Consider the following 112,691-nt stretch of genomic DNA (forward strand, 5'->3'; position numbering starts at 1 on the left):
AATTTGCATAGAAAATGGCCACATGCGATTGGCTGAAAGTGATGAATAAACAAATTAGCTAGATCTGAGGTTTAAGGGTTGGACCTTTGCAAAATCAGTCTCTTTGGACAATAGCTAGTTAATACAAGCTGTCAGAACACTCCTGTGTTACTTTGTGAATTTTTCCATTTTTTAAATTTGTGCAGTGGTGTGTAATAGTTTCCTTCAGCTAATCTTTTAACCATCCTAAATATGGCTAATATATCCTTGTCCATATTTAATCAATTCATGGACTGGTCAGAAATTTGCCTTATATCAGAGTTTATAGTAAAATCTGTCAGTCACCTGGCTGTGCTCATTCTGTGGCGGTTCAGCTATAAATGCCAGGATTTTTTCAGATAATGAAATGATCATTTACACTGTCAAACAAGCTGGGCAGACTGTTACTGATTTATCATATAAACAACATCCCCATTGTAAAACTTCATACTACAAAACCCCAACCTGTGAAGTGCTCATGACAGGTGGGAAACATTTATGCTACACAACTGGCATCTATGGGGTATTTCTTCAGTTTTCTCCGGGTACTCTCACTTCCTCCCGCAGTCCAATGAATGCATGGGATTAGGTTGGCTGTGGGCGTGAAGGTGAGCATAGACGGTCATGTTATGTCTGTCTGTGTTAGACCTACAAAAGATTGTTAACCTGGCCAGGGTGTACCCTGCCTCTCACCCTATGACTGGATGGTGTATTCATACTATGCACTTAAATTATGTATAACCTGACTGGACTGATACTTGAGCCATAAGTCTATTCTTAGGCACTCATAGTTTCAATTCAGTTCAGTTCAGTTGTATTCATATATAATAATAATATTATATATTTATCACAACAACAGTCATCTCAAGGTGCTTTATATTGCAAGGTAAGGATGCTACAATGATACAGAGAAAACCTTAACAATCAATTGACCCCCTCTGAGCAACCACTTGGTAACAGTGGGAAGGAAAAACCTCCTTTGAACAGGAAGAAACTTCCTGCAGAACCAGACTAAACAAAAACTGTTTAGTTGAGCTAGTTTTCAAAGTAGTCTCCTCATACATCTTCCAAAGCAGCTTCTACTTTTTACCCAGTGGAAGGTGTGAAACTGGAAGTTGTTGACATGATTATTTATTTTGGAGGAAGAGAAGACGCAGAGGACCAAAGCATGCTTTCTGGTTGGGTGGTAAACTGTTTATGTTTGATAGGTCAAAGTAATGTAAGAGGGTACACACGATGCTCTCCACAATGCGGGCCATATGTGAACTGTTTTGCTCCAGGTAGAAAATAGGTAGCCTGATTTCTGGGGACAAATTTACTGTGCAAAATCAATGTTCATGTCAAAAAAAACAACTAGCTCATGCTGCTCTTATCACATGACTGCTGACTCTTTCATTTACTGTGCAACTGCTGTTTGATTAGGACCATTGCAAAGTTGCAGGTGAACTCATACAAGTGATTAGACTTCCAGGGAGCACTTCAAATATAACAGAAGCACTGGAAGTCGTCCATATGTGTGCAAAGAAATGAAAAACTGATTTTTAAATTTAAATCAGGTATGGGTTTTGATTTTTTTAAGAAACTTTTGATCAGACCTTGTATTGCTCCACAGAAAATTAACTCTTATAGGAGCACGCAGCATTACCCCGCTGTACTCAAATCTTTGCTTTTCAGCTTTGCAAACAGTTTAAGATCTTCTGAGAGCACAACAACAATGCTGTTGTTAAATTGAGAACTATAGCCTTTTAATCCCTTTACACTTGTGAATTTTTAATGTGAAAGTAGCAGAAGATCCAATTTGCACTTGAACAACAATTAGGAAAAAGAGAGCTGAACAAATGTACATTTATTGAGGTCAGCTTGGTTTTTATTTTACTCTAGAGAAATTTAGAGACGATTTCTGTGGGGCTTGGGGCAGAGGGGATCCGCCTTCGTTTTAAAAGTGAAAACATTAGATAACCCTGGAGATCAGGGAGCCTGTTCCATCTGGTTAACGCTGCAGCTCAGAAGCTTTAGAGTTTGTTTTGTGTCAGCAAGGTTGAAAGAGCAGCTCAGCGGGAGAGAAAGACAGAGGCCAAGAGGGAGAAAGTAGAAAGAGGTGGGAGAAGGGGAGGCCTGGGTCAAGTCCTCAAAGCGCCGGACTGTTCTACTTAAAAATCTTTAAATAGGGTGATTCACTAGAATGCTTTGCTCTCATCTGTCTCTGCTCTTGTTGCAGCATCCTGGGATAAACCGGAGGCTGAGCATCAAGAGGAAAGTGGGTTGGGGGATGAACAGCAGGGCAGGTCATGTCATCACTAAAGGAGCAAATCAGATGTACCCAAACAGCCCGCGGGGATCAATAAAGGTTCTTCATTAGAGGATCACCGTCCTGAAAAAAGGACACAAATCCTGATAAACAACCGCCATACATAAAACATAAGCAAAGTCAAAGCAATAAGATAATGGATGCTGGGGAGACAGAATCGCTTTGGCAGCCAAACTCCATTTGTGTGTTCAGCAAGCTCGTTTACCTTCCTTCTGAATTCTTCCTGATTTCCCACTGTAGCTGATTGCCTCTAATTTCAGCCAAGCATCTGGGGAAGTGGATTCATCGGGGAACAAAGAAAGGAGACGACTGGTCTTTGGATAGGGGAATGCCAGCTAAATGATCTCCAGTGGACGTAGGCTTAAATGGAGGCTAAATGGCGACGCAGAACGCTCCTCTAGCTGAAGCTCATTACCCGCCTCTCAATCCCCCAAAGACCTGGCTCAGCTTCACACTGAGCACTTTCCTGCCAGGAGGAGGGTGATTACAACATTTTGCTCGACAAAGAGCTCCCTTCCCCCTCACTTTTCTCATCGTTTCCTGTCTTCTTCCTCTCCCTCCCTTTTTCTCAGTGGTCACCCCCTTTACTGCCTTGTTTCTTTCAGGCTCCCTTTCTCCTGCACCTCACAGGCACCCCAGGCGATTCATACTGACTGATTAGTCTTTTTATCTTGCCTATGATTACAACACTTAGAGACAGGAGCCTGTGAATGGTACAGGAGAATGTTTATTTGCTGGCAGACAATAGTGAATAAGCAGAATTATGAATCACACGTCGTCATGTAATCTAGACAACAACAATATTGGCAACAACAACAACACAAAAGTGTATGGAAATCAAAAGCAGTTTGAAAGTGAATCACAGGAGAGCCACATAATGGCAAGCAGATGGGATAAACACTGATGTATGCACAGGGTATCATCCAGCCAAGGAGGAGCGGAGGCCTACGCATTTCTCTGCCAAGGCTCGATGTACTCGAGACCCAGATGGGCAAAGATGTCCTTTTCAGTTGTAGCTGCCAGGAACTCTTTCTAGAGAGAGGACACACAAACACAAAGTCAGTGACTTGTGCAGGAATTTGTCTCTAAGTCACCAGTGCAGATCCGTGGATTCTCAACTTGAAGTTTCGCCATTCCACAAAATGTTCGTGCCTTGCGCTCACAGCCTCAACTGTGCTTGTATTTCAACTCATATCTCCACCACAAGCTGTCTTTCGATTTAAGATTTTATTCGCCTAGTGTGTGCCAAAGCTCAGACATGCTGTGATTCTGCAGATTTACATTTGAGCATCCACCTCCCTTCTAAACCCATAACACTTAGACCCCCGGAGAGCAGTCATTTTGGTTTTCTACCTTAGACCCCTGCGGAGTCATCATTTTGCGTTTCTACCTTTAAAAGCCGGAGAGCAGTCAGTCAAATGCTGGAGTCGTTCATATGTATATTAGGTCGTTACCTAGGAATTCTGGAGGGAGGGGAGTGGGGGTGAGTGATTGAGGGGGTTTGGGAGTGGAGTGTTTCAGTTTGCCATCTTAGGGAGAAATCAACACATGTCCTTTGTATGTCCTTTGTTGCTGACATTTATTGATGAAAACAGTACAAAAAACCAACCATTTGTACACATATTTACAAATAATGATAAAAAGTGAGTGAGTACATTTCAACATTTTCAGCAATCACTCACAATCCTGGCACTGCCACGGTATCTGTCGTCTGCATTTACCACATGTGTACCTGTAGCAGTGAACACATCGCACAGTGGCCTGATTTTTTTTGCATCTGTGTACTTGGATTTTAGGTCGCAAGCCACCCAAAACTTGCTCCATGCACCACTCAGCAGGCCATTTGTAAATATGTGTACAAATGGTTGGTTTTTTGTACTGTTTTTATCAATAAATGTCAGCAACAAAGGACATACACCCATGTGTGTTGATTTCTCCCTAAGATGGCAAACTGAAACACTCCAAGTTGGTGACTTTTGGAGATTTGTTTCCCTGGATGATTGAGAATGCATCAAGATGAAACACAAAAGGAAGCTCACCGCTTTTAGCAGCTCCCCCACCCCCTCAATCACTCAGTGAGTGATTGAGGGGGTGGGGGAGTGGAGTGTTTCAGTGTTTCAGTTTGCCATCTTAGGGAGAAATCAACACATGTCCTTTGTATGTCCTTTGTTGCTGACATTTATTGATAAAAACAGTACAAAAAACCAACCATTTGTACACATATTTACAAATGGCCTGCTGAGTGGTGCATGGAGCATGTTCATTGGTTCATGGACCTCCCTGAACTAATGGCATTTACTGAAAATGTTGAAATGTACTCACTCACTTTTTATCATTATTTGTAAATATGTGTACAAATGGTTGGTTTTTTGTACTGTTTTCATCAATAAATGTCAGCAACAAAGGACATACACCCATGTGTGTTGATTTCTCCCTAAGATGGCAAACTGAAACACTCCAAGTTGGTGACTTTTGGAGATTTGTTTCCCTGGATGATTGAGAATGCATCAAGATGAAACACAAAAGGAAGCTCACCGCTTTTGTTGCTGCCATAAATGCCATTAGTTCAGGGAGGTCCATGAACCAATGAACATGCTCCATGCACCACTCAGCAGGCCATTTGTAAATATGTGTACAAATGGTTGGTTTTTTGTACTGTTTTTATCAATAAATGTCAGCAACAAAGGACATACAAAGGACATGTGTTGATTTCTCCCTAAGATGGCAAACTGAAACACTCCACTCCCCCACCCCCTCAATCACTCACCCCCACTCCCCTCCCTCCAGAATTCCTAGGTAACGACCTAATATACATATGAACGACTCCAGCATTTGACTGACTGCTCTCCGGCTTTTAAAGGTAGAAACGCAAAATGATGACTCCGCGGTCAATTTAGCCAATTTAGCTTCCACTTCCACCATTTGACTGCTCTCGGGTTTTATAGGTAGAAAGGTAGAAGCCTGGGGATGCTAGTGATAAAACCCCAACCTTGCTCTAAGTGATTGCTCTCTTCAGCAGATGAGTATTTTCCCTGGCGAATCACAACAGGGCTATTAACTACTGGCCATCTACCAGCGCCATGTGATGGGTTATGTCTTTATAGGAGTGGTGACAAGGCCTGACTCACCTTGGGTTCGAGACAGCCTGGAGAGAGAGGGGGCTGTGATTCTGACACGTTCTGCCCTCAAGTGCTAAACTGGACCTGACACGTTGCTGAGAGATGGTGGAAAAATCAAGAGCAAGTCAGCTCCCACAGCCAGCCAAAGGCAGAGATAACTGAGAGCAGCAAGTAGGAAGTGAAGAGAAGGGAAAACACTATAAGGCACAGCTCCCTTTATAATGGCTCGTTATTTATAATGCAAATGACACGTTTAGTTTAAAATGAAAACAAGCAGTTTAAATAGATCACCTTAGCCACTCTATTTGGAAGTTAAAGTGTCAGTGTGCACATTGGAAAACTGTGATTACCCAACTGTCAAATAATGCACTAAAAAAAGTATACCAATGTTTTTGCCTTTCACTGATCTACAGTATAAATTTTCAGTAGTGGTTTGCAGTCTATGATCCTCAGCTAACCATAGACTGCAAGTAAGATATGTGGAGTCGCTTCAATTTTATTTATTTAGCACCAAATCACAACAACAGTCACCTTAAGAAAAAGACCGTACAATAATACAGAAAAAACCCCAAGAATCAGACGACTCCCTATGAGCAAGCACTTGGCAACAGTGTGAAAAAAAACTTATTTTCAAGAGGAAGAAACTTCCAGCAAAACCATACTCAACATCTATCTGCTGCCAACCTCCAGTTAAAGGGGAAATATGCAGATTCCCCAACCATATGACATTGCTGGAGGTTAGTGGCAGTTGCCAGGTGAAATTAGAGGCAAAGAGCATGCTACATCAAAAACTTTGTGCACCATGGCAAATACGTTCCCTTTGACTCTCTGAGCTGTAGTGAAACTACAGGGTGAAAATCAGAAATTAAAAGTGGAAGCTGTGCCCTTCTGCTGAAAAGATGTGTGTGCTGTATGCAAACTACAGGTGGCCAAAGTGATTGCAGAGGTTGTTGATGCTGTACCTTTATTGTAACCAGTTTTACGCCAGTGACTGCCAGCAATCTCCAGCAACCACTCTCCAACTGGCTGCAGATTTAATTTCCTATCAACCAGTGGTTACCGGGGGTCACTGACAAGTCTAGGCCTGCATAAATGGGACATTAGCAATTGATTTCACAGTGACTACCAGCAACCATTTGTATCCAGTTTGGGAAGTTTTTTCCGTCATGACCTGTAGTTTCAGATGGTGCTAAGCCTGTGCAACTAAAACCTAAGACACCACAGCACCAACTTTACATTCACAGACTGGAGGCTTGTCATGTTGAGCCATACTCTGAATTATCCATCTTTTTGGCTCTAACTTCAGATGAATGTCTGAGACTATGAACTCATCAGCAGTGACTGAGCCTGACGGTAAAATAAAATAATGTAGCTGTTTCTGTGATGGATGAAGTTTGCATCACCTGTCTTTTCGTGCATTCAACAAAATAAAAGTAATGTCCATTCCCCGAAAGTTATAGACCCCTCAATCGCCGTCCTCCTCCCTTCACACAGACCAAAATCAGCAGATTTTACTGCAAGCGCACAAGAAAAAAGACACATTTTCTCTTTTTAGTCATTTTTTTAGTCATTTGTCATTTTTTAGTCAGGTTGGAGCATCTATTATCCTCTGACATCTTTAGTTCCTTGTGTTGTTGGTCTTGATGTTGCAGTACCTTGGGGATGATTGAAAAAAAATGGGCAAAACAAGTCCAGATTCAATAATCATGTTTCCTAAAATTAGATTAATATCTGTGGCTAGTCTCTTCAGTAGCACTCATTTTTTCTCTTGCACAACACATTTAATCAGCACTGTCCAAAGAAATATTATCTCTCTTTCCCAAATAAAAGTGTGCTGTTGGTGAAACTGTATTACATTTCAGTAAAGCCATCCTGAGGCCCATTAACCAGTCCACCATTGCCTGTATTTTTCACTGTTCTCATAACCCTGAGCCCATTTATTGCTCTAACCACTCAAAACACATGAAATGCAGACGCACATCGCTGCAGTTTATGATGTGGCAAGCTATAGTGTATTAAACATACAGCTGATAAAAACTTAGAGGCAGGAGAAGAAAAGAGAGAACAAAGGAGAGTGTCACGGTCCGCTGTGACAGACCGTGTGGAGAGTGCGTGGAGGACTCAGGTGCGGACACGAGTGACACGGGAGTAAACTTTAAACAAAAGCGAGCCTTTTATTGTGGCTGGTAACGCAAGAGAAACAAACAAGAATAAGGGCAGCTCAAAAGCAATAACTAAACAGAAACCTAAACTGGGAATGAACTAAGGTAAGGCTATGAATACAACAGACCGGGCATGGAAACATGGAGGGTGGGAACACAGACGACGCGACACAGACTGTATGAAACACAGAGACTAAATACACATGAGGGATGATCAGGGGAAGTGGATGCACACGGGGAACACAGGTGACACTGATAATCATAACAAGACACGGCAGGAGTGAACGTAACACTGATGGGAGATGGGCAAAGTAAAACAGGAAGTACACAGAGGTTCAAACAGGAGGAGAGAGAGCACGGGGAGAACGCAGACATAACGGGCTGGGGAAAACATAGAATAAAACACAAAGAGAGACGAGGGCTCATAAATACACAGAGGGGCACACAGGGGGTAAGAGTCACGAAGGGAAAACACATAAGGAACAACGTAACAGATCAACCCAGGAAGCATGGCCTAAATAAAGAACAAAATACAAAAATACATGAAAACTAAGAATACTGGGCCCACATGGCCCAGGACCATGACAGGAGAGTGCTGAACAAAGCCAATGTGATTTGAAGTAAATACATATTTCTAACAACACATGGCAGGATTTATTGTCGAGAGGAAACAGAGGACAACTCGAAAGATCCGACTAAAGGAGAAAACACAAGACACAGATGAGATTCTCAACATTATCATTTTAGCCACTGTGCTGGATCAGGGCTAAAGCTGCACTGTCCACTTTTCTCAGTTCCTACAATCCTTACACGCCCTCAGGGAGACGTTGCTTTATTTACTTACCACAACACAGTGTGGTTCTCAGAGAGAAATCCACAAGCCTCGTGCACCTCTGGGTTCTTCCATTTGAGCAAGAAAAAGGAAATAATACTTGAAATGGCAAGCTTTATTCCAGAGCTGCTTGATGGACAAAAAAGGAACTTGGAGTTGAAGAACAGAGAAGCAGTTAATTAGAAAGAGAGGTTATCTGTCTGAGGCACTCATGTTGTCAGTGACTGGCAAGCCATCAGCACCACAAGCCAAAATGGCACCGGTGTATGTTACTGCGAGCCAGTGTCCTTGACTTAATAAGGCGCTAATCAGCTACATGTTTCTCTGTCGGCCGCGTAATGACATCCCTCATGGATGTGAGAGCATATCAGTTCCTGCAAAACATCTGCCCCTTCTCTGCTGCCCGTCATCCTCTCTCTGCCACCCGTCCCACTGCTTGATGGATGGAGCTGATGGATATGGCTGCCTGCCCTACTCCGGCCTTACTCAACTGACACATCAAAGAGAGAAAGGGAGACCGAGAGACACTGAGACAAAGAGACGAGGGAAAACTTGGATAGCTGTTCACACCTACCCAGCCAGCAAGCATCCAAAGGACAGAATCATGAAGGAAGCTCAATATCACTCCGAACTGGAACAATAGTCTCACCACTGAAAAATCAAAAACCTCCACAGCTACAACATACCAGCAGTAAAATATTCAAAGTTAGGGACATCCAATAACTTTACCTCATCAAGTGAACTCATTTGCATATGCTCTAAAATGTGTACTTCATCTTGTTTGCTTAAAACCAGATGTGGTGAGTAATAAAGTACAAATATTAGGTTAGAATCTCCAGGTATCTGAACTTTACTTGAATATTTATATTAACTTTTCAGTTTTACTTCCTATATTTTCAGACAAATATCTGTACTTTCTACTCTTTACATTTTTACAACAAGCTTGTTATTTTACATTCAACACATCTGATGGAAGTCATTTTTCCGGACTATTGTGCACTTTAAAAACATCAAATCGATTGAACCTAAATGGAGGGAACAATAATATATAAAAGACAATCCTATTGGTGTATCCATTATCAGGGCTTATTACGCATGACTGACATAAAAGACACAGAGATGAAAGAGACACAGAATACCTAATTTATACATTATTTATTGCACTATGGAGCTGATGGAGTTGAAATGGGCCGGAATGATCCGGAATAAACGAAGCTTTTTCAAACGGCTCAACAAATATCAGCAAACAAACAAACGGGTTATGTGCAGTTTGTGTATGCTAGCTAAAGCCATAGCTGTTGTATTTCACAGGGAGAGAAGAAAATGAGACATAAATTCATTCAGCGATGGAGAAAGAGGAAAATCGTTTGTTTTTAAAGGTGAAGACTGCTCAGTCACATTTTATAGACTGGAAGTTTAAAGCATGCATAAAATTTCTGATTTCATTTTAGAGTTTACTTTTTATCATATACAGTAATGGATCAGTACGTGATGTGTTGTAGACGGTTTTTTCATATTGTGAAACATCCTGAAAAACAAATTGAAGTCTGAAAAGTTTTGAAAAGTGAATATTTTACTGCTGGATGAAAATACAACACAGGCTACACTGGTCACCTTTCAGTACTGTGCTGAAGTTTAGAGACTATTTTAGACTGGTGTAGAGAAGCTGTGGTGTGATCATGATCAGTGTTTGGTTTCAATGGTTACGGACACCAATTTGAATTTAAGATGATAATTAGATAAACTCAATGAATTCCACCTTTATACTAGCTTCATATTGTCTAGCAGTGATTAATTAGCCACAATAGCTCGTGTAGCATCTGCCTATATCTTGCTGAATTTCTTTACACAAAGTGCAGGAGTACAGCTCACCTATCACAGCCTGTACACACACAAAAAAAATCTATTAAAGCACACAATAGAAATTATTGTGGCCCATTTCTAAGTGATTTCTTTCCCCACACAACACTAGTACTATACAACCATTCTTACGGATCCCACACCTGCCAAATCTCACTTTAACCTTTGACTATTCTTATTTTCCTGTTTGGTGTGAAGCCAAAGTCATCCAGTATAAAGTATCTACATTACAGGCAACAGTAAATGGAGCTTTCTTTTGTATTTCCCTTTTAGTTTTTCTTAGCTTGTATTCTCCCCATTAGAATTATATTAAGAGCTTAAATAAGATCGTATTCTTTTATTATTATTTATTATATTAATTTAACTTGAGGGCCAGTTAGCTTTGCAGAAAGATAGATGGTAGAAATATTATCCGAAGCACCATCTGTAAAACAGGCTCCGTCATCATTTGTGGCTCCATTTCAGCCAGTAGTGTTGGGGATCTTGTCAAACTTGATCGAATTTTGAATGTGAAAAAGTACAATCAGGTTTGATTCATCATGTAACACCATATGGAAAGTTTCTGACTGGCAACGGCTTCGTTTTTCAGCATCACAATGATCCCAAACACAGCATCAGTGGAGTAAACGCAAACCTAGATAGAAAACACACAGTCACTGTCAGCCATGGATTGGCCTCCCTTGACGAGGACGTCAAGACTAACAATGTGGTATCATGTTGACAGATAACACAACAAAAGGCAGCCAACAATCAGAGAAGAGCTTTGAATGTCCTTGAAGAAGCCTGGAGAACTATTATTAAAGACTACTTAAAGAAATGACGAGAAAGCTGCCAGAGCGAGCTCAGTCTGTTTTGAAGAATAAAGCTAATTGGAATTGTGTAAGCTCTGCGTTTGCCTGATATAGTGTGTTTTCATGTATGTTTATGCATATTTCAATAAATCACTTGTTTCCCATTTTTCTAGTAAAAGAAATGAAAGGTGGCCTAAGACATTTGCACAGTGCTCTACATCAAACCCTTTATGAATGAAGCCCCTGCTGCTCATCTTTCCTAACGCTTTTTGATTAACACAAGAATCAAGAGTTAGTGAAGTGGAACTACATGAGTTCAGTCTCATACGGAGCGACTGTATGTCAAAGCAGTCCAGCTGCCAGACCATAATGAGTTTGAATGGAATTTAAAATAATACATGTTGGAGTTCAACGTAGATCCTGCAAGAGCTGGACCTGCTTATAGAAATAAAGCTTTTACTACTTAACTACCAGTTCCTTTCAGCTTCAGCCTATTTGAGCTCACTGAAAATTTACTACCACGTTTTAGTTTCTGTGCTTATTTGAGTGAGGCAGCAAGTTGGTTCTTTAAAAAAAGAAAAGTGCGGTTTGCTTCACCAAAAAATACAAAACCAGGTCCCAAAAAAGCTGATGTTGGATAACCATAAGGCCAGAAAGTTGCATCTAGAGGAGTTATAGTTGAATGTGTAAACAGTGTGTAAACAAGCCACAGCTTTTAAACCAAACCCTTTACAGGCATTATCATGTCAGTGTTTCACAGCTTGTTGAGCCACTTGACAAAAAATATTTGATGCAGACATAAAATGTTTCATAGTGCAGGTGTTGATTGTTGCACCCAGTGCTTGATCAGCCACTGATGGCTGTTCAGCTAGCAATGTCAGCTATTAGGACATGCAATTAAGAACTTAAATCATAAATAACAATTTAATATGTGGGAAATTGTCTTACCTAACTCTACTCTATTAGACGGAAAAATAGCTTTAAAAAAACAGAAGAGAACTGAGCTAAAGGTCATGCAGACAAGTATGCAAACACGACCTGAAATCTATGCAAATTCACCCACGTTGTATAAGCCCTTTAGTAGGGGAAATGTATCTGAACAAAACTTGACAGTGCTGTCATCTCACTTTCAGTACTGACTGTCTGCTCAGCCGCAGGAGCAATGACCATGTATCAAGAACACGAGTGTGGAGGTCAGACTGAATGGCAGACACAGACAAAGCTTTCAAAAGCATCCGTTTCACCATGTTGTATTTTCACGGCTCTAATGGTACAATGAGCACATTCAGAGTAAAGAATTTAATGTGTGAGTCCATCAACCTTTGAATAAAGAGTACAAGGATTCCATCACAGAAAGCACACTCAAAGGGCAGAAAGGAAGAGGACGGCTTCCCCCCCCCGCATAAATTTAAGATTATGAAATCAACTAATGTTCTCAGTCTGCTTTTTTTTTTTTTTATTTGCACTTTCGTCTTTTCTCTGACAGTTAGAAATAGTTAGAAATAGATCACTGTATTGCCAAGAGATCAAGAAAAAAAAACTATGATTGCCTCTAAGTTAATTTGTCTTTATTGCAGCACAAGGGAAAGGGCTGACAGGGGCAGAAAAAGTGGGAAGTCGATTACGCTCCTGTGTCTGCCTCCCCCAACGATCCGCACACCCACACTTCCCCTGTGCTCCGGTCTGCAAGAGCTCAGTGCACAGGACAGCCTGAGCAACCAAAGAGGGCACAGACACCTCACTAATCACACCAGCAATTAGTGCAAGCATCATAAAGCACCGCTGCCTATAAAACAGCTATTGAGTTTAGTGTTATCGTCATTACCCATCCTTCCCCGGCTTGCTAATCAGCTCGTGCACTGGGCAGAGAGGCAGACGGGTAGAAAATAATAAATTCCTAATCAGAAACAATGGGACTCTCACTCGACGTCCCTGGTGTTATGGCTCTCTGCTCCCGTGGAGGAGTAAACATTTGCAAATCAAAGTTATTTAGTTGATTAGGCTGCCCAAAGGCAATGAAAAGACACATCAAAGAGTCTGAGAGAAGTGTTGGATAAGATTTTTTTTTTTCTGTGCACTGACAATGTTGCAAAGCAGCAGCAGTTTGACACTTTAAAAATTATATTTCCATTTGCCTATTTTGCCACTGATTATAGGAAGTAGCAATGACAGTTTCTAACAAATGTTTGCACAATGCTACACTTGAGCACTATTGTGTCTTGCTCAGCATGAATGCAAGATAAATCATTAGTCAGCGCATTTAACGTCTGCCCAATTTTATGGATAGCGTAACCCATTTAAAACAAGCTTCAAACATTCTCAAGTGCCTGTATGCAGAAAAATCCACATGAACAGTGCCGACATACTATATGCATGAAAGTGATATAATGTTAAGACCCCGTTTTAAGATGACTGAAAGCTTTTCTACTCTTTTTTTTTTTTTTGCTTTAACATGTCATTATAAAGTAAATGTTGTTTGCATTGCTATGAAATAATAACACCATCGGCCTCTAGACAGGGTCTCTGTGAGCCTTGCTTTCATTACACAATTCTGTCTGCCACCAGAAACAAAATCCATCCTTCCATTTTCTTCTGCTTATCCAATTCACATTTGCGGGAGGGCTGGAGCCTATTCCAGCTGGAAAAATCAATAGCGCAGCCAAACTAGGAAGAGGGAGATGTTTTTTGATTTTCTTGGTAGTTATGCACAGGTAGCTGAAATGGAGACTGGGTGACGAACTGAAGGAATTGCTAAAAAAAACCCAAAATATCCCTGCTGTTGGACGAGGCAAAGAAGGCTAAAAGGGAGACTCACAATAACCTAAAGCAAAAACAAGCATGACGATTTTATAGTATAAGTTGTACAGATAGTATTCACACCCAGAATTCAGCTGGCACATAGCACAAGCGAGTTATAAAACCTGTCTATTTATCCTCCTACTTACAAGCAGGCATTTTAATATGCTGCAGATACTTCAGTGGGCATGATTTCCTTCAGCAAATGTCATAGCAGTATTCCAAATATTTGCCTTTAACATTACGGAAGATGACTGAATACTTATGTACAGTAATGTGCTCTCAGATGTACTGGCAAAAGGCAACGAATGAGAAAAAAAGCCAAAAATATGCAAAAGTTATGAATGCAGTACAAACAAAAGCCTGACTAGGAACACAAGTAAATGTGAGAATGTTCAAAGACAATCTGGTAATGTAAATTATTTTCTTAGCCGCAGAGGCAACATGCTTAGTCATAGAAAATCCTTTGTTTTTCTATGCTACAGTTAGCATATTAAATCTAAATTTAAAAATACTTCACCTCTAATTAAAGTCACACTAAGCTCATGAGTACAATTCAGTGATTTGCAATATTTTTTTAAAAATAAACAGCAGCTTTTCTTGCACTTCTCGAGCCACAATGAGGCGTACCAGGAAACCAGTTTGTCAGTTTTGAATTTGCTTAGCATAGAGACTGCATAGAAACTAGTGATCACTACGGAAAGACGCACCTGACCAATTGGCAAGTGGTTGCTGGAGATTGCTGGTAGTTGCTAGCTAAATGTGGTCGTAAAAACTTTTATGGAGCTGCACTGATAAAAGAAGATTCCCACGTTCACTCGTAGTCTCTATGCAAGATGCTGACTTCTCTATGATTACTCACCACCACTGAGCGGTATTGAAATAAATAAAATATTGAAATAAATAAAAGTAAATAAAATAAAATAAAAAAAGTAAATCTAACGCAAACTGGAAACAGTATCCTTCACCTTCAAACTAAAAGTCGCATCTTTTGAAGGATTTTGTGGTGATGGTAAGCTAAAACCTTTATTTTGAAGGTAAATATTCTGCAAGCGACCATAACAATCACAAAGACATTTTTGTTACACTAACCTATTTTTGACTATCTGCAAACCTTCAGCAACCACTCTCCAACCAGTCAGGGAATACACATTTTTTCCTGGTGACTGCAGATTGGCAAAGGGTGTCTGACTAGTCTGTGCTACTGAGGTCTTAGTTATTGACAACCAAACTGTTTAGATAGGTTAGAGAAAAAATTATGTTTATATGAGATCAGAGAAGTGACACTATAGTGTGATGCCAAGGGGATCTTGCTCAAGGGTCCTAGGAAGGGAGATTGAGCTCATGCAACTGCCTGAGTGATAGGTTTGACTCCTATGTCTGACATATGTTGGGCCTTAATTTTCTTTCTTTGCTCTTTTCTTCTGTCCAGTATCTACTGTCAGTTTGCCCCTCGACATTTGTTAGGCACTGAAAATATCATGCACAGCTAAACCCAACAAAGCCAAGCCACATGTGAATCACATTTAAAATATTATTTTTCTTTTACACACAAATAATAATAACACTGCTGGCCATCTAATAGTATTTTAAAACAACCTTTGCACTCCTTGATGTTTATTTGCTGCCAGGCATGTCATTTCCATTTGCTCCATAACCACTGACACGAAGTTCATCACTTGGCAGGTGTCTTGTGAATTGTAGGAGATTTCTCCCACAACTGTACAAATTTGCAGCTCCTGTAATTGTAGCTTGACTCATCCTCATGTGGACCCAAACAGAAACCTCTTCTAATGATAACAATAAATTAAGTTTTTCTGCTCCACTGAAGCCCATAAATAATTAATTGGTTTGTTGACGAGGGGATGGTTTAGCATGACCAATTTGCTTCCTGCTACAGACAGTGTGATCAGATGCTGCTGACTCAGCAATCCGCTCATTCTGGTCAATTAGAAACAGCACATTAGCAAAATATGAGCTTTGTTTAGAATGTTTTTATGACACATTTTCTCATTGATAGGAGCCGAGAGCTCAGGAATCATTTCATTGGGCACTACACTGAAAAAATGGAATGTTATATAAGCAGAGAACATCTGAAGGTTAGACATGCTTTTTATTTGTTTTTGTTTCTAATGTCTCTGTAAAGCACTTTGAATCACCTTGTTGTTGAATTGTGCTATACAAATAAATTTGCCTTGCCTTGCCTTGCCTTGCCTTGCCTTGCCTTGCCTTGCCTTGCCTTGCCTTGCCATGTAAGCATCTCTATACCTAATCACAGTTTTGGACATGCATCCAAGCCATCTTTGCTTATATTATGCACTGCCAATATTACACTTTATTGGGTCCATTTTTGTCTTCAGAGTTGCTTTAATTCTTCGTGGAAGAGATTTAGTGAGGTGATAAAGGGTTGGTGCTAATCTCCTGTTCCATTACATCCCAAAGGTGTTCTGCTGAGTTGAGATCTGATGGCGGTGGAGGCCATTTAATTACAGGGAACTCATTGTCATGTTCAAGAGGGTTTGAGATAATTTACAATTTGTGACATGGTGCATTATCCTGCTGGTAGCAAACATCAGAAGTTGGAAACCCTGTGGTCATAAGGGGGTGGACACGGTCAACAACAATACTCAGGTAGGTTGTGGTGTTTAACAGATGTTCCAAAAAATATGCCGTATGCCATTACACCACCAGAAGCCTATAAGCCATTGACTCAAGGCAGTGTGGATCAGCATGTCTCATGCTATCTATTCTCAATTCTAACCCCACCATCTGAATTTCACAGTGGACTCATCAGACCAACAAATATTTCTTTTTCTAATCTTCTGTTGTCCAAATTTAGTGCTGACAAAAATGCCGATCATGTTGTTGTCTTCTGCTGCTATAACCCATCAGCTACTCATTGGATATTTTTTGGACTGTTCTCTTTAGATTCTAGAGATGGTTGTGCAGGAGAATCCAAGTTGATCAGGGATGTCTGAATTAACCAGACCAGCCAGTCTGGCACCAGCTGCAAAGAAAATCACTTGAATCCTATTCTGATGCTCATTTTAAACTTCACTGTGTTGTCTTGACCATGTCTACATGCCTAAATGCATTTAGTTGCTCCCATGTGACTGGTTCTTTAGACATTTAGGTTAACATAACAACAGTACCTAATGATGTGGGCAGTGAGTGTAGAGTACAATGCAAGTATTGAGCTATTTGTCCTCTCTTTATTTTTCAGTTCAAAGGCAGCGGCAGACCTTTCTAAAAGTGGTCTTGTAGTTCTCCATGCTTTCTGAAGATCCTTCAAAGTTCATCTTTGGAAGCTACTTAAAGATATTACAAGAAAAGCTCGCCTAAGAGACTTCAAGCTGTGTTGAAGAATATGGTCATATCCAATATTTACTCTGAAGCTCATTAGAACTGTACAAATGTCATACTGGTTTTCCATTTATTTTTGTGGGTTTCAATAAATCACTGCAGCTATTTCCCTTTTTCCTAAAAAGGAAAAGAGGGGCATCTCAAGACTTGTGCACAGTACTCTATATATTACTAATATCATACTATTATTACTGCACACTCACCCCCTTTATACTGAAAGAAAACCTGAAATAAAATTGAGTTCTTTCTATAAAATCAAGGACATCATCAGAAAGGCTTAATAAAAACCCTTTTTACATCTAGGTTCTGCTGATTAGACAATAATGTAAATGTTTTACCATTCTTAATGCGACTTTTGAGACTTTAAAATGAAAAATTTGGACTGTTGAGTGTTGGGTAATTATTCACTGTGATTAACCCCAGTGCCTGATTCTGGATGCGGTGAGAACCAAATAAATCAGGCATGAGGGCACACGGGGTTCTGTTTTTATAACAGCGCACTGCCGTGTGCATTTTTCCCAGATGCCCATTGCTGTATTTTGTTAATAGAACTCATTTTTTTATTTTGGGAAATCATTGTGGTGGTAAATGTAGCACTGGAGAGTCAAAGGTGTGCAATATTGTGTGTCAGTCATAATCATGCAGTGCAGGGTAATTTGGATGTCAGAGCCTTGAATCGTGCGCTTACGGAGAATCAGAGTTTCATGAAAGTGAAGGCAGCCATTTTCTATTATTTTCATGGCTTTAGTCTGCATATCAATTGATTCTAACAAACAACATGTTTAATTCTACAGCACTTCATCATCCAATGCAGAGCTATGCATCATGACGCCCAGAGTTAACAGGCTGTCGAGCCATCCTTCGTCTTGCAGCTCATGTACAGTTTCCTACTCTTCTCTTGGGATCTGAGAACATGTAGCCAAATATGTTATCTCCTCTAAAAGTGGTTTGATTTAAAGTACCATATATGTACCTCAGAGTCCCATTGGGAGAATCATTTATGGCAGTGAGTCTTTTGTGCTAGAGTTTTACTCCATTACAAAACTGCCTCAGTGCGATTGATCAAAGCAGACTCCTTTTAAAAGCAATGAAAGCGTTCTTATTTGACATGTTGAATTCAATGCACGGCCGGATTAATGGATTCCTCCTCATCACACCCTGGTTCTAATACAGTGTCATTGTTCCCAAAAGGTGACAAAAAAAAATCAGTCACCACATCCTGTTTCCTACATCATTACACATGTGGAGCTCTGGAGGAACTGTAGCTTGTCATCTTTGCTTTGCCCCCCCATATTTTGTCCAAGTGTTGGTTCTGCACACAGAAAATGCATCACCTCTGAGCAGGAGGACTCTGATCAACAAACAGTGCTCAGAATAGCTCCTTAATAACCCTTCATGAACTTGGTACAGGCTGAATCATCACATTACATCTACTGACAACAGAGTTGCTTAACACTTTTTACATAAATTTCTAAGCCTTGTTTTTCAAACCCTTGCACTTATATCACCATTCAGTGCACTTTACAATGTACACTGGCACCTAAACACATCGCAGCCTATAATACCAGAACATTTATGTCTTTCAATTCAGTCAGTAGATTTTTTTTTTTTACCTGTTACGTTTGTTCTTTACAAACCAGCTCCATCTGGAGCAAACATCTGAAAGTAAGTGACACTTTCTCTCAAGCAGGCAGCAATGCACAGCTTTATCAGACATGGAAAGTTAACCAGATGTGCGAAACCATTCAGTCCATCTGCACCCTTGAAACTTTTTTCTTTTCTTGTGGCATTTTGTTTGAAAAAATGTATATTGTACAAAGCGTAAATAGAATCTTTGCACGGTTCATTCTAGTTCGTTCACAAGTCATAAATGGGCTAATTGCTGCCTCAATGGGAAAATAATGAACACTACAACTGAAATCAAACAGGATAAGTTAACCTCAACTCTTTTCTAATGACTTGTAGTCATTAGCAATAGCAGACAATCTGTAGCGCGGTGGGGCATTTGTGGAAGCAACCTTACTGACGACAAACAGTTTGCAGTAACAGCAAAAGGTGTTTTTAACCTGTCCTGTTATAATTTCAATAACAACAGTAGCCTTCACTTAATGACTGTGCTCTCAAAAGTCAGCACAGCTTGGGTCAAAGTTCAGCTAATTTGAATAGATGGCTTCGCTGCTCGCACGTAGACTTGACCCTGGCACAACCACAACAGATAATATACGCAATTAGCTAACTACCTCATATAAACACCAAAAAATGCTATTGCACCACATGCTACTCTGTGTATGATGGTCTGCTGAAAGTAAAGCCTGGACTACATAACACTGCCGTCTACATCAGTCTTTTAAAGTGACAGCATGCTGTGATTCAGTTATTCAGATATAGATCACTTGTATATTAACATTCCCAATTTAGATATACCCACGGCACTGACATAACAAGACAGAGTGCATGAGTAATATTGTAGTACGTTGTGCAATTTTTGACAGTAAATCAAAGCAAGATTAAAGTTGGGATTTCTTTTGGGTTTTTTTTTACCACGGTAAGTTTATTTTGATCATTCACAAAGTCATCCTACATGTAAATTTAGGGTAAGCAAATTTTTACTTTCATCATTCTGTCACATTGCCGCTATTATAGCACAGCGAATGCACTTAACTCTTGTTTGAAAACACTTGCATGTGATGCTGCAGGTATGTGATAAACTACAAGCGGGACCATGAGAGGGAGACTGGCATCAGGTGTCTCATGTTCTTGCCGTAAAGAGCGTTCTCTTGAAGAACGGTGTATTTTAGCGAGCTGAACAATTCCAGATGCTGGAGAGACACATGCACAGTCTGAGAGAGTCTATTAATGTGAGGCACGCGTCGGGACTTAATGCTCCGTTGGATGTGATGCAAAAATGGTACAAGGTTACGAAAAGTAACCGCGGTGCACATTCAGACTGCAACTGACATGATTACATGCTATCGGAGTGCATGTCTAGAAGGGGTTGGAGCTGACAGTAACTCAGCCACTAGTGTGGAGCTCCACTGCAGATTCATTTAGTGATAATTGAGATTCAGCAAAGCCACTTTACTGTGAAAAATATGTTTATACATATCATATATGACGCTGTTGTGCAGTGAATCCTCCCACACTTTTTACCACAAGACAAGGCTAGAGCATCCCAGTGACTTTTTACTCAAGTGTCCGTGTAAATAAATCATCGGGTAAACTGAAACGAGAGCCTGGATGGAAGGGTGCCTGCACCACCGCAAGGGCTGTGTCAATTAATGTTAGATGACAAGCAGACAAGGTCCAACACCAGGCCTTCCTGAAACCTACTGCCATTCACTTTCATCAATAATGGACGAGGATCTGTCTCTTGAGTGAGCCAGCACATCCTGGATCAGCTCTCTCATTATTTTCTCTTTTTTTGTCCCCTTGTTCCATCTTCCAAGTTTACAGAGCAACTCATTTCTTCTCTTTGTGTAATTCCAGGAAAATAGTTTGCAGGTTGCAGGATTCAGGGATAATAGCCTTCTATTGAATTTTTTTTTCCTTTTTTTTTTTTTTAGTAATGCAAAACACAGCCTCAATAGAATCTATAAATACTTCCCATCCTTTTTTCCACCAATTAAGCGCTGGTAACAGGCACTGTGTGGGTGGATGGGAGGCTGGAGAAGTGGAGGCAGATGTACACTGGTGTGGTGGTGATGTTGAAAAGGGTGTCAGGGGGAGAGAGGTAAGAGAATTAAAATGCAGTAAGTGAACAGATAATATTCATGCAATTATCCTGGATGTACTTTTCTTCTTTTAGAAATGCTCCTTCCTCTAAACATGTCCATCACTCGTTTCACCCCTAATTCCCCTTAATTTCAGTCTATTTTTCAACAGTTCCACATTCCCTCCTCTATCATTACCCCCTTCTGTCAAGCAGTAGCTGTCAATATGATTTATCAGTGATGCTAACTGATGTAGTTGTCCTACTGTGAAGGCTGATTAGATGACCATCCTGCTGCTACAGCCTTGTCAGGGACTACAGTCTTCAGGAACGGTAACAGCATTGCCCTGTCTCTGCCCTTCTCTTCATGTGTCACTCTTGCTTTTTTTTCCTCCCTTGTTTCATTGTCATTGCTGTTTGCCTTCCCTTTAGCGAATTTCCATATTGAGTGTTAACAGCAAACATCAGCCTCTGAAAACTGTCCGCATAAATTGAAAATTACAGCTGATTTTTTTGAAGCACGTTCCCATTCTTTACAGTGCTGTAGATTTGCCCTATATGCCCCAGAAAAACTGCAGGTGTTAGACATAAACAAATTCTACTCCATCTACAGAAAATGATAAATTGGAACACAAGACCAAAGCACAAACTGTTTGTCAAGAAGCACTTAGAAGCACTCCATCACCGGAAAGTAGGATTCAGCATTGTGTTGCCCTTTATAGCAAGCATTGCATGGCTATTTATTTATGGCTATTTTATTTATTTATATCAAAACAACAGTCTCATCATGGTGCTTAATATTGTAAGGTAAAGACCCTACAATAAGACTGAGAAACAGCAACAATCAGATGCAAGTATTTGAGACAGTGGGAAGGGAAATTAAAGAAGCCTCTATTAGAACCAGGCTCAGAGAGGGGCAGCCATCTGCTGTGATTGGTTGGGGGTGAGGGGCAAAAGAGACACTTTTGAAGTTAGCCAGAGACTGATAATAACTATCTATCCATTCTCTTCTGCTTATCCTTATGGGGGGTCTGAAGCCGATCTGAGCTACCATAGGGCGAGAGGCGGCGTACACCCTGGAGAGGTCGCCAGTCTGTCGGAGGGCTAACGTAGAGGAGCAGACAACCATTTGCACTCACATTCACATGGGCAACTGAGAATCAACAATTAACCTAACCCCACTAACTGCATGTGTTTGGACTGGAGTTAATAATGACTAATGATTCAATAATATGAAACTCATAGCGGCTCGCATCAAATTGTGATTTTCTTATGTCTCAACTTTTGGGCCTCATTCACTAATATTTGCGTAGCAACATTCCTACACTAGGCAAAAAATGAATTTGCACACGCGACTGGATTCACGCCATGTGTGCGCTGGCCGTTTTTTCTTCAGTGTCGCCATCACTAAACTTCTGTGTTCAGTGCGATGATGTTGAATATTCTTCTCATTTAATCAAACACCTTCTCAGTGACACTAAGAGCAATATATATTGTTTAACAAAATGTGAAAATATCTTTATCTTTGGTTAACCAAAGACCATCTTCCTGATTTGGAAACAGGCTCGATTTTTCATCAAGTGTCAACTTGGAGTTGACAGTTATTTAGTAGAACCGTTTTGGACGAAAACTAATGACATTTACTTCAGCTTCAGCTATTTTTTTGTATCTTATACTTGTTACATATTGTTATATTGCTAACTTAAGCTGGAGAACTGTAGCGATTTTTCCTGTTCTAAAATATTGTCAGCCTGTTAGGATTTAGCTTAGAGCTTTGCAGTGTCCTGAGCTCCACTTCAAAGGATCACAAGTCTTTATTCTTTTCTCAAACGCTTTACCAAAATTCTGAATTTAAATATAAAAATAAATTTTAAAAATACATACAAAAAAAGCAAAAATATCTAATACAGTACTTCCATGTGAGTAAAAACAGATAAAATCATAAACTGGTTGACTACTTTTTAACTGGCTCTGCACCACTAATCTTCATCAGCTTGGACCATTATTATGCCAGCCATCCCACTCCACACTCCCCAGTTCATCCCATTAAAGTCCCTTAATTGTTTCCCTGACCTCTGTGTGGAATGACCCAATCAAATAGCCAATGTATCCTGAAATGAATGTCCATATTTGCATTGTTCACTTTTCATTAGGGTGTCATTAATTTAGTGGCTGGAGAAAGCAGGGATCTTATTCAAGGGGAAGGAGGTCAAAAGAAGACCTTTCACAATGAGAAGGTGGCCAACTCATTTTATTCCACAGCTCTTCAAGAAATATTAGTTACAATTGATTAAGAAATCAAAACTCAGTATTTATACTCTCTATATATACACAAACCACATGTGCTTCAAATATAACAAACCAACACAGAATAAACTTGCTTCCAGTTTTGTATTACAGTTTCTCAGAAATCCTCAAATGTCTATGGACTGGTCAGAAAATATCTGGAATGAAATCAGACATAAATGTAACACCTTCACATTACACTAACTGAATGCTGCCACTGTATAATTCATGGTGAATTCACCCCGATTTAACTGTCTGCATTCCACCACAGTCAAAACCTTTCACGACCGACTCAGGGACTTGCCAGAGAAAACATCCAAACTGATCAAAGTAAATCCTTAAAATGAAAAATTCTTTGAACCCTTTTTGACTGTCAGAGAAAAAAATTGGAAATATGTGCTGGGCTTTTATGGCAAACATGCAAACCCCAGTCTTTGTAATGCTGAGTGGCAGCTCCCTTAAAGGAGAGCAGGGTTTTTAATCAGAATAAATGCAAGAAGACACTGAGACTTGTTGTGTGAGGCATTAACATGGTCAGAGGATCGGCAGGGAAATTTGAAGCTCTTAGTGGAAATCCTAATTACAATGCCTGGACACAGACTGGAAGCAAATGAATATCAACCAAAGATAAGAAGCCAGGCAAAGTGCAGCAATACATGGTCAAACCAAAAGCTTTTGTCTGAATTGTCTTTTAGCAACTACTAAGCATTAAAGGCAATCCCAGAAATATGCTGTTTACTGCTGGAAATACCATATGGATCCGGATTTAGTAAAACATGAACAATCTGATGGTATTTGCTGTTATCTTTATTCCATCTCCATTGTTTGACTTGTATTCCGTCTACAGTGCAAGGCAGGTGAAAAGGTTAGATGGTGAGGAAGAAAGTGGCATTTCAAAATTAAAGGCCGTGCAGAAAGGAGCGATTTGTTTAACAGTGAAATTTACCCTTGGTGATTTTTAATTTTCGTTTTTAGGCAGAAACAAATGATAGATGTAATTACGAAGTGTCGTGGTACCATAGAAGTGAACATATAAGGACGTCTTACCATTCTGACACGTATGAAACATAAGTAAGTACTCGGGGACCAACAAAGTAAAAAATCTGCTCCATACTTAAATATCCCACCACCTGATATGGTAGTATCTCAGAAAAGGGCCTGGAGTACCCTGTTTTTAAAAACGATGATGACAATATCAGATTTGATGGGCATATGCTACTTTCCACTTGCTTCATTCAATTTCATCCTCAGTTGTGTGCTAGCACTGACATCAGAGGAGTGTGGTGGCCAGGTCAAACTGGCTATTATATCCCACAACTGCACTGTGATGTTATCTTACTTCTTATGACCTGAGCCACTGGATCCATCTCTCACATCCATCTTCCAAGGGCAGCCAGCCACAGAAGCAGTATTTTGCAAATGCCACCACAAGGTTCCCAAGCAACTCGTTTGCATTGTGACACTCAGACCTCTCTGGGACACACAATCCAGCAGCAGAGTCATCCTTTCTTTAGTATTAGATAGAATCTGTGAATGCTGACGCTTGCACATGCATCTGGGACTGGTGGACTTCCTTCCTTTTTGTTACCTAGTATTTAAATCTAAAACAAGACAAAGCAAAGATACCAAAACATGATAACATCCAAGTGGTCCTTAGATTGATAATTAGAAATGTTTAATGCTAAATTCTGCACCGTTCAAACAGCCTCATAGCTGAACAACTATGAACTGATCTTCTTGAAAGGTGTTATATAATTAAAAATTTACTCACCTACAGTGCCTCTATGTGCCACATGTGAATATTCTACCATATGCACATTAGCACTATATTTAAAGCAGCTGATAGGAATGTGAGTGCTGTATGTATTTGTTTATAAATCACACTAAATAAAAATAAATACCTAAAGATGGAACTTTATGAAAAATTGTATCAAAGTTAACAACATTAATAAAGAGGTGGACATAAATGAACGCTATGGTCACGCTAGTGGGAAAGTTCGGGTATCATCTGCATACATGGAAATGTATCCAGTGAAACCTGCTTCCCACATTTTAGATTTAGGTTAGAGCTTACTGGTCATGCAATTAGCTTGGCAAGCAAGGCTAGCTGTTGCAGGCAGGAGGAAGGACCCAAATGCAGGACTCGGTACACACGGGATGAGCTCAAAAAGGCAGCTTTATTTTGCTGTAAAACACTAAAATACTACCAAACAAAACCCAACTCGGAAAACTTGAGACTACAGTGGGGCAAAAAAGTATTTAGTCAGCCACCGATTGTGCAAGTTCCCCCACTTAAATGATGACAGAGGTCAGTAATTTGCACCAGAGGTACACTTCAACTGTGAGAGACAGAATGTGAAAAAAAAAATCCATGAATTCACATGGTAGGATTTGTAAAGAATTTATTCGTAAATTAGGGTGGAAAATAAGTATTTGGTCACCTCAAACAAGGAAAATCTCTGGCTCTCACAGACCTGTAACGTCTTCTGTAAGAAGCTTTTCTGTCCCCCACTCGTTACCTGTATGAATGGCACCTGTTTGAACTCATCATCTGTATAAAAGACACCTGTCCACAGCCTCAAACAGTCAGACTCCAAACTCCGCCATGGCCAAGACCAAAGAGCTTTCGAAGGACACCAGGAAAAGTATTGTAGACCTGCACCAGACTGGGAAGAGTGAATCTACAATAGGCAAGCAGCTTGGTGTGAAAAAATCAACTGTGGGAGCAATCATCAGAAAATGGAAGACATACAAGACCACTGATAATCTCCCACTATCTGGGGCTCCACGCAAGATCTCATCCCGTGGGGTCAAAATGATCATGAGAACGGTGAGCAAAGATCCCAGAACCACACGGGGGGACCTGGTGAATGACCTGCAGAGAGCTGGGACCAAAGTAACAAAGGTCACCATCAGTAACACACTACAACGGCAGGGAATCAAATCCCGCAGTGCCAGACGTGTTCCGCTGCTGAAGCCAGTGCATGTCCAGGCCCGTCTGAAGTTTGCCAGAGAGCACATGGATGATACAGCAGAGGATTGGGAGAATGTCATGTGGTCAGATGAAACCAAAGTAGAACTTTTTGGTATAAACTCAACTCGTCGTGTTTGGAGGAAGAAGAATACTGAGTTGCATCCCAAGAACACCATACCTACTGTGAAGCATGGGGGTGGAAACATCATGCTATGGGGCTGTTTTTCTGCCAAGGGGACAGGACGACTGATCCGTGTTAAGGACAGAATGAATGGGGCCATGTATCGTGAGATTTTGAGCCAAAACCTCCTTCCATCAGTGAGAACTTTGAAGATGAAACGAGGCTGGGTCTTCCAACATGACAATGATCCAAAACACACCGCCCGGGCAACAAAGGAGTGGCTCCATAAGAAGCATTTGAAAGTCCTGGAGTGGCCTAGCCAGTCTCCAGACCTCAACCCCATAGAAAATCTGTGGCGGGAGTTGAAAGTCCGTGTTGCTCGGCGACAGCCACAAAACATCACTGCTCTCGAGAAGATCTGCATGGAGGAATGGGCCAAAATACCAGCTACTGTGTGTGCAAACCTGGTAAAGACCTATAGTAAACGTTTGACCTCTGTTATTGCCCACAAAGGTTATGTTACAAAGTATTGAGTTGTATTTTTGTTATTGACCAAATACTTATTTTCCACCCTGATTTACGAATAAATTCTTTACAAATCCTACCATGTGGATTCATGGATTTTTTTTTCACATTCTGTCTCTCACAGTTAAAGTGTACCTCTGGTGCAAATTACTGACCTCTGTCATCATTTTAGGTGGGGGAACTTGCACAATCGGTGGCTGACTAAATACTATTTTGCCCCACTGTAAGACAAGGGAACAGGAAACTAGGAGTTACAAGGCAACATGGAGTATGGAAAAACCGCACAGCAAGACACTGAACAGAGGGAACACTGAGTACAGGGACAGGAGCGCCAGGAGACACGACTGACTGGGAACAAGACAAACACGAGGACAGAACGAACCCACACCAAACATGGAGGCACCAGAACAAAACAGAGCAAAGAAGGACTAGAGTTATAAAACAGAAACCAAAAAACTAGTAATCATAAACCATGAAGTCACAGATTAATAATAACAAAACAAATCCAAAACACTGGGTCACTGACCCAGGACCATGAAATAGCTGATATTGTTCTATATTATATGTTAATATAATATATTTTTTCTTATTGTTTAACAGAATATATTGAAACAAAATGATGAGCGCACTATTTAAAAATTCTGTGATAACATAGTCTGTACAGCAGAGCAACTATTCAAAATTTACAAGACTCTCGGCACCATCTGCAGTACATGCAGCACAGTATGCATCACAGCTGGCAGAGGTCAGCAAATGTCTTAATGGTAGGTGCTAGCTTGTTTGTGAAATTCACTGCAGCAACTAATTAGTTAAATGTCCATGCAGCGGTCTCTTTTAAGAGTGCACAGTTTGAGCCATTTTTACATTTCATAGAATCTGATCAGTAACTACAGGCATTCTGTGGCCATTAGGAATAGTTAATTTTTTGTGCCTTTTGAGCCTTAAGATTGATTAATATCAAATATAACAAATGCATCATAAAGTACAATAGCTACTTCAGGAAGAGTAAATAGTAAGAGTGAAAAGAAAAGACAGCTATGGAAAGAAAAGCTAAATAAGAATATAAGTTTCTCTATTCGCTTCTTTTAAGAACACTTATGAAAAAGTATTCCCACAGTAGCTCCATGCTTGTCTTGAGTTTGTCACAACACACTGCAAAAATGCACATGTGTGCAATATTTGGGACGGTCCAATTTTCTAAATCCTATTTTCAAATCCGAATGCATCTTGTAATCTGTCATTTCCTGTCCTTATCTCCCCAGTATAGGTGGGAGCTTCTCTTGGAGCGCAAGACGAGGTTTTATGAGAGAAATCTGCAGCAGACGGCCTGTAAATACAAGATATGTTGAGACTTTTTAAATCCTGAAGTCTGATCCCTTCTTAAGAAGCCATTCCTCATCCAGCTCTCCTCTGCTGCAAGATGTCTTCATGCTGTATGTCAGTCTTTTTTATAACTGCCTGATTTTTTGCGGGCAGTGCTGCCACATCAAAGAGCGTTTTTTGTTGCTCCATAGATGATAATCACCCATTTACAATAAATGACTTGGTACTTTATTGCCAAACATGACGTTTCCACGTGCAGTGATGACATTTATGTCTGCATAGATGGTGTTTCCACCTACAGTGATACCTATTTCCCCCATGATGAGGACGCTTCTGGTCATTTGACATTTCTGCATTGTGTTCAAGTGACAAAGATTTTTATTGACACGTTTTAAATCAGGGTTGGTATAAAACTAATAGTTGAGTCAGATCATGATGTGTAACTGGATTGCCAGTGTTCTGCCTCCAGCACACTTTACCCAGACATAACCCTTTGCCAAAACTGAATGGGAGTTTTTCCAGAAGAATGTCTCTGAAATATCTTTTATTTCTGCTGCGTGTACATCTGGTCCTGATACTTCTTTCATTACTCTTATTCCAAGTGTGAAAAGCTTTACTGTAAAGCGTCTAGATATTTCAGAATGCACATTCCTTTTTTCATTTTTAATTAAAAAAAAGAATGCATGTCGCTTCAGAAAGCCACTTCACACTTTATTCAATTTAACAAAATTTACTGTGTTGCAGAATAGTTATAAATGAGACTGATTCAGACTGATGAAAAGGTGAAAAAAGTCAAATGTCTTATATAAAAATGGATTCAGAGCCTCACTGGTTTATAAAGGCTGTTTTTAGAAGAGGCAGTTTTTTGTTCTTGGGTAAAGCTTAATTTTTACTTCTGCAATAAATCTATGCAGAACCTACAACAGCACCTAAGCAAGTGGCTGATGATTTTGCTAGGTGTGCATGCATTGGTCTGCAGTTTTAATGCCAAAACACTGGTTGGGTTTTGGTCGCACTCTTTGAGGTGATTCATTCTCTACCAGCTGATTTGAAAAATAGTAGCAGAAGAGCAACTAGCTTGAAATGTGTAGGAGGAAACAACAGCACCAAACCGTTCAGTCAAAAGCTTTGCAGGCTGTGTTGAGGTAATGTGTAGTAACACTTCTAAAGAGCTGTATTTCAGACAGTTTACAGCATAGGCTTTTAGAAGGGTTTGTGGTTACAACATATCTGCAGAACAACTTTAATACAGAAATATAAAATCCTATTTAAGTATACAAGCTTTGCACATGTGGATTTGGGCAATATATCCAATTCTTCCAGGCATGTTCTCACCAGCTCTTTACATTAGTAATACTTAAGAGTTCAATTTCTGTCTCATTCAAGGTTTCATTCAAGACTTTGGAGGCTCTGTTACAGTGATTGTTGGCTTCTTTTTCACCTCCTTTATTAAATCTTTAGATAGTTTTTCAGCTTCTTCCTGATCAATGTACATAAATACTGATAATTCTAGTACCTACGGGTACTTCATCTATTGTTTTATCCAGACTGATTCACATGTCTAGGAGGAGTTAGTGCAATTTAATCATTACAGTAAGAAATAATGAACTTAAATATAAAAGGTTTTACCTGTCAGTCCTAATCACCACTAAACGTGCTGTTCTTGCATCAAGTCAAACACAGTTCTTGGATGAATAAGGGTTAAAAGTAAATGAAAGCAAAATCCAATAGTGGTTGCAAAATAAACAACTAGCAACCCGCTCACAGCTTATAACAAAACAGACCATCCCCAAACTAGAAGTTAAATAAAAGAAAGAAGAAAAAAATGAAATTAATTTCTGTATCTGAAAATAGAACACCAAGTGTAGCAATTACCGGAATAATGTTCCTGGGATGCTCTGTTTCCACAGCAGTAATAACAAGTGACTATAAGGCAGCCTGTAATCCTCTTAGTGTGTATAAACATATTGTTTATACCTGCGTGAGATGAGGAATAAATAAACTTTTCCTCTTAGTTGCTTACCTACACTCATCCTCCTCAGCTTTTTCTTGTTCAATAAATGCTACTATTGCTACTGGTTTTTGTTTTTTTTTAACAAATATGGACAATAAACAGGAATAGTTTAAGATATTTTTAATTGTAAAAAACTGAATTCGATTGTAATCTAAAGGTTTAATGAAAACACCAGTGAGATGAGTGTGAATGGTGCCACATTCTCAACATTATAGGTTGAGAAGGAGGACTTTATGTGTGCAAATTAGAAATTGGTTCAGAACCACATTCACCTCAGGTTTACTGTCTTTTCCTAAAGCTCTTCTTTTTATTATCACTTGTCTGCATCACCAGTAAGAAGTTTCTGTTTTACATCAACCAAGGGTTCAAGCTAATAGCTGAACACCAGGTACTGAACTGAATTGGAACATCTGACCTTGGGAGAAAAAAAACATCTTGATGTGTTCTTTCAACAGAAGCTATCAGGTCTATTCATCTACCTCTGTTAATTAAAATTCATAAAAACAGACGTGCCACCAAGGTCGACAAGAAACATTTGCAAATGTGAATAGTAAGAGAACAGCTCACCACCATCCCTGCCACTCACTCCACAAATGCTTCCCTTTAGAAACGGAAAGTTTCCCAACTCTGTTCACCTGCCAGCGGGATGTTTAGAGGACAAAGACCTTCCCGCTCCTCGGCTCAATTGTCTGTCACAAAGCACGTTCGAGCATGTGTGCGTATTACACCGCGGGCCGCCCTGAGGGTCCACCATCGCTAAATTAAACCTCTACTCCCCCTCTCTCTGCTCATGAAAAGGGGCCTCCTTCCAGGCAGCTGCCTGTTCTCACTGCAAACACTGCCTGTGAGCGTCAGCCATCCGGCCAGGGGAGCTTTCAAAACCACGGCTCCCCAAAGCCCAGTGCAATTGCCCTGTTATTGTCCACTCATCCACTGCTCACAGGGTGGAGGAGGTTGGGAGGGGCGGTCAAAAGAGCTGTGAGCACTCTACATCCAAGATATTGTAATTTGACGGCGAGCTTTGTATTAAATTCTGCTCTCACCCCAGTGGTGAAGGAAAGCATGTGTCAGATAACACAACCATCATGAATTTATCATCGCATTTAAACATTTTACGTTTGTCAAAAAGAGTTAGGAGAGCCACCTGCCGAAATATTTTCATTTATGTATATAAACCACTTTAAAAAGGACTCTCCTGTGGACCTTTATACTACTGTTTGTGCTGCAATGCATGTGCAACCCCCTTCCTTTTTTTACACATAAAAATCTATCCTTGAGGAATCCAATAATGGTACAACCAAAAAAGAAATCCATTTGAATTTTTTATGTTTCCTTCAGGTCTTTTGAAGAATGAAGGCCCTCCTGGAGGTCAAAGTTAATGCTATATTTGCAATTACATTACAGCTGCAAAGAAGTTCTTCGTGGACCCTCTTTGGAGTCAGAGCATGTGCAATATTTTTCTAATTAAGGCATTTCCTTCATTTTTCTAAGAGAATGAATTTTGACCTCAGAAATTGCCGGTGAAAATTAATATTGTATGTATGTATCCTCACAGCTCTCATCACAGAAAAAGAAATCATTTAAATTTTTGTATTTTGTACCTTCTGAGGTTGATAGATGAAAGATAAATACACCCTGAAAAGGAAACGAGTGTAGGTGTAAGCCTTTCTTAAATGTTTAACACTGTTATTTCAGTAAAATGATCCCACTGGAGCAGAGATGTACAATATCTACTAGGCGCCGTCTTCTCGTTTTGCTTAACACTGGGTTGGTGGAGGCCTACTGTCCGCTGGAGTGTGGTGTAGAGCTGCTGGGTGTCAGGTAGAAAGAGAATATGAATGGCCCTCTCATATCAGTATCTGTGCTTCAGGACCAAAGCCAGGACATCTATGCTCCCAGCCTTTTGACCAGAACCTCATTAATCACACTCCACACATGACATAGAGTAATTACCCTCTGAGAAAGACACATTCAGACACACACACACGCTCACGCTCGCAGTATATAGCACGCTATGAGAGCACACGCCAAAGTATGCACAAAAAGGCAGAACAAACGACAGTGAGTTTGATGTACATGAACACATTTTTAACAGGTGTACTGTGGTTTGGAGACTGCAAACACACCGCACATTCACAACACACACTCGGTAATTTCAAGGGTAGATACTGCTACACATAGAGGGGCGAGGGTTTTTTTGGAGGTGTTGGGCTGGGTCATAGATCCCTCCTGCCCAGGGAGGGAGTCAGTCTGTCTAGGCATGATGAAATCCTCCACCTGTCCTCATTCATCAAACCCACTACACATATTAATTATCACAAACCTTCAGACTTACAGCAGAGGACACACACACGCACGCAGACAAACACACACACACACACATTTCCCTCCCCAAACCGCTCCCTCCGACTTGCACCTCAGTTAAAATTCAACTGTGGTGGCGAGGAACTGATGCTGGGTGTAAGTGCCTGTGGCTGTACAAGTCAGCAGAGTATTTTCAGAGGACGACTAGATGTCAGTTATTGCTAGCAGGGTGTCGCAACCCAAACTTGACAGTGGAGGTGCAGTCATATCGATCACACCGGGGTGCCAAAGATTTCCTGTGTTTTGTCCATTTCCCTTCACGCTGACCAATTACTAGAAAACCCAACTGACTTGGCAGCTTCTTTATTAGAAAAATAGGCCTTTTCCACAGTGGGGACATTTCTAAGAAAACCAGACAGCCAAGGATCTGAGACAACTTTTGACATTTTGCAGTAGGAAAACCAAAGATGTGGCACTGATCATTTCACAGTGGATTCACACCAGGAGCAACATCAATGACTTCTCATGAAAGAATAACGCCTAAAACATTACGTGTGTAGAGAAAAGACACCTCATATGGTAAATCAGTAGGTTAATTACAAATTACAAGCACCAGTTACTCATTACTCCTTTATCTAGCTACTTCATTATTCAGAATTCATTTAGGTTTTAGTGAGTTTAACTACACATCTTAAAAAATATCATCACTGTATCTTGTCTTGTTGCAACACTGTTGCATCAGCAAAACTTGTCCCCTGACAGACAGGCACATAAAGACCTGTAACCACAACTGCTTTTTTTTGGACAGTAGGTGTACAATAGCCATAACGATACACACCCACTGCACTGTTGTAGTGATAGCTGAATTACATTTAGGAGTTTCAGTTTGCTACTCCTGGAATTGCTCATCCAAGTTCACTGACACACCAACAAAAAAAAGACCTTCTGGTCTATAGTCGTACAGCATTCGTTAACACAATAAGCAAGTGTTAGCACCCAGTTTGATTTAGGGATTGAAACAGGGCTGCAACAACCACATACAGGTCTCATTTAATGCTACCAAGCTTTACAATGATTCATTAATCTGTAGGACACGCCCATATTTTTTTCAAATCTATTTTCAGAACAAACATTACAAACAAACCAAAGAAGCAAATTGGTACCAGAAGTATTAACAAGCATTAAAAAGCAACCCATTTCCACCAGGAAAAAGCAAAGCTAAGTAAGGGTAAATACAGGACACACACACACACACACACACACACAACTTTAAATCAATGATACTGTTGCTCACTGGATAAGGAGATAAGAAGCTGTTTGCTAACACGCAGGTTCACCATATCTGCTGAAAAGGCTGTATTATGTCAGTGCATGGTGAAATATTACCAGCACTTCTTCAGAAAGCTCATGAAGGCATCTTTAATTAAAGTGCTTGCTTTCTCTGCCTTGGAAAACAAATCTCTCAAGCTGGATCCAAGAAATGTTTGTCATATGTTGACTGACACAAAAAAACAAAAATAAATAAATAAATTTGGTCTTTGTTATTTACTTTTCTTGCACAATAAAAGCAGGAATAACAATGATAAACTGATCACAACACACATGCCTTGTTATTTAGGAGACCGGCATGTTTAGAAGCTCTCTCCACTGCTCTACTGCTTATGTCACAACGAGTTACAGAAAACCACTAAAAAAAACCCAACATGACAACTCTGTCACTGTGTGTGAAAATGGCATCTCCCCCTCTAAAGCTGCATAATCTCGACAGTTCTTCAGATGTTGTGTGATGGAAACACTGATTAGTTCTGTCTTAGGGCTCTTTATTTCCTTGGACTGTCTGGGAACGAAGAGGGGCAAATGTTTGGAAACCTGTCAAGCTGCCAGTTCACAGGATTAAAAATAAGGGAAAATGTAGCTTAACATCTCAATAGAGCGATGTTTCTTTTAAGAAGCAGTGAAAGTTGCTACTCAGCCCTTCTTTCCAGTGTAGTTTGGCCCGCTGTGTTATGTAAGGCCTTTTTTTTAACCATGAGGAGCTCCAGCTAACAACACCTATCACCTTACATCAATAAAGCAGATAAAGAATGTGTTGTTCCGTTATGTCTAATAAAATAAAATAAAAATTCTGTCTAATAAAACTTTGTTATGGCAAATGTTTGAACCTGGAAACATCTGTCGTGTACATGAACCCTGAATGACTGAGAAAGTTGTGAAGACCTCTCCCACAGTGACTCATGGATTCCCCCTGAGCTTAGTCTTAATTGGGAAGAGATCATTAGCTTGAGCTTCACCCTCTAATCTTTTTTTAAGCATTTCATAATAAGACAGAGACCAGCTTGTGTCCACTGAGAGCCACTCTGAAGCTCGCAAGATTAAAGTCCTCTAAATGACCGCCTTTAGTCCTAAGCACGGATGTCTACCCTTTTAATCAGACATCAGTCCTCATCGCTCCCCTGTTTCCTTGACACCAGTCACACTGGCAGTGCAGAACCTCTCCAAATCTGCTGGCCAATTACAAGGGACAGGAAAAAGATGAAAGCCCTATTACCGCCCTATCCTCAGCCATACGTCGGACCAATTAACAACGTGAGTGTGGACAAAATAACACAAGGGGGAGGATGCTCTTCCTCTCCTGGTCAAGTCGAAGGCGTGAACACAGGGAACAGTCAGCGTTGTGTGAAGGCAGCAACAAGACACGGGACAGTTAATTGATCTTCATTACGTTAATTATGGTGGAAAAGTGGAGCGTGGAATGAAAAACGGGTCACACTGCTGTACAGTTCTGCCCGGACGTTCCCCTGTTAAGCTTTGTGACGACCTTGAAACTACAGTCCTGGCAAGTGGTGACACGGCTTCAGTGACAGAGTGTGTGTTTGGCCTGTTTTTACCACACTTTGAAATCCTCAGCAGGCTGATGAGTTCCCTTGTGGTTGCATTTTGTCACCTTTCTCACATACTAGAATCTGAGCCTCTGTTTTGTGTTTAACGTACCATCTTAGCGAATCAAACTCCAAAAAGAAAAACCAGCATGCAAGGTTTTTCCAAGAATTACTGTGCGTGCGTGAGTGTGTGTGTGTGTGATTTCCCCCCGTCCACACCAGTGCATGGATGGCTGCACTGTCAGCAAGCCTGGTTCTGCCCTTGCATTTAAATAAACACCATCTGAGTTGGCTGGATGCGTATATTAACTGTCAGGAAGCTGCCACCCAGTGATCTCGGGGACTTTGACCTCTTTCCCCAGGGAGCAGCTGACGGGACGTTGCGGTGACAGGGTGCTGTCAGCTTCCCTGTCGATCTGCCCGCTGATACGCCTTACACCCTTGTCCCGCTTGACTCGCGACTCAAACGGCTTGCCTGTCTCCCCCATGCATTGGAAATGAGCCGCGGGTGCCTTACAGGATGCAATGAATAGTAGCGAGGATAGGATAAACACGAGCTTCGAAGACGTCTGTCATGAAGATTGATGGTTCCCTGGAATTTTTGTTGTCGTCTTGTCAGTACTATAAACTTTTCCCTGCTGAATAATTGAGTCCTTCAGCTGAAGAGTCGTGTCAATCTCTTTTTTTAGGATTATGCTGAGGCACTTGTACTTTTTTAGGAGCGTAACTCAGTCTGAGCTGTGGCTGTAAATCCGAGGTTTGCGTGAATAAATAAAGCCGCGATAGCGCATTTCCTGCTGGTAATACAACGTGCATGTGATTAGGGTTCACAGGGTTCACAGGGTTAAAGGCACAAAGTCATTTTAGGGTTGGTTTTCACTTATGTATGTATTCAAACACCCTCACTTGTTGCTGCTGGCCTGGAAAATGTAAATATAACCCAGCTGTCTGTCACCACTGCCTACCTGCGATCTCATCAAACGTTGTCACAGCCAATTTTCACATGTGGAAAATGACTTCTCTGCGTGCGTGAAACAAACCCTATAATATATCTCACATGCCATGATGGAAGTGGATTCTGTCACAGGTTACTAATTATGACAGCCCATCTTATCATCTCGCTTTTACCACCACCACATGAGACATTCAGCTTACAAGATGAAGCACACCTACTGTCCTCTTCTGTTCTTCCTAAAAGCCAATTAGGTACAAAGTTACAACAAAGAAAAGTTGTTCCTAAGCAAATTTTAATTAGATCTACCACTGTAGGCAAGAAAAGAGTTAATTGGTTGTTAAATTGCATAGGTTATGCTGTGAATAAGCTTTCCCTCTGCACCGTGCACCTACATACGACTGTGCCAAACATAATGCTGTTTATTTAATTTGGAAATGTGTAAATGAACCCTGAGCTCCCAAATGCAATTACCTTTACTTTAACAAGGTTTTTGCTTTTGTATACTGAAACATTAAGATATATTTTTGCTCACTCAACTTGCTCTGATGAACTCGAATATGCAGCGCGTTAATTTGTTTATGCGTGTGTGATGGAGATGGAGCGCGGCGCTGCATCGAGCCTGCCAAACTCTGCCCACCTCCCACGAAGCGCAGTGCTATAATTAAAAATTGTTGTTCTCGCTCTTGTTCTAACTTTCTTCTTGCTCAGAGAAGAAAACTCGTGTTACAGTAAATAACTTTGAGCTTTCTTCGCTATAGCTGTTCAACACAACAGCTATCATCCACACTGATCACCATCCAAATAAAAATCGTTGACCAGTGAAGTGAGCAACAGTGTAACATCGTCTCATTACAATACAGCGTTCTGCTCCGTAAGCTTGGGTGTTGCTGTTTGTGTAGATGATACTTTTGATCACTTTGACTTTTTTATTTTAAAGTGCTTCCAAATGGAAGTTTAGATTAAACCATGGTTGTGTGCACAAATTGCACAAATTGCATTACATGTATTTCCACCCAAGCACATCAAGTCTTCAGACAAAGCACATCTTTGTTGGTGTTAGCAAACAGGATCAAGAAGTACTCATTACACCAGCACAGCAGCAGACCGTTGAAATAAAAAAGCGGGCACAACACAGCAAAGACCCATTACAGGCAAATAAATCAAATTCGGCTTATGGTAAAATAATGTTGAAGCTATGGCGTACTGATGAGGTAATTTCCCTTTTCTTCAATTTTATGTGTCGACAATTACAGTTAATATGATAGCCAATATATAAACGACTTCCAAAGCAGCTTGACTGATGTGCACAATATAAAAATGTAAGAAAAAAAGCAGAATGAAATGATTTGTGAATTTCATAGAGCCATATTTTGTTCACAATAGAACACGGAAAACAACTGAGAAAATGTAGCAGCAACATCTCCTGGAATCTGGGACAACAAAAGGCTGAAACGTAAGTGGTGCTAAAAACAACAGCAAGAGGAATGTTTTGTAACGAGTTAGGCTAACTGCCAACAGGTGAGTAACATGATTGGGGGTATAAAGAGCATCTTGGAGAGGCAGAGAAGTTCACCAAGTTCACCAAAAAAATAGGTGTCATCGAAAGATTCAAACATTGGGAAGAAATCTTTGTGTGCAAGGGACAAGGTTAAATATCAATATCGAATGCCCACAGTTCTTAAAACATTAATACAATATTAATAAAACATTCCTGGATAATTGAGAATGCATCAAGACGAACACAAAAGGAAGTTCACAGCTTTTAGCAGCTCCCCCCCACCAGACAAACAAAGAGGCAGTTGGCAGTTAGAAATCAGCAATCCTTCACACACCCCCACTCCCCTCCAGAATTCTCAGGTAACAACCTAATTTACATATGAATGACTAGCCAATTTAGCTTCCACTTGGCTGAAGCTAAAGCCTAGCTAAAAGCCTACCAGCCATTTGGCTGGAAGGCGGGTTTTAAAGGTAGAAAGTTAGAAGCCTGGGACTTCCAGTAGCTTAAAAAACAGGCAAGATTTTAATGTCATCGAAGTTCTGTTGTTGCAATCACTGCACAGGCTCAGCAAAACTTACAGAACACAGTTTGCTTTGCTATCCACACATAGAGATGCAGAAGAAGAAGCCATATATGAACAAACTTCTTGGTGCTGCATTAGTTCCTATGGAAGCTTGTAAATCTGAAAAGGCGCAACAGCATGGCTCTGTTGTAGAAGAGTCCAAGTGCCGAACATTCTGCCTGCAATCCAGACCTTTCACCAACTCAAAACATTTGGTACACCATAAAACATGGTAGCAACTCAGTACACTTAGACATAGTCCAAACCACCTGTTGAAGTTCAAACCGAGCACTGAAGTAGATGTGCTTCAAACAAGTGCCACTCCTGTCAGCTAACAGGAAACTGAGGCTGCTGTTCAAGTGAGCTCACCAAAATTGGACAATAGAAGACTGGGAAAATATTGCCTGGTGAGTCACAATTTCTGCTGTGATGTTCAGATGGTATGCTTAGAATCTGGCATAAACAACATGAAAGAATGGATCCATGTTGCCATGTATGAACCACTCAGGTGGGTGGTGCAATGATGGCACATTTTATTCCCTTCAGTACCAGCTGAGTGTCATTTAAATGAAACAGCCTGTCTGTTGCTGGCCAGGCTCATCCCTTTATGACCAACGTCCACCAATTTTCTGATGTCACAAAGCTCAAATCATGTTAAAGCTACAATTCTGCCTGGTCAGAGTTCAATTCATCTAAAACTGGTTTCTTGAACATAAAGCTAGTATTCAAATGGCCACCACAGCAACTAGTTACATCAACTTGCTGAATCTATGCCACAAAGAACTGAGGCAGCTCTTAAGGCAAAAGAGGGTCCAGTCCAGTACTAGCAAGACGTACGTAATGAATTTTCCTGTGAGCATATGCGTTTGCATATATAAATGAATCATGCAAACTGATTTTCTAAGTAGATAATTGATACCAAAAAAGCTTATCTCACTTTGTGTAATGATATGGCTGTGATGGTTATTGCTAGAACTGTTAACTTAGCTGGAATGCTAAGGGGAGACGTTAGCAGAACAAGGCATAACTATTGCAGGTAGTCGACCAGCATTTTGAGTTTCTTATGTTTTGGTTTATTTTTCCATTATGGATTAGCTCTTATTCTCTGGTGATACGGTTTTGATTATAATTATATTCTGTTTCTTTAGCTATCTGATGATGATGATGATGATGATGATGATGATGATGATGATGATGATGATGATTATTATTATTATTATTATTATTATTATTATTATTTCTGGTTTAGGTTTTGTTATCTTGCCCTCATGTTTAGTTTAGGTTGCCTGTGCTCCCACTTCTCTGTGTTCCCTCCGTCTGTCTATGGTGTCACACTGTCTGCTTGTGAATCTGTCTGTTTAGTTCAGTGTCTTGCCTGGTTCTGTGTCTGAGTTTCCTGTTTTATTCTGAAGGTCTTTGTCTCATGTGAGTGTGTTCCGTTTACGTTTCCCCTGTTCCGTCAGCTTTGATTTCCCCCAGGTGTGTTCCCCTCCTGTTGCTCATCCCTTGATTGCTGCTATGTGTATTTAGTGTCTGTGTCTTCCCCTACTCGGCGGTGTCGCGTCGTTAACGTCTGTTCATCCTCTTACCCTCAACTAGCTGTGTGTTCTGCTTCCATGTTTCTAGTGTTTAGTCTCCTGCTCCAGTTTAGTATTTCTTTTCCAGTGTTTCAGTCCTTGGTTCCTCTGTTCAGACTTTTGTTTGTCTTTTGGTGAGTTTAGTTAGTATGAGTTTTTTCCCAGCAACAAAGCTGCACTTTAAGTTTCACTTCCGTGTCTGAGTTCTGCATTTTGGGTCCACCACTCCTGCTTGCCTGCCTGCCACACAGCAATTCATGACTAATAGTCGCGCAACACATGATATGTACAAGGCACGCACACAAGCAAAGTTAATTTTTTCAGCAGAGTTTCCAGTGTTTTGAGTTTGTTTCACTAAGGCATCTATTACATACATAAATACTTACATAAATATTTTTTTTATAAATACACTAGTTTGTATGTGCACATGACACACTTATAGCAACTTAATTATCATGTTGTTTACTCAAGTCTTAAAGGAAATAATGTTTTACTTTTGTCTTTACACAGATTTCAAGTTTAGACAGCAAATTTGTTTTTAATCAGGCAGCCCTTCTCTGAATGAGTTTTTATCAGAGAATGCCTGCCCCAGCCTCCACAGTCTCCATCATTTCACCCTGATGAAAACACAATTTTCCTTCTTTAGTTCTTTGGTCCTTCTTTAGTTTGGCCTATATTTATATATTAGTGCATTGTTAGAAGATCAACCAACCTTGTTTTGTGTGGGTTTTTTTATTTGTTTCAATTGAATCATGCAAATTTGAGACTGATTCCTTTGCTTCTTCAAAGACAATACTTAATGTCAGTTCATAAAACCTGTGCACAGTGCTTTGTGAGACAAAAAAGACAGAAAAAAAAACTTCCTTTTAACAGAGAGAAACCTCAGAGGGAACCTGGCTCAGGGAGGATAGCCATCTGTGTCAAACTGCTGCAGTGAGAGAAAAGCAAGGAAAAGAAAAGAATAAGATACAATTTAACAATGGCTTCGTGGTTAGTAATTAAGTCTACTCACTGCAGTATTAATTTGGTTGAGACATCTCTTTGCAAACAACTTACAGACAAGCTGTTTGTGGTTGTCTTCTAATTAAATTTGCAATTCATCATGGATATTGTGGGCAATGTCAAAAACACCCAGAGATTTTTTGTATGCAGAATATTAGGACATAATTATTATTTTTAAAAAGACATTTAAACTGAGATGAGTTAAAACAAAGAATAGAAACACTGCACGTGAATTTGTTTCATCTTCAACACTGGTTACGCTAATTAAGCAGCTATGATACAACTAATGCTAAGAGATAGTAACCGGTAGATTGAATAGTGCACTTTAGGGTGTCCAGTACATTGCATAGTAACATGCTGTGCGTCTTAGGTTAGAGACGTTTGACTGAACTCATTTGTTTGACAGTGTTATATTTAAATAGCTGTCTGTTTTAGAAAACCTTGTATGCACAATTAAAACTATCGTATTTCAAGTGTGGTCTGCATGACTTTAACTTTTATCTGTGATCAGACCTAACACCTCTTTATGGGCTGTCTTGATTATAAGAAATAATTCAATTGAAATTTTAATTTCTGTGCCGATGTCCTCCATGGTGACCATTCTTTACAAAGATTTTGAAATGCAAGGGAATGACACACAAATCTCTTGACCTTTGATGTCTGAGTTTAAGACTTGGTAGTTATTTTCCAGGACAGTTAAATGTTAATTTTTCACAGAAATGAATTTAAGACTTTTGAAATTTGCAAGAGACAATATCCAGGACTAAAAATACCTAACTTACTTTCTGCTGTTTTCTAATTATATGACTTGTAGCTTACACAGGATGGGTTTCAGTCATGTCTACATCACATACTGTCACAAATACTGACACTGCTCTTTGTTTATCCTTTAGATAAATGATTTACAGACCCTGCCTTATGGTAAAATGCCACTTACCTGCAGGTGACAGAAAAAAGAGGCATGCATTATATCACATTCAAAACGGTCGGTGCAAAAAGTTGAAAAGACCTGCAAAACGCAAATCAGTGCATTTCCCCCTCATTTCAGAAATGTTCTGTGAAAACTCAACATCTGTAGTATTGCAAGTAAAAGATGAGTTGCTGAAGAAGTGGACGCCTTCTTACAGGGGATCAACAGCAAAATAAGCTGACTGTCAATGCGTCATAAAGCTAAATATTGTGCATGTGTGAATTAACTACTCCAATCCATTATTGACATTAAAAGTAAAGTGCAGTTAGAATTTCTTATTTTTACAGTTATTTACCAAATATTTTTTTAAATGAATGAATAAATATAAATCACTGATAGAATGAATATAAATGCAAAGCACTTCATGGAAATGTACTAGGTTTACGTTGATCATGCAGTTGAATCATATGTTTATCATAAAAATGCCCAAATTTAAAATTATCAGCTAAAAATGAAATGTTTTAATTTAAATGTACCTTAGTTTTGTCATACAAAGCGTGATTGTCCAACAGCATTCGCCGCTCCATTCGAGCAAACCTCCTCAGGTCTCTCTCAAACTGCTGTGAAAGGAAGAATTGATAGTCTGAAATTAAATACCTATTTTCCTTGTCAGCCATATGACTTTAAAAGGAAACAGCGATGTCTAAATGCATTTTGTATTCCTGGAGGACTTCTATGTCTTTTCATTATTGTTATTAGCAAGATGGTTATAGGATATGAGACTTTGCTGATATGAAATCATATTTTCATCATGTACACTTGGCCTTAGATACCAAATTGTGGTTTCAAATTGTGGTTCAAGCACCTCTAAGATGTACTGAATAACTACTAGTACATTTCTTTCTACTCACACCTTCTTCCTGCAGCTACCTAACTTTCATTCATTCTCTATAATCCTTCTTACCCTGGAGCCGCTCCAGCCAAGAAGAGTAAAGGCGTAGCGATCCACAGGTGGAGACACCAAGTCCACGCGTACAGCCCTCCAGCCTCTCCTGTCTTCCTCAGCAGTTTGGAGACCTCCCTCTACTTGGCTGTCCTCCAGACGCAGGATCAGGAAACACTTTGCAAAGTGGTCCATGGCCTCAAACCTGTGGCAGGGAAGCTTCGACTCATCAAAAGTAGAGGCCTGGTATTCACAGTAGAGAAGAATGCCCTGTAGAAAATAAAATAAGGATGTGTTCACCGGTCTTTTCCATCTGCTTCTCAAAGATACAAAACAGTTTATAAAATGTCATCTGTAATATCTTAATATGTTGACCCGGGCTTCAGAGCAACCAATACGTGCAGGCGATGTCTAAGATGCATCGCTTGCACATGTTGCAGGCTCACTGAAATAAAATAATAAAGTATTATTCTAAATAATCTGATGATTAGATGTGCAGGATAATTCTGGTTTATTTCATACAGAAATCTTAATCTAGAAATATTTTGCATAAAATAATATTAGCATGACCTATAGAACCACAATGGCCACATTAAAGGAACATTCACTGAAGTGAAAGAAACCGAACTATTAAAAACTCTAAGACTGACATAATAATGTAACATTTGTAGTATTTTGTCCCCTTAGTCCTAATACAAAGCCACATTCTTGTCAGAATAATAATAATAAGAATAATGTCTTGTCAGCGTTCCAGTAATTAAGACGCACGGACATAAAAGCCTCCATTATTATGTGTTCCGCTGACTGGCACGAGCTATCGAATTTTGTAATTTGTATTTTAAAAAGACTCAATTACTAGAATCCTGTTCAGTGTTTAAACCTGGATCAAAAAGCACAATTAGAGTGAAATGCTTCAGTTCACGGTGAAATGTTTTTTTCTTAATAACCAACAGATTTTTTTTCCCCGTGCAAACTTCTCTGTTAATGTAGATAAGCTGGAGAGTTTTCTAATATCTTTGCCAAAAAACAGTTCAATTTGTGTTGATATAATTTGGTAAAATATTTAATTGGAAGATTTTGCTGGTGTATCATTGACAGCAGTAATCGCATCCCTGTCTTACCAAGAATTGAGTCTTTAAGCATACTGAAGCTATGAAGAGAGCCAGGTTTCATTCCCAACTCTTCAAATAAAGATATCAGATCGGGAATTTGATGTGACATTTTCCTCATTCGGTATTATTTAGCTTAAAGAGTTCCATATTGTGCATTGACCAAACTCTTTTATTTTTTCAATGCTTTACCGCCACCATATTTCTGATATTATCAAAATGGTTCAGCACAGGGTGAGTGAAGTAGTTCTCTCTGAAATCTGAATGAAATTCTAACAAAAAGTATTGCTTTACATGAACAACTTGCTTCAGAACCTGATTCTTCATAAAAGGCTGCTTAGACACAGGCCTGAGGGTATTGAAAAGACTGAGTCATGGTAATGTCTCTTTAAGCAGTGTTGGATTTTTGCTCTTCTTAAAATAGTGAGCTGAGGAATGAGTATATTTTTCTTGACATGACAAATTGCTGCATGCTCACACTTGATGTAAATTTCACACACAAGTGTTGAAAAATATAGATGATAGCCATGTGAAACTGATGGCCAGAGAATAAGAGTTAATATTCAAAATGACTGAAGGGTCATTCACAAGAATTATTAGTAGTGAAACTTGCACACAATGATCACCTAATGGGTCTTCACCTAAACTGTGATCAATGTCAGGGTCGCATTTGTCATTTTAAGGGAAGTAACCTATGAACTCCTGATTTGTTAAGTGTCTGTTGGACAGGCTAAACATTTCTGTGCAGACCGGATTATTAAAAATTGTTTGGCCCATAAATTTAGCAAAAATATATATGGTCCCCATAGAAGGAAGGCAAGGCAAGGCAAGGCAAGTTTATTTGTATAGCACAATTCAACAACAAGGTGATTCAAAGTGCTTTACAGAGACATTAGAAACAAGAACAAATAAAAAGCATGATTTAAAATTGATTAAAACAAGCAAATAAACTAACTAACTAATTAACAAACAAACAAACAAACAACAGTATATAAAATCAAAACAGATAAAATCAGAACAGTAGATAAAATCAGTAGTTAAATGTAAGTTTTGAAATTTAAGCTTAAAGTGTGGATTTGGTGCTTTATTCAAATGCAGCTGAGAACAGGGGAGTCTTCAACCTGGATTTAAATAAACTGAGTGTTTCAGCTGATCTGAGGCTTTCTGGGAGTTTGTTCCAGATATAAGGAGCATAAAAGTTGAATGCAGCTTCTCCGTGTCTGGTTCTGACTCTGGGAACTGATAAAAGACCGGATCCAGATGACCTGAGGGATCTGGATGGTTCATACTGGGTCAGGAGGTCATTGATGTATTTTGGTCCTAAACCATTCAGAGCTTTATAGGCCAGCATCAGAACTTTAAAGTCTATCCTCTGACGGACAGGCAGCCAGTGTAAAGACCTCAGAGCTGGACTGATGTGGTCCACTTTTTTGGTCTTAGTGAGGACTCGAGCAGCAGAGTTCTGAATGAGCTGTAGTTGTCTGACTGATTTTTTAGGTAGACCTGTAAAGATGCTGTTACAGTAATCAAGCCTACTAAAGATGAATGCATGGACTAGTTTTTCCAGGTCCTGTTGAGACATCAGATCTTTTATCCTTGATATATTCTTGAGGTGATAGTAAGCTGACTTTGTTATTGTCTTAATGTGTTTTTCTAAGTTTAGGGCTGCATCCATCACTACACCCAAATTTCTCGCCTGGTTTGTGGTTTTTAGATGTATAGATTGAAGTTCTCTGGTGACCTGTAATCGTTTTTCTTTGGCGCCAAAGACTATTACCTCAGTTTTGTTTTTGTTTAGCTGGAGAAAATTGTGGCACAACCAGTCATTGATTTCCTCAATGCATTTACCAAGAGCCTGTACAGGGCCTCGGTCTCCTGGTGACATTGTGATATATATTTGTGTGTCATCTGCATAGCTGTGATAGTTTATTTTGTTGTTGTTTATAATCTGTGCCAGTGGGAGCATGTAGATGTTAAACAGAAGGGGTCCCAAGATGGAACCTTGGGGAACTCCACATGTGATACTTGTCTGCTCAGATGTGAAGTTACCTATTGATACAAAGTATTTCCTGTTTTCTAAGTATGTTTTGAACCAGTTTAGTACAGTTCCTGAAAGACCTGTCCAGTTCTCCAGTCGTTTGAGTAATATGTTGTGGTCAACTGTATCAAATGCTGCACTGAGATCCAGTAAAACTAGGACTGACATTTTTCCACTGTCTGTATTCAGACATATGTCATTAAACACTTTGGTCAGAGCGGTTTCAGTGCTGTGGTTCTGTCTAAAACCTGACTGGAAGGCATCGTAGCAATTATTCTGTTTTAAGAAGTAACTGAGCTGTTGAGAAACTGCTTTTTCAATGATCTTACTTAAAGGAGGACGAATCGTAATGACTTTGGTGAGCTCTCCTGTACCATCACATCCATTAATACAATTTTCTTCCTCAAGCCAAGATGGGGAAACAAAAAATACATAAGAAGCAAGAATCATCCCACTGACCTTTACAGAACCACATGAAAAGACATGCAAAACACTTGAAATTTCCTGACATGACACATTATGTTCTTAAAGTGGTACACCTTTGTGTTTCATGTTTCACAGTTTATTGCCAGCAATGTAAAGATTTAAAATTGCCCCATCAGATTAGCTTACGTTCACATCAAGACAGCAGTGATTGAAAGAAAATAATTCTTACCTGGAACTTAAATCAGAGGTAATAATTGAATGTTAAGCATTAACCCACATAGCAAAATTGGTATGGCCCAGATCTGGCCCACACAATGTGCTTACACATGGCCCACATACCGCAAAGAGTGACGGCCCTTTGGTGGCCCAGATCTGGTTTGCCAGAGGTGGCCCACACATGGGCCAGCAAAAGGCCAGTTGCAAACACACTGCTGGTTCTGTGCTGGCCCATGTGTAACCTCTGGCAAACCAGATCTGCGCCACCAAAGGACCGTCATTCTTTGTGGGATGTGGGCCATGTGTAAGTTGTGTGCAGCCACGGGCCAGTTGCAGACACACTGCTGGCCCAGAACAGTTTCAGCTCTGGCCCCAGATGTCAGCCTAATGTGTACCTTAATCAAGCCATGTAATAACAACATGTGCCAGAACATAATAGTGCAAAAGTAACATGAGGAAACTCTGTTCAGACAGTGAATGGACTGATTCCTATATAGCGCTTTTCTACTCTCATGGATTATTCATCATTATTAAGTGCTCTACACAACATGCCACAGTCACCCAATCACACACTTTCTCTAACTTGAGTGCTTCCTAACTACATTCATACACATTCACATTCTTGAGATGTAGACGGGAGGAGCCAGTGATTGAACCACTCATAAGCTACAGCCACCCAGTGCTAAACATGAGTAAACCCTCACTAGGTTTTGGATAAAGTGTATACTCACAAACCTGTCAAACCTGCATTTGAAAGTTGGCTACCATAGCAGTATAGTATTGCAACATGGCATTTGGGTCTTCTAACTAAAATAAAATTAGGAACATAAATAGTGCCATCATTGCCAGACCTGACCCACATTTGGTTGACATACACCCTGCCATGACACCAGTCAGTCAGAAGTGCCAGCTTGATCTGGGCCAGACCTGTTTTCTATGAGCCTGGGCCACATAAAACAAACCACAGTCGGGCCAGATGTGGCATGCCATCACATAAACAGCGCCATCTGTGCCAGGCCTGGCCCATATCTGGATGACATACCACTTACATTGCCAGGAGTCAGTCAGCAGGACCGGTTTGACACCAGATCAAATAATCTAATAGACCAGACTGAAATGACAATTTAAAACCAATTTGGTAAAGGGTGTGAAGTACAGTGATTCTATGGTTTTGAGCAAACTAATTTAAGGTTTTAATGGACAGAATGCCATGAACATTGGTATAGTCATTCACAATTTCCTTAAATTAAATGTAAATGCCTCTGAGATTTTCTGACTTCTGATGCCAGCGTGATGAGTTAGAAGTTACGTGTAATTTCCGTTCAGAAACTGTAAAAGGATTCACATCAGTGCGATCTTTACACCCACTAAAGATCGCCATTTATTGTGATGGTGTCAGCAACATTATCATGTAGTGTCAAATGTTGTGCTGAGGCATAGTCTCACAGGGCTTAGACCAAGTCAAATAGCAGTCAAAGGACACATTTGGCCCCAAAAACAGAATTCAGTGGTTACAATTTCATGGATTACCCTTTTCATACATCTTCTGTGGATTTAAAATATACTCATAATACTGGAACATTTAAAAATGAATAACTAATTTCCATTACAAACATTACATTAAGTAGTGGCAGTTTAGCACAAATAAATGGCATAACTGGGAAAACCTCACAAATCCTAAAAACCTGAGGTGCCCATCTACACTAGTTCTTGTCCGTCAGTTCTCCAAGTACCTTCTAAGTGTCCTACTTAGGGAAAAGTTCATTCAAGGCACATTCTTGATGCATTGGGATGCTAGCATCACATGTTGATTGTCTGTTTTTGTTGTTGATCTGAATAGTTACATATCAAATGTACTCTTTGTACACATATGACTGTGTGGCCACTACCAGCTCCACCACCATCATCAAGTTTGCTGACGACACCGTCGTGGTGGGCCTGATCTCTGATGACAACGAGACGGCCTACCTGAAGGAGATTAGGAATCTGGAGAACTGGTGCCAGAGGAACAACCTCCTTCTAAACGTCAGTAAGACAAAGGAGCTGATAGTGGACTTCAGCACTAAGCAGGAGAGGAACTACCAGACCCCTGTCATCAACGAGTGCCCAGTGGAGAGAGTGGACAGCTTCAAATACCTCGGAGTTCACATCACGCAGGACCTGTCATGGTCCTGTCACATCAACACCGTGGTGAAAAAGGCCCGACAGCGTCTCTACCACCTCAGACGCTTGAGAGACTTCCAACTGCCCTCCAAGGTGCTCAGGAACTTTTACTCCTGCACCATAGAGAGCATCCTGACGGGAAACATCTTAACCTGGTTCGGGAACAGCACCATGCAGGACAGACAAGCTCTACAGAGGGTTGTGCGGTCAGCTGAGCGCACCATCCGCTCCGAGCTCCCTGACCTGCACTCAATCTACAGCAGGCGGTGCTGGACCAAGGCCAGGAAGATCACACCACCACACAGTACTGACCCACACATACAGTTCTTACACACACTGGACATTCTGGACATTATTTTCACTTCATTACTTAAATCACGCTGCTGTTGTTGTGTATATGCTGCTGTTATTGTGTATATATTTATTTATATTTCTTCATACATTCTTATATAGTTCTATATTGTGTATTGTGTATTTTGTTGTACAGTTATTTTATTTTCAACTTTAATTTATATATTTTATCTTATTCTCCCAGTTAAATTTACCCTTCATTCTAATTTGTGTTGTACAGTTATTTCATTTTTAACCTTAATTTATATTTTATTCCTTCCTAGTTAAATTTACCCTTTTTAATTTTTCATATTTATTTCCTATCTTATTCATAGCCTTTTCCTTTTTTGTTTTCTTTAGGTCACGAGCAGTTGTCCAAGCATTTCACTACATATCGTACTGTGTATGACTGTGTACGTGACAAATAAAATTTGAATTTGAATTTGAATTTGAAATGTTTAAAAATCTCAAAAGGAAAAGAAACAGAACTCTAAATCTGTATAATCTGACGTTAGACGAAATCCTGAGAAATTGGTTGTCATTGTTAAAAGAAATAAAACACTGCATCATCACCAAGCCTGTAAAGCTTCTTCTTTCAGTCTTTTGTTCCTGCTTTTAAATATTTACATTGATTTATTGAAATTTATACTGTACGATCAAAAAAAAGCACTGACTTTGAGTTGTGGTAATCCATCAGGTTAAAACTCATAAAATAATTAGAGAATGAAATATGTCTACTGGTTAAACTGAGAGTCTTAGTGTGAAAGTCTCAACTGTTTCAATAAAGCTCTAAAAAGTAGCTCTAGAAGGTAACAGTGGTCGTGAATGTGCACACAGGCTTTCATCAGTAAAGCTATGAATACCAGGGAAAGAACTCGGGCCAGTGTGTGAGCATGTTTTCAGACTTGTCATGGGCCTAGAGAGTGCTAAAAAAGGGGGGATGGATGAGTGTAAGACCCAATAGAGAAACAAGCTTTCAGTCAGCAATAGTAGATGGCTGGAGCCCATTCTCTGGTAAATGGCTCCACTCCTTAGATAATGAAAATCTCTGCCAAGTAAGATGTCAGTGCGTTGAAGAGAGAGGATCACTGATGAGAAACAAAGCCATAAGAGTAGAGGAGAGTGAAATGGAGTGAGTGCAAGAGGGTTGGAGAAAAACGAGTAGATAGGGGAAAGAAAGAGAGGTAAAAGACAGATAGTCCATGAATTGATTTCCCGGGACCTCGCCCTGGCCGAATTCGCTTCTCCCTGGGTGTAGCAGTGTTAAGGCGATTAAGATTACAAATTGTCAATTTAATTCCAGCACCCAGAGTAATTGTTGGGATACTACTCTCCTCTCACTGGCCATAAATTTGCTTCACTCTCCTTAAAGAGCAATAATTGGGGAATAGAGTGCAGTGAGCAGCTACTCTGCCTGTCCAACTGATGACTGAGGTTAATCACGAAACATTAAACACCTTGTCAGCATAGCCCAGATAGCCATTACTAAACAATCCTGCCTGACCGCCGAACGGCACGAGTTATCAGACGAGGACAGCTCTCCCCACGGGGGCCACCGAGATGGAGGGCGCTGAGGTACCTTAGGTGGTGACACACCAGGGAGCAGATCTCAAAGAAATCACCCTTTTCCTCTAATTATCTTTAGGAGTGAGCTCATGTGTTGTGCAACTGCAGGCAAAAGAAATCTACGATGTCACCCGCTGCTGCACCCCTGGACCGCTCTCCCTGTGCAATTACAGATAACCGCTCGCCTTCTAATAAAAGGCACGGACAGGAAAGTTCCCTTTCCATTTAGTAATAGCTTAGCTACAGGCAGTGACAGTTCTCACTTGGATAATGAGGGCAGAATGACAGCATAAAAGCACTTAAATACTGACTAATCTGAAATTAAAATCCCCCTGAGCCACACTTGAGACGAGCTGTGGGAGAACGTCTGCAGCGCATCTGATTCAGGAGGCCGCAAATGTAGGTCACTGATTCCGACCCCTCCTGAAAAAAGAAATTTTTTTCTCCAGCTTTGAATCACGCTGATGCCTTCAGAGAAAGCATTAATGAGCTATGGTGACAGTTGCACAGACCATTAAGTACCTGAATGCGGATGCCCTTCGCCGGATGAGGTTTGCGGCCCTGCTGCCTACACACATGCAGTACAGTACAGCGGCACTGATTTCTCTCACTCTCTCCCTTTTCAGCCTGACACGCAGACACACACAAATCCAACATAAAAACAGGATGTCATGAAGTTCCCCGTCTCAGCATCGCCGGGGGCTGTTTAGCCCAATAGCGCTCTGTAATCATCTCCTACACAGCAGGTACTGTCAGCGAGCATCTGAGAGTAAGCTTATTCCACCAGAACTGTTTACAGAGGGAATTACAGAGGAGGACAGCAGGGAGATAATCTTTCCCCTGAAAGCTTTTGCCTATGAGCACTGGGTGGAGGGGGGTTCAAGTGAACATGACTTTTGAAATTGTGATCAGAAGGTTGAGTGTTTTTCTTATTTGATGATTTACACCAGGTATTTTCTTGAGAGTGTGATGAGTGGACGCAGAAGCCACCTGCATCCAGAAGACAGCAGCATCCTTATCGGGCACACTCTGATCTCATCTTGCATTCTTTCTGACTCGCAAAAAAGAGACATCAAACCCTGCCTTCAAGTTGCAGATTAGCGTGTTAGCCAGGACCATCTGAAATGCACTTTGACTTTGATACAGGGCCTCACCAGAATGAAAGAAACTGATTTGTGAAATGAAAGCAAAGCGGTTTGTTCATCTGTCCGCATGTGCGTCCTCTCAGTGTCAGTCGGAGGAGCCATTACTGATCCAATTTTATTTAGATCTCAAAGTGACTAAGCCTCCGTGACTGCCGAATAACCTCGGCCGTATGGGCAGCTCTGTCTGAATCACTGATTTAGCCACAGGGAAAACTCTCCAATTACCAAGCATGCTGACCAAACACAGAACAATAAAGCCTTAGTTGAATGGCATCATAATGACTGCAATGCATGCAGACCTCAGCCTTTGCAAAGCAGTGCTTAAACAGTATTTAGAGACAGAAATGATAGATGGACGAAGGATGAGGCATGGCCCTCTCCGTCTCTTCGTCGCTATAGCCGGGGCCAAGCTGAATCTCATCTGTCTGCCACAGAAGCTGGTGGCTGACCTTGCTTCTGCCCCCAAGTTATGCTTTCAGAATTTCAGCAGTAGAAGGGGGTGGGCAATGAGGGGGGGGAGGGAAAAAATGATGAACCCCTTTTTACAAGGACGTTTGGAGATGGATGTATTTTTAACTCCCTTCAGGCTGTGGAGGGGTGCTGGATGAAGGGGGGATGGGTTGGGTTCCAGGGGCTGCCTATGATATTAGGCCTGAGTGAAGACATGTCTGCCCCCAGGGGCTCGATTGCAGATGACAAGGTTACACGACTTAGAGTCAACCTCTGCTACCTCCACTTAATCACTGTCTCTTGTGTCCTCGTCCCTCCAGACGGTCCCCTCTCCATCCCCATTCTGCCCACCCTGCTGAGAAGAAAGCTTCCGGTCTTATCACGCCGTCCCTTCTTGGCTTTCTAAAGCCTTTTCTAACACCTGCCCTTACCTGCCTAATTCACTGTCTCACATCCATTCTGCCTCCTATCCCCGTACATTCGCACATCCTTTCACACCTTCACCTCGCTGCCTCTGCCTATAGTGGATTTAAGTGGCTGCAAGTGGTGAGAGCTCCGCGCGATAACATGCAATAAGTAGGAGGTAATTATCGTCAGGATGGACCTCTGAAGGAGTGCAGAGATGCGGAGGTGGGGATGGAGGAGGGTTGGGGGGTTTGGAAGGGTTTATTTTTAAACCCCAGCTATGTCAAAAAAGAGGTCAGTGACTAGACTAGACTAGAACAGGCAGCGTGATTCTGCTCTTTATCAAACACTCATCTCTTTTTCATGACCCTCTTCAACTATGCATTTATGCAAGGTTGAAGACAGTGTTGACAAAGAAAAGTCCTTCCACAGCCACATTTTCTTGCGCTGCCCGTTTTTATCTAACCGGTCTAACCAACACTGTCCATGATGGCCTTTTACAGATCAAGTTTTTCTCCTGCATGTGTCACCCTGCTCAGAGGAGAGGTATCTGCCTGCAATTATACTAATAGGGACTTTTTAGCAAGCAGCACTGAAGGGAGGCATAATGACTGGGATGTCATTTAGTCCTGTTAGTAGGAAATGTTTTCTTGGTGTTTTCATGGGCAGTGTCTCTTTGTTGGGGAGTATCAGACAAAACACCTGCAGCAAAACATGCAATTCAGCTAACTCAGCTTCATGTACAGCCACTGATGAGACTACTGTATGTACTCGACATGATTTTTAAACCAAGACAGAACACCACGGATTTCATTCATTTTCAGCTCAATAGACTTAATATATGTGTTTTTGACGGGGGATAAAAAACAATAACATGTTTGACTTTTATGCTTCAAACCAGCAGCAATCTCTGGGGTTGACCAGAATATAGCATTAAGGAAATGCCAAGACCTGCAGTTCCTTTAATGGCCACTTGAGGCTGACTCCAAAGGTGAATCCGTCACCTTTGACTCAGTGTTATTATGCCTAACTAAACAGCATTAAAACCATGTTTACAGCTGAGTACAAGTATACAGTTGATTGAATGACTGAAAGTTAACCACACAAAAACATATCTCCAGCTGAAACTAGCTGCGTTTTCCGAGCTAAAAGGATAAAGCAGCCAAGTTCCAAAGAAAAACTTGAAAAGGCATCAGAACTATTGCTCAACACCACTTTTAAAAAAATTATGAGTCTGGCTCATTGGAAGCAAAATATGAAGAAATGAGAAGTGGTTTTAAACTTGTACTGTACGTGCATCGGTTTATAAATCCAAGCTTGCACACCAAGCTAGCTTGTTTTCACTGCTTACTTACCACTTTACCCTCTTCCCCAAATAAAATTAATTCTGGCTCCAAAAGAAGAACTTTGCAGCAGCAAAAGGACAGGGCTTTGGTTTAATTAGTAAATTTCCCCCAATAAATTTGGAAACGAGGCAAGAAAAGGAAAAGTCCAGTCTTAGGAAGAGTCAAAAGTGATAGAAACAACATGAAAACAAGTGACACTCTCAGATATGTACAGACTGGAGAGAGCTTCAGGATCCCGCAAGGACACGTGTTAAATCTGTTAGATCAGTGAGAAACAACACCTGTGTTTATTGGCCTCGTATAATCAGGTGTTTTAAAATAATCTGGCCCTTGTGACATCGGCGCAGTGAGGCAAGATGTGGGAGAAGTTATTAATGTGAGTCGCAGAATTTAAAAATGTCTTCTTGTGTTAATAGTTTTATTCAAGACTGTTAGGTTAGTAAAAATCTCATGTGTCTCTTGGCACCGTGACTTTTCACAGTTTCTAACTAGGCCACTAGAGAAAGTTAGGAACTACAGCTTTAAAGCCTGCTGCTCTTCAATAATCACGAATCACAAGGACATTATTCATGGATGAAAAAAAAAAAGTTTTCCATCACATTTGAATTTTATTCCTGTTTCTCAGAGTTATCTAACTATATATCCAATCTGTTGAGCAGTTCCATAACTGAATGAACTAGTAGACGGTGAATAAACCTGGCCTACTTCATTGATTTCCTCCTCCCATGCACAGAATAAAAACTTCAAAACTAGAGGAGGTGGGTGTAATACTGCATACGTCTATCTATAATTTAAACACCCTGGATATTTGTTTCAATTGTTGTGCTTAACACCCCAGTTTCATGTAATTGCAAATGTCTTTTATGCAACAAGTTGAAGTAGAGCACTTCTGGAACCCACTGATATTTGTCACATTACCATGATATTAGCAGCAAATAATTGTTGTCATTTGAGTACAGTCAGTAATTAAATCACTGTGTTTATGTAAACATAATCCGACATTAACATTGTGTCTCTCTGTTTTATCTCCTGTTCGTATATTTCCTCACTCTGCTCACAGTCACTGTCTGTTTCTCTGTCTCTCTTTTTCTTCTCCCCTCTCAGCCACTTCTCTTTTTTTTTGCCCATTTTCCATTAAAGGCTCCATTTTCCACCATGGGGCATCCAGTGCTGACCATGGTCCTTGAAAGCCCTAAAAGAAGTTCTTAATGTAACTGCTAAATTGTACTTTTTTGTTCCTAGAATCACTCACACCTTCCAAATCTCTTTTCATTGCAGGCAACTAAATAACTTCTTTCTCTCTAATTTTCACAAAAAAAGGGAGCTGTGTTTCCAAGGACACAGCTCTGAATCATGAAAATTTGACCAACTCCTTTAAGTGATTTAGTTTTGAATCATGCTGAAAACTTCAGTATCTTACAGCGACCGCGAGTGAAAGACTGGCTTTTGGTTTCAGGAGGTTTTTCAACATATAGTGCAACAGTTATATATATATATATTATGTACCAGAATATGCATATGTCCCCTCTGTGACTTGACTTATGGTGGTGGAGGGGTCCACAGGAGCTATGTTGTCGGGAGGCTTTTGCCCACTAGTACGGTCTCACTTGGCAAATTGGTCCTGGGTGAGGGACCAGACAAAGAGTGATTCAAAAACCCCTATGAGTGAAAGATCTAGGGAACAGTTCACACTGCCCACAATAGGGATAGGGTTAGATGGGATGGTCTATTTTACAAACTGCTGATCTACCTTGATTTTTCATCTCTAGGATTTACAGAGAATGGTCTGAAATAGGGAACCTATCCAACAAGCAGGATTTCTCTGGGTGAAAATCCTTTGTTGATGCCAGAGGTCAGAGAGAAATGGCCAGACACCTAAGGTGATAGTTAGGAAACAGTAACTCAAGTAACAAGCAGTAACTCATTATTCCCACTTATGCAGAAGAGCATCTCTGCATGCACAACAAATCAAACCTTGCAGCAGTTGGGTTAAAGCAGCAGAAGGAACCAGGACCACTACTGTCATCTATGAGCAGTAGTGAATGAAGGTACAATGGTCCCTGGTCAGAAAGCTCATTTCCTCTCAAACTAGTTTATTAAAAATGGAAATGAGTTCACTGGACTCCTCCACAACCATCAGATCCCAATCAAACAAAATTGATGTAGGTCACACAAGCATAGGAATAAAGTCAGGGGAAAATGTTCAAATGGGTGCTAAGAATTAGCCCTTTTTTACCCATATTTGAAGATATTCCATTAAATCATACATATTCATACAAGCACCTTTTCTACATCTACGTACTTTCTATCTAACGTCCAGACTCTCCTGAACACGCTGGGAGCAACTTGGGTTCAGTATCTTGCTACAAGGATACTTAATCAGCAGCTGATTTGTATGAATTTTATGAATTAGTTGGGTGTGGTTTTGGTCAAGGAGGTGAGCCACAACCACTCCCAAGTAATAAATCACAAATAGCTGTGTGTGTTGCTGTTTGTGTGTCTGTGTTATCTGCCATACCATGCATTACATATAGGTTTGTATGTGTGATTGTATGTGTTTCTATGTGTCTGAATGTATCTAACTAGTCTGTATGGAACTTTATGAATCAGAGGTGGATGTCACATATCTGTCATTTGGAGTAGTATTGCATCCTGGTACCTTCATAAAGTCTGCTCCAAACTACCGATTCCCACACACACATGAACATGAATACTATTGCTTCCCCACACACATCACATATGTATAGCCTTTAACTGACCCATAATCTCAGTTAAAGTTATCTTTAAAAAAGTGTTCCTCAGACCTGATTCTGGGATCCTTTCATACTCGCTGTCCTCACCAAGGCAGTGACCTTATGACCTTAACTGTTCAATCAAATTCTTTCCTCCCATAAAATGTCCTCGTCCTCACTTCCTGCAACTTTCTGCATGCTTTTCCAGTGCATGATTTGCTTACACATCCCAGGCAACAAACTAAGTAGTAAATACATTAAATCAGAATCTGTCTATAAACAACATAAAATACTTCTTCAGATGTTTTTGAACATGCACAATTTTTAAATATATTTCTGTTTCAATTCAAACATGCATAAAAATGATATTCTTCTCAGCAGTAGATGGCACTCTGTCACATGTAGTTTTGGCACCTAAAAAGATTGCTCCACCCCTAGGTCAAAAGTCAAACCCTCTGCTACTCATCATTTAACTGAAGACTGAAATGTTTTATGTCACAAAATAAATAAATAAATTTGAAAAGATTAAGGGACAGTGTAATAAACAAAAATTTGGTTTGTTGCCAGAATTTTAGGAATGTGCAAATTGGTGTGTAAGAAACATATTTTATTCTCAACCTAGATTTTGTGGTGCATCCTTTTTTAATTTAGCAATGTATTGAGCTGCAGTATAACAGTGGGCTTAATATGATCTTATGAGAAGCTTGTTTGTTACTCTTACTGTTATTCTCCATGGTTACAACTGTGGTTATGTTGAACATGGTTGCATTGTTTGGTGCACTGATGTTTGTGTGCACCCTAAGCACAGCTCTTTGGGGGGTTTTTCTGTACTTCTTTTTCAGCACTGTTATAGCCTTGAGGGGTTCATCATACCGATTAGGAGAAACCATGCTATAGGCAAAACACAAATAATACAACCGGCTGCAAAACGCAGAGATTACAATTCAAATCTATTTCCAAAGCAGCACAAAAATTCCTGAATATGTTCAGAAGGATGGATGGATGTTCACGTGGTGTTAGAGAATGAGCGAACATGTTGAGTTTTTCAGCACTTTGCCTGCTATGGCCTGCCAGTTAAAACAGTCTGATGAGATACACAAATGTAAGCATGAAACAGAACCCACAATATGTGATGTCATTGGGTTTATCAACCACAAACATATGGTTTATTAAACCAGATTTTGATAATTCATCTACTACCTGACTATTAAAAACTTTAAAAACTTGCAGATATGTTTTAAAAATTGCAACATGGAGGACACAATCCATCCTCACTGCAAAAGCATCAGATGCTGCTGTTTCATAAAATCCACTGATTTTAGATTTGCAAGATATCCTTTGATGTTTAGTTTTGTTGCTATTTGGCTAGACATCTTGGTAACTACATGGTTCCATTTCATCACTGAAACAAATCGGTTAGGGCTGGGAAAACAGGTGGCTGATGTACTGTTCTTTTACCGTGCGCACTGAAAAATGATGTCAAATGTGCATCAACATATGACAGCAGTCAGTCCTGAGCAGGGATTCAGATGCAGTAACTTGGATACCAACGCAGGTTATTACTGATGACTTTGTCTTAAGACATTTTTCACGTGATGTCATATGTGCATTGCTTAAGAGTTGTCCAGCGTAGTGGAAGTGATACAGCCACAGAAAACAGACAACATTCACCTTCAAAGTAAAACTAAACCTTTTACTTTGAAGGAGTAGTTTCCAAGTGTTTGAGCTCTCCTAGCAACCATAGCAATTGCAAGGAAGTTTTCGACAACTGCTTGGGAAATACACATTTTTCCTAACCAGCTAATGGTTGCCAGGAGGTCACTGATTGGTCTCTAGGCCTGCATGACTCAGGCTTTAGCAACTGATTTCACAGCAACTGCCATCAAACTCCAACAACAATTTACCAACGGGGGATAAATGTTTTTCCCTCAAGACCAGTGGTTGCCAGATGGTTGCAGACCAGCCTGTAGGCCTGGGTAGCTCCTTATTCTTTTGACCTTACAGCATCACGCTTCCATCATGGCAGACAAGATAACATGTGGTTAGAAATCACATGACTGCAGAACCTGAACTGAGCTATGAATAATCTCAGCAATCTAGGTTAAGACTTAATATAAGCATAATTACAGATGTCTGCAATGACGTATGAATCACGCCACCAGAATGTTAAAACAAACAAAAGCCTTCCACATTCTCACATTTCCCACACCGCCGACAGATAGCTGGCTTCAGTATCTCTATTACTCAGCATGCAGCAACAACAAGCACTTGTCTCAGCTGTGTCTATCACTGTTTTGGTGCTGCTCTGGAAACACTTGCCTTGTAGTCTGAACTACCGCTCGCACCTTCATGTATTTCCTTGGGAATTTTTGCATTTGCTCATTTTCCCCCCTCAAAGCCAACCTTGCGTTGTGCAGTCAATAAAGATGTTTTCTGTATTTGCATGTGCCTCATCACAGTGCAGTGGTGCGAGCTTGCTGTGCCACCATGGCCCAGGATGTAAGGTGGGTTTAATTAAAAAGGGATTGTTTATGAATGCAGGATATAGAAACACAGATGGACACCTAAACCAGTCTCAGTGATTTAACATCAAATGCAAAGCAGTGTTCAAACGTTGCTCTGAACTCCCGCTTATTAAAAATTTAACACACAGGCACTCCACAAACACAGGTTTCAAAAGAAATATTAGCATTGCTTTGTTTAGTCTATTGTTCCTCTCAAGAATATTGGATCTTTGTATTTACTTTAGCCTATAGTGTGTTCATTCAGGATACTAATACTATGCTTTAAGAAAGACCTAAACAACATACTTACTTGCTGTTTTAGTCTATCAATAACGCTGGTGAGAAGACGCTCCTCCTTCCCCAGTTGTGGTGTGGTCACGATAAAGTCTACATCGTGACCAAAATCCTTCCCCCTGGAAACAAAGACATAGCACAGTTACCCACTCACTGTATCCTGGAAATAATGAAATGAATTACCTTTTAGTCATAGCATTTAACTGATGAAGAGGGAGGGTGGCAGACGGTGCTATTAAAAGAACAAGCCAAGCTAATGGCACTGTCTCTTTTTTTTCATTATTCAAACAAGTAATTTTTTCCCTTCAGTAGCTAAGTGTAAAAACCCTTTTTGTTGCCTCAGCTGTCAGAGCTTTAACTTTCATGAGAATCATCATTTTCTACTTGGATCGGTGTCATAAAGCGGACCCATATGGACCCTGAATAGGCTTGCACAATGCATTTACTCTGTCAGCACAACTGCACATAAGAGATGTTGCAGTACTGAGTGATTATCAAGTGATTATCTGGCAGAAGAAAAAGCTCTGGACGGAACCGCTGTATGGGCAGAAGATATGTGCACAAAAGGCATATCAAAGCTTCTGTCTGGCTCACTGGATCCATAGGCACTTGAGCAGAGAAGCAAGAAAAGCAAAAGCATCCCCATTATTTAATCAGGAGGAGCAAATGTAGTTTTTTTTTTCCTACCCTACTTTTCTGTCGCTTGAAAAGTAAATTATCATACACTTCTCTGCAGCGTTTTTATTAGAAGCCTATCCTTTTAAGTCACGGCACAGCAGCGAGTTATTCAGACTAATCAGAGGAAACGCGAGAAATATGCAGAAATCTATTGTAGACTTACTGAAATTTATCCCCGCTCAGAGGAAACCGTCCTGCTACAGAAGTGAGCGTCACAACATTTGTTTATCAAAATCTTTTGAATGTCAAATAAGCGTGTTGCACTACGCGTAAATCTTTCACACCCAACCACACTAGGGAAGCCTGATCAAACAGTAAGGACTGTCAGGCTGACTGAGTGACCAAATTTAAACATGTGGACCCAAGCAAACACTGGGGTGCTGGCGTCACTGGTCAGTTTGTGTACACTTTGAGCAACTGTTTTTATTTCGATTTAGTTGTTGGCTTCTTCAGAATACACATGGTTCGGAGTTAGTACTAAACCCGGGCTTGATGGTGCGAATGCGGCGTGTAGATATTCTTTGGAAATTACAGTCCATATAGTCTAAGGTGCTTGGAAAGAAAAGCATCTGGACTTCTTTAAGTTACTTGAAGACATTTCACATCTCATCTGAGAAGCTTCTTCAGTTCTAAGGTCAAATGATGTTGAGTCCCAGATTTAAGCCCTAAGGGAGTGTCCAACAAAAGGGACACGGACCCCCTATTGATCCTCCATCTAATCACACGAGCCAAGGTGTGAAAACGGGTGTAGGTCACAATCAGCCAAGGTTTCGAGTGAACTCACTGTGAAACCTAGCCCCAACCTATCATGTGATTTCCTGAGGTCCATGTCCCTCTTGGGGGTCACTCTCATAGGACTTAAATCTGGAACTCTCCACCATTTGACCCTAGAACTGAAGAAGCTTCTTGGATGAGAGGTGAAACATCTTCAAGCAACTTAAAGAAGTCCAGATGCTTTTCTTTCCAAGCTCCTTAGACTACAATGACCTGGATGACTGAGAACCTTCACAGACATACAGTCCCATATAGTTTTCTAACTCCCAGCTATAGACTAATTTTCACTTTTTGTAATGGCCAGCAGGGGGTGACGTCAGTGAGAACTGCTGGTTGAGTCCAGCCGTATTGGAAACCTGCTCCTGTGAACTATGAGTCTACAGTCTCAGTTGCTCGTTTCAATTCTTACTAAATATAACAGGATTGAGGCAAAAAGCAGAATTAAGCAGGGTGTGCTTCACTATGCGACTGACACGTCAGTAGACTGTAAGTGTGCATTATCAACCGCAAACAAGCTTTGTGAGGTTTCACAATGAGACTAACCAAAGGGTGTTGTCACAGTGGTGGCACCGTTCCCCTTTGACTAAGCCTTGAGTTCTGGCATTTTTCCCATCTCTATATTATAATTTAATTTTTGTTTGTTTGATTGATTTTTGTTAGCAATAACTCACTGTAATATTAAAATCCAATTTAATTTTGGCTAGCAAAAAACTGCCATACAGGACACCGGCCTGTGAAGGGAATCATCTTTCCACGGCAACCTTGTGGCATTTCCAGGGGGCTTTATTATTTTCCCACTTATCAGAGACATAGAGATCAGAGAGCATTTGTTACTCTGATCACCTGCCTAATCTCCAGGAAACTGTCTCAACTTATTGAACAGGCTATTACTAGGAACCACTAAATTCATATCTTTGGTTATCAAAGCCATACGGTGACCACAGATATGCTGAAGAAAGTTTCGGTTCAAGAATTATTTCAGTTTTAATGTCTTCAGAAATTAGCATCTCCCTCTTTTTTTTGGCTGATTTTTGCTTTCTAAAACCCGGTTGCCTGTTTTCTGTTTGAGGACCACCCACTGTCCGATTTTCATACTTGAAGCTAAAAAACATTTTCAAAAAATTTTCATTATGAGTGAAACTGATTTGATACACACGGCAGGCCTACAGTTTAACACACATAGAGCTTATGTATTATTAGTTACATAAATCGACAGGATAAAAGAAGTGCGTGTACAAAAGTAGGAAGTATATTGCTGCCATTCATCAGACAGAAAGAAGACGTGGGATTATATAAGTTTATGCCTGTTTCTGCTTCTTTCAGAACATAAAATTTTAGTTACTTATATATATATATAAGACAGTACTATATATTGGGTATTTTGTTTTGTTATATATACATGTTCTATCTGTCTAACAGCCTTTTCACAATGTATATGGGGAGTGCTGGTCTGCATTAGTATATGAGTAGGTGATAGGTGTCAAAGTAATATCAGAGTGAAAGCCAGGAGCCATAGCTTCCCGGCAGAACTGTGCATCATAATTGGATGATCAATGTTATTCACCTGTAAGTGTTTTTTATGATGTGGCGGTCTGGTTTATGTACTATATTTCTGCATTGAGTATGCTATCTTATTACAGTTATATTACATTTACAATGTACATATGCAGTCATGCACATTATAATACTGATATATTGTTATCATATCCGTTTAATAGAAGGCACTTTGGACTGCCCCGTTATTTCCCAGGGGGTCGCAACAGCGAACAGATCTGCACATTTGATTTGGCACAGATTTTACACCAGATGCCTTTCCTGACATAACCCTCCCATTTATCCGGGCTCGGGACCAGCATGAGCAATATACGCTAGCTTGTGACCCACTCGAACTGGGTTTCATCATATCAATTTAGTAATATTTAATCATATATATCCATTATTATTTAACTTTCAAAACATAAACTGATGGGAATTTACGACTGTCCTTGAAAGGAGGTTTATATCTGTGCTTTGAAGCTCTTGAGAGGAGATCAATTTAGTGGCTGTGGCTGAGGTCCACTCCAGTTCCACCTGCTGATAATGCATTCCTCCTACGAGCAATATATTTATCATCCTCCAGCCAGTTAAGATCAGTCTGTGCTGTGCCAGGGTTTCAGAGGCGCTTCCAGTCAACACAATCACAAAAGCAGTTGGACACACCCACGTGTGCCTTACACCACGAGCAGCATCTGTGCTTACAATCATATTCACAGAAGCATATTCACTGCTTTGAGGTTTCCTTTAAAATTCTCAATGACGTATGTGTATCTACCAGTAATGATGCTCTGAGAGTACTTTGGCGTGCTCATTGGCATTCAAGCCAGACGATAATAAAATTAAGCCTTCAAGACAAACGATGAGCTGCTCAGAAGTGTAAATATGACTGCAAATGGGTTTGAATGTACGCCCTGCGATGGACTGGCCCACCTGTCCAAGGGGTTTTCCTTCCTTTCACACAGTGCATCCTGTCACAGGCTGCAGGATAACTCAAAAACAGCAGTCAGACAGAATGATGAAAAGAAACTGTGGGTTTCTGGCGATTATAGTAGCTTGTGTGTGTAGACACAAATACACAGAAACAAACCAGGGCTAAAGTTGTGCCCTCAAATAACAGAAGATACCCCCGACCGTCGTCAAGTTTAGCTCTGGCACTACCTGCCAGAAGGCCTTGCATTATTTCACCCTAATCATTGCCCAACACCCACTCACACACACCTACACACGCACACACAAAAGCTTTTGAAAAAACAACGAGCGAAAAATCCTACATACGTAAGCACCAGTGTCACAGCAAACAACAAAGCAAAGTGACAATGAATGTTGGGGGCGATACAGCTCTAAAGAAGCCTCTGCAGGCACGAGGCTCGGTGTTTGATCTCTCTTTGCTGCTGCTTGACAGCAGCGAGAGTGAAGAAAGGTGCAGAGGCTGTGAATGGCTTGCGGGAACGCTTCAAAGGTCACTGTGGCTAATTCAGGGAGCAAGGAAGTAATAGAAAACAGCCATTAGAGCTGCAGAAGGCATGATAATGTTAATGGTTAGCATTAGCAGTAGACAGCGTGTACCCCTGTGGCATTTACAGAATCGAGCACCTGGTTTACAGGTTCACTCTGCAGCTGCGTCTTTGGTAACACTTATTCAATTTGCCTTGTGAGCCTGTTTTATTTTGTATTAAATATCAAAAGCTGTTAAGTGAATTCATTTTAACACTTGTGTTTAGACGTTGCAGTATATACATACACATATATAGGCCTCGATGTGAAGAGTTGGCACTTCTTTAATGAGTTGACTGTTAGGACAGCGCTACTTGAGAATGCATCACAGATTTCCATCTGCTGACTGAGCAACTTTTGCCTATGAAATCTCCCAACACTCAGCTTTAATTGGCAAAGCTGAGATTCCACAACACTTCCAGCTCGTACAGTGCGCTTAAGTTGTTAAGTGAGTCTCGCTGTTAGCCTCTGCTGCGCCGGCAAAACCCACTCGAGTGCACTGCATAAATGTGTGCCGAGAATAGCAAAGAAACCAAAGCGGGAAGGAGACAGAGAGAGATCATCAGCATAAACTGGGTTTACCTCCTATCAGAGCTTAAGAATGACCTAATCTTGTCAAATAGTGGTTTTCCGTGTCTGTGTGTGTATGTGTGTGTGTGTTAGGGGATAACATGGGAAGGTTATTTTAGGGGAAGCGGCATTTACGCTTTTCAGCTCCCTCTCATTTGAGCATCAGTATGTGTCAGGTCAGTGCAGATAATTCAGCAGCAGTCAGCGGAAAGGCGGATGACAGCATGTCGTGCACATTCTTCCAGCATACCAGGGGTTCTCCTTCTTCTTCTTCGTCTCTGCCTTTAGCAGTGCAACTTCAGAGCTCTGTTCCTGTTTAGCATTGGACACCTACTCCTGCTCAGTGGGATGGATGGATGTGAAGATGTGGGTAAAAACAGAAGAATTGATAGGCGTTCGGGCACAGCTGCACGTCGTTAAACACCTGGTTTGAATTTAGGCCATCTAGTCTTTTATCGCGTGAGGGAAAATGCTAAATTATTAAGTGTTACTGCACAAAGACAATGAAATACACATGGTTATTTACAGTTTTGTGTGGACGACATGACGACACGCATGAATAATACAGATCTGCGAAGTGTTAGGCTACGGGCGTCTGCAGGCTAAGCTCTGCAAAACTTAGGTCACAAAAAAGCAACCAGGCTTTGTTTGTGACTATGCATCATTTTCCCCTTCTATCAGCCTTCCCATCCACATTTCTTGCTAACACAGCAGTGCGAGGCGATAATCAGGAAGATATGAAATGAGAACAGGAAAAAGCAGCTAAGTGTGGCCTATTCTTCATGACCAGATGGCTTGTTTTGCTCTTTCCTCCCCTGCAAGCTGATAATGAGGTTTGTTTTAGAATCACGACACCCCGAACTAAGCCGATAAGGAATACTTATCTCAGCTGTTGTTCAAGGCAAACTGTGCGGTGGGACTCGGCGGCTGTTTGCGGATTTGAGAGGAGACACCAATGCCCCCCCCCCCCCCCCCCCCCCCCTCATCAGTGTCACTTTGAGTCATATTCCAGACAATTTGATGCCTGCCTCATACTGAAATAAACACAGTGTTCCGCTGACACTGCGTGAGCCTTCACATGCAGTTGTGGAAGAAGCTGTATTTTCAAGTGTAATCTATTTTTAATCCTCCCCTCCAACAAAACCGCTTTAAGACTTGTCACCCGCCTTCCACAGCTGTCCTTTCAATAAGGCTAATGTCAGTGGCATCAACAAATCCTCGCCACGCTGTTTCTCTCTGAAGTGGATGACAGCCTGAGTTTATTCCAGCACACGAGTTATTTTGTGAAACTTTTGGGAGTCGTGGTATCTTTTTGTGCATCTTCTGCCGAGATGAAAGATTTGCCAGAGCCGGGTGCAGCTATTTAAGGAGGTATATAGGATATGCACATTTCCATTTTTGACAAGGGGTATCGGCTAGAAAGATGAAGCTAATAAGAGACTCTACACCAGGCTCAAAATTATAGGTAATTAAATCGAGCTTTGACAGGACTTTAGAAGGGAACATTTTCAAATATGTCACCGTGAAACGAGTAAGTGGATTATTAGTGGTACTGCTGGCATCTTAGAAAGCATATGAACTATTTTGGTGTAATAGACCTCATACTGCCTCCCACTGTGTTTAAACCATGTCTGGAGAATCAGCCTTTCAACAAGATAAAGGTAAATTACTTACTTGCTTCCTGATAATGCACAAGTTATCGTTCTTCAATTATAGCGCCGCATGATTCCAATTAGGTCTATCTCGCTCTCTCTCTCTCTCCAAAGTCTGCACCAAATATGGGGTGAAGTAAATGTGTGTTTCATTTCCCCGAATTTGAAGCCATAAAGGCGCTCTTGCAGGCCCCTTTACACTTTGCAGCAGACTCCTGGCCCATAAATCTTGAGCTGTTCCTCTCCCTCATTCTTGAAGTTAACTATCCATGATGCTCTAATCACCTTCCTCGACTCTCTTACCACATTTCCCCTCTGAGCAGTTATTTACATAATCAGACATCATTCCAGCTGTCATTTAACAATTTGAAGATTGGAGCGTTTTTTTTTTCCTTGTGGATTTTCACAACATCCTTATTTAGGAAATTTGTGAATCTTTCCCATTTACACATTTGCCCACCCCTCCTGATTTCTTAGGTTGTTCTTGTTTTTTACATATTTGCCACATTTACATGCTTCAGATCATCAATCGAAATTTAATATTAGACAAAGATAACCCGAGTGAACACAAAAAGCAGTTTTTAAATGATGGTTTCATTTGTTTAAATAAAAAGTTATCCAAACTTACCTGGCCCTGTGTGAAAAAGCAGCTGCTCACTAGACCCGACACCTGGTTGCAAGATCCTGGGCAATCAAGTGTTTTTGATAACTGGGGATGAGTCTTTCACATCAGTGTGGAGGAATTTTGGTCTACTATTCTTTTCAGAATTGTTTTAATTCTTCCACCCTGGAAGGTTTAAGATCATGCCAAAAATCAGTCTGATTTAAGTACAGACTTTGACAAGGCCACTCCAAAACCTTCATCTTTTGGTGTGTTTTGGATTATTGTCCTGCTCCATAACCCAAGTGCGCTTGAGCTTCAGGGCATGAACTGGTAGAGAGCAGAAGTTATGGCTCCAGCAATTACAGCAAGTTGTCCTAAAGCAGGAAAACACACTACAACCACGGCTGGTATGATGTTCTTTTTATGAAATGCTGTGTTGGTTTTGTGCCAGATGTAAAGGGACTCAAAACTCCCAGAACGTCCAAAAGGTATTTGGTTTGTCAGTCCACAGAATTTTTTCCCAAAAGATTTTGCTTTGGAAATGTCCCATGCATGCCATTTTACCCAGCGTCTTTCTTTTTGTTGAATCATAAACAATGGCTTTAACTGAAGCAAGAGATGTCTGCAGTGCATTAGATGTTGTTCTGGGTTCTTTTGTGACTTCCTGATTCTTGGAATAATTTTAGTCAGCCCAACACTCCTGGGAAGGTTCACCACTGTTGCAAGTTTTCTCCATTTGTGAGGCTTACATCGTGGTTCACTGGAGTCCCAAAGCCTGAGAAATAGCTTCGTAACCCTTTACAGACTGATAGATGTCAGTGATGTTGTTTCTTTAGTGGCATGATGGTTTTTTGTTTGTTTTTTTTAAATCTTTTAATCTACTTCACTTTGTCGGACAGTTTCTACTTAGGTAATTTCTTGATTCAACAGTTCTGGCAGTAATCAGGCCTGGGTTTGGGTAGTGAAATTGGACTCAGTTTTTCCCAAAAGAAATGTTGTCAATCACAATTAATTCATAATTTAACAGGGGGGGGGTAATCAGAGGGCTAGGTACATTTGGATAGTTTTGTTTTTTATGTAATGTATGTTTTGAGCAGAGAAATAATACCATTTCCTTAATAAAATTAAGTTAAGCCATCCCTAATAAAGTGCCCACTGAGTGTATATATCATATTTTTCACAGGTGATTTTTAATAAAACACTCGTGTGATTCGTGTAGGCAGCAGGTATTTCTTTGATAAAGGCGTCCTTGTCTGCTAGTTTGAGTGTTAAAGGTTACTTTGTATCAACCTCTGGTCTACAAGAACTGCAAATAAAATAGATTTCATTTACAGTCTCAACACTGGTCTAAAAATCCATGAAGGGACATGTGTATGGCCTACAAAATGATTTTAGGGTTTGGCTGTTGATTTACAATTTTTTTTTTTTGCAATGCGCAAAGAAAATGCTCACAGCAAGAGAAATCAAAATGAACAGTGGACATGGTTTAAACGGCTTGAGGTAAGAAACAGATTTCAGGAAAAGCACCATGCTGTCTCTTTGTTTAGACAATTGTGTCATTCTGGAGTTGCAGTCGGCATCTGGTGCTGCAAATATTTCCTCCTAGTATAAAATAGTGAAGTACTCTGATTTCATGCACATTTGCTGCCAAGCTAGTATGCTGTAAGGATCAGCATGTAAATCGGTGTTGTATATTACAAAGTGTGTTGAATTTGCAAAGCCTTTGGCTACACCTGACAAATGTGAGATAATGCCACGATACCGGTCCTGTAGCTAAAGTGACTTTTTTTCCCCGTTATAAAAGTTAGCGTATAGTAATTTTCTACCAAACTCTGACAAACAGAATACAGCAAATGCAGAAAAGGAAAACTTTAATAAGGTTTTAAGGGAGCAGGAATAACTCCAGTAACATGTGATGTTTGCAGTCCAGACACTATTAAAGACCATCAGCAAAGCCGCGGCAGCTCTGTTACCCCTGTAGAGAGGCAAGCGCCCATCCTTACTGCCAGACTGCTTTTGAATTATTTACCTCACACGCCACTGGTTACGGCTGGATTTTTACAACACCACAGAGCGGAGTGCTCCACACTTACTGAGCCACAAAGCACTGCGCATAACAAAATAAACAAATAAATAAATAAATGAAACAGCACCACAAAGACGTGCCAATGGAGGGAGGCACCGGCTGCGAGCGAACAGTGGCACTCAGCAGGTAGCTTTACAAGCGCACTCACTGTGCACTCTGAGACTGACAAATGTAATGCACTTTAGCATCTTAATGTAAATGCAAAACGTTAGTAACCCGTGCTATCTGGCGTTCTGTTTTACTGTCAAGAACAAAGGCGTGAGATGGGGAATATTCTGCGGTGGTAAATATCAAATTAATCCGTTTTGTCTAAGAACTCTCGAAAACTGCAAGATGCAATTAGACACCAGCGGCTCTGACGCTTCTACCCAGACACTCACTCTGTGACTTCTATGCTCTGATATCAGATAATAATAATAATAACAGTAATAAGATCCACCTGGGAATCAAGCAGACCTCTTGAGGCTTTGCTAATGTCTTTGCTTTCCCTGTGTATAATATGAACAGAACAATAATGGGGGATGGGGAGGGGCGAGGAAAGACTGAAGGTGCCGTTGTGTTTCATCTTCAAATATCAACACTGAAAGGAGGAGACAAGTCTTGTACCTGCGAAAGCCACCTGTCAGTGTGAGTATGGCGTCCGGTGTGATCGCACGGACAGCTTCGTCAATAATGTTCCCCAGGGCTTGGGCCTCTGCTTTACTGACAGCCCTGGAGATGTCTCCATAATGCAGAAAACCTGCAGGGAAAAAGACCACGTGGTTATTAGTCTGGAAGCCAGCCATCAATCATAGCCATTTGCTCCGGGGAACTGGAGAGTCAGAGTGAATTAAAGGTAAGGTAAAAATGGGATGTGTTCTCCTGGCTGATAGAAGACGGCCGCCGGTGTTCGACCGCTGCAGACACAAAACGACTGCAGCGAGCGCAGAAACGGTGCAAAAATTATAATTCGTGGATCAATCGGTATCTCATTGATTTGTATGTTCCTCTGTCTTTGTGCTACATGAAAAGCATTAATTATCCATTTCTTTTTTTGTCCCCCACCGAAGAATGGAGCTTCCCCCAACAATTAATTAGAAAACCTTTAATGATATTTCTGCTTCTAATGAAGTAAATTAAATGGGGTTATTCGTGTTTCTGCTCTTTTTCAAGACTCGTCGAGCACGACGGAGGGTTCAGGGTTCAGACAAATTTTCCACGTCAAAAACTCACACGGTATTTCTCCGCACGGAGTCGACACCGCAGTGTTCCAAGTGATCGATTACGACCAGTTTGATGAAGGTGTCTGTCAGCGCAATACATTATGGGACGGAGTTTGAAAGTGAATGGAAACCTGCGAGCGATGCAGTACAGTGTTTTGAATTACCATCCAGCTACACTCCAAGCAGCAGAAGAAGCAGAGAAATGATGCAGACGAATGAAAAGCTGAATATCAGTATTTTGTTTTTCATATGTGAGAGCACTGTGGGGTATATGTCACTGTCGAAAGCTGATGCTATCTGCATGTCTGGCTGCTTCTGTCTTGGTATATTTCTTCATATTTCTCACTCACGTATTCCTTTCACATTTGATCACATCTGTTTCTTTTATATTTTTTAGAGAGGCACTCCAAACACCTTTAATTCTGTCTGTTTATGGTTTCTTAAGCATGAAGCCTAAGCAAACTTTTTCCTTTAGCACCACAAACAGGTTCACATTTGTGGGTTTCATCTCTGTGGATTGTTATATTTGATGCAGGCCCTCGATTTTCATCAGGTCATCATTTTAAACTTTACGCCGAGCACTTCGGTTTATGACCGCGGAAATTAATGACGTTCTCATCAGCCTCGGCCGACCTCAGCTCCCACTTGTGAATGAAGCATCCATCAAATCTGCGTTTCGTAGTCAGAAACTCCTCCGACAAAAATAAACAATGAATTTGAGATTAATGACAACGGCTCACAGAAAATTTGCACGGAGGCTCCGAGTTCATGTCACGGCATGTCGTAGAAGCACACGAGAACAGAGCGCTCCACCTGAACTGAAAAACATCTAAGGCCACACAAACCTGCGCTCTGTATGTTAATTAGCAAATGCTAGCTTTCTAACACAAAGATGGAGATTCACAAGATATTTAATTACCAGGGGACCTCGTGTGATCGCTAATACCAGAAGCATCTAATAATTTGCTCATTTCACAGCTCTTACTAGTACTAGAGGTCAAATAAGTGTATGTTATCTCCTTCATGGAAAACCTGGATGCTTTATCTGTTTTTTTCATCATAAATGAGAGGCCTCATCGTGTGAAGAGCACGGCAAATCCTCACAACAACACACATCTGTGCGCCGTAAAAAAACGTTGTTGTAAATTGCAAAGTGAGCAGCAGGATGGAGCGGTGTCTCCCAGCTGCGTGCTTGCTGATTTTTAAGTGGCATAAAAGAGTTGTTCATCTCAATAATGTGTGACATGCTCTCGGTTGTAATTTCACTCAAAAGCCAAACGAGCCAAACCAGTGGACAGAATAAATATTGAGGGGAGGTGGGGGTATATGCTAAAATTTATGCTGTCGTATACCACAAATACCGGCCTGGCGACAGTTGCTGGAGGTGAAGTTAAACTGTTTAGAACACATCATCTGCGCTTTATGAAAACCAAGACAAGACGAAGCGTCAATCCATGAAGTATTTCACAGGAGAAGTAAAGAATCTGAGCTGCTGTTGGAGCTACGAACAAAAGCAGGGCGTCCTCGCATTCAGAATCATCCTCTGTGCATAAATGCATGAAATATCTCACCTTCAGAAAAAGCATCTTTGTAGAATGGCTCAAAAACAACTAATAACTACCACAAATGAAAAATAAATTTTCAGCTTTTGGCCAGTTTGCTTTTCTTTTAGCCTCACAGAGCCACTCTTGTGGCCGTGGGCTGTAAATTGTTGAAAAAATCTTAGCACCAACTTAATTCGATGGCCCGCTCTGGCGCGACAGAGTGGTGAGACGTCTGCACCATGCCTCCTCTTCAGAGTCACTACTTATTGATTTAGGTTGTTTTTTTTTTTTGTAAGAAAAACTCTCCTGTTGTGGTTTTTTTTACAGTAAACTCCCTGCTGATCATATCTCACTTTAGAGAAAACACATTACCGCTAGAGGCTCACATCCTTTGGGAGTAAACAAAAAAAAGGCACAAATAAAGTCCCAAACGACATGCAGCCCCACCCCCCGCAGGGATTTAACAATTAGGCCTTTGAGTCTCTCTTGGAAGCGAGCTCGACTTGAAATTTTTCCTCTATAATTTGTAAAGTGGCGGAGCGAGGATGGTGAGATGTTGATGTACCACTTTGTTGCATCCGGTTGAGATGAATGCCGGGCTCCGCCAGAACGTCGCTGAATGAGCGCAGCCCTCTGCGGTACCACTTCTCAGCTGTCTTAGGTCCAACCCCAAACACACTTGTGAACAGCTGGCAGGAAACGAGGTAAGTATGTAATCAAGGAGACATGCTCTGAAATGACAGGTTCTTCTGAGAAGAGGTAAGCATTCAAAGTTTCCAAGAGCTCCGAGTCCTTAAGAGGGAGCAACAGAGCGCATCATTTTCACAGCGAGTTAAAAGCTCCAGAATGGAGAAAGCGAGCCATCGACTGAGTTGTTATTCATCCACTGACCTTTAGTATTTGATACCTTTCATCCGAGAGTATTTTCTCGACTTCAAACGAGTGGCCGTGTTGAAGGATCTCCTGCAAAACACAAAGGCGGATGATATTATCATCAAGGAAAGCAATGTCTGTGTCAGCATCGGCGTGTTTTCCCCTGGGTTCCCCCCCAGCCGGCTATTAACAAATGGGCCCCAAATCGCTGCTTATTTGAGAAACCATCCACTTATATCAGGCGTCCTTATTTCCATTTCTTTTCCTTTCGACAAATAATGGCTTTGTTGTTGCGAAACCTGGGATTAATACCTGTTTTATGGCAATCATAAAAAACCCCAAGGTAATGTTTTCCCCCAGATTCTGTTGTTTGCTCCAAAACCGCTTTGTTCTGCATTTAATTGCCTGCGTCTCTCAGTGAGAGTGCTGCCAATTTTGCTGGTCACATTTTAACTGTCTTCATTATGCGAAGAATCAGGTAGCAGCTATCTGGTTAATATCGGCCAGGGGGAAATGAGCCTGCATGCTTTTGCTCTGGGATAAGTATCCGTGTGCATTTTGAGCTTGTGCATGAATGGATGACAGCCTGTATCGGTGAGCCAGTGAACCTAACATCCACACTGTGAGTACAATGCAGTTTGAAGCAGCCTTCACTGCTCAGTGATGCATCCACCCGTCCACCTCTGCTTTTCAAGCCCCCAGCTAAGGCCAACCTCAAAACGCACGGATAATGCTTCAACATACTCCCCGCTCCGGGAAAGACACACTTCTTTACATGCACGGCTCCTCTCCCTCTCTCACACAAACACACACACACACATACAGCAAACACATATACTGACTATTCATCCCCCAACTCTGCCTCAGTGCTCCCAGACTTTCATGTCAGTAGGTTTATATATTTTCCCCACTTTGGATGTTCAGTCAGCAGTGAGCAGTTCAGTCGCTGCTGATAGAGTGTCGCTCCGATGTTCACAGGCACATCAAGCATTTTGTTTTCACTCTGTTTGGTTTCACTTTGTTTTTTGTGTCATGTCATTTTTGGTGTTTTGAGCAGCAAACTGTTCAAAGAGACAACCCCAGCGAAAGGCGTGCGTCTGAATTGTGCAAGGAGAACAAGAAGGAGAGGTCACTTACAGGCAGTCTAATTTGGTCTCCCCGGGACATTTATGCTATTTTGTTTAATGAATCTGACTCGGCGCTGACAGCTTTGACAGATTCGGAAACGCGCTGTGAGTCGCGCAGCGTGTATGTTAGGTTTAACGTGTCAGAGAGAGCCGGGTTGCTGAGCTCACCTTGTTATCCTACAGGGACCTGGCGTTCTCTCAGAGCGAGCATCCGCACTTTCCCTGACAACCTGCCATGATTCCTGCCCTGAGCTCGAGTGTAGATGTGGAGATGTAGTGACCCAATAAGACCTTTTTTTTTGTCTCAGAGACAAAATATATTTGTCTGATACCCATCAACGTGTGCTGCATGTGTGCAGCAAAGTTTTTATTCATACATCTGTACGTCTTTCTTTCATATATTTCTTAGAGACTGAACTCAGCATTGAGAATCTCCTCCAGAAAGGCTTATGTGTGCAGATGGTTACTGATTCAGCTACATTCTTCTTGCTAGCACAGAGGGGAAAAAAACTATTTCTAAGTAATGGAATGCGTCATATACAATAGAGCCAGCCTGTTTAAACTACTTCTGTCACATAAGATAAGATAAGATAAGATAGAACTTTATTAATCCCTCGGGTGGGTTCCTCTGGGAAATTCGATTTCCAAAAAAGCACAGCACCGACAGAAGTTACAGAGTTATACACAAACACATATATATAAATACAGAGACAATATAAATAAAATATACGAAGGGGATAAATAGAATAAATAGGAATAAAAATAAAAATACAAGTGAATTGCACATTTCAAGTATTGAGTCTATTGCACCGTTGACTATTTACAAAAGTATTGCACAAAAGGTATTGCACAGTGAGGTGAAGAGGCACTACAGCTTAGTTGTTCCCCCCTCCTTTGTCCTCCTGTTTCCCCTCCCTCTCCCCTCCAGAGAGGAGTTAAACAGTCTGATGGCATGTGGGACAAAGGAGTTTTTAAGTCTGTTAGTTCTTGTCTTTGGGAGAAGCAACCTGTCACTGAACAGACTCTTCTGGTTGTTAATGGCCGTGTGCATCAATGCCTCCTTATTTAAAGTGGGCCTATTATATTCATTTTTAACTCCATATTTTGCTCTTGAACTCCACCGCAGACGCTTTGCATGATTCACAGTCCTTATTAAACCTATGCTGTGCCTTGGTGCAGCCTCTCAACAGACATTTTAACTTCCTTTCATCAGCCTTTAAGTTAACTTTTTTCTGATTTCTGCCCCTCGCAAGCAAATGGTTCGGACAGACGGTGGGTCGGGATACTTTGCTCACAAAGAATCCCCCACCAGATCATCTGATCTCACTACATACGTACAAAAAGGGAATAAAACCTTCTGAAATAATACACAGCGCTGTGCAAAAGTCTTGAGCCATCCCTCATTTCTTAATGTCCACAATAAGAAATGTGGACATTAAGAAAAAGAAAACTGAGGAGAATGGACAAGCAGAGGGTAAACGATAAGGTGTAGGTCTGACAAACAAACTACAGCAGATGAACAGAAAAGACCTGACACAGGACCTGTGAGATCCAACTGGCCCTTCAGCTGATCCAGCTACTGTTCACTGAAGCCTCACCAGAAATGGTGATCTTGAGGAAGGGAAACAGGCTGAAAAGGCTGAGGGATGTGACATCACACATGCAGTGGAATGGCAATTGTTGGCAACATGGAGGAATTCAAATTAGATTTTCTTTGCATTTCAGACTGTAGGTTTGGAGATCACAGTTTTAAATAGCTCTATATAGCAATATTATCACTTTGACCTTCAATTCAATCTATTGACCTTGAAGGAGAGGTCAAGTCATAGTGATATTAAATCTTTTATATTTATATAGTACTTTCTACATGTTGACAATACACACCACACTGCAAGAATCATAGTTATAAGGCTTTTTGTCCATTTCAAACCACTAAACCATTAAGTTGACTTTGAAGACCTTGGTGGGCATAGCCAGATTTAATAGATTGTAAACATGACACCACTACACACCACTACAACGTTTGACCTGAATTCATTCCAAACTTTTCAAGCTATCGTGTTTACAGACAGAATGACATGCACGTACACAACCAAAAATATAACCTCCTCGGCGGAGGTAATGAGGAGTGGCTTTTGCCAGGTTTTGTATTTGTCCATCTCTTGATGTGGTGTGTCTTTTTTTCTTAATGTGAATTTTAATCTAATGAAGCTGGAGAAGTTCATTCGTTGGAAACTATTTCCAGCAGCACATTAATAAAGATAGTGATTTATCGAACGGGTCCTCATCAATCGGCACTGAAATTACACCCCCTCCCCGTTATGTGCTGCATCTTACTTTATTTTATTTTGATTTATTTCAGAGCCTGGTGTTTACAGAGGTGACATTTGGTAAAACATTAATTTTACAGTAATGTAATGTCAAACCCCAAAACACGTCCATGTATTGAATTTATGGCAAACTACTCAACCTGGAAAGTTTGCAATTAGGGAAAAGAAATGCCGACGCTTTCGTCCTCATCATCAGTGAGCTGATGTCGCTTCACATTCACAAGGACTTAGTGATCACGTGTGTTATACAGTTCAAAGGCTTAGAGCCTAACTACTGTCAATCCCCCACACACAGGTCCGTGGGGATATTGTCAATATGTAAACAGTCTATTGGCCACGCAGAGGGTTGGTCACGGTCTTGTTCACTGCAGTAAATTCTTGGGTTTTTTCTTGCCTTCCTTTGCAGAGGAGCAAAAAATACGAGTAGTAATAGTTGTGAAAACGTATCGTATTTGAAGTGAAATCATTTGAGGCCGTTGCCAACATGCGCTACTCAATTAGGTGTTTTAAACAAATGGCTTTATTGATCCCTTATTTGCTAGTGCAAAGGATCAATCAGTGTCAATATTTTACGCTGGTGTTAGTTAATTCTGTCACTTCATATCACATAAGCATAAATATTAATAATGGCCATTGGTTTCGAGTGCTTTAGCTCATAAATCACATGCTGCGTGTTTCGAATCATCGCCGACGTCTTCCAAGCGTGTTTCCAAAATACTAAACTGTATCTTCATGGCAGCAAATTATTTTAGATCATTGCACAACTGCATAAATAGGGTCCGGGAAGTTGCGTGAGTTATGGTTTGCACACCTAATCTGAAAGCTTTGATTTTGCGACGTTGCATTCAAAAGACGTGTTGTCAGAAAATCCAACCCAGACGATAAAATGAGGGCAACAGTTTCAGTTTTCAGGGCATTAGACATTTCATTATATTTCGTTTTTAAGTGACACATGACACCAGAACCAAAATACAGAGGGAAAATGCATTGGTTATTAACTGGACTGCTGTGGATTAAGTGAAACTGGGCCTTACCTCTATGACACACATAGAGTGTTCCCCCAGGCAGGGCAGGTCTTCTGTGACCCGTAAATTCTGCACCGTCCAGGGCAGACTCTTCAGCACAGATGCAGCCCTCCTGAAGGCCAAGCACGGACCCTCCATGTCATTGAGTTCATGGCTCTCTGCCAGCACTTCAAATGCATCCTGCAGGTGAAGGAATAATTAAGAAAGCAGATCTTATGCACATCTAAAGGATGTAGATTAAAAAGCATAACAAGGCAAAATTGTTGCAAATAAAGGAAGAGAAAACTGGGAAGAAAAAGAGAAGCCAAGTAAAAATATGTCAGGTGTGCATTCACATGCGAGATGCATTGACCCGTAGAAGGAAACCAGACAAAGAGAGAGGTTTCCTCCCCCCCATCCTCTATCAGTACTGGCTGTCTCTGCTCCTGTCCCTGTCACCGTCCCTGTACAGTAGAAACCTGCTGCATGTTGTTTTTCTTCTAGATGACTGGACAGAGACATTAGAGGCTGGCAAACACCAGACAGGAGCCTGTTATTTTCCACTTGTTTACCACAGCCTCCCATGGGGCAAGCCACAGACTTTCTCTGTACAAAGGCAGGATTTTTGGACCCTGGATTGACAGAAAGGAAGGATCTACCACATTTACAGCTCTCTAATTTTGAAATCAGAATCTGCTTTAATCATTATTTCATCATTAAAAATCAAATTGATCAAGAGGCTATGAGTGTTTTTCATCCTGTTGTCTTTTTTTTTTTTTACTCATGGGGATTGTTCGCAGACACAGGAAACAAGGCTGATGCAGGCACGTGCATAAATGATGGGTAAATATACTGTGCATGTTCAAGTTTGCCATATCCATCAGACAAACTATTAACAGCTGTTTTAAAAAAAAATCTGGTAATTGTTTAAGGAACAACAGTACTCTAATGCCATAATTGGCCACTTTGTACGACAGAAACCGAGCACAGTTCAGTTTTGCACCCTTAATTATACAGAACCAAAACAACTCTGTTCCCAGCACTTTTCTGACATTTTATCAACAAGCTGTTTATTGTTTTTCCAGGAAAAATGCTCAAATTAACTGATAGAAAAAGTAATAAGTGCCCTATATGATTTCATAAAAGTAAAATACACTACCTGGTCACTTTATTAGGAAATCTTAATCATCTTGCTACAGTTACAGAGACGTTAATGAAACAATTACTGACGAGAGTGAAGGGGTAGCACTTTAAAATAATGCCACACACTATTAAGCATTAGTATGTGCTTAACTCATCATTTGTTTATCATTACTCATCCATAATAGTGCATTTCTTTGCTCGCTTTGAAGTCCAAAACAGCACCACTGCACAGAAGACCCCACCCCCTCCTGGTGACCAGGTGATGACTCTGTCACCGGACAGCGTGAGGAGATCCCTCAGCAGGATCAATGCACGTAAAGCTCCGGGTCCTGACAACATTCCTGGTCGTGTACTGAGAGACTGTGCAGTGGAACTCACTGATGTCTTCACAGACATCTTCAACATATCACTCATCCAGGCTGTCGTCCCCACATGTTTTAAAGCCACCACAATCATTCCGGTTCCAAAAAAGTCATCTCCCTCCTGCTTTAATGACTACCGTCCTGTTGCACTTACTCCCATCCTGATGAAGTGCTTCGAACGACTAGTCATGCAACACATCAAGACTGTCCTGCCCCCCTCCCTGGATCCCTTCCAGTTTGCGTATCGGCCCAACCGCTCAACCGATGATGCCATCTCCACTGCACTCCACTCGGCACTCACACACCTGGACAAAAATGACTCATATGTTCGAATGCTGTTCATAGATTTCAGTTCAGCATTCAACACCATAATCCCCCAACAGCTCATTCAAAAACTGGTCCAGCTGGGGCTCAACACCTCACTGTGCAACTGGCTGTTGGATTTCCTCACCGGAAGACCTCAAGCAGTACGGGTTGGCAGTAATACATCCAGCACCATCATTTTAAACACGGGGGCCCCGCAGGGATGTGTGCTGAGCCCCCTCCTCTTCACTCTGCTGACCCATGACTGCACTCCATCATACAGCTCCAACCTCTTCATCAAGTTTGCGGACGACACAACGGTGGTGGGTCTCATTAGCAACAGGGATGAGACCGACTACAGAAGTGAGGTGAGACGCCTGGCCACGTGGTGTGCTGACAACAATCTCTCTCTGAATGTGGAGAAGACGAAGGAAATTGTTGTGGACTTCAGGAGAATGCACACCCAACATGCTCCTCTGACCATTGACGGAGCGTCTGTGGAGAGAGTGAGCAGCACCAAGTTCTTGGGTGTGCACATCACAGAGGATCTCTCCTGGACGTACAACACCACAGCACTGGCCAAGAAATCACAGCAGCGTCTCTTCTTTCTCCGCAAACTAAGAAGAGCAGGAGCACCAGCCCCCATCATGCACACTTTCTACAGAGGCACCATCGAGAGCATCCTGTCGAGCTGCATCACTGTGTGGTTTGGAGCCTGCAATGCGTCCTGTCATAGAACCCTCCAACGCATAGTGAGAGCTGCAGAGAGGATCATTGGTGTCTCTCTCCCCTCCCTCCAGGACATTTACAGCACCCGTCTCACTAAAAAAGCCCTTTGCATAGCGGCTGATCCCACGCACCCAATGCAAAGCTTCTTCAAGCTGCTGCCGTCGGGGAGGAGACTGCGGAGTCTCCAGGCCAGGACCAGCAGGCTGAAGGACAGCTTCATCCATCAGGCTGTCAGGAAGCTTAACTCCCTCCCGATTCTGCCCCCTCTCCCCTCTCTCCTCCACGGTCTCACTGAACTCTGTCACACACACACAAACACACACACTCTCTGACTCACTCACTGGCCTGCACCAGTTACCAGTCACTTTGTGGAGCATTGGACTGCCATTACCTCATAAGACTTTGTTGTTACACTTTCTCTTACCGTACATTACTAAATCTCCATTTGCACTATTTGCCTATTTGCACTACTCTGCCTGGTTTACACTCAATGTCATTTACCCATTATATTGTATATTGTACAGCTTTCTTGTTATATGTAAAATTGTATTTATTTAAATTTTTACTTTTTAATTATTTTACTTGCATTTTTAATCACTTTTATATTTAAATATATTTAAATGTTCATTTGCTATTTATCTAGGGATTGAGAGTAACGCAATTTCTATTCTCTGTATGTCCTGTACATGTGGCAGAATCGACAAATAAAGTTGACTTTGACTTTGACTTGATTTATAGATACAGTTATTTTTATCCATCTGTTCCTATACATAGTTACACCATATACAGCTATCAGTGCTATTACATCACCGCTAGTAATAATCATAATCATAGTCATTATATCTGTATTTATAAACGGTGTGTCATTAACAAGGCTCACTTCTCTTTCCCATCACCCGCCAACCAGTGGCTGCAGATGTCTGACTCTTCGTGACTCTTGGTGCTGTTCGAGATCTCTTCCTGATAAAAGGGAGTTTTTCCTTTCTACTGTCATCAAGTGATCCTCATAGGGGATCGTTTGATTGTACAGCTTTCTTTAGTATTGTAGGGTCTTTACTTTGTCATTTAATGTACCTTGAGGGAAATGTTTTGAATTGGCACTACATAAAGAAAGAAAAAGTGAAATGAAACAGATCTTCCAAATACTGCTGTGCAACATATAATTTACTTAAAACTAATAGGGTGCCTCGTCTGACTTTAGCAATACTACTTAAGCTCATGCGTGTGCTTTAAGAATTTTTTTTTTGTGGCGTCTTAACTCAAAAAGCTTAGAACGTGGTTAATAAATGGCCACATGGTGGTACAGTCATTGCTAAATCCCAAATAGCCATTCATTATTATTATTAGTATTATTTATATTGGTTCAATCTCTCAGAAACTCTATAGTGGTTTTTAAAAAAAGGGGGAAAGAAAAGGTGGAAAAGGAAAAATACACTTGATCTACATCAGTCACACTCAAGATTTAAGCCTTTAATTAACATTAACAGAATGACGAGAGAGAGAAAAGAGCTCATGAAACAAGTGTCACACTTTCTAATATTGGAGTAAACTGGCACGCAGCAGTACATTTGGCACCATGTTCAGCTGGACCGCTTCACAGTTTGAAGTGATGGGCTACCGTTGCGGAACCAAGCGGAGGAAAACATGTCACCACAGGAAAGTTGGACCATCATCATTATTGCAGTCATTCATTAGCTAAAACAAGCAATGCTGTTGTGTCGGTTATGATAAAACATGTCAAAAGACTCAGAGATGCAGCAGGTTTGGTGCAGTGAGGAGTGAAAAGAGCAGCAGGTGGGACTGGACTCAAAATACTGTGTGTGAATTACTCTTCTTTTAAATATGGATCTCTTTTTCTGAAAAAATAAGATAAGTTTATTGAAGCAACATGGCATTATTCTTTAAAGCACCGTGTGCTTTAAAGATGCTCAAAAAGGCATCATGTAACTTGTCTAGAATGACAAGGAAACATTATTTGATGCAATTATCACGATTAACTCATTTATAGAAGCAGAAGATACAAAATAGAAATGTGTTGCTGCATGGAAGTCCTCTGAGTATTCTTCCTGCCAAAACCCCAAAGCATGTGCTACTAAATCATATAAATGTGATAATTGCCTTGTTTAAAGAAAAATGTTTAGTTTTTCAGCTCATCCCTGTTCTGTCACTATTTTACTGTGCATACCTCCAAAAACAATGCCTTGCTCACTAACTCAAGTGCTGTGTTTTGATATCAAGTCATTGTCTATCTATTGACAGTAATGCAAAACTGAGACAATGTGCAAATCTGCTACCTGTACAAAAAAAGCTTTTATTATATGTCACAGCATGCATTTCCAGCTGCATGTACAAAGGGCAAATCGAATGACTTGAATGAACTGATGCACACTGTGAGTGAAACTGGAGTGCTCAATTAAATTTGTCCATTTGAGTACTCTCTTCGCCACAGCAAGGGCCAGGTTTGCTTAAAAAGATCTGGTTACACGTGACTAAAGTGGCACATTTTTTGACAGACAGGGTCCTGTAGTTTTGAATTCATTTATCACCAAGTGACTTGCACATTTGTAAAGAGTCAAATGTGAGAAAGAAGTTCAATTCAGGATATCTTGGACCAATTACTCTATAAAGCGAGCAAGGTTGTTAGAAATTGCCATATTTAACTGCTAAAGAGCCATTCAGTCACCAACAAGTAATCTGACTCATTGCTACTAAATTCAGTATTACATTACAGTCACAATTATGTTATTACTTTAGTTACAAAATGTCTTCAGTTATCTGCATGAGAAAGTAGGAAGGTGGAAATCAAATTGTGTGTTTTGGTAAAAAAAAATAACGAATGGCTTGTAACAGTATAGTTGGGACAATATGTAATGTAGCATTTATAATTTGGCAAACTCTTGCAAAGCTGTTTTCTATGTAAAACAGGTTTCAAAAGAAGGATGCATGCAGACACCATGCCATTCACAGAGGAATATTTTATTCAGTACATTCACACGTGGAGTTTTTTTACTTTGTTTTTCATTCTAAGCACATTGGTTTTTTCTAATTTCTCACGCATCCATCTGATATGCATCTTAAAAAACACAAAAAAATATCTGTGTCTTTTGGAATCTTTCTTTTTACTGACCTGTGCACTATCAACAACACTTCTGAGTGCTGTGAAGAGGTGTGTAGTGTAATAAAAGGACCACAGATGCTTCTGTTTTCCTTTTTTTATGCACTACCATAAATTTATCCTTTCATATTACATTGTTCAATTCAGCATTAATAAGAAGCTTTTAACTGGGTTATTTTAGGTCAGTTTTTCATATTACACTAACTCTAATGTGTTGCGATACTGCCATTTATGTGGTGCATGAATCAATAATGTTTAAGAATAATAATAAAAGCCGATGCCGCTTTAATATCATATAGCCTATCCATCTTCCACCCACCACCCCCCCTCCAAGGACAGATATTGAAAAGTAAGGAATTTGAAATCCTAGACCTGAACTTTAATGCAGCTCAGTGTTATCAGAGCTCAGGGCAGACCTTCATTTCCTCTCCTCTAGTCAAGGCGCTATCTGAGGTCAATGCATCACCCGCAGTTCTGTGCAGACATGCAGCATCAGGTCAGTGAGCAGCAAGACTTTAGCCCAGCTCACCCAGGAGACGCAATGACCCGTTTACTGCAGCACATGGAAAAAGAATGACCCTTTACAGCACACAAACACACACGCACACGAAGCTAGGTTCTCCTCACAGCATGCGACAAATTGGAAAAGCAAGCTTGTTACTGGATAGGTGAAAGGGCACATTGGTATTGTGCAAGTGTTTAGTGAGAAGGATGTGTTACTAGCAGTTTAAGGAGATGTGTGTGGAACAGTGCTCTGAGGCTACCTGAATCTGACTTGACATAAAATCCACAGGGTAAACTTCAGATTATCCAAAGTGTAAACAAAAGTTAGAAAAGACTTCCTTCATTTCATCATCGAATGAAAAGCAGGGAGGATTCAAAGAAAGCTTTCAAACATCTCGAAGGAATTTTGCATCAAAAAGTGATCAATAATTGTTGGAAAAATGAACACGACTTAAATCAGAAAATATTTAGCAGCTAAAGAGCCAAATATTTCCAAATATTTAGTTGGTGGAGACCAAAACAGAACTAAAAACAAAGAGGGTACTTTTCTGTATTTTTGCCTCTGTACACCACCACTTCAAACAATCAATATGTGACTGGAGTGTAGACTTACAGCTTTAACTCAAAGGTTTCCTTAGGTTCTCTTCTTATTTCTTGACAAATTCAGCTGATTTTTGAGCAAACTTTTGCGGGTGGAATGGTTGTATCGCACACGTTTTTATTGTCTTGAAATAACAAAAGTTGGGTCTACATGTTTGAATTTTTTGTTCACATGAAGTCAAAAGTACATTCAGGTTTAAATATACACGTACACTCATTTAAATCTTCTGACAAGCGGTGCTGAAGATTCCACAGTGTCTCATAATTTGACACAGCCAAGACCTATTAACTTCTGGTAAGTCACCATGATTGACTGCAAGTGGAAGATTCTCTTTGCTAGAATAAAAAGGATTTATTTAAAATAACTCCCTGGACCGACGTACACAAAGAGTAAGGTCAAGAAAAGTGATGATCTATAAAGGACAATTGTAGATGTATATAAGTAAGGAAGATCTTATGAAGCTATTTCTGAACAACTGCAGATACCAAAGTCATCAGTTCAAACATTTGTATATAAGTAAAAGTTATAAGTTGTTTAATTGTTTAACCACCTTTCCCAGGTCTGGAAGAAGATCCAAATTGTCACCCTCAGACGAGAGGAAATTGGGTAGAATGTTGAGGAACAGCCCAGGGACTACTAAGTCTCAAACCAGTCATGAACTGGAAACGGCTGAAATACCTCCATCCCTGTCCACAGCGAATTGAGCTTTAGCTCACCATAGACCAGTGGTTCCCAAACTTTTTTTACTAGGCCCCTTGTTAATGGCTACCAAAAGTATCTGATCGAGGTGCAACTCTCTAAGGGACATTTAACTAAATATTGGTGGAGATGTATGTATATATTTGAGCTTGAAAATGGTCCTCAGGGCCCTGAATCATTTACTTCTTTTTCTCTAATTGCACTAAATGACTTAACCACAGTAATAGGCAAGATGAAACCCTCATCATGCTCATTAGAGAAATTACCTCCCTTCGGGACTTTCAATAGCATTGGTCCATTGTTGCTGTCTATTATTAACAGTTCCCTGAAGCAAGGCTGTGTTTCCTTCAATATTAAACATGCTGAGGTAAATCCTTTACTAAAGAAATGTAATCTTGATCCCTGCGCTATTGGTAATTTTCACCATATTTTGTAATTTCCATTTGTCTGCAAATTATTGTAAAAATTGTAGAAAGTCAATTCAGAGCCTTATTATACAGATTGGAGATTTTGTATCCATTTTGTCTGGTTTTCAAAAGCAGTACTTCATTGAGACTATTCTTTTGAAGGTCTATAACATTCATCATATATCATTCGACTTGACCTCAGCACAGTCTTTGATACTGTTGACCATATGATTTTACTAAACAGGGTTATGGTTGGCTGGTATGTGACTTTCCATTAGACTGTTTTCCTTCATGTGTATCTGATAGGACTTTCTCTTTTAGGATAAACAAGTTCTTCTCTGACTTTGCCTCCATAATATGTGGAGTTCCACAAGGTTCAGTCCTGGGACCTTTATTATTTTCTTTCTACATTTTTCATTTGGCATTATTCAGTGTTTTTCTTACATTTCTATGCCAATGACATTCACTTGTATATGTCTTTAAGCTTCAGGTTTTCTACCTGAGTCCACTGTTTACCCGAATTAGGAACTGGCTCCCTGTCTTAAACACCAACAAAACTGAGACAATGATCCTGAATTTTTATCCTAAAATCAGTCAGGATCTTGCTTCTTTTTCATGCAACTGCTATGTCCAGCATTTGAGATATTAGCATAATATTTGGCGTTGATTCACATGTAAAATCTACTTCTCCTTTTCCTTCATGCAAGGAACTCAAGAAAGTTATTTGTGCATCTGTGTTATCGTGTTTATATTACTGTAGTGTTCAGTTAAACAATCTCTTTTAGCCCTTTTTCATTAGTACCTAGTTTCCATTAGATCTGCTCGAAGAATCTCGATGGGGCTTGACTCGTTTTCCATTACATTTAATGTGCGAGGGGTTGTTATAGCAATGCAGCTGAATGTCTTTGTTTTTCTATGTGACATGAACACCACAACATAGGAGGACATCATGGCGATGGTATACCTGCTGCTTGGTGTATGGCTTGTTGTCAGACTCGGGGATCACGGTGTTGTTTTTGTGCAGCCATTTCTCTTGTTTCCACATTTCAAAAATGTTGCTTTGATTTTTGTAAAGGAGATACTCTAGTGTAGCCACTGACTTGCCAATTGGTGTTATGCAGTCTGCTGACATCACATTTTCAGTTCATCTTGGAACTCTTGCCGAGTAGGTACTAAAAAAGTACCTGGTACCAGGTACTGCCACCTAATGGAAAATCCTGACAACTGTGTCGAGCCACACAGAGTTGACCTGAGCAGGTACTAGTGGAAAAGGGCCATTTGATATCTTCAAGTGATACAAAATGCAGTGGCTCTACTTGTACTTGCAAAGACTTTTACAAAGAACAAGTCTTTAATCAATGTTCCAAGATACTGGAACGTTCTCTCACTACAGCTGCGTTTAGCTGACTGTGTGAAATCTTAAATATCAGTTTAAAACTTTGGTGTTTTTTTATTGACTGAAACTGTTTTTAAAAGTACTCGTTCATGTCTGTCATTCCATGTCTTAACTTTATTTTGCATTGCTATTAAAGTACTTCATTTTTCTAATTTCTTTTATTCTCTTTTGTTGTATACCACTTGCAACAACGTGTCTATGAAAAGTGCTTTAATAATAAACTTTATGTACTCACTGTATGTGCAGTAAGTAGATTATGTACAATTATTTGATCTCCTGCTGAATTTGCAAATTTGCAAACAAATAAACATGTCTCTAACTTTTATGGTAGTTTAATTTTAATGGAACGAGACCGCATAAAACAAATAAAAGAATTAAAGATGTATGCTTAGTAATTATTCCACCCTTGAAAAGGATTAGTTCAAAAAATTAAAAAAAAAACATTCATGCCCATGATAAAGTTTTGACCACAACTGCATAAAAATGGCTCTAATTTCTAGTCATTATATATACAATCATCTCACCTGTGGAAAACTAGAACTTTAAAGTGTCATATACAGAAACACACATAAACATGCACGGAGCCTTGGCACCAGTCTGTCAACTGTCATGTTGTCAAAGCAGCTGTGTGGAATCAGCACTGCAGGCTTAAAAATCCACCCTGCAATTGCGTTCATCTAATTAATGAGGAGTTAAGTCTGATAGGGAGACTTGGTGTGCAGGGACGTTGATATAGCACGCCGATTTACCCCCCATCACCGACTATCATGAACATGCCTGCAAACCATGTTCGCACAGCAGCCCGCCTCACCGCATGCTCAAAAAGAAACCATGAAAGAAGGTCAGAGAACCCACTGAGAAGAGTTTTAACACGATTAGCATCTAAGAGATGGATTTTATCTGTCCCATATCTAATGAATGGGTAGCGGGCACATGCCTCCATCTTTTTTTTTTTTTTCATGTAACATTAAGTTTCATGGTTCGAACAATGAATAAAAAAGAATTTACTTTTTATGCATGCTGTGAAAGAGATGTTTAAGGCATTTTGTAATATTTATTATCTTTAGTCTCTCTAAAACTCTAAAACCAAGCACAGACAGGGCCTCGCTGTTTGCTCCAGCTTTGATCCTCTCTGAGCCGTTTCTTTGTTTCCTCTGTAAGTTGTGAACTCCATCGGGTAAAGGATGTATTCAGTGTGATGCATTTAAGGTTCAGTGCTCCAATATCCCCTCCAACCATCTCCTCATCTGTGACATGTCAGTGTTATCAATGCACTTGAGGTCTTGTACTGCAAGAGAAAGAAGTCAAGATGTTTAGCTTCCCTGCCTCTCTTCCCCTGTGTTTGCTGGTATATATCTGCTTGAGGTTATACACCAGTCAACCAGAGCATTAAATGGCAACTGTACTCTTTAACAGCAGCAGCCAACTTCACCCCATACATCACAAAAATTGCCCGGGAACCAACTCCCAAAACACAAAAAAGAGCCCAAGGTGTTGATCCAGCTTCCAAAATTCCCTATATCTCGATCCAATTAGTATCCAAGCGATGCACAAAAGGGGCCGATAAGTGCACGCATGTGTGCTACCATCAGAAAAAAAATAACCGATGCTCACCCAAGACACAAGTGTTGATTTTTTTTAACACTCTGCATCAGACTTATAGTGAACATATGACAGCAGAAAAATGGAGGCTAAGCAGATAGAAAAAAGAGAGAGTGTAAACTTGACTTATGTGCGTAAGTAAGCTGTGAATTTCCCAGTCACAGCAAGACAGCGAGAGTGGGAGAAAGCACAGGAAGAATGGGTAGGTGGCTAGGGTGGTGTTATACATAAGAAAAGGGCATGTAGAAGTAATGTGGGAGTAAAAGAGTTTGAGGCAGAGATGGTGAGAGATAAGAAGGGAGCAGGGTTGAATAAATCAATAGTGCATGGCTGTGGAATGAAGGGCCGTTTGCTGCCAGCATGTGGTTGACACCTCACTGGGGTGCTGTTGCTGGGACGATGCTCATCCTCTCTTCATGACTCTGACACCACTCTGAACCACCACTTCCTCCTCCTTCACTAACACATACACTGCTCCTCCGGATACGCTCCTTCATCCCTGCTTCCTGAGATCACTGCAGGTTTTCCCACACTTCCTTTGTTTGTCTAACGGATTACCCTATATAGAGAGCTGTAAGAAGAAACTGCATCATTTAAAGCCCCTGGGTGTTGATTATTTGCTTCACCACATTGTATCTTTTCTAAATAAATTGGTTTTGTCCGATTAGAAAAAAAAAAAACAAAGCTTTTGTGTAATAGTGAAATATGACCAACTTTCCTCTGTTATTGTTTGGGTATTACTACAAAAAGTAAGGGTTTTTATTTCAAAAGGGGGATGTTAAGACAAATCCAGATGCTGTTCACCCACAGTGTGCCTCATCATGTGTTGCAGTAGTCAGAAGGGAAGTGAGCAATAGTTTTAAAGTTTAGTAAAAAAAATTAATCCCACCCTCTCACAGAAACTGGGATTTAAATGAAATGATGGCTTCCTATCCATTTTTTCACATTATATTTAGTGGTAATGCAACACTCCACAATTCCTGAATAGAATGAACTAATGGGATACTTCCATATTTGGTTCCACCCAAAAATTTCCAAAGAACAACAACAAGATATCAGCCAGTCATGTTACCTGTTGCTCTAATATATCTTCACAGAAGTCATGCCTTCTAAAAATGTTCAACAATTCAGGCATCTTATTAATGTATCCATCCATTTGCTTCCGCTTATCCTTTTCAGGGCTGCAGGGGGCACTCGAGCCTATGCCAGCTGTCATAGGGCGAGAGGCGGGGTACACCCTGGACAGATCGCCAGTCTGTTGCAGGGCTAACACACAAAGACAGACAGCCATTCACACTCACATTCACTCCTATGGGCAATTTGGATTGATCAATTAACCTATCCCCACTAATTGCATGTCTTTGGACTGTGGGAGGAAGCCGGAGTACCTGGGGAGAACCCACGCAAAATATGCAAACTCCACACAGAAAGACCCCAGCCTGAATTGAACTCAGGACCTTCTTGTGGTGCAACGACAGTGCTAACCACCATGCCGCCGTGCTGCCCTACATGGTGGGGAGCATCACATGTCTGTGTGTTGAAGTATCCTTGGAAAAGATAGTGAACCTTGTAGTGGAAAATCCTTTGAGTGCTCAGTAGACAAGTGGGGTGACCGTGGCTCAGGGGGTTGGGAAGCGTATCTGTAACCGGAAGGTCGCCGGTTCGATCCCCGGGCTCTCTGTCCTGGTCGTTGTGTCCTTGGGCAAGACACTTTACCCTACCGCCTACTGGTGTTGGCCGGAGGGGCCGATGGCGCGATATGGCAGCCTCGCCTCTGCCCAAGGGCAGCTGTGGCTACAACTGTAGCTGCCTCCACCAGTGTGTGAATGTGAGAGTGAATGAATAGTGGCATTGTAAAGCACTTTGGGTGCCTTGAAAAGCGCTATATAAATCCAATCTATTATTATTATAAGTACTAGTTTGTGTCTGCACCCAACTGTCAATCAAGGAGGCCACAATCGCAAGAAGGGTAAACCTTTCTAATTAAAACAACAACAAAAAAAAGTGAAAATTTTAAAATACCTATTGTGACAAAACCACATCTGTACCAGGCTGGGAAAGTACTTGTTTCCACTGCAAAATTGGGTATTTTAACAGGGTAGTCTATGTGGACTGACTTGCTTGTGGAGACTAAACTGATCACTCAAACACCTGCTGCTTTCAGCACTCTTTTTAATACCTACAGATTACTGCTTGATTGCGACAGTTAATTTAATATCTCAAACTGACGGCAGACATAAGGACAGTATGCATTCAGTTAAATGAAAACTGCCCACCAAAGCCACAATTTACCAGTATCTAGGTTTACTTTTGTGTTGTGTGGCCTATTGTAGATTTGAGTTAAAAAAAATCCCACTCACCCTATATTCCTCATACTCTGTATGTCTGTACTTTACACTGGGTAATGATATCACAAAATTGCATTTCTGGGCTTTTGGAACATTTTCCAAATATCCAAAGAATAATTGACTTTATAATTGGTTTGCACTACGGAGGTTAAATAATCATATGTCTTTTCTTCCTTAATGAACCAAATCCATCAAATTTAATGAAAGATTTATTTTACCTACTTTGGGATGCTTTGTGAGGAAAAATGTACTGACTGTTTTTCAGTGACTGCTTGGAAGAAAAACCCTTTTCGGGCACGTATGTGTTTTGGTAGCTCTCGTGACTTTAATAGCAACGCCATAAACGACACTGGGACAGCTCTGTCTTATCGTGGCGACTCCCTTTATTGCCAAACTGCAACATACAATACACACGGCACAACCACCAGAGGGTGCTGCATGAACCCTTGAGTTAGTCCTTACCATAACATCCCCCTTTCTGAGTACATTATAACCATAATGTTTCCTGTGCTAATCCACATTTATGTCAACACTACATTCACTGCAACTTAACTTGTAGCTGAATATTTCAATGCTGTTACGTTAACTTTTATTCTGTAACGGACATTTATTGTTTCCACTTTATAACAATTATTTTATTTAACTGTGTGAACTTATCCAACTATGAAGGTGGGGTAGACTTCCCAATCCTTCCGCTGAGTGAGGGGATTATTCTGCCCCTGGCTGGTCACTCAGGTGCTCGAGAGTACCTACTACCTACTTCAAAGTCTTTAAGGTACCTCGGTGGGTTTCTGTCTCTGGTGGGATATCTTTTCTCAGTAATCCGGTCATTCGGTGGTGTAAGACACTGCTGTGCCTGGTTCGAAACCGGGCTGCTGCTGTCTTCTGGTATGACAGGGATCTGCTGTTCTGTCGGTTCCGTCTTGGTCTCTTTTAGTGTGATGAGATGGCTCCTGTTTCAACGTAGAAGTCCTCTCGGGGTCTCAACAAGGTAAGAACGCGGCGTCTCTGCTCTGCCTGATATAGTTCCATTTGTTTTCATGTCTGTTATCCAGACTTGATCTCCTGGGTGTAGTCCTGTGAGGTCTTGTGCTCTGTGTCTGTTGTTGAACCATTTCCACTGTTTTTCTCTCTCCTTCCCTTCTCTCTCTCTCAGTTTAGTGATGTTTGTCCAGCCTGGGTTGAGGCAGGATGGAAGTATGGGAACTGTGGTACGAAGTTTCCTCCCCATCAGAAGCTCTGCAGGGCTATGTCCATTGGCAAGTGGTGTGGCGCGATATGCCATGAGAGCAAGATATGGGTCTCCTTCTTTCTGTAGAAGGCTCTTTACTGTTCTCACTGCTCTTTCAGCCTCACCATTGCTCTGAGGGAATCTCGGGCTGGAAGTGGTGTGGGCAAAGCCCCACCCTGAAGCAAACTTTTGGAAATGTTCTGAGGAGAATTGTGGACCGTTATCCGACCTTAACTCTGTTGGAATGCCGTGGCGTGCGAATATGGACTTTAAGTGGTCAATCACTGCTGCTGATGTGGTAGAGGACAGCTTAGCTATTTCTATGTATCGTGAGAAATAGTCCACTGCAACCAAATACTGGCTGTTACTCCACTCAAAAAGATCAGCACCAACTAACTCCCACGGCCGTGTAGGAAACTCAGTTGGCATGAGTGTTTCTCTGGGTTGCTGTCTCACCTTTGCACACGTCTCACATTCTGCTACCAGCTGTTGTAGTTGAGAGCTCAGTCCTGGCCACCATACCGACTGCTTGGCTCGTTCCCTGGACTTTACAATGCCCTGGTGACCTGTGTGCAGTCGTGTCAAAACATCTTTTTGTAATATTTTTGGGATAACTATACGCATACCTTTTAGGAGAAGTTCATCTTCAACAGTCAGGTCCCCTGCATGCTGGTGGTATGGGAAACATGGACCTGGTATTTTGAGTTTGTCCGGCCAGCCATTCTTGCAGTAGAGTTTGATTTGTTTTAGTGTTTCGTCTTTGTCTTGCTGCTCTCTTATTTGTTGTAGTCTCTCCTCTGTTGCAGGAAGACCTGAAATCACCTGATGTGCATACAGGTTCATTTCGTCTCTTAATGTCTCGTCACAAACAGTTTTTTCTGGTGCTCTGGACAGCACGTCTGCAGTTGCGATGTGTTTGCCTGGGACATGTGAGATGGTGAAAGAGTACCGCATTAATCTCATTCTCAGTCTTTGTACTCGTGGTGGCAGTTCGTCTAAGTTCTTGGAGCCCAAAAGTGGTACTAAAGGCTTGTGATCTGTCTCAACATGGAACTCAATGCCTATAAGAAAATCAGAGAATCGCTCACATGCCCAGGTTATGGCTAACGCTTCCTTCTCTATTTGAGCGTACCTCTGTTCCGTGGGGGTTAATGCTCTTGAAGCGAAGGCCACTGGTTTGGTTGCGTCATCCTCTTGTTTCTGAAGTAGCACCGCTCCTAGTCCATAGGAGGATGCATCAGCTGATACTGTTGTTTGTGCTTTGGGGTTGTAGAGTGCCAAGTTCGGTGGTTCACTCAGTTCTGCCTTAATGTTGTCAAATGCTGTTTGTTGAGCCTCACTCCAACACCACATGTTTTTGGTACTGAGTAGTTCTCTCAACGGCTGTGTTTTCTCTGCTAAGTGGGGAAGGTACTTGCCTAGATGATTAACCATTCCTAGGAATCGTCTCACTCCACCCACATCCGTGGGCGCTTCCATGTTGCTGACTGCTTTCACTTTCTCCGGGTCTGCTTTGACTCCTGCAGCATCGATGATCTGTCCGAGGAACTTGATTGAGGTCTTTGCAAACTCACACTTCTCACTTTTCAATGTCACCCCAGCTTTTGTGAGCCGTTCCAGGACTGCGATCAGTCTCTTGTCGTGCTGGATTTGTGTGTCAGCATAAACCAGAATGTCATCCATCTGGCAGACGACTCCTTCCAGCCCCTCTAAAAGCTGAGACATTCGTTTTTGGAAGTGTTCGGGGGCCGAAGATATGCCAAAACAAAGTCTATTAAAACAGAACCTTCCAAATGGCGTGATGAAGGTTGTGAGAAGAGCTGACTGTTTGGACAAAGGTATTTGCCAAAACCCTGAGTTAGCGTCGAGTTTTGAGAACAACTTTGCGCCCTCTAGCTGTCCTAGGGTGTGCTCAACTGATGGCAACATGTGTCTTTCTCTTTTCACAGAATTATTTAGTTTGGTCAAGTCCACGCACACACGCACTTCATCTCTGTTTGGTTTAGGTACTGGAACCATTCCTGCACACCAGTCGGTAGGCTGCTCTACTCTGGAGATTACACCTAACTCTTCCATCCGAGCAAGCTCTCTTTTGACTTTGGGTAACAGGGGAAGCGGGACTCTTCTTGGAGTTGACAGGGCAAACGGTTTGGCGTCTGCTTTAAGCTCAATTTTGAATTCCCCCGCCATCCGGCCTAACCCACTGAATAGTGTTGGAAACTGCTGCTTCACTGTTTCTACTGAAGTGAGTGACACAGTTTCTATTCTAGCCACTAACCCGAGTGCTACGCTCGCTATGCGGCTTAGTAATCCTTGTGTCAGGTCTGCTACTACATACACAGGCTGTACTGTAGCTTTGCTTGGAGTGCTCAAGTTAGCAGTAAATTTCCCTCTAACTGTTAATGGAGACATTCCCACCCCATATAGTTTCAGATCTGTGGGTTGCAGCTGCGGTTTTTGTGCTAGAGTGTTGTACTCTTTTTCAGGCAAGACGGTTACGTCCGCTCCTGTATCAATTTTTAGCCAGCAGTCTGCATTGTTAACTTTTACTTTAGTCAACCACGCATCCTCTGTTCTATCTGAGGCTACCGTTCCCAGAAATGCTATTTCTCTTTCTTCTCTGTTACCACCCGCTGCACGTATTTCTCCCACTGCCCCAGACCTACATACTCTTGCGTAGTGACCTTTCTTTTTGCACTGATTGCAGAGTACCTCTCTGGCTGGGCACTGGTGTTTGCTGTGAAAGGGTGTCTTTCCACATCGGTTGCATTGGCTTTTCACATTCCTCTCCGTGGTTTGTGGTACAGTCTTTCGTGGTTTGAAGTGTTTCGTTTTTGCTTTAACGATGTCCACGTTGCAAAGATTCTCCTGCTTGAAGTTGTTTTTAAGAAGATCCTGTTGTTTCTTAACAAGTTCACTTTGGCGAATCCGTATCACTGCTTTTTCTAATGTGAGCTCCGCATCCATTTGTAGTTGCTCCGAGAGTCTCTTGTCTCTTATTCCGACAACGAGTCTGTCTCTTATCATTTCACTGTGCAGCGCCCCGTAGCCACAATGCTCAGCCAAGGCATATAGGGATGTAATAAACCCGTCTGCAGTCTCTCCTGCTTCTTGCTGCCTTTGGTTGAACTTTGCACGTTCAAAGATAACATTTCTTCTGACTACAAAGTGTGCCTCGAGTTTGTCTTTGAGAGTGTGGTACTCACTCGCCTCCTCTTCGGTCAGGTTCAACGAGGTGATCACGTCTTCAGCTTCATCGCCCATTGTATATATCAGAGTGTTAACCTGGTTTTCGTCCGATTGTAGCTCGAGTCCGGATGCTATCCTGAACCTGTCGAAGCGTCGGATCCATTTCGGCCACTCTTCCGGCTTTGAAAAATCAAACTTCGACGGCGGTGATACTTGAAAGGCTGCTGGTGCGGCCGCCATGTTGCTAGTCGCGAGATGCTAGTTAGCGCTTCTTGCTAATTTGTTAGCTTAGCTCTTACTGTGGCTGTTATTGCAACCTTGCAGGGCGAGTTCTCTCCGGTGAGGAAGTTTCCGTGTTCCGTTATGTTCTTCTTCTCTCCCGAGCACTTCTGACACCATGTTTTGGTAGCTCTCGTGACTTTAATAGCAACGCCATAAACGACACTGGGACAGCTCTGTCTTATCGTGGCGACTCCCTTTATTGCCAAACTGCAACATACAATACACACGGCACAACCACCAGAGGGTGCTGCATGAACCCTTGAGTTAGTCCTTACCATAACAGTATGCATCAGGAGGGGAATTTAGAAGTCTTAGAAACATTTTTAAACATCCACGCAGATATGTTTTTATTGTGAACGTGATCCGACCCCGATCCGAACCAACTACCAGGTGTATGTTACAAGTTTGAGCTAAAAAACATCCCGTAACAGCGTCTGCTTTGTATTCTCAATGCAAGAAGGTACTATGGATGTGCAAAGGGATGTGCAGGAAGGCAGCTAGCCGTACAATGAATGCAAACTCTCTGTTTTCTTACACACCACCTTCTTATATTTACTTTTGTTGCTCCTGCTCCAGACACATCTGGCCAATAAGCAGGCTGAACACTCTTACGTGGCTTTTAGTGATGTAATTTGAGCCACTTGGATTTATTCATGTGTAAAAAAAACCAAAACAAAACAAACCACGGGGAAAAGCTACAAGTTTACAAACTCATTAATGCCTTTGGAGCAGATTAAATGAATTATAGGTGGGGAAAAGTCCTTAGATCACTCCCAGGAATTCCCTTTATAACCATTTCCAATGGCGCGTTTGGCATTATCACCTGCATTGTGTCAACTTAGGGAAGGATAACTGTGAGGGATCCAATCCTGCAACTAGTATATGTACCATGAGCAAGCCCAGCATGCCACAGTTCAGGTCCTCTGTTCTCAGTGTTCCTCTTGAGGCCTTTCAGGACATTCAGTAAAACTGAGTTTGGCAGTCCGACTGTAGAATTTGAATCTAAAGTTCAGAAATCTGTGATGCCCCCGATCCTAACCTTCTAACCTTCTTCAGGATTGGTAACTTTGGGCTCTTTTACTGCTGTTTGGTCTCTGGGTCACAGCTGGACACCAGGCACTTATCACCAGTTACGATCCTCGAAGGTCGGGTCAGATTGAAACTGATATTTGCAGAAGTTGGAGGTATGTAACAGTCTTTAGAACTTGACCTCCAGGGAGTGATCTGAAAATAGCACCAGCACTCGAACTGGTTTAGACCTGTGCAAGGATATGACCTTGAAGGGAACAGTGGTAAAAACATTAAGTCAGATAATGTTAAAATATTATATGTAATATGCAAATCTTCTGAATAATTGCTAAGGTGCCATAGTGAAGCTCAGATTTTGAGAGTCATGCAAATGCTTGACTGGTAGAGGCTGTCTTTCACTTTTATTTTTGGTTACAAGGTATTATGTTGCTGAGTGACGGTAGCACTGGCTAGCCATGGCACACAGCAGTGTACATACCAAACACAATAACTCGGATTCACAACGACAGTCAATTGACAGTTAATTCCACATAGAAAGGCCCAAGACTGGATTTGAACCCAGGGCCTTCTTCCTGCGACCTTCTTGCAGAGCAAAACACTGCGCCACCATGCCGGCTGCTTTATCATCTGATAATAATGTGAGTGTGTTCTGTAGCTGTTCTGCATATTAACATCCCTTTATAAGAACATTACAAAAGCTTTAGAGTTACAAATTCTCCTTGCCTTTATACAAGCTTCTCCTCTGAGACTATTTGACAACACAGTGCTGCCAGCTGACATCTAACTCGCTAATGAGTAAGAGTGAACTTTTCAAGCACTTGTTATTGAAAACGTCCATGAAGGAGCAACATTGATCCATATTTGGCCACTTTCCATCAATGCAAGGCAGACAATTTAATGCCAAGGCTGCCAACCAACAAATGCCACTGTGCAAATTGTTACATGTTAAGTAACATAATACCTCAGATTCTCAGGATTGGAAGATTGAAATTTCCCTTTGTGACCAGTCACACAGGCATGGAGACTGGTTAGTGACTGCCTGGTAACAGCCAGTAAATAGGAAAAAAATAAGCGTTACTCCACCAGCCTTACTCCCCAAGGTTGCTTGCAGTCACTAGGTAAATTTGGTCACAAAAATGCAAACAAGGTTTCACCAAAAAAACCTCCCTGTAATTGCTTCGGTAGCAGATTGTATTGAAGATGCCCAAATTGCCTGCAAACACAACAAGTGGATATTATACATGGTTATGCTCAGGATATGTCAGCCCATTTCTACTTGAAATGCCTTTTGGTTAAACTTTCAGCAAGGAATTTGCATTTGCACTGTTACATTTTTATATAGCTTTAATGCACATAAATAACAGCTGCATGTTTAAGTGAAAATAAATGGATGGGGGTTTTTGCGCTAGTAAAGTTGTGGAGTTGTATTTTGTCTCGCACCAATTATATCGTCAGTTATATAGTTATCGCAAATTTTCAAATATATGTCGTGATAAATATTTTTGGCCATATTGCCCTGCTCTAATACTGACCACTGCAGACCGGGAACACCCCACAAGAGCTGGAGATTTGGAGATGCTCTGACCCAGTCGTCTAGCCATCACAGTTTGGCTCTCATCAGACTTGCTCAAATCCTCATGCTTGTCCATTTTTCCTGCTTCTAACAAATCAACTTTCAGGGCAAAATGTTCGCTTTCTCCCTAATATATCCCACCCACTAACAGGTGCTGTGATTAAGAGATAATCAGTGTTATTCACGTCATCTGTCAGTGGGCATTATGTCATGTCTGATTGGTGTAGTTGTTACCACAGTCGGGTTCATAGTCAGTACTGGTATCAAGGGCAAAAGTCCTAATTCACACACTCAAAGGCTTTTTCATTAGATGGGTATTCACAAGGTTACATCATTACTGCCCCTTGCAATCAGGCAGACAGCAGGACCAATCAAGGATTACGTCACCAATGTGGATCAATAGCTTGCTGCTCTTTAGCACTGTCACTACAGGTGATTGGTTTCCAGTCACGGGACAAGGCAAAATTTTATTATTGGTATTGTTATTTCGCTACAATTTGGATAGTTAAAATATTTCTTAACTATGGGGAGTTGTACCTGTGGTTTTCCTCAGGTCCACAGCTAGAACAACCTTTTACTTTAATCAGAAATTCTGCTTTGATGTGGCCTTCCTTATGCAGAGATAATGAGTTAATCCCTGTGATAGGGAAATTGAGTGGGATTGCTAATTATGCAGTTAATGCTGTGGAAAGAATTGGGGAGATAAGAAATTGAACAGCAACGCTCCCCAGGTGAGACGCAGGTGGGTATGCACATCTGTAACTGCTCGTCCATGTGGGAAAACACATGTGCTTTTGTGCGTGTGTGTTAGAAGGTTGCAGCACACGCATGAACGTACATGCGGGCCAATATCCATACACGTGTGTGCATCTTTTATGTACATTTGCCATCAGTGGGAAGTAAAGAGTCATTATGAAACAGATGCTCCACAGGCCCTCTGCGAGCTGTACTTAATACGTCTTACGGAAACTCATCAGTGGGTCTCCGCAGTCCCACATAAACACACACATAGCCACTCAGTTTACGGTAATATTGCACATTTTAAAACTTCAAATTCATATTCACATCCAGTTTTAGTTACAAAAAAGTCCTTCTGTGACAGCCCCAAAAAAGAAAAGGGGAAATAAATAATGATGTGTTTCTGCATACATTCTCCATTTCTTCTTTTAAGTTCCTTTAGGTCACAGTAGCACTATTAAATTTAGAAGTAATTGCTATTTTCATTATGGATTAATCTGCCATTCATTACATGGCAAATTACTTGTGAGATTCATTGTTTAGCCTACAAAATGTCAGACAATGTTGCTCAGAAGTTAGAAGGCCCCAACTCAAGCTCTTTAAACTGTTTTCTCTGAGCAAGGGTCAGAACCCCAAATGCGTTCCACTCGACAATAGCTGACAAAGTTTGGTAAATGCAATGTTTGTTGACACTGGCTTGTTTCTGTTTTCTGACTGATGCTCTCAACACCTACATTGCTGTTATTAATGCAACATCGTTTCTTCCTTTCACACTCATCAACACTTACGCCAATTAACTACTTTCCCATTCTGTTGGGTACCCTGAGCGAACCCTTCTTCAGCAGCCCAATTTACCCACCCCTCTGTCCTTCCCTCCTTCACCCGCCCACACCAGATGGCGAAGGGATAGATCCATCATCGCTTGTGAGGAGTGTCACGTCCACTGCCCATTTCAGCGTAACGCAGTGCCTCTGGGCGTGTCCGTGCCAGCCCCCGTGCCAGGGTTCGCAGGCATGTCAGCTGTTGCACCTCGAACGTGCCGCAGCTGCAGATGCTACTCATTTGCAGGTTAATGTATTTTGGGGGAGAGCTGTGTCAGAGCGCCCGTGAGTGAAGCGAGCCAGCCATCCAATTAGAGCAGAACAGATTAGGGGAGCTTTTTACATTGCAAAGTAAGAGCGACGAGCCTCTGGTGGCTCAACATGTAAAAGCGTGGTTCAGAGTTAGGCCGGAGAAGCAATTTCCCACCGTGAAAATCTTGTTGTTGTTCTTTGTGGTGGTCCGTCTCTGGCAGGCATATTGAGACACCGTGGACACGGGTGTGGGTGTTGTAGCTTCTGGCGATGCAGCCAAGGTGTCCTGTGTGCAAAAGAAAATAACCGGAGAAGCATGAACCAAACACGCACTGTCATAAAGTGCGTTAATTTCTCAGCCCAAATTGTTGACAGGCTAAATGTGTAAATGTGTGTGAGGCTATTCCTGACGAGCGCAGAGCCATGAGTTCAAATTGAATTACATAAAAACGTAGCCATTTGCCTTGGAGAAGTTATTTTTATGACTGTGTCTCCAGGGCAACAGGCTAATGACACTCATCTCACAGTCTGGTGGCATCCAAATCCATTATGCTGCCTAACCCGTGGCATTACAAATCTGCTTGCCATCATCCAATTTGCCTCCTGTAAATTGCCTTTTCATTCTATAAGAAATGGTTTCCCATTTGTAATATATGTGTCAAAAGGATTACCAATGTAATATTAATATTCTTGGAGACAATTAGACATCACAAAAAGGGAACATTGTGTCCATAAAATTGCCTGTGGATTTGGCAGGAGAGTGACACAGAGAGGGGAGGAAGAGGAGGAAGAGAAAGATGGAGGAGATTGTCACCACAGAGCGTTGACTGGTACCGATGCTGCAGGAGGAACAGTGGCGTCTTGAACAGATAATGAAAAGGAGTAGTACCTCTCACACTCTTGGGCTGCATCAACAGCTAAGGGATTTTTTTTTTTTTAAAAACGTTCATCATTTATTCTCTGCCAGGAGCCTTTCCTGTTCTCCAAAAAAAAAAAAAATTGAATAACTTTGAATATATTTCACGGTGAAAATTTTCTGCCAATCAAAAGTGAAACTCTAACTGTTTTCCTTCTAAATACAACACGGGTGTTCTTCATCACTTTTCCACCTCAGCTGCAGCTCGTTTAATCCAATATGAGACTGTGGGTCCATGGAGACCCAAAAAAAAAAAAAAGCGGCTGTGCATCAGCATGCAGAGGTTGGTTCCCCCCCTCCCATCTGGGCTCGGTTATTACACAGGCCTTTAACTGTGTGGAAGTTAAAGCTCACACACTGATCTCAGAGGCGCCGTATCCCCTCCTGGCTTTCTCTCCAGCGTTCTCTCCACCTTTGCTGTGTGGCTTTAGATGTTACTAAACTAATGTGTGCAGTCTGCACACTGGGGCCTCATTTCTTCGCACACCATCTGCTGAGATGAAAAGGTACGGCAAGAATCGCAGAACCTCTACGCTGTGAAGCGTAGAGACACTTCCGGGCCTGCTCCTCCCCTCCACGTTAACGTCTGTCACACGGTCAGATGAGGCCACTTGGGTGAGTTAATAAAAGCCACTTGATCCAACGTGCACCACAAAGGTCACAGAGGTCGTACCTCATAAGGGAAACTGCTTGGCCTTTTGCGCACACGCTAACCCACAAACATCATCCCCAGCCCACCTATCTCCTAAGCATGAAGGCAGACACACGTTCACAATCTCCCTAGCACCTGCTTCCACTTTTATTCCTTTTGAAGCAAACTATCCTCACATCTTACCACATCTCCACTCAAACACACTAAACAGCTTCTCTGCGAGCCAGGAAGTAATAGAAAATATTACATTTCAATGGGCTCAATACTTAAAATTCCTCCCTGACTTGCTGCAGAATATTTATGATAGCGAAAAACACATTGCATCTTCAGACTATCATGACGAGCCGCAGGCAAATGTGCCCAAGAAGTAGCCTGTTTGGGGAATATTTTATCTCCTCCTGGTAGCTCCTTAAATGGATTTATCACTCATAAAAAACAATCTACTGGAAGCACCACACGCATAAATGCCACTGCGCGTTAACTCGTTTGCTTCAGAGAGGAGCTGCATCACAAAACAAGCAAGAGGAACGGGGCCTCGCCGGTTACCTGGGGAGATGGGTCAATAAATGTCAGCGTGGCATCATTAGCCTCGTCTCCTAATGACGCAGCAAGACAAGAGTCGTGCCATTGATGTGCCACGCTTACGTGGGCCCCGAGGAAACACTGCCACAGCAGTCTCTCACGTGGAGGCACAAACACGGCAGATTTCATTGTGACCATTAAGGCCGTCACAGGCTGTTAGGAGAAAGCATAGATGGAGCCTGGCAAACTGGCAGAACTTGACTGTGGGGGGTTTTTTTTCGCTTTGTTTTGTTTTTTACCCCTCCTGCTCCACGGTGGAAGAAAAAGAAGACAGCATATTTCTTTATTTTGGATACATATGCCGCCAAGCTCTCGTAGAGCCATTCACAGGGGGAGAATATGTGCGTCTGTGAGCATGTGTATGTGTCTGTGTTAGTGGGCTGCTCTGAGCCCTGACATCCAGCTGATGGGTTCATTTGACACTCCTACGCAATATGGAGGATGTTTCTCTTGCTATCAGCGAGGTGAAGTGCAGTAATATGAGCAGAGACAGAGGGAGAGTTAGTGTCCTTTTTATATGAGCTCCCTGTTAGGGGGTTGACGTTATAGATTTGCAGTGGCAGGAAAAACCTAAATGCAATATATCCAATGTATACCTTCACAATATGAGTGTATTTCTTTTCTTTTTTTTTCAATGTATCACATTAGTCCACACACAAATCTTTTTTACGCACAAACAAATTCTTTTTACACATACAAATCCTGATTTACAAGTACAAAGCTGATTTGCAAGTACAAAATATTTATGGCCACATTTTGAGCCCATACAACGGACCGGCAACGCATTTCAACGGACCAGTAACCCATGGCAACGCATGGCAATGCATGGCAACGCATGGCAACGCATGGCAACGCATGGCAATGGACCGGTAACCCATGGCAACCCATGGCAACGCATGGTAACGCATGGCAACGCATGGCAACGGACCGGTAACCCATGGCAACGCATGGCAACGGACCGGTAACCCGTGGCAATGCATGGCAACGGACCGGTAACCCATGGCAACGCATGGCAATGCATGGCAACAGACCGGTAACCCATGGCAACGGACCGGTAACCCATGGCAACGGACCGGCAACGGACCGGCAACGCATGGCAACGGACCGGTAACCCATGGCAACCCATGGCAACGCATGGCAACGCATGGCAACGGACCGGTAACCCATGGCAACGCATGGCAACGGACCGGCAATGGACCGGCAATGGACCGGCAACGCATGGCAATGCATGGCAACACACGGCAACGGACCGGTAAGTTGTTTTTCAGTACGTAATCATATCCGGTTTTGTTTGTAGTGCCATCTAGTGCTAAACACTTATTAGCCATTGTGCCTGATTTGCAACACACAAACCTGTATAAGGTGTCTGGTCTCCACAGCAACAGGTTTCCCCTCTCTCATGCTGTCAGTGAACCAGCTGATGTCCAAAACGTGCATGACGGGCAGATTCTTCACAGGCCCTCCTTTTAGCCACGCCCAAAGAGATGAGGCCTGGCTATCCTCCGACACCACGTGAGTCACCACATCGCTGTGGGGAAGTGGAAAAAGAGCCGTTTCAGAGCACGTTTGGCAAATTCTATACAGCGAATGCCGGAATAATATATATATATATATATATATATATATATATATATATATATATTCATATTCATATTCTCATTTCAGAGACCTTAAAATCTATTGCTTTTTTTTTTTATTGCAATTGATTAAAAAAAAATATGCTACGGTTTGCCCGGGTTGGTTGAAAATAGTATAATGGTGGTGGTGAGAACGAAACACCACAGAACCAAAAGAAACATTTAAAACAAGCTAAAATGCTGAGAGGAACTGCAGAAATCCTGTTATTACATGCAGAAATGCAAACTGTGTCAAAATCTAAGCAGCCTCTTGTGTTTAGGGTTATTATAGTGAAGTAACACTTAACTCAAGACTAAAAATGTAAAATGGGTTTTTAAAACTAATAAACTGTTGGATCCTGTGTAGTATTTTTCTGTAGATCAGGTCATCAAACATATCATATTAGCAAAAGCCAAAACTAACACTGAACTAATAAAAACTCAACTAAAACTGAACAATAAGCGCTAAACTGAAATAGACAAACTAGAACTGAACTGACCTGAACAACTTTTTTCACATTTTTGAAGTGGAAACACTACTTTGTGAATTTTTGGACATGGAAATCACAGATTAACTCAAGATGTGATACTAACACAACACGCTACTTTTGCCCCTCTGAGTTTCTTCTCCTTCACTAAAGGTTAGCTTAGCATCACATTCAATTGTTAAGCACCACCACAGGTTTAATGAAGTCGTGACTCTGGTAAGTTAAATATAAAATATAACATAAATACCTTGCAACAATAGTTTAACTGCAGAATGGCATGGACACTCTGCAACTTTTCTTTTATACTGGAATACAACCAGAATACAACCAACGAATTGCCTATTACAAAGAAGCACATCGCACCAGTGCAGATTGCCTCAGACTGATTGCAACATGATTACAATCTGCCTCTCTGTTTAAAAACCGAATAGCTGTTATTTGGAAACCTTTGCCAATCTGTCTGAGATGTGTTGCAGTGTGTTCAAATAACAGGCAGCTGTTTGGAGAAAGGTTGCCTCCCACCAGGTGACCTTTGCAACACTTTAAACCAGGGGTGTCAAACTCCGGTGCTTGAGGGCCAGCATCCTGCCTGTTTTTGAGATATCCCTAATTTGCATGTTATCCAAATTTGACCAAGAACCAGTGACATATCATCTTTCATGAATTTTAGCTAATCTTTGACAAACATTTTCTAACCACAAACAACAACAAAAATCACAAAAGCAAATGTCAAAACTGAACGACACGGGAGCTTTCTGGGACTTTTTATGGATTAGTAGGATTGCTTCACGGGATGCCTTCATCTTATTTGATCGAAAGGTTTCCTTCGCTGCTTGTCTTAACAAAAAAATGTTCACGTCTAGGACTCGGCAGCTTTTAGAAAGAGCAAGGGGTGCAAGCGAAGCTTTTGAAATGCAGCTCAGATGTCAGCATTGCAGTCTAACTTGTGTCATTCTGGGATCGACACTGGGTAAACAACAATCACCACAGACCCCCAGTGCCTCTCTCGATTGTTTGATAGCTGAACTCATTCAGCCAGTGCATCTCCACCGAGACCATCTCAACAGGCTTTTTATCAAGGCCTCCTCCCCTGTGCTTCCTGCCTCAGAATATACAACCAAACCCAATCAGGCTGCCCAGCTGTGCATAATCACACTCGGCATGCTCCTCCTCTTCTTCTTCTCTCTTAGCATGGATAAAACGGTGGAAAGACTCCTTATGGGAGGTCCCAGCAGAGCTCAGACTGAAGCCTAATTGGTCAAATCACTGGCAGTCTGGCCACTGATTGTTAGTGTTTTGCAGAAAAATCCTCCTTGTCCTCAGTGCAAAGACATGCTGAAGGAGCTTCTCAAACAGACACATTTGAGCGGCACAACTATGATCTCCAAAGGCTCAACGTGAATGATTGTCTAACCACAGTCATCAATATTTGGCTCTTGGGTTGCTTTCTCTCAAAAATCAAAGTGGTTTGAATTGTCTATTTGGACCGAGACTTAAGATTATGAAGAAAAAAAACACTCTTTTCCTTCAAACTATGTTTGTATATCCCCAAAATTCAGACCCTTATCTTAATATGTAGCTGAACAGAATGTGAAATGGCAGATTGACATGCAAATGAGCAAGAAAGCAAAGCCAGAACCAGACTGTTCTTCCCTGAATCACTGGGACTCTGAGCTCAGACACAAGGACAGGCCAAAGTCAATGGGCTTTGATATGGAGAACTCTCTTGAGTCATCTTTGTGCCCAGTTCCTGTCAGCAGCTTCCCTCTGTCCTTTCCAAAAGTGAAAACAAGCTAATCAAAGACTGCGAATGCCCGGAACAGACTTTTACACCACAGTGAGGTTTTTGTTTGCATATACATGATCAGTAGTGCAATATATTTTCATTATAATGATAAAATAAATGCATCAAAGAGATAAGCTGTGGACTTGGCTAATTTGATTTAGAGTTTTATCTAACTTGTTTGTTGATAAGAAGCCTAAATAAGCTTTTTAAAATACAAACTGTTATTTTTAACTGAATGAACAGAGGCGTAGTTATGGAGCAGGTCTCTGTACCCACCTAAAAGGAACTATCTGTAATAAAATCTGAAAATAGTCTTGGAGTTCACCATTACACCATTACGGTGTTTGCTTTATCCATCCAAAAGTCCAAATATCTTAATTATGATCGCTACTGGAAGGAAAAGAATTTTTCTTTTATTAATCCACATTTAAAAAGCTGGAGCTCTGAAAGGTTAGTCTTAAATAAAGTATAAATAGATTAGATCAGTGCACTGTATTCCCTGTGGGACCCTGACGCCATGAGAATGGTGTCAACCTTTAAATGTAGGAAATGCACATGAGGAGAGGAAGCTATAAGAGGAAGATATTTTTATAGTACTTTTCAAGCAATGGCAGTTGTTCGAGGCTCTTTGCCTAGTCTGTCTCTGATGGCGAAATGGCCTGAAAATGTCAGCTGACAATATAGTAACCATCCAAAACACAGTGCTCAGTAATATAGTAACTGCAGGGCATCAATCCAACTTATTTATTCAAGAACTATTTGTTGCAAATCTACAATGCAATACAATAACTTTATTTATAGAGCACATTTAAAAACCAACGGTAGATCTAGGTGTGACCTACTCTTAAAACAAAAACTAGTGAAAAATGTTAAATGTATTGCTAAAGTAACTCCTGCCATCACTCCAAATAACTGACAACTTTTTTTATATAAATAAAAATATCTCTTATTGAAATAAAAGCTGGAGAGAAGCATAGTAATTGACCAAGCCATGACTTCCAAAGTGCATTTCAAGAACACACGATACAGTATATGTAGTTGTATGACAATAACTTTTAAAAAGAGACTACACTCAACCCAGCTGCCATCACCACCTCCATGCTCCTCGATTCATTTATGTCCATATCTTTTTGGATGTTGACACAACTTTTGTAGTTTTGACACAAGGAGGAGAGAGAAAGACTGGGAAGCACTGCAAAACTGTAGTATAGCCGCAGAATTCCTCCTGCTACCTTGTATCAGCAGCCACATCATCAAGAAACACTAGAGATCCAGTTCCACATGCTAGTCGTACATGCCCTTTCTATACCCTTACCATTTTTAACAGATAATGTGGTATGCTTCAGATCATGAGACGTTTCTCTCCTTTTCCATACCTTTCTCCTTTTCCATTTTTGGTAAATCTCAGTTGCAACTGCCAAAACCATTGTCCAATTACTTTTGAGCCTATGAAAGTGGCGGTAAGTCTTAAACAGCACTGCTAATATAGCGCTTTTGTTGCCCGAAGTTAAAAATTCTCAAATTCAATTGCATACAAATTGTTTGATTTAAAATCCAGTGTGGTAGTGTACAGTGAAAACAAATAAATGAATAAATGTGTTAGTGTCCACAAAAAAAGTAACAAAAAGAATGTGAAGGTAGCCTGCGAAGTGATTGCTAGCTTGCTAGCTTGACGTGGGTGTCGAGGTAAGGCTTTCATTGGGAATGAAGGTTCAGTGGGAGGGAATAGTTAGTAGTGGAACTCGGGTAACATATGTTAGAATACGAGCATACGATAAATATTGATGCATATTGAGCTAAATGTTTTTAATTCTCTGCCACTGATTTTTGTTTTACAGCAGCTGCACCAAAGGCTCACGTGCACAGTCACATCTAGGGTTGCCAACTCCCTGAAAAATAAATAAGGGACACCTCGTGGCCAGGGCCGGGCGACCCAGTTGTCTTCACCCTTCCCAGTGTGGTGAATTTTCTAGCTCTTTTTTTGTGTGTGAAATTATTTTTTTAACCATTTGACTTGAAGTTGATTTAAGTAGATGCATATTCTATTCTTTGTGATATGAACACATGTGAAACAAATGATCATTTAGCCATTTATTTTTAGCTCAAAATGACAACATTAACACAGTAAAACAGGTCTCCTTCTTAAACAGAAGCCTGTCATGCTTAACTTTTGAGAATATAAGTAAATCTTTCTTTAAAAGCACTCTGTCCTGCTTAACTTAAAATAATAGAAAACAATAGAAAGAAAAACATTCTTGTAACAGTGCACATTTAGTGCATTTAGTACAATTGGCTTCAGTTGAGGTATTATTTCAGCTTTTCTAATGCTAATCTGCTGCTCCTGTTTGCAAACCCGCTTGTTCCCATGATTACGCATCTTAACTCATCATCATTATTCATCTATGTATTACTTTTATGTATTAGTCATCTATTTGTTGTAATCATCTATCCTTGCAGTTGTTTATTACACAAAATAAATTATATTATCACACTTCTGGCCACATAGCGCTGATATTCACTGCACATGCCCATATTAACTTTTTCCAGCCAGGTGTTTTCCTTTTCCCATTCTTCCCTTTCTCTGAGGGGAACAAACATTGCTGCTCTAATGCTGGGCTTACACTGTGCGGTTTTTGGCCCATTTTGAGCCGATTTTTGAGTGATCGGACCGATTTTGGCCTTCGTCGTGTAGTATACGTGGGGTAACGAGAAGCGATTAACACCTCACGACCAGCTCCCGATCATCAATCGCTCGTGTAGGTGTCACCACAGGCGCTCACACTGCTCACGCGCAAACACGTAAACGTCGGTGAAAAAGACGGAGCAGCACAGCAGTGCAGCGTATGATCTGGACACAAGCGATGGAGGCACAACTTGTAGAACTTCGAAAAGGCTCGGATGAGCTTTCCAATGTGGCCTCACAAAATGATCACGACCACAACAACCGTGAAAATAGTTGGATTTACACTGCTGCTCAATCACAGCTGCCTGATCAATGTTTTTCATTAGCAATTTAGCAAAGTTGATGGTGGTGGTGTGTCTGTGTGAGTGAGAGACAGAGAGAGAGAGAGCGACAGATTTTCTGTTATAACCTTCATGTTATGGAGGCACAGTGTGAGCACTCAGGTCGCATCAGAGCATCGGGCCGTATAGTGTGAGACCTGCATCGTGACCTACCAACTTCTAACCCCTGCGAGTCAATCGTGCAGTTTGAGCAAGAGCTGAATAACGTGACTGAAAAAAATCGCACAGTGTCTGCCCAGCTTTGGGTGTACTGTCGTCCGAGACTTGCACCGCAGTGTCGGCGTTTGTTTCCCTGTTGGCCATGCTTCTTGTTGTGGTCATCTGTTGTCTTCCGGTATTTTCTCCGTAAGCGACCTTTCCTCGACCAATGAGATGAGCGGTAATCTGAATTGTCATACTCGAATTGTCATAAGTGTGCTGTCAGCTCATTGGTCACAAAGCAGGAGAGGGGCTGGGAATTATGTTTTCAAACAAAGCGTTAATTCCATTAACATTTATAGACTACTTTTGATTCTCACTGTATTACGGGACAAAGTGCGTCCCTTATTAGCTCAATACGGGACGTGTACTTTTGTTTCGAAATACGGGACGATTCCGTTTTTTAAGGGACGGTTGGCAACCCTAGTCACATCCAACATCATATCTAACTGCTGTGACAAATTCAAGGATAAAACATCGTTCCTCAGAAAACAAAGCGTTTGGAAAATGGTGCCTATGACCTAAACTTATGGGGTAAGTACGTGTCTGTGTGTGTGCGTGTGTGTGTGTGTGTGTTATTCCCATTTGTGAAACAGCATGTAATGCAGCTCATTAGTCACCCAGGACAAACATGTCAATATTTTGATCCATGTTCATGCGCGCAGGACTTGAAATTCATACAGTGTGGAAACTTCTGTGCATGTGCGTCGTGTGATTGTGTGTGTCTGTGTGTACGGGCATGTTCCTTTATGCTCGGAGGAAAGCAGGCAGCGCATCTGACCATATGCTGGAGGCAGCCTGCCTATAACGTGTGTAAGACTAGGCACGTGAGGTGTTGCTATCAAACTGCAGCTGATAGCAGTTTTGTCGGCTTGCAGAATTAATGTCAGTTTGAGGCGGGCACGCTCTACTTCCTGTCGTTGGTTTCAAACAATTGTATCAAGCCAAGTGTAACCGTAGGAGCGCTCAAGCTGTGTTTCTGGGAATGCTGCCATGGCCAAGCTGGTGCACGGCTGGCAGGCCTACTTAGACACGCATTTAAACATGCTCTCTCTGTCTCGCGCACAAACACACACAGGCTCTTACGCTGGTTATAGCATACTCATTGGGACCCTTTGCCTAAACCCTGTACATACACCCTACATCATATGCTCAACTTCAACCATTTTTCAACCTTGAGCTAATGTTAACTTAGAAGGACAAATTGCCCTCACTTTACATAAAAGCAAAGCAATGAAAAACACAAACAAAAACACCTGCTCACCAGAGGAGCTCAAACTCTGAGCTTAACGCCCAGCACTGAAAACAAAGTCGACTTCTAAATAACGGGATGTTGCGTTAACAAAGAAGCCTGACTCTAAAGCATCTCTGGTGTCAAAGCGGAGGACTTCTGCTGTGCTCACAGTTTGGGACTTTAAAAAGATACTTTCAATTAGAGGCAGAAAAAACGACGGAGGCACGCTGCGTCTGTAATTACCGTGCAATAGATGAATCATCATCCCAAGGAACAAGCTCACAGAACATCTCTTCTTTAGTGAGACTTAACAAAAAAAAAACTTTCACCAAACTCATTAAAAAGTTTGCGTGTGCTCTGTTACCTTTCTTCTATTGTTTGTAGTTCTCTGGCTGCCAACAAGCTGCAGCTGGTTTAGCCAATTTCTTGCCCCTGCTTTTAACGTATTTATGTGTGGAGCTGTGAGTAATGGCTCAGGGGGGGGAATCCACTAAGGTGTAGAGGAAGCAGGATGGATGCCCTAACCCTTCTTAATTAACTATTCATGAGACAATAGTCGCTCTCTATTTAGCTAATTGGACCATAGCTTCTAAGAAAAAAAGAAGTTTGCAGGAAAGTGTCAAAAAGTAACTTTGGATGTCTCAGTGTTGAAGTCCTGGCATGTTTTTCCCACTCCAATCAGTCAAAAATTCTGTGAACAGGCAATTATTCCACAAAATTGTAATTGTATTTTTTTTTCAGATTATAATAAAACTTTTTGTAGGCATGGAAAGTATTTAATTTTGAAGTCATAAGCTTGACTGCCAGAAAATGCTTCTGCTGAATGCTTCTAGGGTTAAACTAGAGGCCTCAAAAGTCAACCGCCAGGTCAAACCACTCTGTTTGCTTCCAGCAAATACAAACCCAGAAAATAAAAGTGTACCCACTCCCCTCCTCCCCTTACACTAAAGCTCTTTTCAGCTTCACATTGAGAAAGCTTTTAGGTGGCAAGCCCTGCTAAGTCTGTGAATGACACAAATGGCAAGCTTTTTTTTGGTTCCCAAACCTGAGGACGTCTTCCACAATAAAGCCCTTTGACCTGGCCAGCTCGGTCAGAAAGCTTCTCCTGCTGCGGCCCATTTTCCTCTCCACCAGGTACAGCCTGACATCCTCAAACTTCACCCTTTCACGCCTGGGAGCGCTTGCTTCGGCCGGCCTTGACCTCTTCCTCGCGCGAGGCACAATAGGAGTGTGGAACATCTCTGAGATGAGCTCTCTAAAGTATTTCTGCACCTCTAGGAATCGCCGCTTTTGTGAGTTTGTGTCGGTGTTGTTGTGCGCCACTTAACTTCCATCCAGGAAAAAAAGAAACACCTACTTTGGTAATGGTGCAGTTGTTTTTTTCACTTGTGGCTCTCTCTCTCTCTTTTTTTTTTTTTAATATTTGGGAGCAGAGTTGGTGAGAGCTGGCAGACAGGAAAAGCCTCTGGCAACAGGTGTTGAGGATTTGGTGTTTACCAAAAACCACCTGCCAAGATCGAGTGATTGAGGATGTGAGCGGGAGAAAAAAATAATAATTTTTTTTCTTTTTTTGAAAAACACTGTGCTGACGTGGTATTACTCATTTCCAGTGGAGCATTTTCAACAAACACACACTTGGAGGAAGTAAACAATTACTGATCCAGTAGCTGCTTCTTCCTCTTCTTCTTAAAAAGCTGCTCATAAAGTTTTCATGGACTTTAAATTCTGCTCCTCTCGACTGCCAGCGAGGCCTCTCGCTCCTGGGAGACGCCTGAATTCTGGTCACCTCACAAACCCCTCACAGCTGTCCTGCCATGTCCAGTTCGTCTCGCCACTCACCGTCTCATTATGTCCGGACCAAGCCTGCACCATCTGCTCTGCCGCTTTAATTAGCTTACTGCCTAAAACTGAGAGCCGTTGTGGGCATTTCCCCGGAGAGCCCGCAAGCTCGTGCACGGCCTTTGCACACATACAGGTACTGTATACGCAAGCCGTTGATGATTAGGAGCGTTTATCTGGGGAATACGGCTGCATATGGATCAGACAGAAATGCAGACTGAAAATAGATTTAATCAGCTGAATTCATCTATTCCTTTTGTTTCCAAAGAGGTAATTACAGCATGAGCCGTTGTCTCCTGTTGTTATGATTCCTGTGCTATGGCGGTGAGGAATGTAAAAGAAAAGGTTTCAGCGGGTCTTTGCTGTAATTGTCTGCAATAATGGATCTGCTTCAGTAGACCAAACAGCAATGATTTGTTGATTTAGGCGAGGGTGATGAAATCATTACAGGCCTTTATTCTACATCTAATTACCACAGGCTCTGTTCATTTCGTCACTTTAATAAGCACACCTTGTTTCTGTCTGCTACACAGAAATTATTACACAGATCTCATTACCGCCAAGTTCTGGGGGTTAACGGGTGTCACGGGGCAGACGCCACTAATTGTTTGACTGTTTACCCCCACCCATCCGCCATCCCAATCAGTCAGTTGTATATGAGGGTGCTGGCCCCCATCCAAACGTGAGACCGATGAAATTCTAACATCACTAAGACAAATGGCTCTCACACTGCCAGCAGCAATCGTTGCACGAGCAATGAATCCAATTTCTCTTTCACCTTTCTTGTGTAGCTCCGTGGGTGCAAGAGAAAATTGTCTAATAATTACAATTATGGTGCATATTCAGTTCCATTTAGAAAGGACAAAGTGACAGTCATATCTTGATTTTTTTTAATTTACCCCAACACAACTCTTGTGTTGGGGTTTTATAGTCTTGTTAGACTATAATAAGCCATTACAAGCACACAAATATTCAAACAATGCATGCTGTGCTGAAAGAAAGT

At 41.2% G+C, this 112,691-nt stretch overlaps 1 protein-coding gene across 1 annotated transcript; it reads right to left on the bottom strand.

Annotated features, from left to right (window-relative positions):
- Nucleotides 1-3,067: 3,067 nt before the first annotated feature.
- On the bottom strand, nucleotides 3,068-111,269 carry dntt (deoxynucleotidyltransferase, terminal). The gene is made up of 11 exons (XM_082556417.1): nucleotides 110,895-111,269; nucleotides 102,857-103,031; nucleotides 99,529-99,639; nucleotides 77,060-77,230; nucleotides 72,587-72,658; nucleotides 72,261-72,384; nucleotides 69,556-69,688; nucleotides 59,572-59,674; nucleotides 42,853-43,101; nucleotides 42,425-42,508; nucleotides 3,068-3,358 (listed from the first exon to the last, which is right to left on the bottom strand). Exons 1-11 carry the CDS (start codon nucleotides 111,086-111,088, stop codon nucleotides 3,272-3,274), a joined length of 1,503 nt encoding a protein of 500 aa, XP_082412543.1. The 5' UTR covers nucleotides 111,089-111,269; the 3' UTR covers nucleotides 3,068-3,271.
- Nucleotides 111,270-112,691: the final 1,422 nt, after the last annotated feature.

The sequence above is a fragment of the Aulonocara stuartgranti genome, assembly GCF_965226115.1.
Source record: "Aulonocara stuartgranti genome assembly, chromosome: 13".
Lineage (NCBI taxonomy): Eukaryota > Metazoa > Chordata > Actinopteri > Cichliformes > Cichlidae > Aulonocara > Aulonocara stuartgranti.

What these genes read in the sequence shown, in the direction of transcription:
- dntt (XM_082556417.1), bottom strand. Translation starts at nt 111,088, where the DNA reads ATGTTCCACACTCCTATTGTGCCTCGCGCGAGGAAGAGGTCAAGGCCG. An exon ending in CAACCGGATGCAACAAAGTG is followed by an intron (nt 69,689 to 72,260) that starts GTACATCAACAT and finishes TTTTCCCTGCAG; the next exon opens with GTTTTCTGCATTATGGAGAC. An exon ending in TTGGCTGGAGCGGCTCCAGG is followed by an intron (nt 42,509 to 42,852) that starts GTAAGAAGGATT and finishes TTCCTTTCACAG; the next exon opens with CAGTTTGAGAGAGACCTGAG.